The following is a 107,824-nucleotide window of genomic DNA, read 5'->3' as shown; positions in this document are numbered from 1 at the left end:
CGGATAAATGTTGGATGAAACCACTTCCATTTACTAATTTTAATTTTAAAGGTTGTGTGCTGTTCACCTGCTTGCACACAAAAATATATGAAGGAAAATGTATCTTGCTCACAAAAAAAGTTTTATTACGTATAGTAAATGTTATTATGAATTAATAGTTTTGCATTTTATATACATTATTATTTTGTAAATAATACAAGTCATGTGTCACTGCTGACCTTACACACTGAGCTGTGTTACTAGATGCACCCAGCACGACAGACAGCCATTAGAAATTGATATCCAGCCAACAAAAATTCACATTTATCCTTTACTTTCCAATCATCTTTTAATGTGATTATTCATCTACACTTCATAGCCACACAGCAAAATCACCAGTGTTAAATTTTCAGGGATGGTGTTGAATACACAGTGTTGATGCTGTTTTAACACTATCTGGTAATAAAATAACACTGCCATTGCTAGGCCAGTGTTATATCCAGGACAGTGTCAGTGTAAAACAAGGGTGTTATCAGATTTCACTCTGAGCGGTGTAAATCAAGCCACACCTCCACTAAACATTTCCTGTCAGGGATTTTACCGCCATTTTCTTTCAAAGGAGGACTGAAGAGAGCAGGTAAATCTCATAATATTCACTTGGTTTAGCTAAATCAAACTGTTATTTCTCTGTCTGACTCTACGCAGCCATTTGCCAAAAAACCTAAATAAGATATTTTTTCCATTTTATTTCCCCTTGTTCGTAATTTGGTTCAGTTTAATCAGAGCTACCTTGTGTTACGTTGTTCCCTTGTTAGTTTAGTATAAAGTTAAACTGCTAAGTTAGCTAAAAGTTTTAACCAAGAAGGATAATATTAACAGGAGATATGAATGAAAGAATTGAACCATGATAAAACGCGACATGCACTACAAATTGAAGGTATGAAATTAAGTTAAATGAAAGCTCGTTTATTCACCATATGATGCTCATTATGAGATAATCATATAGGCTAGATACCGTGAGTTAACGAGGTTGTTTACATGCACGTGAGTGCACGGATATCGGTTAATTATTCAAATTACTGAAAAACACGGAGAAAATCGCAACCGCATTGCCATGTGTTTTTCCAAGATGTATGCAAACAGGGTAAATATCGCCAAACCAACTATTCATTTTACCAAAACCTCACAATATATCATCATTTGTATGCACAGATTGCTGGATTGGATGCATTGTGTGTTGTAAGCTTTTCGTGGCACTAGATGTCAGACAGATGCAAATGGCAAATACATTCGAAAGTGTAAAACGTGTATGGCGAACATTTGTTTTTCTGTCATTATAGATGCTAGTTTGGTGAAAGTACACACTGAGTGCTTCAAATCATTCAGAAGAGATGCTGTTTTTAAGGGCAGTTTATTAAAGAAGACCTGACATGGATGACTTCCAATGAGAAACGACTGCTAATACTTATATAAATTCATTACAGAAGGTAAGTTTATATATTTATACATATAAATCATTTTATTTAACATAACTGAACAGTTAACCAATCTTTTTAGTATAGTTTTGTACATATTATGGTTATTAATCTGGCAAGAAAGTCACATGACCTGCTGCCAACTTTAATAAAAATATATTATCTTCTCATACATCGTTTTGCTATTGATATCATATTAAATAGCAATCAAATTGATTACTAATTTGGAAATTTATAAATGAAGATTCATATTGTCTTGAGTGCTGTTTTTAATATAAAAAGAATGTTGAGTTTTCAGAGTCTTTATTGTCATTTTTTTGTGATAGGACCCTACCAGACTATATTTGAATACGGCATACACATGAATTCTGAACTGTTGTTCCTTAACCCAGTTTGGAGGATAAGAGCTTACCAACTAGTTATGTGAGTACACAGAGTACATTAGTACTGTACACTGTCTCTAACATGATTTGTTATACTGAGATGATTTTGATTCAAATAACGGTTAAAACTGCACCCTTTTTGGTATTTTCTTGACTCTTTTTGTCTTTGAAAATCTGCAGAAATATGCTGAGGCGATGTATTGCAAAATAGCCAACATACAACCATTAAAGGATAATTGCAGACTACATCCTGATGAAGATATGGATGACCTCTGTCTGGTCAACAATAGTTTAAATATGGTAAGTGTACATGGGTTTGCTACTTTTACGGTTCTTAAGTTTAACTGTATACTCATGGTGTTTAAATTCTGTTTTGCTAGGATGGGACAGTGATGTGGCAGCTCTTCCCTACCTCATTCACTTCTTGTCTTCATTTGTGAAAGGATGAAAGACTGGAGAGGGTCAATGTGCAACTGAAGCTACTGATTGTGCTGTGTAAGTTTTTTTTGGTATTTTGTTCTAGTTGTTTATTCAGCAGTTAGTTTGCTTGCATTGTTTACCCCATGTAAATGCATACAAGTTCATAAATACACATCAAATACATTCATCAAATACACTCTTTTAAAACACTCTTAGGTGATGAGCATCAATCCATGCTTTGAGGGGGATGGATCAGCACAGCCCTGCCTGCTCTGCGTTGGGAACAGAAGTTGCATCCAGAATTTTTGTATCATTCTGGACCAAAAAGCCATTCCCTGCATGATGAAGACCACTGATGCAGCCTTCCACTACATCATGATTAAAACAACTACAGAACTTAATACCAGGTTGGAACGTATTTAAGAAAAATGAAACGTCTTTTGAATTGAAATGTCTGTTTTGTTATGGATAAATCTTTAGTATTGTGAAGGATAAGCATTTCTGCCTGCCAGTAAGGTAATTACAGTGTATTTTAATGTTCAAGTTTTGAGTAGGGTGGCTAATTTTTTTTAACTCATTTGATTTATTAAAGACCTTATAATAAGTGGTTTTCATGTCACTACGCTGTGTTATAAGATAACTTTCATTATTCCATACTGTATTCTGTTTCTAATTGTAGCTGAGGTATTTAAATAAGCAGTGTTAAATGCAAAGTGTTGTGTGTATCAATGTAAATATTAAATGTGATGTACTTTAATAAAAAGAGGTTTTGCAATATTTCTTGTCATTTGTCTTTTATAGAAACAACCCATTAGCAACAAAAGTGGCTATTAATCAGTATTTTAACACTTAACATTGTTGAATTCACATTACACTGGTGTTGATATTTAAATTAGGAGTGTTAATTTTTAACACTGTATTTCTGTGCCAACACCAGTGTAGTGTGGAAACAACAATGAATAGTGTTGAACAAAGTGTTAAATTTAACAATATTGAGTGTTGAATTAACATATAATGGGTGTTGTTAAATTAACACTACACTTTTGACTAAATTAACACAGTGTAGTGTGGACACATATACACACTTTGCCGGTGTTAAATTTGACACTGTGGGTGTTATTTTAACACCAGTGATTTTGCTGTGCAGTTGGTGACACATAGCCCTGTTGCATATAAAATAGATAAAAATAACAAAACCTATAGGAATTTTCTTTATATTTTTAGTTTATTTCAATTAGTGTTGTAAACACACAATACAATTTCAACTAGTTATGTTTTTTGTAAAGCCTCATTTTAAAACCGTGTGATAAATCCCAAAAATAAACTGAGGGGCCACAATTCAGATCTGAGTGGGCAATGCCCCCTTTTCCCCCTCGCGGTGCCAGGCCTGATTCAAGTCCATGTAAATAAATATGTGTTCTGAGCTTGTCACACCACAGAAAAATGTGTCATAAACCACCAAGCAAAATGTGAATGAAAAAAAAACTGCCAATTAAAGGGTACGTGTCATGAAAATTTGACGTTTTTCATGTTTGAGTGCTATAATTGGGTCCCCAGTGTTTCTGTCAACCTAAAAAATTAGAAAAAGATCAACTCAGTAACTTAGTTTTAATATACCATTCTCTACAAGCATGTAAAAATAGGTCATTGAAGTTTGGCTCCCCCTGTGATGTCAGAAGGGGATAATACCGGCCCTTAATCTGCCCTATACAACCACGACACTGCCATTTAGTGCAGAGATCAACTCATTTCCATTTTAAAGGACACACCCAAATAAGCACATTTTTGCTCACATCTACAAAGTGGAAATTTTAACATGTTATAATAAATGATCTATGTTATTTTGAGCTAAAACTTCACATGAGACACCAAAGATTTATTTGACATCTTAAAAAATGTCTTGTGAAATGTTCCCTTTAAATTAAACAAGTTTCACAATCTGGGAAATATAAGCAGCATTCTCAACTCTCAAGCGTTGGGGTCGTGTCCGCTGTCGGCACTGAAACCACAACCACTCGCGGTAATTTCAAGCTGCCATCTCTCTCAACTTTCAAATACCCTCATGATCGAAATAATCCTGAACACAGAAATGTGGAAACTGTTTAACGCTGTAACTTCACAATTTAGTCCAAATAGTTCAAAGTCTCTATAACGTGTTTCAGCATTACTAACATTTAACTAAACTATTTCATAAAATGACTTTACACAGACCCATACTGTCCTACTACATCCCAGCAAGCAAAAACCGATACGTTGAAATGACGGCTAACTACCAATACAGTCCGGCTATGAGTAACCCACTTCTACCCTAAATAACCTTGAATTTGGTTACATACTATTTTTGCCAAAATAATTTGAAACAAAGTCAACAGGTGTTCAAGGTGTTTGCTTTCATTTGTTGTAAACATATATCGTCTATTCTTGGGCTATGGTAGACGTTTGTTAGACTTTCACTAACAGCCCAAATTTAGCATTGTTTAGCCAAAATTGCTTGCTGGGATCTGTCCTACATTCTTAATTGATCTAACTTTCTGTACATGCAATCATTGCAATTCACCCCTGTCTGTATTACTCTTATCTGTATTGCACTTATTTTTACTTTTTGAGAAAGTGACCCTGACTAGAACAGCGTGCCATTCACCCAGGAGAGAATGAGATCCACCGACACGTGGCCAATATTGCTGATGCCCCAGGAAAAAGGAAACATAATACTAATAGTGTCCGGACACACTGTCCTTCCAGTGTATGTTCCCCTATGAGTTCTTCATGGGGAGCACAGATGCCCTGCCAGTCTCCGCTCTTCAAACTGTACCCAGGGGTGACAAGCTGTAATTACAGATCAGTGAGAACAATACGCTGAGCTTTGCATCTTCTCATTACCAGAAATCTTTTCACTGTGGGGAATGCTTATAAATGCATCTGCCAGTGCATTCTGGCCAACAGATTTATTTGACCAACAACTTTATTGGAATACAGGGTGCCAAGCCAAAGTCTATTTATCAAATGCACAACAATATGCTCATAAAATACAAACACAATATGAGACTGTGCAACAGTAATTGCTGGGAAAAATACCCTTTAGCTGTCACTGGGGTGGGAAGTACACCTATGCACCTAAACAGTTCACATTAGTACCTCAGATGTTAATTTCCAATCAAGAGAGTAAGTGGACAAACAGAGACCTCTAGTGGTTTCTTTTTACTTCTTCTCTTAAATCTGTGTAATTAGGCCACTCTGAATTACCATAGCAACTGCATCTCACCATTACTATTAATGGAATCCAGATGATGTCTTATATTATATAATAAATCCTATTATATGATAAATTCTGTTTCATGTCACTTAAATTAGCACGACTCTTATTTTAACAATAGCATTACTTTACTGTACAAAAGTAATGCTCTCTAAACTATTGTATGTTATAAAAGTGATGTTCTCATGTTGAACAAGTAATGATAAAATATTTTGACAATGTTATGTTTGTGCCTTTGGAAACACGACTCATTATGCAATCCAAGACAAATGGACGGCAGACAAATGATTTAAAATGCTGTAATATAAAACATTTCATGTGAATAAGCATTTTGGCCATTTTCATCACATGTAAGGGATAATTCAAGCATTCCAATAAGTCGTGTAATAATGAAGATTATTAAAGCCTCTTGCGTCACTGTTCATAATTCACAACATCATGTCATTAAAACTTTAAACTCCACAGTTTACCTTCAACTGTTCAGTCTGTAAATGCCAAATATTTATGTGATATCAAGTCTTTGTTGTAAGGCCCTCTATAAAATGTAATAAACAGGATGTGATTGTTAATGCTTATGAAAACTTTGAAGGCTAAAATAAATTGTCAGGAACGTTTTAAACATAATGTTTGAGGTGTATTGTAAAAGGTTGTGTTAAATATAATTTAAGTGTTACCATGATGACTTATTAAGTTATGCTACTTGAATCTTTTTAAACTTAAAAGGCATAACAATATTAGAGTATAATATAGGCTACACAAAGCAAAAACAATACAGCTTGTCTTTTTTGTTAACTTAAGTGTGTGTTTACAAACACGTTTAACATTTGAACACATTTTGCACTTCCTACAAGAATGAACTGGTAAGTGTTTTGTTTATATTTTACATACACCAAAAGGGGATTATTACATATTTAAATACAACAAATTTGCAATCTACTTACTCATAGTAATAGGCTTTATGCCCAGCTTTACTACTGTACTTCCTGAACTTCAGCCAGCTCCTTGTTTCCTGGCTGCCATTATTGGACAAACTGATTAATCCAGGTGTGCCCGACCTCAGTAGTCACAACAAAAATAATTAGACACACCTGGATTAATCAGTTTGTCCAATAATGGCAGCCAGGAAACAAGGAGCTGGCTGAAGTTCAGGAAGTAGTGCAGCTGGGCATAAAGCCTATTAGGTACTTAGACAGGGATTAAACTTTAGGTTTTAATCTTAGGGTACACACAGGGTATGCTTCCCCAAAACAGTATTTGGGTGATTCTCACGAAACCATTGAAACACCACGGCACTAATGATTTTAGCTTTAAAATGTGTAATATAGTAACATTAAAAAGCATCAGAATTAACACAATACTGTGTTCTACCTTGCACAATGTGTGATTTCAACATAAGAATTTATAATTGTAACTTTTATCTCATTTTCTGCTGAAATTCTCATTACCGCAATGTGTCCGGCTGTGTTTGAACATGCGTTATGTTGTAATTTAATCAAATTAACACAAAAATATTAAGAAAAAAAATAAATGGATGTTTTGCTAGACTACTTTAGATGACAGAAAAAATATTTACTGAATATTCATGTATAATAATAATGAAGAAAAATTAGGAAAATTATGTGTCCATGCCTGATGTTCTCATCCTCCGCAACACTTTTTGAGAACAGTTTAAGCACACATACAGAATTTTAATAAAGTTTGATTTTGAGTGACCAAGCACATGGACCAGTTACTTCAAGATGGCTACCAGGTAAGATCATTTTTTTACAGTTCATTTGAATATTGTCTTGTCAGAATGCTTACACCACATTTTGATTATCATTACCGCAACAGATGCTTATTAAATGTTAATTTAATTAATAGAAGCATAATACTTTGATTTTAAATGCATGTGCAAAATCTCCAAATTATGTTTTTTCAGGTTTGTCATGTCATTTTGAAATATGTCAGTGTTGATGTTTTCTGACTGTTGCGGTAATGAGATTTTTTTAGGACTAATTTTTTAAATTATGTTACAAAAAGTGTTAATGATAAGTAAAAGTTTTTAAATTAATGTTCCCATTTACTCCAGACTTTGTTTTTCAATGTCTGGTGGGAAAAAAAGTAAATTTAAGCAATTTTTACATTTTCATGCTTGACATTTTTAAAACCAAGTTTTCGTGAGAATCACCCATTTCACAGTCCATCTGTGTATTCATGATGCCATGTATAAAATTCAACTCTCTGACACCTGCAGCACTCATGCAAGCCCACAGAAGATCACTGCCACCACCACCATGCTTACTTTTGGTACCATGCCACACCATAAAGTTTGGAACACCTCAGAGCCACAAAGATTCATCTAGTATAAAGAGCTAGAGACCCAATAGTCTTTACCTTTCTCAGTATGAGCTTTAGCAAAAGGCTTTTTGTGCATTGGCTTTACCAGTGGCTTCCTCTGTGGATGACAGCCATGCATGCCTCTCTTTTGCACTGTACATCCATCGTGTGGTGTCAGGGGAAACACCCCAGATTGACTTTCTAATAATTTAGCCAACTGTGCTGAACTTGCATGATGATTTTTTTGAACATCTCTCATCACAAAACGCTATTGACGAGGTGTTAACTACAGTGAACGTCCTGGAGATCCCAGAGAGCTTCCCACAAGTCCATCCTTTTTAAATTTTTGGATCTCTTTCGTGACAGTATTCAAACTTATTAGCAATGCTTAACTAATTATCTTGAAACCTTGACCATTTTGTGCAAAGGAAATTATTTAATTTCTCACATCTTGAGACATTTCTTTACCAGGTGGTGCTATTCTGTCACCATTATGGGAGTGGATTTTCTCTTTTAAATACCACCCTCAATTGCCAGTCATCCTGTGGCCACCTGTGTGATGATTAATTATATTCATAATTTACTAGTGAATTCCTGTTAATTACACTTTATTTAATTTATTCATCAGGGTGTACTCATTTTTGCAATACCTCATTTGATTTAAATTAGTTATTTTTTAATCCTAAAGATGGTCAGTTACTTTCACTCTTTTGTTAATAAAATAAATTTTTAATAAACTATTTATAAAAAAGAAAGGAAATTGGTCTCATATTTACTAACAATGGAGAAAAACAATTTACTCAGGTGTTGTCTGGTTCGAGTCTCACGGCCGGCAGATTCGGACTGAGGTGCACTGCCATTGAGATAGGCACTTTAACCCCAATTGCTCCCTGGGCGCCATGGAATAGCTGGCCACTGCTCCGTGTGTGTGTGTGTGTGTGTGTGTGTGTGTGTGTTCACAACTTGCAGTGCATGTCAGCTCTGCTGTTTCATGGGAACCCTATAGATGAGAATATAAATTAACCTGCAATTTTCCATTTCAGACAGAGATGGCAAAAGAGAGGCAAAAGTTACAGTAACCAGCTTTAATTTATTAAAGGAAAACACCACAGTTTTTCAATATTTTAGAATGTTGTTACCTCAACTTAGGCGAATTAATACATACCTATTTATTTTCAATGTGTGCACTTAATCTTTGTACAGTGTGTTGTGACTGTATTAGCATTTAGCTTTGCCCTGTTCATTCCTTAGGATCCAAACAGGGATGAATTTAGAAGCCACCAAACACTTCCACGTTTTCTCTATTTAAAGACTGTTACATGAGTAGAAACACAAGTAAGTATGGTGGCACAAAATAAAACGTGGCTAATTTTTTTAAGCTAATAAAAAATGAGAACTATTGTATGGCGGATGAGAACTTAGTTTGCAGCACTTCGACTTCGGCGTGCAGTAACATCATCACTCCTTGACTACTCCCCCTCTCGCATAAACTTCTATCAATATTACTGCACACAAGGTTGAATCCCTGTTTGGATCCTAAGGAATGACTGGGGCTAGACTAAATGCTAACACATTCACAATGCACTAAAAAATGTACGGTATGTGGAAAATAATGTGTGTTTTTTTTAACCATAAACCACATAAACACATTGTATTATACCAAATACACAAAATAACGTTGTTTTTAGCAATGAAATAGGTGCACTTTAACTTTCTGAATTTTGCTGCTCCTCAGCTGCCGTGGGCCTCGGGATAGAAAAGTGTCCATCTCATGCATGCTGAAAAATCTTGGCAGAAGCTGTAGATCATCTGGGGACTTGTCACATACTGTTTTTTGCATACTGAAGTTTTGGACGTAGGCTACCTCATTTTGCATTCTACAAGAGTTTTAACATTTGTGAAGGACCCCATACCTGAAATATATATCCATTTATATATATTTTATGTGTAACTAAACTGTGTTAGATGAATAGCAAGTGTTATATTATAAAGGAAACATATTGTTTATGTTTATCGTAACTTTAAGTTATGTTGCATAATCTCATAATAGTTTTGTTTTTATTTTCTCTGAAATTTTCTGGGGACCCCTTAAAACTACATGAGGCTTAAGAGACCAAAGTTTGAAAACCCCCTGGCCTGGAATAATTTTTAGTATGGAAGTATGCGATTTCTTAAGCGTGGACTGTGTCTTTAATGAAACTCCGCTCCCCGCCCACTACAGTACAAGGTACAGCCCTCACTGTCCCCATAGGCGTGGCTATGTTGGCAGGAACCGCCCCTTTCTAACAAAACAGCGTTGTGCTGCTTCTCAAAGGCGATTATTGCATAGATTGAGTCCGGATTTCAGTACGGAAAAAGGTAATTTTATTCATCTTCCCCATAACCATCCGTCAGGTCGATGAAGAATGCGTTGCGTTTGCAAAGTAGATCATAGTTAGCATATCAACTGTACATTTACCCGCAATACAGTCTTTAGCCGGGCCAACAGCACAGCATTATTATTCTTATCGGTAGAGAAGGCTGTTCGTGTCCTGCTGAGGTAAGTGAGTCAGGGTTTTTTCATATTTTCACTCTAGATATACACAGCATTTATGTTAGCCATGACAAAAACCGCCATACTTTGAAATTACTGCATGGGGATCTGCGATATGTGGCTTCGCGCTAGCCAGCAGCCGTGCACGCGGCCAGAAAATATGCCTAACGTTCATATGAATGAAAGCCCACGCAGCGTTAAAACGTATATTTTACTTGGCTAAAGTCGTAGGGTCTGCTTAACACAGACGAGTGTTTTGCTGTGCAAATGATCTGTAATGGTTACAGTCTTTAGGCCAGATAGGTGGGTCTCTCTCTTGTCTCGCGCTTGACCACCAAAGCTCGAGCCAGTGCATGCAACTTTCAGCCAGCTGTTGGTTTGCCAGACCACTTTAATTTCCAACTGTTGTCCTCATGCCACCAGAAAAGCACTTGCCAAAGGCCACAGTTTGAATGTAGTAGTAAGGCTTAAACAGCCCCAGTTGACATGTTTATCAGTATTTAGAGCTAAACTGACATGCCCCGTTGGGGTACAATCTCATGTTTTGATTTGTGAGATAAAATGTGAGATGGACATGGCATGAAGTACAAAGAAGTGGCCAAAAGTGATGTCCAGAGAGGAAATTGGCACAGCATGTATTTATAAAATCCCCTCAGATTCAATTAAACTGTGAGGCTAGTACAACAAGAAGAAAACACTGAACTTTGGTTAAGGTATTTATTTTACAAAACTATTTGGCCAAAGCAAACTACAGTGTATCAGGGATTATTATAGTGTATTATGGGATTTATTCTAGTATGCAAAAATGCACATAAAAAACAAAAAACATTTTTTTTAAACTAGGGCTGTCAAAAGATTAATCACATTCAAAAATAACATTTTGTGTGTGTGCACTGTGTGTAATTTTTTTGTAAATAAATACACACACACACACACACACACACACACATCCATGTATGCTTTTAGGAAACATTTGCACATATAAATATATTTTTTATATTTATTTTTATACTATATATACACATAATTATATATAAAATAAATAAAAAGATACATAAATAAAAAATTCTTAAATTTATACATGCATGTGTGCATTTACATATACATAATAATAACACACACACAAATATATTATGTAAACACAAACTTTAATTTAGCATACAATTAATCGCGATTAATCTTTTGACAGCCCTATTTTAAATGCGATAGCTACATAATTCAAACTAAAATTTTAATAATCTTTGATAATAAGAGACTAAAGTGCAAAGTAGGACATCACTTTTGACCACTGCTGTATGCTTAAACTTTAAAGAAAATTAGGATTTATATTTTGACACTTACCTCAAATATCATTAGTGTAATGCAAAAGTGATATGCTTTAGTTTATGTTGTACTTTAAAAACATTGTAGCCGAGTAAATCTACAGTAGAAGAGTCATGAATGACAATGAAGGTGTTGTAAGCAATTTTAAATTAAATATTTTATGGTAATGAAAATGTTTAGGGTAAATCTGCTTAAGTTGTCATGAAAATTATGTTAAATCTTAGTGGGTTTTGATTTTTTTACCTCCTCATTGTAAACAGAGGTAAGGTGTCTCTATTATATCTGGGAAGTGATTATTTGTCAATAACTGCACAAAAACACAATGCATTTTGTGTAGATGCAGAATATGGCACCCCTCCTTACATATTGATTTGTTTAGTAATGCATAATGATCTTGCACATACAGTACAGTCGTGACGATGCAAAATCATTATTGCATCCTGAACTTTTAAGCTCTTAGCAGAGAAGATTTGCATTAGGATGGAAATTTGCATAAGGTGGAGCAGTGGATTGCATAGCAATTCATTCTGCAGAAATGCAATCTCAAATGCGTACAGCTCCAAAGGCTCTTTTTGCCAGAGATGTTCCTGACCTGCAGACACATCAGCAAACTTGTGATCACTGCTGAGCTCTTGCTTTCTAAATGACTTCTGTGCATCAGCTTATGTTAAGTTCAGTTTGCCAAGCCATGTTTTCTTCTGCAGTGCTAGCCCTTTCTAAATCTTTTACAGATGGTTGTTAATTTGTTGTTGAAATGTTTTTGGAGGACATTACATTTTTAGACTCTAACTCTAGATGTTTTTGGGTGGTCATTGGATTTTGACATGAGCATTTTCAATCTCAACAGTTTATGAGGAGGTATTTACTGCTGATTCAATCAGACTATTGAAAGATTGCACGGATTGAGATTGGACTAAAGTCCTAAAGCAGGTCTTTAAGCATTCACCCAAACAGAGTTCAAATTACTCACTCTTATATATTTCCAAACCTGAATGTTATTTTGCTCTGCCAAAGACATAGACAAAAATAAGAATGTTTAAGCAGATATATTGTATAACTAACAGCGTACATTATGGTCTGTTTCACCCACAAGATATTGAATGGCTTAAAGGAATAGTCTACTCATTTTCAATATTAAAATATGTTATTACCTTAACTAAGAATTGTTGATACATCCCTCTATCATCTGTGTGCATGCACGTAAGCGCTGGAGCGTGGTGCGACGCTTCGATAGCATTTAGCTTAGCCCCATTCATTCAATGGTAACCATTTAGAGATAAAGTTAGAAGCGACCAAACACATCAACGTTTTTCCTATTCAAGACGAGTAGCTATACGAGCAAGTTTGGTGGCACAAAACAAAACGCAGCGCCCCTCCAAGCGGATTCAAAAGAGGAGCCACATCCCACGGCGCAACAGCACCCCTGGGAGCACTTCGACTCGGCGCAGTAACACCCTCCCTCTCCCATTATGAGAGGGAGAAGGGGAGCGGACTTTTCAGGCGAGTCGAAGTACTCCCAAAAGTGCTATTACGCCATAAAATATAGTTCCTCTTTTAAATCCGCTTAGAAAAGCGCTACGTTTTATTTTGTACCACCAAACTTGCTTGTATAACTACTCGTCTTAAATAGGAAAAACGTTGATGTGTTTGGTCACTTCTAACTTTATCTCTAAATGGTACCATTGAATGAATGGGGCTAAGCTAAATGCTATCGAAGCGTCGCAGCGCGCTCCAGCGCTTACGTGCACACACACAGATGATAGAGGGGATGTATCAACAATTCTTAGTTAAGGTAATAACTAGGGCTGTCAAAAATTAACGCGTTAATAACGCGTTAACGCAAATTCATTTTAACGCCACTAATTTTATTAACGGAGATTAACGCAACGCCGCAATTTCTGTTTGACCCTTGGTCCAGCCCATAGTTGAATGAACAGAGACGCAGACAAATGTGACTCTCTCTAAATGAGTAAAAGGTTTTCATGAAATAAGAACATTAAGCAAATCGTCTACCAAATCCAATGCTCTAAATGCTCGTTGGACATTCTGATATGATCTTTATTTATACGTCTGAGAGGTGTAACGTTACCGTCCTCCTAATGCTTAATCTAATACAAAAATGCGTCTCAATTCATTTTGGTTTCGCTTTTATGCATGACTTAGAAAATAGACTGCAGGACTTGCTTGATGTTAAAAGAGTCATTAAGAGGAGATAAAGTTCGGTACCTGATTAATGTTAAAGAGTTATTAAGAGCGACAAGACTCAAAAGCGATCCCCTCACGCTGACTGACTGATATCTGAAGCGCGTGCATACAGACGCGCGAGTGCGCGACCCGGATATATAGACATCTACACAAAATTACAGTTTTACAAATATCTGTTTTGATAAGAATTCACGCAGGTAGGCTCTATAATCTGTTATGTTTTAAGTAAATGTTGGTTAACTGTTGGGTAAAACTATCTGATGTGTAACATTATATTAGATCACTTAGATTTTAAGCAGTCTGTCTCAATGTCAATCAAACAAAAGGAAAAAAAGTTGAACATACATTGATGATGTTTTTTGCTTTGTGTGTGCTAAATCTATTAGTTTTACCAGTGATTTTAAGGTATTGATGTGGTAATATAATGTATGGATGTGGAAATGTTTGTGGTAATTTGACTCTTTCAACTTCAAACACGTGTAGTTCTGTCATATTTTGTTATATTTCAACAAATCATGCATTGTTCTATGTTTTAATAGAGAATGTCAAAATATGAACAACTATTTTTTTTTTTTTTTTTGCTAATTCCGACTCAATTTGCCAGCACAGGTCACAAATGATGCAGCAGCAAACAAAAATGGAGAAAGAAAAATCTTCTGAAAGGAAAATTCATATACAAAACAATGGCTGGTGATTCTGTTAAAATGTAAACAGGCTGTTGTTAACATACATTTGCATAAAGCATCTATATATGTATATATGATTAGAATATTAAAAACCTGAAAAGTGTTAAATTAGGGTAAATTTAGAATGGATAAAAATGTGCGATTAATTTGCGATTAATCGCAGTTAACTCATGAAATCATGCGATTAATCTAGATTAATTTTTTTAATCTATTGACAGCCCTAGTAATAACATTTTAATATTGAAAATGAGTAGACTATTCCTTTAAGAAGGGGTGTCTATATGTGGGTGATTATATCATTGCAGTCAGATTTAGTGTATGCAGTCATTATTTTTATACGGTATTCAAATAAATTATATTTTTTATTATTTTAATAATGTGGATGGTACTCATTGCCACAAGATGTTATGGGCCATAACATCTATAATATATATTTTTTAAAAGTCTTGAATAGCTGAAAATCTTTATTTCCTGTTGTCCAAAATAGTCAATTCTGTTACTGTCAAACTCTGTTACCAAGATAAAGTAACAGTGTTGATGTAACATGCATGACTGTCAACACTGTTACTCTACCTGGTAACACTGTCTAACAAAGTAACAGCATGTGGATTTACAAAAACAAGATGCTACATGAGTGAGTTCACCCAAAAAGAAAATTCAGTGTTTAAGTATATTTTGCTGTTTGTCTTTAACTCTCTATCTCTCTCTAAGCCTCTCTCTCCCTCACTCTTTCCACACATTTGTTGTTGATCTGCATCTTTTTTTTTGCATTATTTCAGAACATGGGCCAAGGGAACATATGAAAGAGAATGTACTGGATGTACTGCAACACTTTTGAAGGTAAGACAGCTTTCTGAAATGTCTTTTAGACAAGCCTGTATTTTATGGCTCTGATCACTGTGAACATACTAGTGTCACCTAATTATAGTAATTTAAGCTACTTTTAAACTGGTTTTCCTTGTTTGTCTTTTGTATATTTCTGGTGTTGTTCAGAAAAGGGATTTGGTTGTTTTAAAGTTGAATAAATCTTCATATGAGTCACTTAAAAGTCTTGGACAAACCAAAATGTATTTTGCTTTGTACTCCGTTTACTATTGTATCTGCATCTCTGCCAAATCTTTGAAATCTCAAAAAATTCCACAAAAACAAAATTGTAGCCTACAGCTCTGAAACAGCTTGAGAAAAAATGCCAGGATTGTAAATGCTGTGCAAACTATTTATGTAATTTGTTGGAAAGCATATTTCATCATAATATTTACAAGAGGAATTTTTTTCTTTTGGTGAATTGTTTCAAAGAACTACAGGCTGTATGTGACCCTGCATCACAAACATAATCTGAGGGTGCAAAGAAATCAAAATATTCAGAAAATAGCCTTTAAAGTTGTCCATATGAAGTCATTAGAAACTGAATCCACTCACAAAAATAATGTTTTGATATATCTACAAAATATTTTCATGGAACATGATCTTTAATGCCCTAATGATTTTTGGCATCAAAGAAAAAAACTATGTTATTTGGCTTTTGCTACAAATTCCCATGCTACTTAAGTTAAGACAGGTCAGGGTCACATTTCTACTTGTATAATTTTCATATTAAAAATACACTACCGGTCAAACGTTTTGAAACATTTGACTGAAATGTTGTTAACAATGATCTTTAAAAAGCGTTTAATCTGAAGGTGTATGGTTAAATGCTAGAAATTACTTTTGTCGACAAAAATATACTTTTGCCAAACAGATTCAATTCTGTTATTAGAAAACAATTTTAAAGAGATGACTAGACTTTTTGGGGTGGTTTTCCCGGACAGGGATTAACTTAAACCAGGACTGTACCTTAGTTTAATTAGGAAATATAACTAGCTTTAACAAACATGCCTTACTAAAAACATTACTTGTGTGCATTTTGAGGCAAACAAAGGGCACTGATGTATTTAAAGATATGTCAGTGCAAGTTGTTTTCAGTTTTGACAGCTCTAACATTTATTTTAGTCTAGGACTAGTCTAATCCCTGTCCGGGGAAACCTCCCCTATATTAAAGAGAAAGCAGCCAATAAGAGCCCAGATTAAATGTGAACTCATTTAATATTCTTAAAAATTCACACTTCAAGAAGCTTCTTGAGTAAGTGACACGAGTACGGTTTTGCAATTTCTAGCAAAGTGTGACTGCATCTCAGATAATAAAATGCTACAGGTTTTTGATTTATTTTTTTGGATGCTTTTAGTCACAACATTATTCCCACAGTTCCATTCGTGTTATGCCATAGTTTGTATGAGTTTTAATATTATTCTAATAAAAAAGAATAAGTGTTTCAAACAGGTATGTCATTGCTTTTGCAACTAAATTCAAGTGAATAATTATGATAATGCATGAAATCATTTATGAATCATGTAGGGATGCACGATATATCGGCCAACATATCGTTATCGTTATATTATTTTTAATATTATTGGTTATCGGTCTGATAGCAAAATTAGGCCGATAAATGAAAGCCGATAAATGATGGATTATTTTGGTTTGTTGAACCACTTCACTTGCTCATTGCTGGCCATGTGGAGTTTTGATTGGTGCTTTCTGTGACATAGCACGAAGATGACACGTGTTGCGGGCTTAAGAAGAGTATGCTAGTCTAGCGCAAAGACAAGATGTTTGCGGTCTGGGATTTTTCTTTGTGAAAATAATATGAATATTTATCGGCCTATATATATTATATATATATGTAAATCGGTTATCGGCTCCCAAATATAAAGAGTTATCGGTATCTGCCAAAATTTCCATATCGGTGCATCCCTAGAATCATGAGTGCATTTAGTAAATAATGTTATTTTGTAAAAATATATTTTGTTGTGATAAGGTTTGCTGTTTAAATACATCTGGTAAATCAGTTGGTTTTATCATCCTCTTACATAGTTAGATACTTGTTTTAGCTCTAAATTATCTTATATATGAAAATGAATTCTTGTCCGTGTCTTTTTTATTTTTAACTTCTTGAAGTTGCTAAGTAAATAACAGACCAGTTTCAGGATGGATGCTTGCACCATATTGCCCGTGCTGAAGAAGAAGCTGGCTTTCCTGTCAGGTAAACATTGTAAAAATACAGTAGTTTCACTGTTTGTCATGAAGGTGGCAGAACTTGATTTTATTTTTAATGCAATGCATAACGGAAACTCTTAAGTAACGTTGGTAGGAAAAGTGCTTTGTTGCATGTCAGACAATGTTATGGGAAATGTGTTTGCTGCAGGCCTGTCTCTTCACCGATGCAGGTCCTGAATGTGATGCGAAGACTTTATTCGCACTTCATATCCGAGTGTGACTATAGCAGTGAACCAGAAATAAGCAGTAATGCAATGAAAGGATAGAGCTGTTTGAAATGCTTCACTTGCTTTCATGTTTGTGATTAATATTGATGCTCTTTAAGAATGATCTCTTATCTTTTATTGTAATCACAGCTCATCACATTGTCTGTTGTTACTTGGTTAAAATCAGATAAAGTCTGTGTAAAGTCATTATAAATGTTAGAAAGAGTGTGAATTATGTAGAAGCGAATTGTGGAGTTACACCATTAAACAGTTTTTCCACATATGCTGTAATGCTGAGTTTAGACCAAACGCGTTTTGGGTGTCAAAATCGCGTCTACCGCGCCTAGTTTGCCGCTTGAAACACTTTGAATGCATTCGAGCGTGTAGAGCGGAGTAGACGCGCGGAAAAAGCAAGCATTTGACGCGCGTCCTCTTGTGGGAGGGGCAACTGCTGTGCGAGTGTCTGTTTGCAAGATGACTGATGTTGATTGTGCATTTATCAAGAGAGTTACCAGTTTGTATTGAGTAACCTTACTACAAAATAAACGGCGCGGTCGATAAACGTCACGTGACTCAAAAGTGAAATGTGTATTACAACTTACCAGGTTGCCAAAAGTCCTTACTGACACTCTTCCAAGCGAGGTCCTTTTTATTCCTGTCTCCTCTATAGAAATAACAACTTGTGCCATATAGCTCTGAGTGACTGCTTACAGACAATATCAAGCCTTGGTTGAATGAGTGACTCTGGGCGGGGCTGCCACCACAGCAGCAGGCAGGCTCCTGATTGGTTAACGCGGCGCGAAATTCCGCCAAAGTTCAAATTTTTCAACTCGGGCGTCAGCCGCAAATTCACGTGAACCGCAAAAATGCATAAAAGCACCAGTCGCGCACAACGCTCAATTCGCGCCTTTCGCGCGAGCTTCACACGCGAATGAAGGCGGAAACGCGTCTTCCGCGCCAAGCGCCTCCTCCGCGCCGCAGGACCTCCTGACGCACGTCAACGCGTCTGCAAATTGACTTAACATTACAATCACTCGCGCTTCACGCCTCTACCACGGTTGGTGTAAACGCACCATTAGGATTATTTGGGCGGGGCTAAAATGGTGGCTCAATGATGCACTGGAGCCATCGAGCATGGCCCCGCCCCTTTCAGGTTTTAACTGTATTTGAAAGTTGAGAGAGACGGCAGCTTTCCTGCGAGTGGGTGTGGTTCCAGTGCTGACAGTGGACACGCCCCCAGAGAATCCCTATTTTATTTACCGTTTTGGGTTGTAAATAACATATTTTTCTGTGGTGGCACAAACTGAGAACAAATTTAATATCAGACTTTACATGGACTTTAAACGCTTGAAGGCTATTGTATTGTGAAATTGTATATTTGTTAAATATTTTTGAAAGAGGCCGATATATACTGTATGTATATAAGGCTCATGTATAAAATCCAAACACGCCATTCATTTCAATTTATCAAGACTCTGAAAGCTTTGATTCAGTAATTTTGTTTGAATCAACACTTAACATGTGTTACTATAAAACATTGTTTGTCCTTGGGTGTGCTGTGCCTCAACATATTTTTCTGAAGGTTTCTGCGTTAAATAAACAAAAGCTTTTATGCGAGGAGTTATTTTACTGCTTGGTGTCCTTGAAACTAAATATGTTTCCATGCAGTAGCTCTTTTAGGCTGAATTAATTGCACGTTACCAAATCTGAAGGCTCTTCTCCTCCTTGGAGACTCGGCATTAATTCAGTAATTGAGTGTTTTTGTCAGTTTCTTCTTTGAAAGGTCGCTGTTTTTCCATGCCTACAATACATGTCTCGCTGTATTTTCTGCATATTTCCTTACTTTGCTCTTGTGGATTTTCCAGGAGGCAAAGACAGACGCAGCGGTTTGATTCTGACCATCCCACTATGTACAGAACAGACCAGTATGGAGGAGTTAAGCACCACTCTGGATTACCTGCTATGTATTCCTAGGTAAAAATAAAAAACAAATGTCTCCGTCCATTGCAAATGTAAGGAATAATTGACGACGGGCCATTGAATTATAAGAAAATAATGCACACCCAAGGTGGTAATGCGGCACAACGCAAAGCGGAGTGCCGTTACACCTCGGGTGTGCATTATTTTTAAATAATTAAAAGAACTGGAGTCAATTATTCCGCTTATACCACGGTTACCATAAACATTGCTCTGGTGCCTATTTTTAAGACATTTGAAAAGTAAGGTGTGCGGTTTACAGAAAAATAATCAACACCCATAGAACATTTCTCCGCCAATCAGAATGCAGCATTCAACAGACCCGTGGTATAAGTTGTATATATGTCTGTCAAAGCACAAGATCAGAAATTGAACTTGATTCTGATTTATTCAATTGATACTGGAGCAGTATTCACGTGTGACATAATTTTTTGGTCATGCTTTTATTGGTTTCTTCAGACCATGCATTTCTGTACTCACACTAAACTTCATGATCTGGACCCGAATGCTTACGTCATTATTTTGAAAAACAACCCGAAAGATGTGCGCTCTCTTAGCAGAGTCAGCACGATGTAGTTCATTGTAAATATTAGTTTGTTGTTTATAAGGTACGTTTTAACGTATAAGGTACGTTGTAGGTGTGAGCAAAAATGTGCCATTTTGGATGTGTCCTTTACAATGCAAATGAGCGGATGAAGTGCAAACACTGATCACAATGATGGTGGTTTGTTGCAATTGACACTCAATTGTGCTGTAATTTTTTTCTCTCTTTCTCTAAATGGCAGTGCTGTGGTTGGATAGTGCAGATTAAGTGGAGGAATTATTATAATAAGATCTCCTTACAACTTAAATTTTACCTTTTATTTTTGTGATGTGATACTGAATTTGAAAACAGCACATTGTACTCTACTATTCTGCATCTATCATTAAAGTATTTATTAGTAATACAGTTGAAATTAGTAGAAATTTATTTGGTCAGTATGTTGATTTATGGTCTGTGCCCCTAAATTGTCTGGTTGTGCCCCTAAAATTTTCAGTTGGGGGTCGCTGTGCTCCTAGTGAAAAAAGTTAGTCTGGAACCCTGCCTTATGACATCATAAGGAGAGCCAAATTTCAATTACCTAATTTTTCATGTGCTTGCAGAGAATTGTTTACCAAAACTAAGTTACTGGGTTGATCCTTTTCACATTTTCTAGGTTGATAGAAGCACTGTGCACCCAATTATAGCATCTAAACATGGAAAAGTCAGATTTTCATGCCACTGCCCCTTTCTCTTGCGATATAATTATAAACCGATCGGTCTGTACAGCGTCTCATGAAGTGGAGCACAGCTATTATTTGGGGTCATTTAGGACACAGTGACACACGGCTGCACGTTATCATATGCAAAATGCCCTAAGGCATAAAACATTGTGTGTGGTTCTTGCTGGGTTTGCCATATTGTATTTGTATTGAACTATATTCATTCCCATCCATGCATGCTTTATGGATCATAATGCGTTGGCTGTGTTTTTATTGGTTGAGTCGCATTCACAGCCATTCAATGATGAAATGTTGATTAAAACTCACAGCTGGCACTTGTACGGTCTAAAAAAATGTGCAACTCCTACTGAAAGTGAATGACTTATGCTGGCATTTTAAATCACCGTCAGCGTGAACACAACCTAACAGTGCTTATACCCAGGGGTCCTGTAGTTCATTGCTTTGATCTTTGAGTATAATTAGAGGAATAGTTTGCCCAAAAATGAAGTCCACCATCACTTTAGGTTAAGACGTTGTGGGTTTCATTTTTGGGTAAACTGTTTCTTTAACATATAATCATAGTTTGGCTGCAGGGGCTAATTGAGTTTGGACTGACGTTAACATCTAACATCGGAGGCGCACATGGCCCCTGGCATTAACACAGTCATTGGGTGTCTCATCTGTTGTTTTGTACTATTTTCATAGTGACATTCACCAAATTACTTTCTACTGACATTTTACAGGGTGGGTTGGCCGTTCCTTTGCCTCCAGGAATGAAAAAGGGCCCCTTTAAAAAAAAAACTAAAATAGAAAGCCTATGATTTCAATACATGCTTTTTTGGGATCTCTGAGTCACCCTGAAAACTTTTCTTTGAAACCTTCCCTGTTTATGCGTTTGTAAATGCCCCCCCCCCCCACATATCAAACACATTAGTCTGTTTAACACAGCTTTGATAACTGATTTGTTTTATCTGGATCGCCAGCGTGCATTGGCCTATAACAGAGCTATGAGACTGAATAAATGTCATGTTTTCTCTTGTGTTCTCTTTCCGCAGTGAGAAATGCAAAGCTCGTGGCTTCACTGTCATTGTTGATGGCAGGAAGTCTCAGTGGAATATAGTGAAGACGGTTGTTCTGATGTTGCAGGTATGAAAACCGATGCTATGGCCATCATTTTTATTCCTTGTTTTGTTTGATTTGCCGAATCCTCTGGGATAGATGTGTGTTATGTGAGCTGTATGTTATTAACATCTGGTGCTTCATTTTCTTTCTCTAATAAATCCTGTTTATATCTGTGGTGATTTTAATAAGCGCTTTAGTCACCTCAAGCACAGTACACTTCTAAAACAATATGTAAGGAATAATTGATGACGGGCCATTGAATTATAAGAAAATAATGCACACCAAGGTGGTAATTGCGGCACGACGCGAAGCGGAGTGCCGTTACACCGCAGGTGTGCATTATTTTCAAATAATTCAAAGGACCGGAGTCAATTATTCCTCTTATACCACGGTTACACAAACATTGCTCTGGTGCCTTATTTTTAAGACATTTGAAAAGATAGGTGTGCGGTTTACAGAAAAATAATCAACACCCATAGAACATTTCTCAGCCAATCAGAATGCAGCATTCAACAGAGCCGTGGTATAACTGTAAATAATGATCCACAATACAAGAAGGTCTCATTGTTTAACATTAGTTAATCCATTAGTTAACATGAACTAGGAATTGAACTAAATACATTTTACCGCATTTATTAATCTTTGTGGTAATGTTAGTTAATACTTATACAATTGTTTATTGTTTTTGTTCATTGTGCATTTACTAATGCGGCGACTGATTTTTAAGAATACATTATAAAATATTAAAATAAACATTAAGGGGTGGTTTCCCTGAAAGGGATTAGTTTAACCAGGACTAGTTTAACCTCCTTAGACCTGGGACCTGTACCATGAAAATGGTTAAACAAACTCAGGGTTACAGGATTAGTTTTAAGTTGACAAAACCAAGCCAATGTAAACAGGCCTTGTTGGTACAAGCTATTTTCCTGGTACCAAAAACCCAGGATTTGCACAAAACTAATCCTTAACTTACCTGGTTAACCAACTAAACTGACTTCATGGTATAGGCCCCAGGTGTGTCCATACATGCCATTCTTCCCGGATGCGTCCTGGCCGGGATTTCAGGCGCGTCTTCCGGAAGTCGTATTTGTCGACCGCATACGTCATAAAGGATTATTATTATTATTATTATACAGAATATATTATAATATATATATTATATTATACAGATTATACAGAAAAGCAACAGTTACATTTAAAGGCAAGAATGAAACTACGATTTTATGTCTTATGTTTTTAACTGAATGGCGTATGCGGTCAACGAATACAACTTCCGGAAGACACACCAAAATCCTGGCCAGGACGCGTCCGGGAAGAATGGCACGTATGGTCACCCTAGACATCAAATTTTTTGTTGTTTGCACCATAATAGTTAATTCTGTGTAACTGGAACCTGTTGTACACAAACATGGACAATTATACTGCTTCATGTTCAATGAAAAATATTTGGTTATTATATGTTTGGTTCCTTCTAACCCCAAAAAGCTGGAGGAAATCTAAAATGCAAGCCAAACCAAAGCTTTTAGGAAATATTAATTAAGGAAATATAACAAACATGCCTTACTAAAAACATTACTTTTGTGCATTTTGAGGCAAAAGAAAGGGCACTGATGTATTTTAAGATATCTCAGCGCAAGTTGTTTTGAGTTTGGACAGCTCTTACATTTATTTTAGTCTAGGACTAGTCTAATCCCTGTCTGGGAAACCGCCCCTATGATTAACAAATTCACAAGGCACATTGTTTTTTGTTTCTTCATGTTAATTAAGGTAGTTAACTAATGTTAAGAAATAGAATCTACACTTATTTTCAACTCGGCGTTCGGTCAAAAAGGGATGGGCCCAGCCCCTTGGGTTGTAATTTAACCTATGGTATTTTGGGTTGTTTTAACACACAATGCTAAGTGTTTAACTCATTGTTGTGTCAAATATAAACATTTTCTGGGTTTATTTAAACCATGGCTGGGCTTGTCACTTTTTACCCAAAAATATCCCAGCATTTTTTATAGTATATTATTTAGCTTCACAGAAATATGCAATGCCTATGCAGCTTGTTTATGTTGGTGACCTTCCCTGGATTTTTAAAGCACATATAAAGTGAATTTCTTTAAGCTTTGTTGATTTAAATAGATGCTCACTATGCTTTATCTTTCTCTGTTTATGGGATTTGCTGCTTAGACAGTTGGTTTAGGATTTTTTCTTTTTACATTCTGACTTCTGCTGCTCTCCGTCAAAGTCCTATTAAGGCAAGCAAGCCAGTTCACTCTTGGCAACATCCTCAGCAGCTGTGTTTTTTTTACCTAGACAGTAGCAATAAAATTTTATGACGCTGTATCATAAATTTTGATGATTTATCTGAAATTACACCAAGTTTTTTTTTTCAAACTGGTCCAACTAGTTAGAGCTGTAGAGTTAAAGAAAAACTGGTGATGCCCTTATTATAAAGGTGATTGGCTGTTTTAACCGATGGATGAAAATCCCATTCCTACATCTGTAATAAAATCCCACTTGATGTTGACGTTCAATTTTGATTTTGCCATTTTGTTTTCTTATACATCATGGGTCTTCAACAGGCGGTCTTGGGCCCATTGGGGGTCTGTGTTGGTTTACCAAATATTGTTTGAAATTAAAATATTTTTAGGGAAATATTGCATCGAACTAAAAGGCATTAATAGGGTAGGCTAATAACAAAATTGAAACTTGATTAAAATGAAAGTAAGGTTAAAATTCAGTCAATTTTAATTGTTGTTTAGTATGTTAACGGCATGTAACTGCGTACCAAAAATGACTACTATAATACCTTTGGTACCATCATAACAACGTATAAATTCAGTCTTAAATTGATACATGTACTTGGGTTCCTGAAAAGGGTTGAGAACCTATGTTATACATTATTGTAATCATCTCACATCTGCACTTTAAAAATGCTCGATTGTTTTCAACCAATAGTTGGGTTGAATATGGATAAACTCTACCAATAGGTTCAGATTAACATCTGCTGGATTTCAAACAAAAATGATGGGTTGTTTTTAACCCATAGTTGGGCCAGATATGGACGTTGTCTAGGTTAATTTAAACCAACAATTGGGTTTATCCATATTTTACCCTACCATGGGTTGAAGCAATTCAGCATTTGGAGTGTAACTTTTAACGAAACCACTTAAAAGGCTTGTTTTAATATGAATTGCAATATTGATTTAAATTAAAATTTACGTGGTATAAGTTGCAGACCGTTTTTTTTTTAATTTCGGCTTTTATTTAATTTTGCAAACAATACTAAAGAAGAGAGCATTTGTTATTCAGAGGGTCAGGAAGTGGTTATCTTTAGTCAGACTTTATCATTGGTGGAGGTGAGATGCGTAACTTAATTCCTTGCTTGAAGTGTCCTCAGTCTGACCTGGATTTGTCAGTGAAGATAAAGTGAATTGTAGGTTTGCGGTTGACAGATAACTTCTCTGTTTCAAGTGGCCTTTCAGAAACAATTGAATTTAATCATTTTTACAGACTTTTCCTCATTAGAAGACACATCAGGAGTTTCTTATTATGTGCATGAATGAGAGGATTTCAAATGATGTTTGTTGGGGGATTGTGTAAGCTGAAGGGTCTGTTATCTAACTCCTTGTCTGTGGATTGGACTAATTTATATGTAAATTCGTATACAGTAGCAGCAGAAATTGAATATATTTGTTTGTAGCATGTAACAAAATTATGTCATTTAGTTGGAAAGAAAAATGCACAAATATGTTTCAAGCGTTTTTGTAAATTCCTTAGCCTTTAAACCTTGCAAAAACTTTCACATTTACAAAACTAACAAAATTAAAGTTTGTATATTTTATATTGCAATGACATTAAGACATTTAAAGTGTCTAAATACTTTTGGGCACTGTGTATTTGTGCAGCTGACATGTATTTAGATGAGGTAAATAACTGAAATATCTGATGTTTTTCCTCTAGAATGTGATTCCAGCTGAGGTTTCTCTTGTGTGTGTAGTGAAACCTGATGAATTCTGGGACAAGAAAGTCACCCATTTCTGCTTCTGGAAGGAGAAGGACAGGCTTGGCTTTGAGGTAACTGAGATTAATTTTATGCTGATGTAATGGTGATCTTTTGTTCTGGAAGACAAATGTTTATTGGGAGTATAACTACATATTGACTTACACAATGAGCTGTTGTTGACATTACAGATAGGATTGTGTACTCAGAAGTTATGACAACTTCATCACAACTCAAAAGCATTTCATTTGTGTTTATGCTATTGGTTGTGGTGGAAAAAAAGCTTTGTAATTAAGTGCGGTTTACAAATGTACTTGGACAAAAACAAAATGGATGGAGTCGATCTCCGGGTCTGGCGCTACCACTATTAGCATAGCTTAGCACAATCCATTGAATCTGATTAGACCATTAGCATCGCAATAAAAAAAACAACCAAAGAGTTTGGATATTTTTCAGATTTAAAACTTGACTCTTCAGTAGTTACATCGTGTAATAAGACTGACTGAAAATTAAAAGTTTTTTTGCGCTGTTGATAAATGTTTCACTGTCTTTCTATAGAAGACCATATCATAATAATTTTATGCTCCGTAAAGCTTCACATAATGAAATCATAGACTACACTGTAACCAGATTAGTAAGACCCAAAGGCTCTCATGCATATAAGTATGTAATTTCCCACATTGGCTGTGATTAATGAAGCTCCATAAAATGCAACAATGCATCTTTATTTTAAGTGGTCTGTATCTTCGAGACAAGATTGTGCTCACGTTGCTATTTGCGAACCCATCTTGTAATTGGCACTAATGAAGTAGCTTTAAACAGCCTGTTTAAATGGAGACTTATGTGTGTGTGGTCTTCGATTAACCACCATGTTTTTGAAATCGGTGTTTTGAGCGTGACCTGAAATCATTTCAGCTTTCAGAAAATTGCAGAGAGTGGAAAATTATCAAAGCATTTGAATTCAATTATAACATATAAGAGCCATTTAAATGTTATACTCACACAGGTAAGTATAAACCTCTCTTAAATATATTCAGGGTTGTTTTCAAATAATCTCTATATAGAAAGCTAATGTCTGAGATAAATGTTCAAGGAACTTGTTAAAAATAAACATCACACCGGTTTGACAGAATATGTTTCTTATATTGCCATTCATGCATGTGGCTTTAATCCAATGGGATTTACAGTGCATTTAAGCTAAACATGTTTTCAGTTTGTGTTTACATAACTGCTAGAGCATTGGGTTAGCAGCACAGAAGGTTAAGTTACAATAAGACACACCCTTATTTTCTTACTATTCATAGTACAATTATTTTATTTTTCTTAGCTTCACTTTGGAATAAAAATTTCTCCAAGATTTGACCTCTTTTAATTTTTTTTTTATGTAACCCTATTTCTTGATTCCTGGATTTATTGTCTAAATAAGTATATAAGGGAATGTTTCAATTGTGTTGGATCCTATATGTGGAGGTAATTAGGGCTAGATAAAAAGTAATGTTTTGTCGATTTTAAATTTAACAAAACATTGAATTCGGGAAATATAGATTCAGGAAATCCCTAAATCAATTATTTGTGCATGCTTTACTTCAGCAGGGCTTGTAAGGAGTGCCTGGTGGCCCGGGGTAAGCGTGAACGATGCTTGGGACAGTTGACAGAACGGCCAATACATAGTCACGAAAGTTTATCATTTGCACGTGCTTTAGCCGTTGCCACTTTTAAATATTTAAGCAAAAAAGATGCGAAACAGGTCTTAATGCACTACTTTGGAAGGCAGTGGCTCAGTGGTTTATGTAGGTTGTCTACAAACCGGAAGGTTGGTGTTCAATCCCCGGCTCCACATGACCAAGTGTCGAGGTGTCTTGAGCAAGACAAGTAGCTTCGACAAGCTGGATGGCGCCTTGCATGGCTGAGTGAATGTGACTCGTAAAGCTTGTAAAACTTGTAAAGCGCTTTGGATGGCCATGGGTCTGTTGAAAGCGCTATATAAATGCAATCCATTACTCACGTGCTGTTCAGGAAGTGACAATACACCAAATAAATTTCATGTCTTCAAAGCTTCTCTTCTCCGCCTTAATGGATCTCTTATAAATTCATAAATCAGAGCAGACTCTGTAGTCTTTCCTACTATTTGGGCCATGAAGGAAATAAGAGAAGCTGGCAAGCCAAGCTACGTTGTTTGTGTCGAGTTAGCATCCGTCCGACACGCACTAAAGAAGGTGCAGTAGATGGACACTACAATATGCAAGCCTGCACAGTGCGTGTGTGTGCATGACCTGGTATCAGACGACATGACCTTATTGGTTTACGCCCAGACACACAAATGAGCATATTGCCTGGCAACTGTCACATGGTTCTATCCAAGAACAAAATGACGTGATTTCAGAAGGACAGTCGGACCACTGTTTCCTAAATAGTAACCTCTGTGTGTGTGTGTGTTGGTTGGAGTCATTGTGTTGTTTGTATCCAAACGGTTTCAGTTGTGATCCAGATCAGTGGGCTCCTCTACAGCCTGAAACTACCAGATGGCACGGTTTTGGCTGAATGGAGGTCAGGGTATCAGCATTGGGAAGTAGAGACTTGTGACCTACTTGAATGAGGCTTTTGTATCTGCGGGTGATCATTGAGGTGCAGGAAGACCATGCACTTTGCATTAATCTTCCTGTCCTTTACATCACAGGTGCTTGGCTTGGCATATATGAGCATATGGGAAGGAACAGACCCAGGGGTTTTATTAAATGAGTGGACCCTCTTTCTTTGCCACTCATGGGACCATCTGTTATAGGATTGCACATTTTCTGGGCTGATTTTACCTTTCTAGGGCTTAAGGTGACCCTATGGTAGATCCCTGACGATGCTCAAATTGAAATTCGCTCTCCATTGGAGCAGAGAGTGATTGTGATTGACCAATATATGTTCCCCAGACCAATTTAGCAGTTTTGAGATGATCAACAGAAGTGGTCATTCCACATTGTAGCAGTTATATAGTAAATATTGTGAGAAAAGTATTTGCTGTTATTGAATTGAATAGGCTAAGGGGTGGAAATGAGACCTGGTGAGAGGAACAGGGTGAAATATTTGGTATTTTTGCTTATTTGGTAGAGCTTTGAGTTGGCAGTAGTGGTGGGACATGCATACTAATATTGTTTGAATGCACTGTATGTAGCTTTAAATGTTAAATGTAAATACTATTGTCAGTGCAGTAGCCTTTGTAAATTGTGACTGCATTTATGAGTGAGTTTTAGGAGACTCCGTCTTTAATGTCCTCCAGCTAACATTGCAAATGTGTTGGGTGGCACTCGTCCAAGAAACACACGGATTGTTTTCAGGGTCATGGTTCATAAGGACAATTTGAAAATGCAATACTTTGATGAAATGCTGTTTATAGTTTGGTGAGCAGATGGTTTTAAAAGATATAGATAACCCCATAATAAAATTCTGCCATTGTTTTTTTACCATCACATTTTTTCATGCCTTGATGTTTTTTTCCTGTGCAACACACAATGCACACAGCATGCTTTTTGTGTTGTGCTTCAGTGCTTGTGTTGAATCTTTTGTGTTGGTATGGGATAGATAGTGTTCTTTTACACATAAAAATATAAAAAATATAGACATAGTGTCCGTGATGTCACCTGTAAATGTGTGTATTTTTTAAGACCCAAAGGAGGCGGAGCCTGTTGTCACCATCTTTGCAGTGCGTCACCATTTTACTCGCAAAAATGGGCAAAAAGGCAAGGTATGGGTGAAGCTGACATCCCAGGTGAAACCATGCCCCCTAGCTCGACGTAGTGACAGTAGCAGAAAATCACCTGTCACTCATGTGACAAAACATTTTTTAAAATATTTAATTGTAACATGACGTAACAGACAGGGTTCCCATGGGTCCTTGAAATCCTTGAAAGTTTGTGAATCTGAGAGAAAAAATTCAAGGCCCTAGGAAGTTTTTGAAAATGTACATACATAGATACAGGTCATTGAAAGTGCTTGGATCTATTTTATGCAAGAAGGTTTTTTCCGGAAAAAAATCCATATTATTCCCTGTGTAGTGTAGGATCATATCATATAAAAATTCTCGACTTTTTAAGCAGACATGCTAAACTGTTCGCTTTTAATGCTTATATTTTCTGTATGCGAATGTTGATTCATATCAAAATGCTTTTTTGCATAGTTGTGTTTGACACATGAAAACGTCTCGGGTTATGTATGTTACTGTTGTTCCCTGAGAAGGGAATGAGACGTTGCGTCTCCCTTGCCATACTTCATGTGTCCCTGAAACGCCGTCTTTGGCAATATTTCAGATAGTGATATACTTCCTGGCTCCCGAGTCAACCCTGTCTTTGTCGTTAAGCCTCACCATTGATTGAATTTGATATACACATTCAGACGCACTTAGCCCTGGAGGCGTCCCCAAAGTGTCACCGCAGTGACGCAGCGCGAGTTTCCTCAAAAGGGAACTGTAACAATGTATCTTAAAAGGTAGCACGATGTAACCTTGCTCTCACTTGAAATGTGTCCTCACATTTAGTCCTTGAATTTGAGGGTATTGAACCTGGAAAATCCTTGAAAGGTCCTTGAATTTGAAGTTAACTAAGGTGTGGGAACCCTGAACAGATAAGTCATCATTCAGTCATTTCTCAAAAGAAAAAAAATCTAGTTTAAGCTCAGAGTAAATTTAGTTTCTGCCACAAAATGTCACCGCTCATAAACGACATGGAGAGATTTTAGTGAATCATGAAATGCATTGTGGTTCATCATTGACAGTAACCGAGCATGCAGACACAAGGAAGAGGCAAGCAAGCCTCTCATCCGGTGAGTAATGTATGCCAGACATTATGAATGCAAAATATTTTTCCTGCTTTCCTCTTCGCTGTCTCTGGCTGGAATGTGGGCCGGGTTTGTTTGCACCAGAGTCTGGTCCCTCGGTCCCGTGTGTTGACTCAGCTGAACACATTTGTTAAAGCAGCTGTGCTGTCTCTCTTCCTGTCAACACACTGAAGTGCAGATAGGACGAGTCTTGATGGCATTTTGCAGGAAGTGACTTGATTATTGTTGTTGAGACTTCAAGTGTCAATAGACATAGTACCAGACGTTGTATAATTCAGAAAAACACACCTGTGACTGCACGTTTTGTCATCAAGATGTCATTTTTCCATCGGTCAAGGTGGCTTTTACACTTTGGATCACCTTTTGGATCAAGAAGATCTGAGGCAAAGATGATGTGTTTCAAGTTTTTGCATGACCGGTTTGACTTCCAGGAAACTGTCATTTGAGATGGATGTTTTTATTAGTAGTGGTATCATTATTCAATTTCCGGCCTTTCGTCATTTCTTTAATGCTTTTTAAAGCTTATTCTGGCTAACTCTGTGTAAAACCCTGCAGTCACCCCATCGTTTTCCTTTATAAAGCTTTGTGGGTAATGAGTGTGACTGACATTAAGTAGGGGTTTGTGATATTGACCCAGCAGAAGGGCGGCTTCACCCGCAGAGCGTGCACTATATGCTTTCAAATATCAAATAAATTATTCATGGATTATTAACCTTGTGTGACATTTCTGTTGTGGCAAACAGATCACATTTTTATGATATGCTACATTACACAAGCAGATTGTTGTTTAATTGGTAACATTAGTCTAATGCGAACCTTCCCTTTATTCAAAGTATGTTAAAAAAAGGCTTGTGTGTCAGTGTGCTTTCTTTTCTTATTCAGATTCTCAGACTAATGTGAAATTCTTCTGGTCTTTGGTGAAACCTAAGAGTTTATTTCCTTCATTTCAGGTGATTTTGGTGTCTGCCAATAAACTCACACGCTACATCGAGCCGTGCCAGCTGACAGACGAGTTCGGTGGGAGTCTGGTTTACGATCATTTGGACTGGGTCAACAAAAGATTGGTGAGAAACACTGAATGTGGGACCCTTTATTGGTTGAGCTGAACTTTATGTAGCAATAAATAATAAAATATTATTTTTCATATAAAGCAGGGCAGAAAACATGCCGTGAAGAGTCAGATCTAGATTTTGACTATTTTACTGATGAATTAAACATTTTGAGTCAGGTTGTTGCTAATGATGGTGGTTCTTACTAAAAAAGTCAAAGATCAATATCAAAATAAAAGATTCAGAAATGTTGTGATGCATATGAAATATATATAAACATCAAGATAAAATAGTTTTAGCTCTACCTCCTAATCCTAGTTGCAATGAGGCATTTATAAATGCATTTTTCTTGCTATTTTTTTCATGTTTAGGTATTTGAAAAATTTACAAAGGAGTCCACGTCTCTGTTGGATGAACTTACTGTCATCAATGAGAATGAGAAGGGATGTCAGGCAGATAAAGAGAGGTATTTCATAGTTCATTATCTCCAGGTTTTATTAACTTGGTCCCCACCAGCCTTTTTTTAAAAGTTGCCCGACAGTATTTTTTTGTGATTTTCACAAAAGGCCTTCCTCCCCAATATTAAATGAAAGAACAAACCATCTGTTTTCAATCAAACAAACAAACAAAACAGTTTCATCCTATCTATATTTTTTCTCTGCTAATAAACTCTTAAATATGGGTATTTTTCTTAAAGAATACAAAATCTTTAGCAAAAAAGCTGAAATAATTGCATTTTTGTGAAGGAATTTTGTTAGAGATCAGATTCATAATGATTATCAAAATATACACCAAGTGTAAAATTAATAAATAATTTTTTGCTTCAGTTTTTTATAAATTGGGTATTGCACATAACCATAAAAACTCATCAGGAACATGTTTTTTTCATGCAAATGTTTTCTATTAATTGACGTCAATGGCAGGGAATGAGTTAAATATCTTAAAGATATTTCTACAGGATTTATTTTCAAAATTAATTCCTATTCTGTTGTTGTTATTTCTTTAAACTACACCACTGTTTATGAACAAGACAATAATGTATTTCATAATAGGAAAAAACATTTTACATTTCTGTCTAATTATCTTTTACTCTACCAGTGAAACTAGTGTGAAACCTCTTTTTTTAAAGGATAGTTCACAAGGAAATATTCTGCCGTCATTTACTCGCCCTCATGTTGTTACAAACCTGTATATACAACACAAAGGAAGATATTTGTAATGAAGCAGTAAAAACAGAAGCACCATAGACTTCCAAAAAAAAAGTACTATTATGGAAGTCAATAGTGCTCAAAAACGGTTTCAAAAAATTGTGCTCAAAAAATTTGCCTTAAATATGTGCCAAAATTCCCATCTTTGCAAGTATCCTCATAAACATGACCATTTAGGGTTTTAGAGAAAGTAAACAACTGAAAAAGAAAACGCATGTGTAACTGTAGATCCGGACTTTGGTCTTAAAGGGGAAGTTACCTAATTTTGCTCCTTTCTGTCACTCATGTTAATCAAACAGCATTGAGAGAAAATCTCTCACTGCTCTTGACTAAATCACTTTTCTACCTTTAATTTTTCTACCTTTAATTTTCGTTTGTTTTTCATCTTCTTTTTTATGCTTGTATAAGTTTTATGAGAATTATGAAAATTCTATGGCATTGAATAAAAAAAACTCTACAGTGATACATATCGTTATCATGACATAAAATGAATCCTATTGTGATATAACATTTTGGTCATATAGCCCACCCCTAGTATGTAACTACCTCTAAACATACTTTAAAAAATAAATAAATATTTAGATGTATTTAGGAAGCCTTTTCCAGACGCTTTCCTGAGCCAATATAGTTGTGCCAGGCTGCTGAAACAAATGATTCCTTTTTCACTCTGGAACAGTTTCCCGTGTTTCCACAGAAAAAGATGGTTTTAGGCCAATGTGACACGCAGCACATTCAGTTGACCGTGATTCATGTCTTTTTGTTCTGCACACTTAAGCCACTTGGTTTTCCCACGTTCTGAAAGTACATTTAACTACTTAACTCTTAATTACTTATTACTAATTTGTGACCCTGGACCACAAAACCAATGATAAGTGTATTTTTTTTTTAAATTGAGATTTATACATGATCTGAAAGTTGACTTGGCTTACCATTGATTTGTTAGGGACAATATTTGGCTGAGATACAACTATTTGAAAATCTGGAATCTGAGGGTGCAAAAAAATCAATATTGAGAAAATCGCCTTTAAAGTTGTCCAAATTAAGTCCTTAGCAAAACATATTACTAATAAAAAATATTTTTTTATATATTTACAGTAGGAAATTTACATATTATCTTCATGCAACATGATCTTTACTTAATATCTGCTACGTTTGAAACCGACTACTTCCATACTATATAGTAGGCAAAAAGCACTAGGCGAGGCAATAGTATTTCCAAATTTATAGTATTCCAAAAACAGTAGGCGAAATGTACCCGAGTGACCTACTATTTCCAGTTAGATTTTGCAGTGTGCATACGACGGACACTTCCCTATCCCATGATGCCCCGGGAGAGGAGTTATCCAACGAAGAAGAAGAGGCGTCGTCATATTAGAAAATGGCGGAAAGCGGCGATGCGGCTGTATTCACACTGGAATGACATGACCTGATGGCGACATATGTCACGTGATGTATCTTCATGGCAAATGTAGTACGTCCGATTCCCATTTATACTACCAGGATTCATACTATAGAGTACCTACTGTTTTAACGGTTAGTAAGTAGGTACTTCATCTCATTCAGTACGTACTGTCATGGTATGCGGTTTCGGACACAGCCATCATAATCATAAATCGATTATTTTAACCCATACAATTTATTGTTGGCTATTGCTACCAATATACCAATGCTACTCATGACTGGTTTTGTGGTCCAGGGTCACATTTAGTTAAATAACTATTCAGTATTTTCTATAATTTTATTAAAGCTGACATAACACAAGACGTTTTTGCCAATCTAATGTTAATCTTGCTTATATATAGAGTAGTATTTCATCATTCATATGTCCAAAGAGTCTTTCATTTAGTCAGATTTATAAAAGAAAAAACAGCCTTTCCGATTTTTGGCGTAAAAGATCGAACGCTTGAAGGCGTGCGGTAGGCGGAGCTGAAGAGTTACGAGTACGCGCAGCTTCGGATACTACTTTTGGCTTTACAGCCGACATAGATGGATATCAAACTTTAAAAAACTTTTTTTTTTAAATAACCAGCCTTATATTATAAATATGATCCAGAATCGGATACTTAGTCAGTAATGGACGAACAGGAACAATAGCAGCAACGATTACAGCAGGACGTCTCTATCAGGTAATCCTTGCTTGTTTATCCGCTATTTTAATAAAAAAGCAACGTAATCCAGTTTTTAATTGCATTTGCCCGTTTTAAAAGGTGTAAATGTTGTAAATGCAGTACAAAGTGCTGTTGTTGGTGTTGTTTACATTACATGCACGTATGCGCGATTGCAAACAAAACACATGAGATTTTGAATTACTTGCGCCTGTGGTTGTGACTCCTAAAAGGGGTCTTTTAAAGTTTTGACACATCCAATAGTTGTAAAAAAGTGGAAAATATGGCGTCAAACTGAGCCTTGTTTGTAAAGCAGTCCTCTCCGAAATACAGCCAGGGAACAAACTCATTCACAATTACGTTCCTGTCCGGGAAAAACAAACTGCATCCACTGTTGTCTTACGACAGAGAAAGCTAAATAAGATTTTCTTTTCCTTACATCCAAAACACACCTCTTTTGTCAAACTATTTTGCTAAAGCAAAGTTGTCGCGTGCTGTGCATTGATACCGGTGACTTCTACTCGACGGAGCAATGCTAATGTGTGTTCTCGCTCTCACTTGACGTGCAGGGCAGGCGTGCTTTTCTGGGGGTAAAGGCCCATAAAAGGAATATGGGGTCAATCAGTCGTAACGGATACCCCCATTTGAAAAAAACTTTCCGAAACTTGTTGGAAAAAGAAGGCGTGAGTTTGGCTCAGAAATACTCTGTTACAAGCTCAACTGCGTTAACTGTGTTAATAAGTCAGAATGCATGAAATAGCATTAAACCTCCCCTTTAAAACCAAGAAATACAGTTTCTTTCATGTTGTTGTTATTATTAAGCTAAGTTGGTTAAAGAAAAGGGTGAGACTGATAAACAAAGACTGTAATGTTGTTGCTTTCGCATCTCAAGTCACTGGAAACAATCAGGCAGCTTTGCAAATCCGCTGGCTGAGCACCAACCACATATTCCAGCAGTTTTTGGAGGAAAAGGAGTAACAGATTGCAGTTTAGTTTTGGTGCTGCAAGTGGCACAGAAATTGTGATGTGCCCCTTTAATGAAGCTCTGTTTATTTATCAAAGTCCTGGACACATTGGTCTTGATTGAACAAAGGCTTTGTTGAATTAATCTAGAAATGATTTTTGCTGTACAGATGTGATGATTCATATATTCTTGCACTCATAGGTCTTCAGAATGCAACATTTTGCCTTCATTTGATCCTGAAACAGTCCTTCAGACTGGTGAGTGTTGATACATGCTGTCTACATTTATGGAATACAGTTCTTGTGCATGAAAATTTGCTAAACGTTTTTTATAGTGCATCGAGCCATTTTGAAATATTTAAGGGGTTAATTTCACTAGTTATGAAAGCAGATTTGGGGGAATTTGGGCTGCTGTGCTGTATCCAACATGTGATGTCAACACTGAAGCTGTTTTTCCAGCTAGGCTGTGAATCTGTCCAGAGTTAGAACTGGGCTTTGCAGTTCACATCTCAAGAATCTCTAAAATGTTTTTTAAGTGTATATACTTATATTTGATATCTATACTTGTTACTTACCCAAATGTCTTGAAACGTTTTGTTCCTATTCAACGAAAACTATTCAGTTCAGATTTCCAAGTTGTAAATAAGCCAGCCTTGAATAATGTCAATGCCAAGGCCGAGGTTGTGCTGATTTAATGCAGCACTGCTGTATGAATGCATTAAGTCAATCTTTCTGACTGTATTATTTTTTGACAAGTACCTGACAAGCTAGAGATTTTACATCACATTGCATTCAGTCTTTCTCTGCTTGACACTTTCACTTACACCTAATACTGCATTACTGATTTTTACTTGGTTAAAATGGCCATGGTGAATTCTCTCCTTAGTGTTTTTCTATTCCTCTGTTCTCATAGGACACGAGTTGCTCTCGGAGCTTCAGCAGAGGCGATTTAATGGCTCAGAAGGGGGAGGAGGTGGTACGGCGTGGTCGCCCATGGATGATGAGCTGCTGGCTCAGCCTCAGGTGATGAAGCTCCTGGACTCTCTAAGGGAGCAGTATACCAAGTACCAAGAAGTTTGCAGACAGCGTAGCAAACGCTCCCAGCTGGAGGAAATCCAGACCAAGGTCATGCAGGTACAGCACTGAGAGCGAACAATTGTTCTTCTCAAAAATTCAATTTAGATTTATAGTGCTTTCCACAAATTCACAATATCTATAATGCTAAACTGTGGATTTGTTTAGTTTTCTTGGTGTAGTAAAAACTTGGCTTTGATGTTGAACTCTTTCCCCGCCATTGACGAGTTAACTCGTCAATTAAGAGAAAACGCATCCATGCCAATGACAAGCATTTCCAGCAATCCGTAATACAGCTATTATCCAGCAGTTGGCGCTCTTTCACAACTTATAAAACCCGAAAGTAGGGAAAACAGCTGTATGTCCGTGTATGTTTTGAGGATCGCTCTGAATTTGATCTATATCAAAAGTCTTTTACAAAAATGGAATTATCTCAGCTTTTTTCGCAAAATGTGGTGTTTTTGAAGGAACCTACCCATATTTGAGATGTGATAAAATGTAATGAAGGTAGGATGAAACATGTTTTTTTTTTTTGTTGTTTGAAAGCAAGAGGGTCTGTTCTTTTATTTGATATATTGTATGTTTATAGATTAAAAGAAAAACATTTTCTGGAAGGCATTAAAGTTTTGTGAAAATCATGAAAGATGCTGGCTCTGGCTTGCAGTTTAAAAAAAAAACCTTGGCAGGGAAAGAGTTAACATCTCTCAGATAGGGATCAGGAGGTATTAGCCATATGTAAACTATCAGTTATTTCAATTCATGTTTTTAAATCATCGTGATTTATAAGAATAGTTACACCGCACTCAATATCAATAAGGTGCCAGACAATAAAGTAGTCAATGAAAATAAAGACGTCTGCACACTTAAATCCTTAGCAGCAGGTTTTAATAACCTTTCCAAGCTTTCGGTCAAAAGACCATCTTCAGGGTATACCTTGAGGATGGTCTTTTGACCGAAAGCTTGGAAAGGTTATTAAAACCTGCTGCTAAGGATTTAAGTGTGCAGACGTATTTATTTTCAAATCATCGTGATTTAAAATCATAAATATCAAACATGTTTGATAATCGAGGCCGCTTCGATTTGCCTGTGAGCATATCGAGATGTGTGAGATTCAATCTGTAAACATCACACGTTACTTGATAATCTGAGCTAAACTTTGCAACCGATCGACGTCCAGGACCTGATTTTTTTCTCAGAATGGAAAATCGGGGCCGATAATCCTGTTGTGTGCGCACGGCTTACAAGAATCAATATCATATTGTACCATGATAAGATGTCCAATTTACATTCCTATTTGATGTCTACACATGTTATTGATAAATTCACAATTTTCTCAATTTATATAGCGATTTTAACTCTTTCCCCACCAGCGTTTATAAAAAATTGCCAGCCAGTGCCAGCATTTCTTATGATTTTCACAAAAGTTTAATACCTTTTTAAAAACATTCTTCTTTAAAAATATAAACATACAATACATCAAATAATAGAACAGACACTCTGCTTAAAAAAAAAAAAGTTTCATCCTACCTTTATTTGTTCTATTTTTATCACCTCTTAATTATGGGTAGGTTTCTATAAAAATACCAAATTTTGAGCCAAAAGCTGAGATAATTGCGTTTTTGTGAAGGACTCAAAACATACACAGAGTTTTCTCTTAATTGACGAGTTAACTCGTCAATGACGGGAAAAAGAGTTACCAAATTTCCACAAATGCATTGTTGCAAAGCAGCTTTACAAAACATGCACTGCAGATCAAACAGTAGAGATATAAGACAAAAAAGTGTAAAAATAAAGAAATTTTTAAAAATCGTCAAACAGGAAAATGGTAAAATGTATTGAATAAATGGTACTATTGCAAATCTTTCACAAGATGTTCATTAATGATACTAGCTGAAAAAAATAATTGTCTGTAGGTTAGTCTTGTTGTGATAGTCGATATAACCGGTGATACACGGTGCTTCAGCATCTCAGCGGTTAGATCACTTGCCAACCATGTCACAGTCTTCTGTTGTTTTCATTTTTTCTTGTAATTAAATAATTTAGTTTCATTAGAGAGAGCAAACACTAACAACTGAATGTGTGAATTCAGCGGAGCGTCATGTCACAGGTGTCAGATTTTTATTTATTACTACAGAGTGTGCGAGGCAAGCTGACTGACCAGACAATGCCAGAAGCCGCGTGCTTACTTATTTTTGTTATAATTTAATATAAATATAATATTTTTAATATAAGCGAGATCAGTTTGTTGTTGTACGCAAACAACAGCACTTTAATTGGAGAAAGAGACGTTTAACATTACTGGGCTTGGGACTGGCGGATTTCCGCCACTTGTTCAAGCACTTAATTAAAACAGCAGTTGCACTCGTGTTGTATGTGGATTCATAAGCGATTTAACGCAGCGTACGCAAACGCTGCATTAAAACAGTTCTGTCTAATTCAAAAGTGAAAGTACAATGAGCACATCTGCATGCGCATTTATAATCCTCTCCAACCCGGTGATACTCTACTGTAGGGTACTGTTATATTCATAACGCCATTACACAAGTATATGTTACATAAAATAGTTGTTTATAGGATTTGAGTCACACTGTTTGATTCATGCCGTAGTATAAGATCCAACACATTGTACAAATCATTTGAACTGAATTAAATTATAGGGTTGCTTAAATGTGGCCAACTAAATGTTGCACCTAAAGTTATACATTTTAAAGGTTTCAGTGTGAGAGACATAAACTCAGGGTTGGTTTGGCTGTCGTCAAATTAAGCTCTGTCATATCAATTCCTGGGTTGCTTCTTGTGCTTTTAGATGTTTTCAAGGCTTTTATGAGCCTTTTTGATTTGATCTGGGAACTGAAACCTTTTTTGTCCTTACTGAAGGACATGTGCTTTGTCAAGCTCTTTTAAGTTCTTCTTGCACAGCCTACCACATGATGTTGTGTGGTGTTAGGGTATTAACATTTCATCTGTGAATAATTTTTACTTGATTTGTTTAAATATCACAAAGGTTTCAGAGAGAAGGCGCCTTTTACCCAGAAGCAGCCATTTGGGCAGCCGCCGTGCTTTAAAAATCCAGTGAATCAGCACTTTTGGTCTACAAGTACAGAGGTTTTCTGTTCTCTCTACCGTCAAACATTTGAACACTGCAGAGAGGTTTCTGGCTTTGTGTCACGTCATAATTTATTCTCCCATAAACTGTTATGCTGTCTTGTTGAAAGTTTGTACAAGGCCATCTACCAAATTCCCACAGAGTCAGATTACTGTGAAGAAATATTGGTTACTGCTTGAATTGTGGCAATACACTCATGTATTGATGCATTTCAAATCTTTTTATTGTAAAAAAAAAAAAGTTTTTATAACTAAATAAATCTGAAAAGTGGTTTTATGCATTTTTGGTTCTTGAGCTCAAGTCACACAGAGATGTTGTGATATTGTTTTTGAATTATGTTTTTCAGTTTGGTCCAGCTAAAAAATGAGACATTTAAAAAAATGTAGTCTATATCTCTATCAAGAAGGTTATAGGCTATAAACCCATTTATTTTCTATTATTGGTAGAAAATGTCTACTCTGCAGTAAAAATTTGTACTGAATAAACACCCAGGTTTTTTTGTAGTATTGTGAGATATTGTATTGTCAAAGATATTGAATATAACAAGATTGAGAGTACTACTATTACTATGAACGTGGGACAATGCAGCGCTCAAAATGGCCGCTCTAGGACTGAAGGTCCCGCCTTTAAGTTAAAAGAACCAATCATCAATTGAAAAAGACTGACGAGGACTCTCTGGAGGAGGGGCTCTGTACAAAGTTGCGTGAGTCGCTTGCCAGTCTGTGCATGCCCGTAGTAGCTAAAACGACCTCAAAAAAGTGTTTTTAGCGCATAAGAATCAAAAGTTATGGTACAGTTGATACCAGGTTTAATTGTTGGTCAGAAATGTGTTGTTTAATTGTGATTTTTAGCACGTGATTTGAGAGATATCTGTTGTTCCCTATTCAAGTAGATAGGATTTTAATCTTGCATGACTGAAATAACTGCCTAAAGGTGTTTCAAACATGGCCGTCTAGTGGTGCAACTTCCCTAAAGGAAATGTGGTATTGAGTGATATTTTAACACTTATGATTATGAAAAGGGATGTGGACTTCTTTTTAAATTCAATAAGCTTTTGGAATTCTTTTTGGGGAATAGAAAATATCAGCAACTTACTGTTATTGTGTTCATTGTGATGGACAACAGGAACCAGTGGGTATAATCTTTACTTTCAGTGATAAACTGTGGAGATTTTGGAGCAATTCACGAGCAAGGAACGCACAAAACATTATCCCACAATCTCTGGATAACTTATGATTCACTACATGTTCGTGTCGTTTACATTATGGACACTTAAGCGCCGATTGCCAACAAATCACAGACATTTGATGCAGTTTTACTTACCGCCTGTTACTCAAGATTCAAAAAATCCAGCGTTAAACAAACACACACTTACAACTCTGCTGCGACCCTGGATAAACAAACTATATCCATCATTTCCATAATGCTGACTTTATTGGGAGGCTGAACAAGCTTACATTTACCTCACAAACAACAGCAACAATAACACTTCTCTGGTGTTGTGACATTGATTTCGTCTCAGCTCTTGGTTGGTGTGTGTGCGCGCTATTCTGGTTAAAGTGCCTATAAAAGGACTTCCACTGTACTTCCTGCACTGAATTTGCCCATAAAATGAATAAAGCAAGATTGTTACATATGAATCTTTCATGTTCGAAAAAAATTGTCCGAAACTTGTACGAACCCTGGCGAAGAGCAGTGTTAATTTCGTTGACGAAGACGATGATGAAAAATATTCATCAACGAACCTTTTTCACGGACGAAAACTAAATAAAAACTAAATAAAAGTCAGATATGATGACGAAGACTATAACGAAATATAACTGACACTTTAGTCAACAAATAAAAAAAAGATGAAAATGTTAGGGAGGGACGAATGGAGAAGAGATCCAATCAGAGCTACTCATTTTGTGGGACACGTTGGGAAGAAATCCCATCAGAGCGAATCTTTGAGCCCTTACGGAAATTAACCATGGTTTTACTACAGTTAAAACCAAAAAAACATGGTTACTGTAGTATGGTTTTTAAAAACCATAGTTAAACCATGGTTATTGTAGTAAAACCATGGTTTTGCTGATAGTAATCAATACACCAAAAAACTATGGTTACTACAATATTACCACAATAAAACCATGGTTAATTTTCATAAGGGAGGGTAGGTTGATCTATGCAGAAGCAGCAGAGCCATTTTAAAAAGCCGCGGCAAAGTTCCTTTTCACAACAGGTTGTTTACATTATATTTAGTTGTACAGTCTTAGTTACAGCTTTGGCTGATCTCAGTTGACTTCGCTCGTTAGCAACACGCTAACGTTTTGCAGTACACCTGGTCCAAAGACATTGACAACAAAAATGTCAGAGCCAACGTTTAATCTGGTCACACTTAAATTTAATTTATCAGATAAACCAGATGACTAAAATAAGACTAAAACTAAATGGTGTGTTATTCAAAAGACTAAGACTATATCAAAATTTGCTGTCAAAATTCACACTGGTGAAGAGATGGACAGAGAGAGAGACAGGAACAGAGAAAGAGAGAGAGAATGGACAGTACAGATGAAAAAAAAAAGTACAGCAAGCAAGCATAAAAGCAAGACAGAAAAAGAAAATTAAAGGTCAACATGAGAGTGACTAAATAATGACAGAATTTGTATTTTTGGGGAGTGAACTGTTCCTTATAATACCAAACAAACCATTGATGTTAATTCATAATCTGACACATTAAGAATCGCTCAACACTAAAGACATGCTGCTTACATCTGTCTTCTATTTCGAAAAGTGAATATTTAGCTTATTAACTATCTAATATAAAATCCCTTCTCCATATTTCTTTCATTATTTAATAGGATTTTCCTCTGTTCATGTTAATTTATTTCTAATTAGAGTTCAGTGACTCGAGGTAAAGTGTTGAATTGTGTGAGTTATAAAGGTTTCTTTGTGTTGGTGATCAGGTTGTGAATTGGTTGGAGGGTCCTGGCACAGATCAGCTCCGTACACAGTGGGGTATTGGAGACTCCATTCGCGCCTCGCAGGCCCTGCAGCAGAAACACGAAGAGATTGAAAGTCAACACAGTGTGAGTATAACACAGAGAAACTACACCCAAATCCCACCTCAGAGACTTGAATATTTCTCTCTTGTATCATAGATATTTTATATTCTTCCCCTTGAAGAAATGTTAGATTTTTCAGTCATATTTTAGTTTCTTGTGGCTGTCTCCCAATGGCCATGCAGTATTTCATATATTTTATTAAAATTTAATATTCTTAGAATGTTATATGGTTTAGGTTTCAGAAATGTTTTTTTTTTTTGTTCTTTTTATTTCTCTTGTATGTCAGTTCTCTTTCCTTGTGTTTATAGAGGTTGAGATGGCAAACTATGGATCTGTATGATAGAAAAAAATAGGGATGCACCGATAGGATTTTTTGGGCCGATACCGATTTAAACAGACAACTTCTGGCCGATGCCGATACCGATATTAAACGCTTGTATACAATACAATACAGTTGGCCAATAGCTAGTTTATTTCTGCATCAAATTATTTTTACTGAACATGGATTAGATCTATTTAACATTCAACTGACCAACATAATAAGAGAGGCACAAATTAAAACGAATATAATAAGACAACATGACAACCTTCAAAGGTGGTTTTTGCTATTCAGCATTTATTTTATTAACAACATTAACTCATTTTTTACATATAATGGATTTCTTTATGCAGTTAATTAATAAACAATCGGTATCGGCCTGTCTCGTGCTATTGCCGATATGTCGATGGTTTCAAATTCATCAAAAATCGGCCAATAAATATCGGTGGCCGATACATCGGTGCATCACTAGAAAAAAAACTTTGATTAGTAAGGTCAATGACACTTAAAGGTTCTGTACGTAACGTTTCTACTTAAACTAATCCATTTTCAATTGCCTTTGTGCGAATGTGTTGTAATCTCACATTAAAATGATCCACTTTGCGGGTTTTGCTATTACCTCTGAAAAAAAATATTATTATTTTTATGTGAAAGTACCGGGCCGGATTTGGCGCGAAATCCAGTGACGTCACCTGCATGCGCGCTCCCGAGCCACTCGCCTCTCGCCTCGTCTACTGACTTTGCGCTCAACAGCGACGACACTGTCTGATAACAGACTGAAACGACATGCTCCCAGCACAACACAGACTCCAACACAAACTCCACATATTGTGAAAAAAAGTTATCTGCTGAAGTTCGTTAGGCCAAACGTGAATCGGATCAACCAAGGACAAAAACACGGATTAACATTGGCAGGGCATATGAATTATGGAGAAACCTCCGCTTTGTTTTGGGTATAAAAACGGATCCGGAGTTTGCTTTCATCCTTTTGGACAGGTAAGCTAACCTTACTACAAAGCATGTCAAATATATTTTGATTATCTGCTTTAGTTTTTTAGACGTTATTTCGGTTTGCTAGCCTTCGCTTTAACGTGTTTGCCCAGCCGTCGTCGATCGATGACGCAAAACTGCGGACGCGTTTGTTTGCATGCGTCCGCTTTTTAAAAGTCTTTAAACTCGTACGGTCTGACATTGATGGAAACTGAGATTATACAGTGTGACATGGACTAAACTACGATATTGATCGCACAGTGTGGCAAGCAACAACCCTAAAGGACTATTTTAAATAGCACAGTATATACCGGGCTTTACTGTTAATACTGAAATTGTTCAGTGTAGTTCACTAATCGTTTTCGTTATCTTACCGTAAATGTAAGTAACACCACATAACAGGCTAAATGCAGTCAATTAAACGTTGCAGTGGGAGTTTACCTGAGTTTCCAGCATGTTGTGTGATGCTTTCTCCGGTGTGTTAAATGTCAGTCTGGCCGTCGCTCATGAGTTCGAGGACGCGCTTTTAAACTTATTGGTTGCAATCTGAAACATCACCGCTAGAGGCCGCTGTAAACTACATACAGAACCTTTAACAATAAGCTTGTTGTATTTGTTAACATTTAGTTAATGCATTAGCTAACATGCACTAACAATGAACAAACCTTCTAAGCAATTACTCATGTTAATTTTAGCATTTAATACATTTTTAAAATCAGCAAATTGAAATACATGAGAAAATGTATTGACATTATCTAACATTAACAAAGATAATAAATGTTAATTAGTGTTGTAGTTCTCGAGACCGGTCTCGGTCTCAAGACCAGTCTCAAGACCACTTTTTAAAGGTCTTGGTCTCGTCTTGGAATCGACCGCATCTCGGTCTCAGACAAAGAGGACCCGGAATTTTATTTCAAGACCACAACTGATGGCACACTGCAGGAAATGGTTTTCAAGAAAGAAAATCATGGTGTTTTTGTCTTGTTTTTAGTGGAGGTATCTAAAAATTCTTAAGTTAGGATGCTTTTTCTTGATGAAAAAGGACCCAAGAAAATAAGTCTAGTTTTTAGAGCAAAAATGTCAAATTTAAAGGGATTTTGTGCATAAAACAAGCAAAAAAAAACTGCCAATGGGGTAAGCAAAGTTTTCTTGAATTTTTCTTGAATTTAGTGTTTAAGAAAAAGTTTCAAGATTTTTTTTCTTATCCCATTGGCAGATTTTTTTAGCTTGTTATGTACAAAATCACTTAAATGTGATATTTTTGGTCTAAAAACTAGACTTTTTTCTTGGGTAGTTTTGCTCATCAAGAAAAAGCATCTTTATTTAAGAATTTTTAGATATTTTTACTGAAAACAAGACAAAAATACTATGAATTTTTTTTCTTGAAAATCATTTTTTGCAGTGCACATCACAAATTTATTTTTTATCCATTTTATGCAGTTTATTCAGGTTTGGCATATGATGTTGGCATTGATTAAGCATTGTTTAAGTTTCTCCCAATGACAGTTTTTCTAATTTTATAACTAAAAACACCTCCATTGTGTTAAGTGGATGGCAAGCCATGGAAAGACAGTTCAGATTAAATGGTTAATGCAGTGACTTGCAATGGTCTTGGTCTTGACTTGGTCTCGGCCTGTCTTGGTCTTGACTCGGTCTCGACCCTTTAAAATCTTGGTCTTGTCTTGGTCTCGGCCAGTCTTGGTCTTGGTCATGACTTGGTCTTGGTTTAGGTGGTCTTGACTACAACACTAATGTTAATAAACCATATTGTTCATTGTTCATTCATGTTAGATTTACTAATGTTAACAAATACAACTTTATTGTAAAGTGTTACCGTAAATCACAGACACCTCTGACGTAACGCACATCGATGCCACATTGCAGTCTTTGTCTTGCTGATAGGGTGCAGTATTGCTATATTTTACAGGAGTCTTGATGTTCTTTTGGGAAATGAATGTCACTAATCAGAAGAAAAGGGAAGAATGTATTATAAATGTCTTCCTGGGTAATTGAATTAAAACTTTGTCATGCTAATAGACTTAATAATATTCCTATGATTAAACAGTAACAGAGTTCACCTTCAGATTTATTTGCTGTGTCTCAGGAGGGTTCTGAAGTGCTTACTCCCGCTGTATTTCTTCATGGTTTGTGGCTCCATAAGATGATAAACGGCTTAGTCTTGCATAGCCAGACTTCTGAATATTGCTATAAAGTCAAATTTTTATATCAGCCCACTAAAACCTAATTTCCATTTAGACTAGTGCGTGTTGACTTCTACCTGTAAGGTTTTGTGGCACCAGTCAATGTGCTTTTGTCGCATGTCACATGAACAAACTGGAATAAAGGTACTGATACTGATAAATTGGTGGTAATATTAACTTGCATTTAACTAAATTCTGAAGGTTACATTTTCTAAATGGTATTCAGTCATATAATGACAATTAATATATTTCTTTACATTTACATTGCATTTTCCTGTTGTCTTTTGATTGACAGGATATATCAGCCATGACTATCGGCGTGTGCAAAATTGCTTTTATTGTCCGATACTGATTATTTGATTTTAATTTGTGCATCTCTATTTAAAATATCAATCTGTATGTGCAGTTGACATTGGTTGTGCTTATATTTGGTAGCTTCTTTGAAGGCATGTTGAGTAAAACATCTCTATATTTAATAAAGCAAATGCAAAAGACGGGATGGTACGTTCACACGGGGCGTAAGCATTAATGCTTCTCATTCACTTTTAATGGGTGACGTCATGGGTTGCCGAAATGAATTGTGGATCTGTCGGCACCGCGTCACTGCCGCTGTCATGAGCAATTCGGTCCCCCCTGGCAATTCGGTCTCCCCCAGGACCCCGATTGGTACCTAGCACTAATGCCTGTTCAAAAATTTGTCATTGCGATATTTCGTCTAGCAAGCTAATTATGTTGTACAAAATAGAAGCATACAAATTTTTTTAAATAAAAGTTAACAAAAAAATAATATAATAAACAACTATTCATGTTGCAGACACGTCAGTACTTTTGTGTCATCATCTGCTTTACAAAAAACAATACTTTTTTTGTAAATTATTAACATACCTTACAAAATGAAATTTTTTTTAATACTAAAAGTGTAGTAATCATGGCTTATAAATTATAATTTTAATGTGTGATTCAACTATGTAGTAATCGTGTTTTGTATAAGTAATTTATTACCTTTACACAGTACAAAAGTGGAAAGGTTACAGTATAATAATCTAAATAATAAAATGACACAAGCAATGTGTAGATCTCCCACCTATGGCCTTATTTATATACTACTATATGAAACATATAATTTAAAAGACATAAATTGTAATTTTAACAACGTTCTAACTACATAAATCGTAACGTGATTTTGTAAGGCGCTAAGAAAACTACCCATGAGGAGTTTTTCAGCCAATGGAATCACGCGGGGGTCCTAGGGGAGACCAAATTGCCAGGGGGGACCGAATTGCTCATGACACCGTTGCTCGTGGCAGAAGTTAAACTTTTATCAACTTTACAAGCAGCAACGTGTGCATCAGCCAATCAGATCGCCTTATGCAAATAACCTAGGCGGAGCCAGCCAATTACATTTATGGAAGACCGGAGCATGTGTCGCGGCCACTGTGATTGGCTGCTGGCCACGCTTCAGACAAGCCTTCCGACAAGCGTCCGTGTCAAGGTACCGTGAGAGATGTGCCTCGAATTGAGGAATACAGAAGTTTTTTGTGCAAAACAACCCATACGCACAACCAGCGCAACGTCATAGAATGTCTTTGAACAGGTTCACGCCCACTTTTGGGGGAAATCAGACTAGACCTTCCATTGGCTTCCATTCAAAATAGCGGAACAAAGCAACCTTCGTACACAGCCGGCAGGCGTAAATAACTTATGAAATCACTCAGATTAAACATGTTGAGTAATTATCTGTCCACCCTGCCTGCCATAGAGCGCGAAAGATACATTAACATATTTAATTTGGTCAATGTGGAAACATGTCTCTTTCATTCTCCCAGCATCAAATTTGTGTAACAACGCTCCCTATTGGCCAGAGGTGTCTTACCCGGACATTTACTCGTACTTCATCGAGTCAACAGGGAAGCAAGTGAATGATTTTACTTCGTATTTGAAAGTTACTTCGTATTTATTTATTATGTCTTTATATTTAGAGTAATGAGTGCACTTTTCCGTCCAGCCATACAACTAACTGGCTTAGCGATATTTCCAGCAATCACTGGATGGCGTTGTTACACAAATTTGACGCTGTGAGAATGAAAGGGACATGTTTTTATATTGACCAAATTAAATGTGTTAATGTATCTTTCGGGCTCTATGGCAGGCAGGGTGGACAGATAAATACTCGACATGTTTAATCTGAATGATTTCATAAGTTATTTACGCCTGCCGGCTTTGTAAAAACGTTGCTTTGTTCCGCTATTTTGAATCGAAGCCAATGGAAGGTCTGCTTTTTTATCCCCCAAAAAGGGGCGGTGACGAAATTTTCAGTCAAGTTCCCGGATGTGCCGGTAGCCGTATAAGGTGAAGGGCTTTGTGAACGGTTGTAAGTCTCCTATAAACTGCCTCTCTCAGTTACGAGCATTGCTATAGAGTTGTCGATTTGATGTATTGTGATGTTTAGTTACACAAAGGCTTTGCAGTGGTTGTGTGGCTTGGAAATGTGATTCAGTGGTTTCCTGCTTTGTTACACAGTGATGTCTTTGTCACATTCAATGAGGAGTCAGGAATAGAGCCAATTATAGAGGTGCTTCAGACTGTAGGTTGTTATGATAGAGTGGTTTTGTGTTAGTCATTGTGTGAAAGGTTGCCACAGTCGTGGGCTTTCTTGGAAGATGATTTGTCAGAGGTGTATTTTTGTCAGAGGTGTATTTTTTTCTCATTTTAGTTACTAAAATTATTTAAAAACTCCGTAAATAGAGATGTTTTACTTGACTGGTGTTTTTCTGTGCAATTATGGCCGACACAATGACACAATACAAGGATGTTCTGGGTAGATGTCAGATTGTTTTATTCTGTTGATGCTTTTGAAAAAGTTTTGTACATTTTTCCGACCACTCAACCATTGACCCAGGGCCAGCGCCACGAGGGGATAGTGCCCCCTCACCGGCACTATCCCGCCCCCTCAGATCACCATTAATGTTGAATGGGATTCTAATGATATAATTTTAAGATAATTGATAATAAATGATAAAATTAAGACGCCCCCTCATCAGCGCTCGGCTGGCGCCGAATACTGCATTGACCAAATACTGCATTGACCTAGCTCAAAACTAAGTCTAAAACTGTAGCAGTGTAGTAGTAACTGGCTGGATTGATGTGCCATGTTTTGAACCTACTGGTTTAGTTATGTGTGCATTAAAAAAACATATCGTGCTTGTTGCTACAGGAGTGGTTTGCTGTCTACGTGGAGCTCAACCAGCAGATCGCAGCGCTCCTGAGCGCAGGAGATGAAGAGGACCTGATGGAGCTCAAGGCTCTTCAACAGCAGCTCAGTGATGTCTGTTACCGACAGGCCAGCCAGTTAGAGTTCAGACAGAACGTCCTGCAGTCTGCACATGAGTTTCATCTGACGGCACAGGATGTAAGCATCTATATGATCTGATGTGATTAAAACTAGGAGTAAAGTTGTACACATTAAAGTCATATCTTTACACATATAAACGCTGTTTATTTCATGCTGCGGGACACATCAAAAGGGCAGACATATTGACTCCATAACCAGCCAAATACTTTTATTGGATACATTAGGCCCAATTCCTACACTTTCCCCTACCCCTCCGTTTAGCACGTTCACGTTAAGGGCTAGGGATGTCCCAATTCTCTTTTAGTTGGAGGGGAAGGCCCTTCAAACAAAGATTTTTCAGGACCCCACCTCAAACGAAGGGGTAAAAAAAATCCAACATGGCTGATTGTGCGTCTTTTTTCACATTAATAAACTTTTTAATGATAAATAATCATTTGTTTTATGATACATTCAATCTTGTGTTCATATTTATGGTCATGTTTTAAGAGAAATGTTTGCAAAAAATCCCTAACATTTGCTAACATATCTTGCTTTACTAATTACACAATAGTACAGCAACGTAAACAAATGTAACCTCCAGAGCATGATCGCATCTGTGTTCCCTGTCTGATTGCATCTTGGTTCCCCCGGTCTGCTCGTAGGACATATGATGTCATATGACAGCGTAGTAGTGGTGTCCCATTTCTTAGGGGAAATTTTTAACCCTTCCCCTTTTCACTCTGTTTCAAGAGAAACGGGTGATGGATAGTCATAAGAGTATAAAATAGATTTGAAATTTGGCCTAAATGCAGTGGTTTCCATAATAGTATAGTAATAGTGGCTTTTGTGTCATGGTGCATCTACACCACTAGGTGTCAGCGCAACAATCAAAAATGCTTGCATGTTACCCTGGACCACAAAACTTTTTTTTTTTAGATTTATGCATCATCTTAAAAACTGTATAAATAAGCTTTCCATTGATATTTGTTTGTTAGGATATGACAATATTTGGATGAGATGCAACAATTTTAAATCTGGAATCTGAGGGTGCAAAAAAATAAAATAATTGAGAAAGTTGTCGCCTTTAAATGGGTCATAGCATGAAAAACAGACTTTTTCAGTGTTTAAGTGCTATAATTGGGTCCCCAGTGCTTTTATCAACCTAGAAAATGTGAAAAAGAACAACCCAGTAACTTTGTTTGAAGCCATTTTCTGCAAGCATGTGAAAAAATAGGTCGTTTAGAATTTGCCTGTTTGGTGAGGTAGGTAGGAGGGCAAATTACAATAATACCGCCCCCTTAAACTGAACTATCCAACCACGGCGCTGTCATTTAGTTGACAGCACAATTGAGATTCAATTACAAAAATCACCATCATTGTGATCAGTGTTTGCATTTCATCAGCTCATTTGCAATTTAAAGGACACCCCAAAATGGCACACTTTTGCTCACACGTAGTGGCAATTTTGACATGCTGTAATAAATTATCTGTGGGGTATTTTGAGCTAAAACTTCACTTAAGCACTCTGGAGACACCAAATATTTATTTTACATCTTTAAAAAAATCTCATATTATGACCCCTTTAAATTTGTCTAAATTAAGTCCTTAACAACAGATATTACCAACGTTAAATATTTTTTTTATATATATTTATGGTAGGAAATGTACACAATATCTTCATGGAACATGATCTCTAATTAATATCCTTATGATCTTTGGCATAAAAGCATGAATAATTTTGACCCATACAATGTATTGTTGAGACTTATGACTGGGTTTTGTGGTTCAGGGTCACATATTATGTACACATTTTGACTAATTGATGTTTTCATCTATCCATAAATACATTGTAGTAGGACTATTCTCGGCTTAAGCAAACATGAGATCACATTTCTGCTGTTTTTTTTCTTTTTGGTTATAAAGTAGTATCCAGAAGTAACATCTGTAAGATCCAGTTTTACTCTAAAGACCTAAAATGGACTGTAGGCTTGATGTTTTCTCAAACAGCCAGTTCTGATCAAACTTCTGATCTTTTAACATTTTCAGGGTATGAATAAATGGATTGCTAACGTGACTTTATTTGTTTTGTGTCAGTTGTCTCAGCAGTTAGATGGGCTGTTGGGAATGCTCTGCGCAGATGTCGCCCCTGCAGATGGAGCTGCAATCCAGCAAACTCTAAAACATCTGGAGGAGAAACTGAAGAGCGTAGGTTAGGAAGACCCACTTTCCTGCTCATATACCAGAACATATCATTTAGATTTAATGTGAAGTAATAATAAAACAGTCAGGGAATGAATCGTGGGTGATTTGTAGGTGTGACGTCTGAAGCCAAGACTATGCATAAAAACACTAGTTAGGTGAAATAGTACACAGATGTATAAAAGAAGTTTTGGTGCTTCCTCTTTTTTATGTGTTTCTCTCACTGTTTTTCCAGATGGTGCCTTGCAAAACCTGAGAGAAAAAGGCCAAGTCCTGCTTGACCAAATGTCTACCCAGACACCCTTTTCATACGGGAAGGATGTAAATATTGAAAACAAAGATAATATCGAGCACATTCACAGCGTGATGGAGGACATGCAGCTACGCAAACAGAGGTTGGCCTCTCTTTTCATTTGAGCAATTTAAACTCAATAAAGAAAACCATTTTTTAAATATTTCAGCTTTTTGCTTATGCTGCCTTTGGTGTAGAGTGACAGGCGAGAGTTTGATGTGTCTGATTGTGTTTGATAGGTGTGAGGATATGGTTGATGTCAGGAGACTAAAGATGCTGCAGATGGTTCAGCTGTTCAAGTGTGAGGAGGACGCTTCACAGGCAGAGCTGAAAATGAAGATTGGTACTCTCTTTGAAGTAGGCCTGTGTTTTATAAGGGACTATAGCTGTTCTTTCATGTCTCCTCAGGCAGTGGAGTGGTTAGGAGAGCTACTCGATGCTCTTTTGAAGACTCACATCCGACTGGGTGATGATTCACAGGAAACTAAAGTGTTGCTGGAGAAACACAAGAAGTTTGTGGATGTTGCTCAGGTATTTGAATCGCTACAGAGGCAAAAACGTTCACTTTGTGGCATGCTGATAGAAATCTGTAGTTAATGGTTTAATTCTGAGTGTGAGTACTTTTCATTTCCCGTGTTAATGTGCAGAGAAATTTGTAAGGAAATTATTTGTTAGTTTATTTTCTCCATGTATGGAAACTTTGGCTTCATGCAGCTTTTAACTTGTTAACTTGTTTATTTGAGCTACCCAACATAGCGAAAATGGCTCAACCAATTGCAGGCATTTAGGGCGGGACTATTAATTGAATCTAAATATTATTAGTATTATTGAACATATACAGTGGGGATCGAAAGTTGGTAAATATGAGCAAAGAAAGCAATAAAAAAATAATCTATAGTGTCATCTTTTAAAGGGACAGTAAGTAGGGTTTTAAGTGTTTTAATTAATCAAAATCAATGTCTTTATTTGAAGAGTTTCGTTGCAAAACGAGATAAATCCATTTTTTTTTTACATTTTTGTCAAAACATGTTTATTATTATGTTATCATGTTATTATTTTGTTTTATGGTGCTACTTAGCTGTATTTTTTAAGTTATGAAGGTTTAAATCAAAACTAACTGCAGTTGAATTGAACTTAATTGGAATGCACAACCAAAAAACGAAATTTCTAAACTATTAAAAAAACGGTGGTTATCTCGTTTTGCAACGAAACTCTTCATTTATAAATATGTCCTCGTTGGTGTCAGCAGTCTGTTTAGAGCTACTGTAGAATCATGGCGGTATGAAATAGCAACTTCCATTTAATGGGAACCCGCGGTGTATGTAGATAAAACGGCTCATTCTAAGGTAATAAAAACAATACAGATCATTTTGTAAGGTCTTTTATATACCACTTATAATATAGTTTTGTATATTATTTTTAATTTCTGTGAAGAGATCCTACTAAAAGTTACACAATACAACCTTAGGTTTTGAATGCAGGGATTCGATATACATCCATGGAGTTCCTTAACTCCATGGTGTTTTTTTATTTATTTAGACTGTAGCAGTTCTATCTTCTGCTTTCAGAGCACCTATGATTACGGTAGGCAGCTGTTACAGGCGACAGTGGTGCTGTGTCAGTCCCTGCGCTGTACCACACGTTCATCAGGAGACACGCTGCCCCGACTCAACCGCGTGTGGAAACAGTTCACGGTCACATCTGATGAGAGACAACACAGGTTGGAGATGGCCGGTGCCTTCCATACCGCAGCTGAAAAGGTCAGAGCAATTTCACAAAGGAAAATCTCATTTAAGCAATAGCGGAGACACAACTTTATCCGCATATCGTTATAAACCTATAAATCAAAGAAGATGCTAGGCAGAATGTTAATGCTATTTTTTTTAGTGCAAAAATAAGTTTATAATCAAGTGCATAAAGTAACAACAAAAACTCTTAAATGTCATTCTGGTGTTTGTCCTCAGGTTCTGAGAGAGAGCCCTGAATTAGCTGAGATGATGGTGGATGTGGAGGCATATGAAGAGTTGGATACAATGGGAAAAGCTCTGCTGGATAGACTTACTGTGCCTGTTATTTTCCCTGATGGGTAAGAGCTGAAAATTCAAAAGGTTCTGGGCCTATATAGTCTTTACTAAACATTTCCTAATGCATTCATCTTGAAATTAGGGGCCAGTTACACGGCAACGATTTCAGCTATAAACAAGAACGTTTTTATGCGTCTTGGCTGTTCGTTTGTCATTCATACAAATTACGCACAGTTACAAAAATCTGGCGGTGTGTGTACTATTCTGATGCATTTTACATCACACGCACTGTATGCGAACCCTTGTTTATGCGTAAAACTGGACCATACTTTTAGCTTTACCCGACAATGATGTTAGAGGTCCTGAAAATTTCAATGTGCAGGTTTTACATAACGCGCCTATCTGTAATAATGGTGATATCATGTTTATGTGTTAATTCAGTCTACAAGCATGTGGCATGAGTATAACAAAAACACCCCTGTAACATAGTTTACAAAATTTTATAGTCCAGGGTCCCTTACCTTATTGTCTTAACAAAACTGCTTAAAGGCGGAGTCCACGATGTTTGAAAAACGCGTTGGAAAAGGAGACGGGCCGACTACCAAAACACACTTATAGCCAATCAAATCAAATCAAATGCCGGTTTGCGTATGTGTGGGGCGGGTCTATCAACAGAAGGTCCAGATTCTATTGGGGTAGGGGCGTGTTTGTTTAGGTGATTTCAAATATCAACATTGGCTTTCAAACATCATGGACTCCGCCTTTAATGCTTTCGCCGCCTTGATTGTTTGTATTTATCTCTCTGTAAACGAATGCGTAAGTGAAAAATATTTTTAAAAATAATGTAGTTTTGTAAACAAAATAAAATAAAAAATGGCCCGTGCATTTTTCAAACAATAACAAATGAGTCTTAAAATCAAATGCTCAGCCTTAAATTTTTAAGTATAAGCAATTTGGCTTAAAATTATTTCAACTATTTTAAATTTTGACTACATTTTAACCTATCAAATGCAACTTTTTGTACATGTTTTATATCAATTTATTACTAGTTAAAATTAAAAATAGTAAGTTGAACTGCACAGCAGTTTGTTGTATGGGAGAGCGCGGCAAAAGTAACGCGGGACGAAAGTAACAAAGCGATTTTCTCTGAGCCCTGATAACATTTGCATCCTAAACTACGACAGGATCGTTGGCACGTAACCCTTGACAGAGCTGACAAATATCGCGTTATTTACTTACCGGTTTGGTCGTGTAGATTCAGAAAGGTGTTTTCAACCATGAAACGTCAATTCCTAAAGCGGTCATTTTGTTCTTATAACGCGTTGTGTTTCTGGTTTCATGTGTTACAATACTGATCAATCTACAGGTTATTTAGTGATCTAACGCGTCCTGAAGTTTGACCTCTCTTAGTTTTTCAGAATAAAAGTAAATCGGGTTTAAATGTGAGGAGATCCTGTCGGGTCGAAAGTAACACTTGTTACTTTTGTCTCGCTGCTAATACTGTTGTATATGTTATAAATTTATATTATTTTAATTTGATTTAATTTCATTTACATAGTGTTCAAACTGTTAAAAAATGTTTTATTCTCAACAATTAAAGTTTGTAATGTTGGTTGCTTTTGAAACATTTGATAAAACTGAAATTTAAAATGAAAATGTAATTTAATTATTTTTACAAAGATAAATTACAAAATATGTTTGCAGTTACATATTAACGAGGTCATAGTCATGTATATTTAATAAAAACAAGTGTAACACAAAAAAACAAGTGTAACACAAAAATCTATCTTGTTTTGTTGTGTTACTTTCGTCCCTGCAGGTGCGGTCGACAATTCACTACTTATGTTTAAAGTGAAATTACACTCTAGTCGTTTTACATTTTAACAAAATTTCACCTGGTATTGACAGACCACAATTGTGAGTTATTGACCACAGCAAGAATATATCTCTGTCTATAACATTATCTTTTAAAATTAAGTTTTTCTGAAAAATTGTACTTTCGCCCCCGCTCTCCCCTATTTAAAAAATTTTTTACAATGTGGTTTGAAAAACACAAACCATCACTTTTGACACTTTTATACATTGAAATTAAGTGTGGACTACAAAAAGGTTTTATTTTATGTTCCTGTATCAGATTACTGTAATACTATCCAGATTATTTAGCATTGACTGGGATGGAAAAACTTTTCTCACTATTTACCCTTCACCTCCTGTCATTTTGTTGCAGGAGCGAGCAATTCTTCGGCAGCCCGGGCGACATGGCCTCTTCTGCCGAAAGCATTCGTGACCGGATGAAACTGGTGGAAGAAAAGAGATTCCTACAGGAAGAGGCAGACCAACGGCTGGATGATGAGGCTCTGGAGGCGGGGCCTAGGGAAACTTGAGAACGTGGTACCCTTCACGGCTTCTTGCAGTAAACAGCACGGCGCGTGCCGGTTTAAAAGTGACCCCGATCAGCCGCCATCTCTGTTGTATTCCAACTCGTCGCACCATCTTAACTTACAAAGCGCAGTTAAAGATAGACACCCGCAAGCTCCCGTTGCATTGCTCGCGTGGACGGCTGAACTCTACTTTGAACTCTCGCCTCCCTATGAAGCTTTACTTTACCTGTCGCCTTGCTCGTCCTCCGGTGAGACACCTGGAGCTTGTAATGGTGCTACTGAACCTATAGAATGTACATAAACTGGCTCCTATACCCCTATTGGTACCAGGTGCTCAAAATTTTTATGCCTTTCCTGATTGACAGAAAGCAATGTATTTAATAGTGCTTTCTGTTGACCAAACCTTTTGCCAATATTAAAAGTCTGAAAGATGGTATGACAAGATGCCATGAAGGCTATTGTAGTTCAAGCTAAAAGGTACAAAACACAAGCAGAGCTTTATAATCCAATGTTGTTTTGACAGTGAAATAGTTTCATCTCATAAATTGTCATTATGCGTACGCTGCTTGCATATAGATGCATGTTTAAAAATGTCAATTCCATATTTATTTTATTTTCCTTTTTTTACTTTGCCATTTAAATTGTATAATGCTTTTGCCATTTTAAAGGCTAGAGTGTATTTTATGAAAAAAGTTGTATAAAATAAATGAACAAACATCGCTTGGGAGATGACAGGAGATGGGAGGTTGTTTCTTTTACTACACCATTCATTTAGCAGTCATTCCTGTTTACAGGACTCTTTGTATGCTTTGCATAAACCTGCCTCGTATGATTCAGTGCCGTACAGGACGATTCAAGCACCCATTCAATAAACACAGGAAATATTGTTTCATGACTTGTCAGTGCAACTGTCTGATTTTTTTTAAAGATGCCACATTTTTGTTATTATGTTATGTAGCACAACCAAATACTGCATTTTAGAAGATGTTCCAGCATCAAGGTTGATTTCAATCATTGACTTCACATTGATTTGACTTGGCCTTACTCAGTCAATATTAAAGGTTGTATTTTCACAGAATGTTCTTTACATTACGTAAGATAATTTAATGTAGAAACGGCAAATTAGTAAAAGTGACTTTAGCCAGGGTTTTACAGATTAGGTCACATTTGTGCATTTGGCAAATGCTTTTATTTGAAGTACTTTGCACTAGACAGCTTGGTAATGTGTTAGACAAGGTAAACTATTTGATGTACTTGGTGTTATGATACATCTGTGTGTTACTGGAGAAAGCAGTAACTCATCTCAGACTGTCTTGCAGATTATTTCAGGGTTCCCACGGGTCCTTGAAATCATTGTAAGTTTGTGAATCTGGGGGAAATAATTCAAGGCCCTGGGAATATACATACATTGATACAGGTCATTGAAAGTGCTTGAATCTATTTTATGCAAGAAATTCTCTGGGAAAAAATCCATATTATTCCCTGTGTAGTGTAGGATAATATAAAATTTCTAGCCTTTTAAGCACACGTGCTAAACTGTTTGCTTTAAATGCTTATATCTTCTGTATGCGAATGTTGATTTCTACCAAAATGCTTTTTTGCATAGTTGTGTTTGACACATGAAAACGTCTCGGGTTACGTATGTAACTGTTGTTCCCTGAGAAGGGAACGAGACACTGCGTCTCCCTTGCCATACTTCATGCGTCCCTGTAACGACAGTGATTAAAATAATATAAGATTGGGTTTGGTGACTTACACACTCAACTCAGAAATCTAAAAAACACATCAAAAGAAGAAATTTACTTTTATGTCTCCAAAAAAACTCTGTTCAGTAAAAATACAATAAAACTTTTCAAAATATCAAGAGAGATCATCTGACAGTAAGAGAAAAATACCAAAAGCACAGATTGCTCAGCTCTGTATAAATATGTAAAGTAGCGGTGTTACAATTAACCCCATGTTAGTTTGTTCCCCACTCACCCCTACTTTGCATAAGGAAATGAAGCTTTTTAACTATAATTACATTAATGATGGGTGGAGGTGCTTAATTGTGATATTTAAAAATATTAAGTCATTCTCATTAATGTAATGCATTCAGTATGTTTAACTTTAAGGGTGTTTTATGTTTATATTTTTATTTGAGTTATTCTTAGTTTGTATTAAAGTAATAAGAATGATTTTTTTGCATTATATGGTGATTCTAAAAACAGCCCATTTTCATTATGTAAGATAAGAGTCATTTCTTTGATTTGATGACTTGGTGAAAGTTTCATCCATTGGAGTTATACTCTAGTCGATGAGTTCTCAAACTTTATGATGGCTAGGACCCCCAAATATGATAAACCTTTTGCGAGGGGCCCCTTTTCAAAATATATACAGTACTGTGCAAAAGTCTTAGGTCACCATGCTACCATTCGATTTGTTGTTTTTGCAACTGTATAGTGATCATATATAATTATTTCTCAGTCTTTTTATTAGAATACAGCCAGAAAATACAGAAAATGTGTATGTAGGTATAAAAGTAGTGAAGTGTCAAGTATTTAAGGCTTAAGTCCCCTTCCACTTGAGCAATAGCAGGAAGCTTCAGGATCTAACTTAAATGAAATTAAATCCTAATTTCTCATTCTAATCGAATGACTTCAGGATTTCAGTCTCTTCAAAAAAGCTAAAGATGTGTTTCGTGTCAAGAGAGGTCACACTAAATTCTGACTGATACCTGAAGAAGACATTTAGTTCTGAAATTTGTTTTTAATTTTATGTACTTATTTCCTGTATATTCTGTAAAATAAATATGGATGGACATTAAAACTTTGCTAAAACAACAAAGCTGGTGATGGTGGCCTAAGACTTTTGCACAGTACTGTACGAGACGTTGTACTGTACCTATCCACATACTGTACATAGATAGATGCACACATACACAACTAAACAATGTGTTTTTAACATGCATTCCAGAAAGATGGTGCTTATGTGTTGACTGGTACAGGAATCTGTCTAATAATAAACCTGTGAGTTTATCAGGGGCCCTGACAGATGGCACGGGTGGCTGGGGCCTCAAGGGCCTTCCCATTCTGCCTCTTGATGCTCTCTAAAGTCTTTCAAATTTCTCAGCTGTCTTACCAGTTGCTGTCTCTATGCTGGTTTGGGTAATAATGATGATCTGAATTTAACTGGGGGAGGGGCAACAGAACCAATAGGGAGACATACTGAATACCTTTAGTGACATTTAGCAACTTTGTAACAATTCTGACAATACATTTTAATAATCTGTATGGTGTAAATATATAGGGAAATGTCATGAAAATCTCTAGTCATGGTGGTAAGTATTGTAGTGAATGATCCCTGCCCACTTCTGTCTTCTCTACTGAATGTCTTATATAAGGTAGAATCAGCTGTACATAAAAACACTTAACACGTAGAAGAATTAAATAAGCTGCCTTCCGTCACAAATAATTGATGTTCAGTTTGCACAATTGGATTTTAAAGGAAACAAATGAAATGTTAAGCGTAGTAAAGGAGAGTGGGGCACAACCTAACGCTTTTTGGTTTTGGCTCAATCATTAAAAAAAGATTTGAGTTTGATTAAATATATTTTTACACAAGCAACACACACACATCTCTGCTACTAATGAACATTTGCGGGCGGTTTCCCGGACAGGGATTAGACTAGTCCTAGACTAAAACATTTTTAAGAGCTGTCCAAACTGAAAACAACTTGAACTGACATATCTTAAAATACACCAGTGCCCTTTGTTTTGCCTCAAAATGCACACAGGTAATGTTTTCAGTAAAGCATGTTTGTTAAAACTAGTTATTTTTCCTAATTAAACCAAGGCCTAGTTAGTCCTGGATTAAGCTAATCCCTGTCCGCGAAACCGCCCCTTGAAGTTTGTTTCTAGTACTTACCATTCTTGGACAATTACACCAAACGTGACAGAAGTGCAAACGTAACAACTTACCCCATAGGTGGGGTTAATTGTAACAGGCAGGGGGTAAGTTGTAACACTTGCTAAAATTAAGTTTGCAGGCAAATATTTCAATACTATTTTGTCTATATATTTGAAGTGGATATTGTTTATATATCTGTCTATAATAGACAGGCATCCACACTGTATTCATTCATCCAGCCCTTTTCGAACAATAGTTCAATTATAAATGGATACAAATGTCTAAGTATGTGAGAAAAAGCAGCACAATTATGACAAAACGTTTTTTATATGTGATCCAGTCAACCATACTACAGTTTCAAAATCAAATTCTGAGATAATTAGGGTGGCCATTCGTGCCAGATCCGCCGGACACGTCCCGAACATGTTTTCGGGTTCGTTCTCCAGAAGTCGCGTTGGTCGACCGCATACGTCATCAAGGTTTAATATTTCGGGTTTAATTTCAGAAAAGCAACCGTTAAATTTCAAGGTAAGAATGAAACTACAATCATTGTATGTCTTAAAATAAATAAATCTTAATTTTCTAATGTATTTTAACTGAAATGTGATGACGTATGCGGTCGAGCAACGTGACTTCCGGAGAACGAACCCGAAAACATGTTCGGGACGTGTCTGGCGGAACTAGCATGAATGGCCACCCTAGAGATAATGAGCATCAAAGTCTGATTTAGCCATTCATTTCATTATGATTTCCATCTTTGACGTGTCATTCAATCAATATTAAAGATATGAACAAAAATAAATTTGACACACGGTTTTTGATAAGACAGGCACATTTATTTTGTTGGCAGCCAGCAATCATTTCTGTGTAGCCTATTTAAAACAACGGCAAGAATTATGCAAACGCTAGCGGTTTTCATATAGACGGTTTCATCGGACGCACGTGAAACACGTCTGGATCCGAACCTTACTTCCGGTTTTGTTTTTTTAATGATCTGACTAGTTGCTAAACTGATCTCTTGAACAAATGCCTCGTCGAAAATAACAAATATTTTGGTTTTCTAGGTAATCTATGTGTTGTTTTTTGCTTGTTATATAAATAAACTACATTTAAAGTACTTTGTTGTTATTTATTATTAGAGGAGTTTACCGGAAGTTACGTGCGGACCGTGACAGCCGCTTGTTTATGTTGTTACTGCTAAACCCGTCTATAGTAATGGCTCAGTCACACCAAAAGCGTTTATGGCAGTTGCAGGCGCCTTTTTTGAATGATATTCTATGGGCAGGGCGCGTTTGCGCGCTGTTTCTGCGCGCCGAGCGCCTTGCGGTTTTCTGCCGCCTGCCGCGCACGCGTTTTTGAAGGAGCGCTGAGAGCGGAGAAGCGCCTGACGTCATTCGCGTCTTCCATTGTCCAATCGAATGAGGGGAGAGGCGGGCCTTACGTTGTGGCGAGGGAAGTTTACAGTTGGTTTGAAGAACCGGACTCCACTCGCTCACTCTCTCCTGCGTGTTTGTGCTTCTCTTATCCCCAAACAAGGTCAGAGCAAGCGCCCTCTTTTTAAAGTTTCTGCTAATATGACAGTTAACAGCAAAAGAGCACTCACGCTTCAATATTTGATTGACAAGACAGCTGACTCGGTGGTTGCTTAGCAATATGAAAAGCCGCGCTGCACTGCTCTTTTTTAAAAAAGGCAGTGCGTCGCGCCTTGCGTTTGTAAGCGTTTAAAGCGCTTTTGGTGTGACTGAGCTAAGTGTTAAGTGCTGAGGGGTCAGTGGTAACACAGCGTTACAATTAACCCTGCTGGGTCAAAATATATTCAAGCCCACCAAAAAAGTTGCTAAGAGCTGCAGACATATTTCAAAACGATGCTATGTTTTAGTCAACAAGACACTGATTAATAATGACATAGCACTGGATTTGGTATCTCACACATGCAACTTAGAAACCGAAAAAAAAAAAACATATGATAAAAACATTTACTTACATGCCACCAAAACACTTGTTCCTCAATAACTCTCTGGAAAAACATTATACATTTCTAATCATTTGTGGGAGATCGTCTTTGGGCAGCGTGAAAAAATACAGAAAAAACAAAACGCTAAACCTTGTGCAACAATGTAAACAGTCCGTGTTACAACTAACCCGCGTTGGTTTTTGCCCTGCGCACCCCTACTTGTGGGGCGATGTGCAGATGAATTGCTTTTTCAGTGCTTTTCCTTTTTCCCCACTATCCCAAACCATTTCCTCCGTCAGGCACAGATATGAAGACCCCAGAGGTTTCGGGATGTTGAGCTATTGTCCTCAGTGGAAAAGACAACATTTCTCTAGCAGTGAGTATATGATGCTGATAGAAATGTGCACTTTCCACTGCTTTACTCCTAATAATGTGATTAATATCTTAAATAATATAAAATATAAATGTTGCTACTGACAGATATCTATTACATTGATTTCTATCAGTTATTAGCAACATGCTGTGACAGCCATATGCTTAGTAAATGGCAAAAATAGTCCAATAAGTGTCTGTATTGGCCACTGAAGGCGTTTTGATAACAATGCAAAGATATAGATTTTAGTTTACTTAAAGCTCATATCAAGGAAGCTGCCTGAATGCCAATAACAGAGTATATATTCTTAAATTGTCAGGTTATTGATTATATTCACTATAGATTAGTGTTTACTCATAACACACTAAAACAATTACCGTGTGCAGCTTCAAGTTAATATTTTAGAAAAACATTTACGCATTTGGCCGATGCTTTTATTCAAAGCAAGATTACTAATACATTTTATCAGTATGTGAGATCTGGGTTTAAACCCATTACCCTTTGCTTTGCTAATGCAATGCTCATCCACTGAGTTATACGGGAGCTCCATGTTGTAATATTTACAATTTTATATTTACAAATTAATGTTTTTAATTAGTTAGTGTTAAGGATATGGTTGACTACACACAACTGCAACTTTTTAAACGTTTTGCAATTTATAATAAAGCAAGCACAAAGCAAGTTTAAAGTATCAAAGCAATTTTTTGAATAATTTAGTAGCCATTACATTTAATATAAAGGAATGTAATGTGGCTTTCCGGCGGTCATGTGCTTTGAAGCCTCTCAGTCATTTTAAACATGAACATTGACATGCCAGACAGAAAGATGCCATGGAGGGAATGCTGGGAATGACGTTCCGACTTAATAGTGCATGATGACAAAATACAGTAATGGAAAAAGTCCTGAGTGATTTCTGAGTCAAATAAATGGTTTAGAAGAGGGAGTTGTTTGTAAGGGGAGGGCAACAGACGCAAACCACCAAACAGGGGGTGTGTCAAACGGCTCTCAGCACAGTATGATAAACCAAGTGGACATTTCTATTTTTAACACTCCGCACTCTGCCCTGTCAACATAGTCGACTGTGTCTGTTCCGTAAAGTTCATTCAAGCCCTCGGAGCCTGCGAGAGCCAAAATGTTGGAAGATCTTCTTTGGTGAGAGGTTACGAGGAGTTTACCTGCAGGGCAGATGGACCTTTGATGGGAATGTAGGTGCTGTCACTTTAAGGAAACCCTCAACCCCAGAGACTCCGCTCTATTTGGGTTTCGCTGTCTGCTGCTGGGTCGGCTGTGAAGTTCTGGAAAGAGTCGAGAGGTGGAGATCTGGATTACCAAAGGTCCTGAGCTTTATTCTGACCTTTCTGGTTGTTTGGACACGTGGACTCGGGGGACAGTGTCCACAATGTCCAGTGAAGGTGATGCTGGAGGTCAACCTTCCACAACAACAATCAGTACTGTGGCTGTGCAGGCTGGAGATTCACAGATTGTTGTAGCGGTGCTAAAGGTACTTGTTGTTCTGCTTTAACAATACAGAGTCTGAACAAATGAATTGTGTGTCTGGTATGCATCTTATTAACTTGATGCTGCTTAAAATTAGTAAGTGAATTCATTGTTTTATTGTACAGAGGCCAATAGGGAATTCCATTGCCATTTTCTAATCCCTATGCATTTAACATGTATGCATTGAGCACACACCGACCCTGTTTTGTATAGAGCATTGTGTTGGCAGCGCAAAGGTTTGTGGGTTTGATCCCACACAGACTGATATTTCAAAAATATTTAACTTAAATGCACTTTGGATAAAAGCGTCTGCCAAATTAGAAACACAAATAATTTAATATAAGGCATTTCATTAAACATCACATTTTTAGTGAAACTTCTTGGTTTTTGGGATGTTGCTTTACAGAATAAACTTAAACTGGTATGAAGACAAGACGTTTATCTAAAACCTGATGATTTGTTATCAAGGCATAATTTTTAAAAATTCAACAGAGCAGATGTACGAATGTTAGGGTTAAAAAGAGACCAGCCGAGCCCCTTGGATTGTAATTTAACTGATTGCTCAACTCAAGGTTTATTTATAAAGCACTTTTTTAAAAACAGCAAGTGTCTTTTAAAGTGCTATACAGACAAAATGAAACAATTAAAACATAAGAATAACAATAAAATAGACAATACAACGACATAGAAGCAAAAACAACAATACAATAATCATAAAACATAGGGAACAAAAGAAAAGCTCTCAAACTGAGTTAAATGCTAGACTATAAAATAGTTTTTCAGTTTGATTTAAAGGGGACATATCATGAAAATCTGACGTTTTCCATGTTTAAGTGCTATAATCGGGTCCCCAGTGCTTCTATAAACCTAGGAAATGTGAAAAAGATCAACCCAGTAACTTAGTTTTGGTAAACCATTCTCTACAAGAAAATAGTTAATTGAATTTGGCTCCCCTTGTGATGTCAGAAGGGGATAATACCGCCCCTTAATCTGCACTATCCAACCACAGCACTGCAATTTAGTGCATAAATCAGCTCATTTGCATTTTGAAGGACACCCCCCAAAACGGCACATTTTTGCTCACACCTACAAAGTGTAAATCTTAACATGTTATAATAAATTATCTATATGGTATTTTGAGCTAAAACTTCACATACGTACTCTGGGGACACCAAAGATTTTAAAAAAGTCTTGTGAAATGTCCCCTTTAAAAATGGAAAGTGTTTGGGCTTACCTTTCATTTAGTGGCAAACAATTCCATAGTTTCGGGGTTGCCACTGCAAAATCTCAACCCCCTCTGCTTTTTTGCCTAGTTTTGGGAATGGCCAAGAGTGAATTATCAGTAAGTGCTCTTACTGGAGTATGTGGCTGTATTAAATCTGAAAGATAGCTCGGTGCTAACCCATGTAATGCTTTACTAACACTAAAATCTTAATCAATTCTAAAATGTATGGGAAGCCAGTGTAGAGATGCAAGTGATATGTTCTTGCTTATAAGTACCAGTTAATAAGTAAGCAGCAGCATTCTGTAGTACCATCATTAATGAGTCAAAAATAAACATTTCTTGGTTAATTTAACCCAACGGTTTTTCCATTTTTGACCCAAAGGTGGATTAAAATAACCCAGCACTTTTTCGAGTGTTGTTCACATCATCACTGAAAAATGCGCTTGTAAGTGCAGAATCTCATAGTTACCTAATTCAAAAAGTAATAAGTCATAACAATTAAAGGTGTGAACAAATGCATTTAAATAATATGTTAAATTGTTCTTTAATATCTTCATAGAATGTATAATATCTTCATAATATTAAGTGCAAAAATTATCTAGAAACATTTTACATGTCCATTTACAGCCCTAGGATTTGCCTTTTAGAATGAAATGGTCTATTATTATTTTATTTGAAAGGGTCATGAATAATAATGTTGAGCTCTGCTCTGATTGGCTGTTTCTCAGAGCAGTTCAGTTCAGTAGCTCTGTGTGTGTGCAAACAGATCTTATGTTTAAGCCAGTAGTAGACGAAGATACAGAATTTGAGGACTAATCAATTATTTAGGATTGTTAATGGATGTGTCTGAGTGGCAAGTTTGTGTTATTTTTCTGTAACGTCAATAGTTGAAATTCAGCCTAAACACTAAACTCTAAAAACAAACTGTGCTAAAAAGCACTAAAAGTGGAAACCACATTAAGTGCCATAGCACCTATGTAGTACCTGTGTAGAACCATATTGTGCTGTATAGAACCATATCTGGTGCTATAGAGGTGCTATATCACCCCCGGATGGTTCTTCAAAGGTGCTTTATACAGACTGATCTCACGGAAAGTCGTGATATAGTCACAAAATTGTATCAATTTATTTGTGTCCATGGCACGTAATCCAGCTTTTTTGTGCCTTGAGCATGAATGCCTTTTTCGTGACACATGCACAAATTTCTATAAATAGTTTTTCGTTTGCATTGCACAACTTTCTTTTTCATTTCGTTTCATTTTATGTATTGTTTTCTCATATTTTTTTCTATTTTCTTACCATTGTTAGAATCATTTTCTGTTACATTTTTAGACATCCTAACCCAAACCCCAAATCTAACCCCAACCCCAAGCGACAATGATTTAAAAATGGGGGGGGGGACAATACATACTGTAAAATGATACGAAAAAGAAAGTCATGCCATGGACACGAAAGACACGAGTGTCACGAAAAAGGCATTCATGCTCAAGGCACGTAAAAAAGCAGATTTTCGTGCCATGGACATGAATAAATTGATCAAATTTTGTGTGACTATAACACGACTTTCCGTGAGATCAGGTTGCCTTTATAGGTGCAATATAGTACTAAAAATGGTTCCCCTATGATTACAAGCTTTTAGTGCTATTTAGCACTTATTTTTTTAGAGTGTAGCAGATAGCACTAACTCATTGTTTATAACAACATTGTAATTAATTTAATGTGTAATTTAATGTTGGGGCGTACATCACGACTGTAACGTCACAGTGCTATGTTGAGATTGACCTGTTTTCCGGCGTTTTTTTGCACGCACAAGACCGCCGGTAATTTCGCCGAAAATTAATGCTGGGTTAATTTCATCCCAGCATTGAGTCAAAAAATAAACGAACCCAGCCGTTGTGTTAAATTAACCCAGAAAATGTTTATATTTGACCCAACAATGGGTTAAAACAACCCAGCATTTTATGTTAAAACAACCCAGCATGTGTTACAAAAACTGTAAAATTGAAAAAAGCTCTCACATTTTAGTTTTACTATTAAAAAATTGTATGAAATGTGAATTTTAAAAAATGCCTAATAATGTAGTGGGGGACAAAAACCTGTGAGAAAAAACACTGAGCTATGTGAGCATCCATCCTCCTGATGGCTTGAATTATTCATGATTATCCTCTGGATCTTGTCGTTTCCCTGTCTAGCAACAGTCTAATCCTGTTGTTATCTGATGTGTTAGTGAAACAAAAGCTGTAGTGTTCCTGTACTGTTTGGATCTGGACTCCATGGACACTATAATCTGTTTTATGGAAAGCAAGGAAAATTCATCACAATTTCTTCTTGTTCCAATGACAAATAAACAGCATGGGTTTGACGCAGAGTCACCGGGAGTAATTTCAGATTTTTCAACAATAAGCATGCTGGTATTAAAGGGTACCGCATGCCTGCATAAACACTGTGCACAATCTTAAAATATACAGTGAAGATAATTAGTCAGCAATCAGTCCGCATACCTTAAACTGTATTTTTTGCATTTGTTTAACAAACGAGACATGCAGCGACAGCTGCGGCAGCTTTTAACATTGCACTCAATCTCAGAATGGCTCGTGTAGTACTTGCAAATTGCTATACGATTTGGGGATCGGCACAGTTTGAATGCCAAAGTCTGCATTAAGGCTAGCAATAAATCTGATGAGAACACACTCTGGCATTTTACATTGAAATCAAAGCGTTTCTTGCCTAAACCATAGGACACTTCTAGTGTTGTGAGATGCACTTGAGACTTGTGTATGCAGCATCATTGTACATTACCATGTCTTTGGTTTTTGGTTTCATTGAAGTGTGGAGAATTGCTGCAACTACAGTTGACTGAAGCACAACCCAACCTCCTGGAGATTGGAGACAACAAGGATGAGACAGAAAAACTTCTACAGGAACACGAGCAGCTTCTAACTAAACTGAAGGTAATGTCTAGATTTTTGGTCTCGACAAATCCTGAACTGCAGTTTGTATAGAGGATTGCATTAACATATCCTTAACTGAACTTGTAGAGCAGTGGTTCTCAAACTTTTTCAGCGTGGGGCCCCCTTTGTGTACGGTGCATTCCTTCGTGGCCCCCCAAAAGAAAATTTATGAGAAAAACAGTTCTAAAACTTCACATTTTAATTAAACAAAACATTAAATTATACAAAGTAATGCTGCCTTATTTTTTTTAGGTTTAATGTCACAGAATTCATGATAAATTAATGTACTTTATTAAATGTCATAAAACTGGGGCCCCCCTGGCACCATCTCGCGGCCCCCCTGGGGGCCCCGGACCCCAGTTTGAGAACCACTGTTGTAGAGGATTGCATTTGCAACATCAAGGTCATGAGTTCAATGCCCAGAGAACAGATAAAATGTAGACTATACCCTGTCGCTCGATATAAAGTAAATATGCTTTTAGTTGTATACTCCGAGTGGTTTTATGTGTTAGTGTCTTATATTATTTTAGTGTCTTGTGTAGTTGGCATGATTCACGTTAAGATTTGTGGATAAGAATTGATGTTATGGTCTTAAAATAGAGAGAAAATGTTTTACAGTAAAATCTTAGGGGTGGTTTCCCGGGCAGGGATTATATTAAACCTAGGCCTTAGTTTAATTTGGAAATATAACTAGTTTTAACAAGCATGCCTTACTAAAAACATTACTTGTGTACATTTTGAGGCAAAACAAATCGTACTGATGTCAGTGCACATTGTTTTCAGTTTGGACAGCTCTTAAAGGTCCCGTCCTTTTTGTTTTTTTAAAGCTTTGATTGTGTTTACAGTGCACAATATAACGTGTTCATGTTTCACGTATAAAAAACTTGGTATTTTTCACACAATTTACTTATCTCTATAGCGCTGTTTTCACTGTCCTAAAAACGGTCTGATGTCTTCCTTGTTCTATGAAGTCCATCCTTTAGAAATATGTGTCGAGTTCTGATTGTGTAGTTTGTTTAGTGTGTTGTGATTCGATAGCAGCTTAGCTTGCCGGTAACTTATCTGGTGACTGATGTATTCCTGTGGGTGGAGTTTAGTCAAAAAACTGTTCTAGTGACGTCATTAAAGCAGAGGACTGTAGTCCAAACCGGCCGTTCGCTGTAGGCTGTTTTTAGGCGAATTCTGTTAAAGGGGACAGAGAATGAAAAACCATTTTTACCTTGTCTTTGTTGAATAATGGTAGTCTACCCACATTCACAAACATACAAAAAATGCTAAACATGCTAAAGATCTCAGTCTCATAGAAATTCCTCTTTTAGAAATGTCAGCCAGAAAACAGCCCAATCTGAAAAACTGATGCTTATGACATCACAGGCATCTCACTGCCCCTCCACTTTAAAATAATTGGCTACATTTTTTGAGTGGCAGCAAAGTCAGCCAATCAGTAATGAGATTGCAAGTTAAGCCAGTAGGGGGAGCCAAATAGGTGCAAAACCACTTGTTTGAAATCCCCCACCCTAATAGAGCTATCTGAGAGAGGTTTTTAGGTAGCTTCTAAGGCATTACAGACCCAAACAAAATGTTTTTGTCTACATGTCACATCACAGAACAAGGATAAATACTTATATCGAAAATACATCGTCTGGCAGTGAACTTTGAGCTTTATCATTTTACAGGTATTGTTATTATAGCAACATTACACACTAACTAGGGTTTAAAAATGGGATCAGAAAGAACGTGACCTTTAAAAAAAATTTAGTTCAGGAGGACTAGTCTAATCCCTGTCCGGGAAACCGCCCCTAAAAGTTTTGTCTTATTTGAATAACTTTATATCAAAATACCTGTCTTAATATTTATATATGCCACACAAGCAAATGTTTCTAAATGTTTTATAGATTTTGCTATATGTTTAAAGAATGTTTTATAATTTAGTAGTGAGGTACCTATACAAAATTGTGTTTTTTAACCATAAACCACACAAACACATTGTATTATACCAAATACACAAAATAACCTTGTTTTTTAGCAATGAAATAGGTGCTTTTTAACAATAGTTTATTTCTGATAACAAGCTAAATAAACAACAAGTAGATTACCGTAGTTCATATTTCATAGCTAAAGCGTATGAAAAACGACACTGGCCTAACGTTACTGCGTAAAATGGTACTATAATGTATACAATGTTAACTACAAAATGATTGCCAAACCTCCCTTCACATAGCATTGATCCATGATCGCTGTCTCCCCTTGTCTTTAGGAAACCAAAACATTTGTTATTTTCGATGTTATTTATTTTGTTTCAGAGTTCAGTTTAGATACTAGTCAGTCAGACCTTTAAACAAACAGAGACCAGAAGTAAAGGTGTGTCCGATTAAACCACCCAGTAACCTATAGTATAATTTTTTAATTCTTTTTCGTGATACTGTCACGAATTTCCGCGTTTTTTCGTAATCGTAACACGAATTTCTGTTTATGTGTCATTGTCACGTATTGGTTACTCAACTGTTTTATCCTATTTTCTTACTATTGTCGCTTTGGTTTAAGGTTAGATTTACATAAAATGACATCCTTACCCAAACCCAACTCTAACCCTAACTCAAGGCGACAATTTTTTAAAATTTAGAAAATATAAAAAATAAATCAGAAAAAAATAGTATAAACCGATACTTAGTGACATCTTAATGCAAACATCAAATCTAACCCTAAACTGAAGCAACAATGGTTTGAAAATAGGAAAAAGCAGTTCAGTACATATTTTTGTGAGACTGGATAGGATGAAACCATCTATGTTCCGTGTTCGGAAATCCTAGTAGTGCAGAGCATTCAAACTGAAAGTGAAAAATAACTAAACAATCTGCCGATATGCAATAGTGAAAAAATGCTTTTATCTGCTGATAACGATTATAGACCGATATCTCTAACGGTATCTTATGGCAATATTTTACAAAGTGGCTAATTTGTTTTAGTTCGTACGACCACATTCGTACATTGTTATTGCTTTTTTTTATTATATGTTTTGGTACGATTCACTTTGTGCGAATTCATAGTAATTCGCCAACTTGTAAAATGCGTACAAATTCTTGTTAGCTCAGACTAATATACCTGTCCATCCCTTTAATTTACTTACATGCATCCTGTACAAGCAGACAGGTCTTTCAATTTTTTTCAAGACTTTCCAAGACAAATGTTATGTGTTGTCTAATCATTAAATATAGAAACATCTGAGCATTTGTTTGTCAGAAACATGAAGGAGGAGTGTTGGCTCTGCTGGAGAAGGCTGATAAAACAGCAAAGGAAAAGCCGGGAGAGGAGGCGGTGTATGAGGCCATGGCTGTCTCTCTCAGTGAGGCGTGGAAGACACTGGTGACCCATCTGGAGAAGAGGAGATCTCTGCTGATATTGGCTTGCCATTTCTTTGAATGTGCACTGGAGGTAACAGACAAGAGATGATAATACAGCTGGCTATTGAACAACAATGATCTGCTTTTCAGTTTGTATTACAGAGGGCTCAGTGATAGTGTAAGAATATGATCATGAAGCTTTGGAAAGTGTTAGACACAGATCCACATTTCAGGAAAGTCAATTAACAATTAACTCTTTTCCCGCCATTGATGTATTATCTCGTCAATTAAGAGAAAACATTTGCATGAAAAATGTGTTTCTGATGAATTTTTATGGTTATCTGTAATACCGTGATTATCCACTAGATGGCTATCTATTAATTTTACACTCCGTGTATGTTTTGATAATCGTTCTGAATCTGATCTCTAACAAAATTCCATCACAAAAATGCAATTATTTCAGCTTTTTGCTAAAAAATTGTAACCTGGCTAACATCAGACCAGTCTCATAGAGCAGTGATTCTCAAACTTTTTCAGCGTGCGGCCCCCTTTGTATAAGGTTCCTTTCATTCGCGGCCACCCAATTTTTTTTTTTTTATAATAAAATTGCTCTAAAACGTAACATTTTAATAAGACAAAACATATTAAATTATACAAAGTAGTGCTGTTGGTTAGTAGCCTTATTTTTTTAGGTTTAATCACACAGAATTCATGATAAATGAATGTATTTTATAAAATGTCATAAAACTGGGGCCCCCCTGGCACCATCTCGCGGCCCCCAGTTTAAGAACCACTGTCATAGAGAATGAGATGTGGTCTGGGAACCACATGCTCATTTTCTCGTATTTGAGGCGTGGTTTACGAATGCCCAAAGCGGAGTATTGGGCGCTACGAATGTCTATCAAATGCGTCTGTACGTAGCTCATAGCCAATCGTTTCAATTATACCAGATGACGTATGTAGAGCGACATAACTTAAAGCGTCAACAACTTTTATCGGGTACATGTGCACACAGCTGAAATCTATGCAACTAAACCGGTAGCTGTATATTGATATTGAAAAGCAACACAACTTGGTGGCACTGTGACAAACACAGTAGGTAGGCTACAGGCATAATGACAATGATTTTAATATTAGCACTTACAATTTATAAGTTAATTGTACTTCGTTGACGACAATGCCTAGCAGGTTGGTCCTATAAAACTCTGTGGCTATCATGTCTTGCCATATCCAAACATCCTTCTAGGATATGAAAGTGTTTAACACCAAAAGATGCTCTTTTTTAATAAACTTGTGTTCAAAACTACTTAGTACACTATCTAAGGCTGCATCGAAAAGTAACTTCACGTCTGCTGCCGTGTTGGATAAACAAAACTGCTTCGGTGTGTCGCATAGACATCATCATCGTCTTGCTGCCCCCTCCCTGTTCTGTGATTGGTTCCCTATTTCAAGGGGAAAATAGGTCCATGGTTTCCATGCTAGACCTGCAGCCTAAATAAATTTGCGCGCAAGGCAGCATGGGGAAACCCAGGCTAAAAAATTGTGATTTTTTTTTTCATTTTTATTTGTGTGTTTACATATTTTTAGACAAATATTTTACTGGAAGGCATTTTGTAAATCTTTTGTGAAAATCATAAAAAAATGCTGGCGGGCAACTTTTCAAAAAAAAAAAAAAGGCTGGCGGGAAATAAATTAAATACAGTGGTAAAAATTTGAAACGCCATCGTTGACAAGTTGCAATGTTTTTCAACATTCATTCTATAACAATATATGAATACTGTAATGAATAAATGCCAGTGCGTTTCTAAAAATATTTTGCAATATTAACAAATCATGGTTACTTTGATCTGTCGCACTTTAGACACACAATGGTTGGTTTTTGTTTTCACAGCTTTAAAGTCGGGAAGCGCAGTGCAATTGAATACTGACTGAGCAAACAGTGTTGTATATTTGTACTTTATATGTTGTTTGAAGATTAACAGCTGTTTCCTCTGATATGAAGGGTAAATCTGTCACATTACAGTATTCCTGATATTACCAATTCATCCTTCAGTTAGAAAGTTTATGATTTCATTCACTAGTTCATTCACGACATGTTGCTTAAACTTTTCATGTTTGATTTGAAAACAATATTTGTTTTAACAGACATGTTTCCTGTTAAATAATCGCTATGATGATGTGTGTACAGTAGATTCAGCTGTATTTATCTGATGAAGGTTGCTGCTATCTTTTGTGTAACATCATTCATCAGAAGGCTGTTATATAACGTACATACACTGTGTTTCCTTGCAGATGTTGAACGGATGAAACTTGACAATATGATAATAACTGCAAAAATGAACCCAAAATACATAGACGTTTCGTGTTTTGACGTATGACTTAATTGATCAGAATGCTCCTCAAAAATGTAACAAATTTGCATTACACCACTACACTTTGTCGATTTACAGTTTGCCATCAAGATCGATGAAGCTGAGGACTTTCAGAGTGTTGATGAAGGGCAAACCACAGCAGACAACATGGATGAAAAGCTTCAGAGATACAGTACTATTAGAAGAGGTAGGAGCTTTACGTTAAAATATCCAAAGCAGTGCATTCAAGGTACTCTATACACAAACTGATAACATGTGATAAAATCAAACCTATGACATTTTAAGCATTATTATCACTCTCAGAAAAAAGGTACAAGAAGGTACAAGAAGGTAAAGTGGTTGATGTCCTCAGAGCAACATTATGTTGACCCTGGGACAACATTTCAATCAACCAATCAGATTTCAGAAATAAGCTTTTAAGCTTACAACCAGGATTAGTGTTACTAGACCATTGTTTTTTTACCTACTTCCCTCTGATTTTAGGGTGTTTGTGGTTTAGGTGGGTTTAGGTTTTATTTACAGAAATGCTGTCCTTGGGTCAACACCATATAAGGACATCTCTCACTTGGCATAATCAGGGCAGTACATTTCAAAAAGTACACTTTTGTACCTAAAAGGTGTATATTGGTACCTCAAAGGTACGTATCTGTACAAAAAATTGTACATTAGGACCTTTTACAAAGGTACCATCCCACACTGCAAAAAAATGAATTTCTTACATCTTGATTTAAGAATTTTTTAGATATTTTAAATGAAAACAAGACAAAAATACTAAGAAAGTGTCTTCTTGAAAATCATTATTTGAAGTGTGCAGTGACAACATTTGTACCTTTACACAGCAAAACATGACTTTCTTACTTAGTATTTTTGTCTTGTTTCAGTAAATTAAGATGTCTTTTTTGATGAGCAAAATGACCTAGGAAAATAAGTCTAGTTTTTAGACCAAAAATATCAAATTTAAGCGTATTTGTGCTTAAAACAAGCACAAATATCTGCCAATGGAATAAGAAAAAAATTCTTGAATTAACTGTTTATAAAAAAGTACATTTATTTTAAGAAAAATTTTCTTATTCCATTGGCAATTTTTTGCCTGTTTTAAGCACTAATTTACTTCAAGTTTATATTTTTTGTCTAAAAACTAGACTTATTTTCCTAGGTCATTTTGCCTATCAAGAAAATACATCTTAATTTAAGAATTTTTAGATATTTTTCTGAAAACAAGACAAAAATACTTAGTAAGAAAGTCATTGTTTCTGTGTTGCTGGTACACTCTTAAAAATAAAGGTGCTACAGAAGGTTTCTCGCAGTGATGCCATAAAAGAACCATTTTTGATTTCTCCAATATGAACCATATGAATCATTTAGTCAAAGGTGCTTGGAAAAAGCATTTCTTTCTTAACTTTTTAAAGTCTAAAGATTTTTTCAACAGAACAATTCTTTGGATATTAAATGTTCCTTATGGAACCATACATTAAAAATGGTTCTTCTATGGCATTATGTACCACCTTTAGTTTTAACAGTTTACTTTGACATGGCAGTGTGATAAAACGCTATGCAGATAACTTATGGTCAGGATATTCTCAAATTTGTCCAGGTTCACATCATGAACTCTTTCAAATATGTGTCAATACAGTTTTTTGTTATATTTAACACAATGTAGAACAAAAGCACCAGCATATTTGTGTTCTGTGCCCTGTCCCCAGGAATGCTGGAGAAGTCAATGCTGGTATTGAATAAAAGTCGTGAGCTGCTGGAGTTTATAAAGGACTTTCGATCTGAACAAGCCCTGCGGTATGGTAAAGCTTCTCATGGGGCCTGGAACAGCGTTGGAAAGGTTGAAGGTTTAATGGAGATTCTGCAGGATAGGCGCAGACAAGTGGATCTTCATATGAGACAACAACAGCATGAGCGGGAAATGATCCATCACATTAGCCAATGGAAGCAACAGGAAGAGGAAGTAGGTTACTTTTTGTTTATTGTGTCAGGTGCAATGTGGGACTTTTAGCTGCTTCTAGTGTTGAGACTGTGAATTGCAACCAACGGCTCTGTCCACAACTCACCCCCTACCTTTCGAAATGCATATTTAGCTACTGTAGCCACCACAGGACAAATATGCCCTCACTGTCTGTCTGTGACAACGTAGTGACAAAAAAGAGCAGTTTCTCCATTCAGGGCTACTGTAGAAACATGGTGGCGCGAAATGGCGACTTCCATGTAAGGGGACTCGCGTATATGTAGATAAAACGGTTCATTCTAAGGTAAAAAAAACCCAATACAGTTCATTATGTAATAGGGCGGCATGATAAATCGCATGCGATTGTCACGTGCATCTCGTCAGTAAAGCCGGTTCCTTGATAAGTAATATATCGCCATCAGCTGCTTTCAGATGGAGTGGCATTTACTTCACAGAGCTGTAGTTCATTGACAAGGTGGAAAAAATATTGCATTCATAATCGCAGGCGATTCATCCACGTAAGGTCTTTATACACCACTGATAATATAATTATGTATGTGTTATTGGGTTTCTGTCAAGAGATCCTTCTTAACTATTTCCCTGCCTTTGAAGAGTTATCTTGTCAATTAAAGGCGCTCTAAGCGAATCTGTATGTCATCACTTTTTGTTGATGTTTGAACTGTTTTCAAACAAACGGAGCGTAGCTAACTCCTCCCTCTCCCTTCCGTGCTTTCATGAACGCGCTCAACCCCCTCCCCCAAATCCTTCTTGTCGTTTATTGGCTGGAACACTTTGTTATGTTTCGTGGTGGTAGGTTTGGCCACTGTGTTTTTTAGGGCTGAAACGATTCATCGAGTTACTCGATTTACTCGATTCAAAAAATTCCTCGAGGCAAAAATTCTGCCTCGAAGCCTCGTTAAATTCCTATGACGCGCACTACACGCGCCGAGATCTGATTCACACGGACCGTTGTTCAATGTTCAGGAAGCACATCATAGCGCGTGATACATTTTTAATTTAGTTGGCGCGATGGCGGAGCGAATATGTCCATAAACGGCAGAGAGAGACTGTCTAAAGTTTGCGATCATTACATTCAGCATCTGAACTGAAACCATCCACTGTTGTTTCACCAAGCGTCGATGAAACAAGGTAACTTAGCTTCCGCTGATTTTAATCCCATACTGTATTTGTAGCGATGTCGTTATGCGGTTTGACTAGATATGATGTTTAACTTTGATGTTTTTAAGTAGTAAACGTATTCACGTTCAATTGCAGGACAGTATAGTTTAAAAAAGAACCCCTTGACACACACGCATGCACTACAGGTGTGTGTACCAAAAAACGGCACCACAGTGCAATCATATATGGGCAACTTGTAATCTGACATTTTTTGTTCAATAATAATAATCTCTGTCTTATTGGAGTTTAGCATTAGGAAGTTATTCTCTCTCACGCGAGTCAGACCGATCGCGCAATGCATCACATATGCTTAAACTTTTATGTAGCCACGCAACAATAATTTTAGCATGCATTCACTGTATACAGCGGGATGTGATGTTGTGATTTTTCGAACGGATTCTTAACCTAAAATGCACCGCAATGCAAGTGATGCAAACCAAATGCAGCGTTCTATTGAAAAGTAATGTATGTATTTCTGCAGTACCAAAATGCAATGAAGCAACTGAACGTCTGACTGGGGTGTCACTCTTCCTCACGCCCAGAACGCGTGCACACACACAAACACAAGTGCACGTGCGCGCATACACACAGGTTGTTACCATAGCAAATAGGCTCACCCCAGAAATGATATATTATATGTTAAAAGCCTAATGGTAAATGCTGCAGGTGTAGAAATGTACATATACCAGATATTTACTTTGATGTCAGGGCTAGATTACAGCATGAAACCTGTTGTGCATATTAATAAATTAAAGTGTTTAATTGTTGGCACTAGCACTTATAAACACTAAATGGGTAAAAAATTGAAATAAATAGGCTTATTTCTTGGAGCCAAATACCTCTGTTTTTTTTTAGAAATAAAAGCCAAATGCTTGCACATTTTACAGCCAAGTCATTTTCGTTATGCATTATTTGTTTTGGTTGTTTAAAAACACACAAAAAAATTATCCGATTACTCGATTAATCGATCGATTCAGTGCTAGATTAATCGATTACAAAAAGAATCGATAGCTGCAGCCCTAGTGTTTTTATTGAAGTTTGTGGAGCCTGGACTGTCTACAGAGATCGCGATTTTTACAGTTTGATCAGCAGTCAGACAGCAAGCAGATAGTGAGGATATGTTTGCTGTATGTAACATAAAATGTTTTATGGTCTAAAATTTGTGAATTCGCTTAGAGCACCTTTAAGAGAAAATGCTTTCCTGCCATAAGGAGTTTTTACTGCAATCCACATTTCCGCTATTATCCACCAGGTGGTGCTCTTACCCAACTTATAAAACACTGAAGCATCCACTGATCCAAAAACAATAACAATTCTGTGGATGTTTTGATCATCATTCTGAATCTGACTTCTAATAAAAGTCCTTTACAAAAATGCAATTATTTCAAAATATCTCAAAATAATTATCTTTAAGTTATTTCTCATAAAAAGTCAAATGTAAAACAAAGCTCCTATTATAACCTTTAGAATTAAGTGTAAGTAGCACCAATTATCCGATTCACGATTAAACATCTACTTTGGTGTGTGTGTATTACTGTGGATTTACACCAAACGCGAAACGTGCAATCGCATCGCGTTGCTTGCTCTAGATTACTCTCGGGATTTAAGTTTGTGTCATGCAAATTTTTCCCTCGAGTTAAATATTTTCAACTTGGGCGAAGACACGATTGAGGGGAATAGCGCGTGTTTTCACAGCAAACGCGCCACCCATATCGCGTCATTCGCATCGCGCCACGCGAGGACGCGTTTGATCGCGTCTTTGCATTGACTTTGTATGTAATCTACTCGCGCAAATCGTTTAACTCGCATCTGGTGTAAACCCACAGTAGTACATGTTAACGATATGCAAAAGGTACAAACCCCAAAGTAAATGATGATGCAAATTATCGTCTCCAACGTAAATCTCTTTTCTTGGACTACAACAAACACCACACGGATTGTAGGCAACAGTTTACTTCCTGGGATTGGTGATGTAGAGAAGACCGACATTATCATAATTCATTCCGCTTCGGACTCACAGCCTGTAAGTTAACTCCTGTTAGCATTGCATTGTGACGGAATCATTCAAACATGGTAAGGAGCGTCACATTTCCGGCTGAGGTATTCAGGCCAATCACAACGTACAGATTAGCTGGCAAATCAGGGACACAGAGCTTTCAAATCCGTACGCTTCAGGAGGAAAGGGAAATCTGGAGCTACAAAAATGTACGGTATTTAGAAAATAATGTTTTTTAACCATAAACCACGCAAACCAAATACACAAAATAACGTCGTTTTTTAACAATGAAATAGGTGCACTTCAAATATTACTATACTATTTAAGACTCGTGTGAAATGAAGTATGTTAAGTTCACTATTTTGCAAGCTATTCAAGTTAGACTGTTTGTTAGTGCTGGCTGTACTTTCTTACTAATAACTGAAAAGTATATTGTAAGATGTTGTTAAGCTGTCATTTATTTCCAAATCAAAATGAAGTTAATTGTCAAGCAGATGAAACCCTCCAAATGATGACCGAATAAAATTACAGCAGTCAAGTGTCTTTGGCCTTTCTCCAAAATGAGCATAAATCTGCTCCTAATCTTAGAGGAAAAGTAACGGTTTAGTGCCAAATCAATTCACCAAAGTCCACAAAACCTGCTATTATATATTGAATAGCTCTGTAATTAAATAATGCTGCAGTTAGTGGAAATTATCATTTGTATATTGGCACAAACTCTCGCTGTGCAAAGACATTTTGATGACCGACAGTCTTTATAAAATGTTGAGCTAAAATAACTGGCCAACATACTTAACATGCTGAGAGGTCATATGCACTTGCTTTTAAAACAAGCTCTGTTGGAAACCATTACTGCCCTCAAGGCCAAGGACTCTTTCACATAATAAACATTTTAAATCTGTTAAATTAAAGATTTTTTATATTTTAACAAAAACAGCAATTTATTCTGCTACAAATCAACAATATTAAATCCCTAAAATGTCATAATATGTATATGTCATATATTGCATCATATTTATTTTTATATCTACTATATATAAAATATTTATATTTATTATTTTACTTAATTAAATATTTTTTATAGTATAGAAATATGTTAGACTTTCCACTGTATCTGTACAGTATAATGCCTATATTATAACGCATTTTATAACATCTCTGTATGTAATAACTGTGCTTTGTCAAGGTAACAAGGTGGTTTAACGAAAAGATGGCTTTGTTCTTGGAAAACAATCAGCTGGGTTCATCCCTGTCAGAAAATGAGGACTTATTTCAGGAATACAAAGAGTTTGAACAGAAAGTCAAGGTAGGATTGTGACACATTCATAAACATTCGACCCCCATACAGATATGGATTCTTTCTGATGAATGAATTGGGTTTCAAATTCTCTTTTAGGACTGGGGTGTGCTGGTTGAAAAGCTACTACAGGAAGCATCTGAACTGCTTTCCATAAATAATTGCCCGGACCTTGAGCGTTTGTCTGAGAAGAGTGAGAAACTGAAAGCCTCGCATCGGCGGATCTTCAGTCTGATGATAACTCGTCTGTCTGATCTACAGGAGAGCAATGCCTTTTACAGGAGTGCTAATAAAGTACGTAATCCAGTAGCACACGCTGTGACTAAACTGCTTTGAATAGCTTGAGATCTCAGTATAGTTCACTTCTGTAATTTCTTCTGGTTATAAACAGCAGGATGTTGTTTTTGTTGGTCGCACTGCCTCCTAGTGGAGTTGTAGCCTATGCTGGTGTTTATGAGAGTGGCTTTAAAGAAGAGAGATCATTGAGTGATTTATGTTGTGTTTTCCATACAGTAGGCCTATTACATTACATTAATGTTTAATAAGACTGGGTATAATGGATAGCTATTTACTACTTTGATGCTATTTGTTTATGCATTTACTTTCAAATGACAGCGGGTCCACAACTGCATCATCAAAAAATTTCTAAAAGAATAGAGAAGTTGTGGTTTCAATTTACTCCAAAGTCGGTGGGCAGATGAATCTTTTAAATTCAGGCATGCCCAATTCTGCAAAAACATTAATTATACTGCACTGCAAAAAATGATTTTCAAGAAAAAAAATTCTTAGTATTTCTGTCTTGTTTTCAGTAAAAATATCTACAAATTCCTAAATTAAGATGCTTTTTCTTGATGAGCGAAATGACCCAGGAAAATAAGTCTAGTTTTTGGACCAAGAATATCAAATTTAAGTGATTTTGTGCATAAAACAAGCAAAAGGATCTGCCAATGGGGTAAGCAAAAAAATCTTGAACATTTTTCTTAAACACTAAATTCAAGAAAAAATCAAGAAAAATGTGCTTGTTTTATGCACAAAATCACTTAAATTTCATGTTTTTTGTCTAAAAACTAGACTGATTTTCTTGGGTCATTTTGCTTATCAAGAAAATACATCATAATTTATGAATTTTTAGATATTTTTACAGAAAATAATAGAAAAATCCTAAGAAAGTATTTTTTTTTGCAGTGAGAATACTGTAGTATGCATTTAAGAAATGTTTAGTATACTACAATGTACTATAGTTAATACTAAAGTATATTACAGTATTTCTGCAGTTTACCGATTCACGGTAGTTCATATTAAATTAATTCTGTAGTATACCTATAAGTATAGTAATATTATATTATACTACAATTTACTATAGTAAATATTAAGGTATATTACATTATTTAATACAGTTTATCAAGTCACTGTAGTCCATATTATGAAATACTGTAAGTATACCTTATTGAAGTATAATTATTATAATATACTACAATTTACTGTAGTAACTGTAGTATGTAGAATGCGTTATTGGAGTATAGTAATTATTGAAATATCCTACAGTATACTATAGTAAAAAAATCGCAATTAATCACATACAAAATAAAAGTTTTTTGCATAACATATATGTACACTGTAAAAAATACTTTGCTGCCTTAAAATTTTTTGTTGAATCAAAGTCATTTTAACTTACTATTATTTATCTTGACTAGAGATGAGTTGTTATAACTTATAAAATTAAGTTGACTTTTCTCAACTATATTTTATAAGTTGTGACAACTCATCTCTGTTGACATGACTTGTAAATTTGAGTTGATTTAACAAAAAATTTAAGGCAGCAAAGTATTTTTTACAGTGTATGCACTGTGTGTAATTATTTTGTATATATAAATACACACACATGCATATATGTATTTAAGAAACATTTACATGTACACTGTACAAAAAAAACTTTGCTGCCTTAAAAATTTTTGTTAAATCAATTCAGATTTACAAGTCATGTCAACCGAGATGAATTGTTATAACTTATAAAATATAGTTGAGAAAAGTCAACTTAATTTTATAAGTTATAACAACTCACCTGTAGTTGTAACAACTCATCTCTAGTCAAGATAAATAAAAGAAAAGTTGAAATGACTTGTAAATCCAAGTTGATTCAACAAAAAATTTTAAGGCAAGAAAGTATTTTTTACAGTGTATATACATATTTATTTAGATTTTAATATATATTTTTTATATATAGATGATAATTAAACACAATACACACACAAATATACAACCCAATATCACGCAAATACGTGACTATTTCACGTATGGACCAACGTGAAAATGTCACGTTTTGCCGGTTTTGAACGTGAGCATGTCACGTTTTCTGTTTGTGTCACTTTCACGTTTTGGTTACTCAACTTTTTTGTCCTAATTTCTTACCATTGTTGCTTCGGTTTAGGGTTAGATTTACATAAAATGACATCCTTACCTAAACAAACTCTAACCCCAACGTCAGGCGACAATTGGTTAAAGTTTAGAAAATATAAAAGAATAAGTCTTGTATCTTTTTTTTATAAACCAATACTTAAAGTGACAAATACTTAAAGTGACATATAACACAAGCACCAAATCTAACCCTAAACCGAAGCGAAAATGGTTTGAAAATAGGACAAAAAAGTTGAGTAACCAAAACGTGAAAGTGACACAAACAGAAAACGTGACATGCTCACGTTCAAAACCGGCAAAACGTGACATTTTCACATTGGTCCATATGTGAAATAGTCACGTATTTGCGTGATATAGGGTTGAAATATATTATGCAAACACAAACTTTTATTTTGTATGCGATTATTAGCGATTAATCTTTTGGCAGCCCTAATTTTTTTATGTGGGGAAGTGTGAAAGTCATCATGCTGGCATTTGAGTGAATGAATACATCCTATTTTTATGTCACATCTAAACAGTGAATCAGACATTTTAGATAAATAGGATTTTATGGCAACATACATACTGTATATTTTTGATTTGCAGGCATTTGAAGTGTTGGGAGGCATAGAGGTTGCCATTAAGGAGTTGAAGACTAAATCTCTGCCATTACCCGAGCTAGCCAAGAAACACGAAGAGTTTTCACGCAGTATAAAAGAAGCGGCCACAGAGCCTTTTCAGAGAGGCCAGGTGTTACTTCAGAAACTCAACCCACAAAGGTAAGAAGACAAAAACAGATCCAGCAATATGTTTAAAAATAATCCTTAGATATCTGTGGAGTGATAAAAGGATTGTGATGTTCTGTTCAGTATCAGACAATTCCAGAGCAGGCACATGTTTGTGTGTTTGTTTGTTAGTGTTGGAGGACTGCAGAGGATGCTGGGATACATCAAAGAAAGAGTGGATGTGCTGAACCAAGAGTGCCACGCCCACAGGAAGCTAACAGACACAAGACAGCAGGTGATGTCATCATTTGAAGATCTTGTAGATAAGGTAAAGAAATTTCACCTTTGAATAGTGATGCTTTCTATATTTTGGCCTGTCTGTGTAAATGTGCCTGATTACGATTTATTTACATTACAGTTTAACACTTTACAATAACATTGTATTTGTTAAAATTAGTAAAGGCATCAGCTAACATGAACAACCAATGAACAATATATTTTTTAGCTTTTTTTTATAATTTCTAATGTTAGTTTAAGGGATAGTTCACCCCAAAATGAAAATTCTATCATGATTTACTCACCCTTTAACTAACATGAACTAACAGTGAATAATACTTTAAAATGATTATTAACTATTTCCCCGCCATTGACTAGTTATGTCGTCAATTAAGAGAAAACATTTCACTAACAATGACACTTTCCTGACAAGTTTTTTTTTATGGTAATCTGTAATTCCACTAGATGGCCCTCTTACCCAATTTATAAAAAAGCGAATTTAATCAATTTTAAACTCTGTGTATGTTTTGAGGATCGTTCTGAATCTGATCTCTAACAAAATTCCTTTATAAAATGCAATTATTTCAGCTTTTTGCTCAACATTTGTTATTTATGAAGATATTTAAGAGGTTATAAAAAGAGTAACATGATCTCACGGAAAGTCGCGTTATAGTCACAAAAAATGTGATTAATTTTTTTTGTCCTTGGCACGAAATTCTGCTACGCCTTGAGCACAAATGTCTTTTTCGTGTTTTTTATATATATATATTTTTTGGGCCATTTCGCCTTTATTTTGACAGTAATTGAGGAGAGGATAGGAAAGTACAGGGAGGAGAGGGGTATGGGATCGGCAAATGACCACGAGCCGGAATCGAACTCGGGTCACCGAAAGTCTTTTCGGGTATTTTTCGTGTCATTTAATGTACTGTTTTCTAATTTTTTCTCCTATCTTCTTATCATTGTCGCTTGGGGTTGGAGTTAGATTTGGGGTTTGGCTTAGGATGTAATTTTATGTATTTGTTTCTACATGTTTTTCTTCGGCTTTTAAAACTATTCTCGCGTGGAGTTGGGGTTAGAGTTGGGGTTTGGGTTAGGATGTCTAAAAATGTAACAGAAAGTCATTCTAACCCCAACCCCAAGTGATAATGGTAAGAAAATAGGAAAAAAACAATAAGAAAACAATACATAAATGACACGCAAAAAAGTCGTGTCACAGCCAAAAGACATTCGTGCTCAAGGCACATAAAAAAAGTGAAATTCGTGCCATGGACACGAATAAATTAATAAAAATGTTTGTGACTATAACACGACTTTCCATGAGTCAGTCAGTCTGAAAAAGAGAACAAATGAAGATATGAAAGGATTTTCCCGTTTTGTTTTTTGTTTGAAAGCAGAGGGTCTGTTCTTTCATTTGATATATGTGTGCTTATATATTTTTGTGAACATCACAAATATGCTGTCTGGCAATTTAAAAAAAGTCTGTCGAGGAATGAGTTAATGTTAACAAATACAACAATATTGTAAAATGTACTGGTGCTGCTTTAAAACAGGGACCTAAACTATAGAGACACAGCGCAGTTATGCAAATTTGAAAACCACGCCCACCGGGGGGGAAAACAATCCAAACGTCTCCATTGACTTTGTATTGCGAGAGGCCGCTTCCTTGTCATTTCTGGCTTAAAACAAAAAACAGAATAATGCCTAAAAGCTGCTGTGTGACAATATGTACAGCTAACAAGCCAAAGAACCCAGAAATAAGTTTTTATAAGCTGTCGACGCAGTGGACGCAGTTCTACCAATATGAAAAGTTGCCTGTTTCCACTTTTGTGTCTTTAAACGCTCGTTTTTTGAGGTCAACAGCTTATAAAAACTTATTTCTGGGTTTTTTGGCTTGTTAGCTGTACATCTTGTCACACAGCAGCTTTTAGGTATTATTCTGTTTTAATCTGTAAATAAGTTTTTATAAGCTGTCGACCCCAAAAAACGAGCGTTTAAAGACACAAAAGTGGAAACAGGCAACTTTTCATAGTACTCATATTAGTAGAACTGCGTCCACTAGGGGGAAACGTAGGCGGCGATCCACTTTTTTCTCCTTAAAGGCTGAGTTTTACTAGCCTGGTGAAACCAGACTCTCGTACATTAATTTCATTTGTACAGAGAGTCTGGCCACGCTCCATTGCAAAGCGTTACTTCCGTTAAGGAGGGTCTCTGTTGAAGTTTAAAACTATTGGATCTGCCCAGAGTCACTCTGAATCTGTCATAACCAATCGCTAACGTTTGGTCGTGAAGTATGTCACTCAGTCTGGCGCACGACCTCAACGTCTGCGTTCTTAGCCACTCCCCGCTGTTCGCTGATTGGACCTGCAGATTTTTGCCAGAGAAAACGAAACTCTACACAGCAGTCCCAGACGTTGTTCTGAAGCGAAATGAAAATTAAGCGGAAGAATGTAGGAGGGCGGAGCCAGGCTAGAGTTTTATGGCTTGACAGCTTATAAAAACGTATTTCTGTTTTTTTTTGGCTTGTTAGCTGTACATATTATCACGCAGCAGCTTTTAGGCATTATTCTGTTTTTTGTTATAAGCCAGCAATGACAAGGAGGCAGCCTCTCGCAATACAAAGTCAATGGAGACGGTTTGATTGCCCCCCCACCGGTGGGCGTGGTTTTCAGGTTATGACGCGCTGCGCTCTGTCTTTGACTCTGCCAGGTCTCCACTTGGATCAAAAAAAGCCACAGTGTTCTCTCGGCTAATACAGAACCTGGTTCAACTTTACCTGAGGCTGAGGACACCCTTAACAAACATGTTGAGCTTCTCTCACAGTCTCAGGTGACTGCATGCTTATTGTTACCTATACACAAATCTAGAATCAGTATAAACTACAATATAAACTTTTCACTGATTTATAAAAAAACAAAAGTGACATAAACTTTAATGTGCAAAATCTCATCTTGAGTCTGGTCTATGAATTATACTGTATTTTTGTTCTGAAGGATGTGATAAAAGAATCCGAGCCTATTGCTAATTTTATAAAAGAGCTACGAGGGCTGGAATCCACCGAGACAGCCGAGTTGTCCAACAAAGCCTCACTTTTGGCAGAGGAGATGAAAACGCTGGTCAGGAACATTTCATTACACGTTGAGAGTCTCAGACCGTATGTGGATTTCTTGCGCTGTGCTGATGAGGTACGGTAATACCGATTGATATTTGTATCGAAACCAATTTATGTTCTGCTACTCCAATGAGGATATTTCATGCGATGATCCAGGTTGAGGAGCGCATTAGGACTTTGCAGGAATGCTACAAGAACAAGCCAGAGGAAGAGGAGGAAAATGAAGGTGCAGGAGCATCCATGAAGGACATGCTGGATGTAAAGTGGCAGACGCTGCTGCAGAAATTTTTTACCATGCAGGACCTGGGTAACAACTTCATCAACTCTTCTAACATGGTAGGAAACTTTGAAGGCCGTTATATTGCTGATGGAGGAATCTTGGAGTTGACTCGAGTTGTCATTTTTACTACCTGCAGGTTAGTGGCAACTTGAATCTTAATGTTAAAGAAGCAGGACATGTTGTAGAGAAATATATGGAGGCTCTGAGCAAGAAGAAATCTGAGTTGTCTGACTTGTGGACATCTTGGCAACTTCATTATAGCCAGATCAAATCTGTGAAAAAGCAGTGGAAACGATTCAAGGATCAGGTCAAAAAGGTAACATCCTCAGTCAATAAAAAAACATGACATTGAATATTTATGCATTTGGCAGATGTTTTTATCAAAATGATTTTATCAGTATGTGTTTGGCCTGGAAATCATACCCAAAACCAATGGCTTACCAACTGAGCTACATGAACACACACAGGGCATCAAAATTGACCCTGTTCACTTTGTTTAAGGGATACCCAAAAATGAAAATTTTGTCATCATTTACTTACCCTCATGTTGTTTTAGACCTACAAATGAAGAGTTTTGTTCCAAAACGCAATAAATACATTTTGACTATTTGGGAAAAAATTTGTTTTCTATAACAAGAAAGTGACAAGATGAAAACAATCATTTTCTGTTACTTTAACATTAGCATCTTTAGGTTATATAACATTTAAAAATTCAAATCCGTAATTTGTTTTTTAAAGATTTATTATAAAAACGGATTATTTTTCCGCAAAATGCAATAAATCCATGACAAGTTTTTCAAAATGCTATAAATCTATTGAATTAATATATAAATGTGCATTCATCTTTGCCATGTTATATTCATTTAGGCGACTAGTGTTATACATTGATAAAAAAAATGTATGTCATTAATCAAAACACTTACTTTGTCATACTAAGAACACTGTCATTGCTGCTGTTATACTTGGGATGTCGTCACTGAACTTTTTTGACAGCGATCAGCGGTAAAATGTTTGGGTTCTACTCGATTTTCGTTGACTTCAAATAAAATAATGGAACGTTTTTCATAAGATACTCTGGGGTCAATGTGTTAGCATGACAGAAGCTTGATGCTGTCGGGAGAACAAGCAACAGCCGGCATTTATTCTTCGCCCGAGTGCCTCTCATGTAAATTATTAGATTTTGATGGCTTACGTTTCTTTCCCGCCACAGAAACCCACCACAGGTTTATCAATGCCATCAAAAGTATTATTTTGTTTGTTTGTTCATCACGAAGTACAAAGTAGATGAGGAAAACTAGGATTCTGCGCCGCCATTATTGTTTACAATGTGTGGAATAGTGCGCTGTGATTGGTTGAGCAGATGTATTGCATTCTGCAAGGAAGGAGGACTGGCTTTAATCGCGATTTGGGGATAAGGGGAGAAAAGATGACAGCAATATTTGAAGTTGTCCTAAGACGAGAACTTGCATTGTTTAAAACACAAAGACAACTTTTATGAAAGGTTTTGATACACAATAAAAGTTGGCTGGTGTATTTGTTGTTATGTGTGGATCCTTAAAAAAACTGTCTTAAATATTTAATTGATATGTAATACTAATACCTTCTTTTTTGGTTGATGACACAAAGTTTATGAGATAAATTTTAATAAAAAGTTTATTTTTCATCACTTATAAGAGCATTTAAAGAAAGTATTGATTTAATTCAAAATAAAATTTTATTGAGAGTCAACCTTTTTGTTCATTCCCTGCAGGTTCTTCATGATTTAAAGTCAATGGATGAGATCTTTGCTCCAGCATCAAAAGTTGATTTGGGGGGTGATGCTCACACTGTGTCTAAACTCCAGGAGAACTTCAACTCGGCAAAGCCTCAGTTCCTGGTATAAGCAACTTTTTGTTGGCTCGGTGATCTTATACTTTCAGAAAATAAATGGTCAATAAATATTCCCTTGCTGTTACTGGGGCAACTTTGCACCTAAAGATTTCATATTAACACCTCAGAGGCTTGGGGCACACTCATATGTTGTCTTGAACCATGCCCGAAAGTGATGCGCGGGTCAGGTTTTTTTCCAAACTGCGGGTCCCCCTTTTATGAAATTATTTGACCCACCCCAGCTCGCCCTGCACCACTGTATCTATTTTTTAAATTCGCAACCATTAAATAGACAGGCTTTTTTTAGTCTGAAAGTGCTTGGAAACAGCCGTTAGATTACATTACCATGTAAACCTGCAACAACATACGCTTCAGTTTGTTTTGTTGTTGTGGCTGGCAGCTTCTTGGCACTTTCGTGACATGAAGCCACAAGTTTGGGGACGTCACGCAAGTTATGTTGCTACGTAGGCCTACGCATTGTAACCTTATCAAAAACCTAATAAAATATGAAAATATATATTTCAAACCATTTTATATAGGCTGTAGGAAAATGCAAGCAACATACATGTTTTTTTATTTTATTTTGTTTTTAATGACTCAACCAGCAAATAAAGTGACAATTAGTTTTGGACAGTGAGTGTGCTCTTATTTGGTACCAAATGTACAATATACATAAATGGTACATATTAGGACCTTTTTAAAGGGCACTGCCCCAGTGACAGCTTGGGGCCATTTTCTGACACTTTATCATCTGTATGATTTAAGCTATTTTACAACTAATCTCAGTTTTTAAAACCTTTCTAGCAACTAAATGCAGAAGTGGAATTCCTGGTTAAGACTTCGGAGCTGCTTGCATTGAAAGGAATACCGGTCAAAGAGAAGAACGAGAAAGTTTCTGAGCTCCTGCAATTGCATCAGCGTGTCAGAGATAAGATGAGAGAGTATGAAACCGTTCTCAGCATGGCTGTCAAATTTCATCAGCTTTATCAAGAGGTGAAATTACATTTCCACCAGAACACTGTAACAAAAGACTATCATAAAGGTGCTTCATAGAATGAACCATTTGTGGTTGCATGGTTCCATAAAGAACATCCAAATAACCTTTCTGTTTCACAAAAGTTTCTTTGTAGAGGGAATACAAGTTCTTAAGACTACTAAAAGAAATGAAAGAAATAGTACTGGGGTACTTTCTGGATCAAAAATGCTTCTCCTATGACATTGCTGTGAAGAACCCTTTTAGCACCTTTATTTTTAAAGTGTACATGACCTCATATTGCCATTTTCCAGGATTTCAGAATAAAATAAGTTATCAACACTATGAAATAATGCAAAAGAAAGTTGTGTAAATTACATAAAATCTTAAAAATAGAGGTGCTTAAAACGTTCCCTAGTGATGCCATAGATGAACCATTTTTGGTTCCTCAAAGAACCATTAAGTCAAATGTTCTTTAAAAACCCATTTCTAAAAGAACCTCCAGAGATCCTTTTTTCACTAAAAAAGTCATCTTTTATGAAACAGAAAGGCCTTACAGATATAAAGCAAGCACCTTTCTTTTTAAAGGGGACATATCACAAAAATCTGACTTTTTCCATTAAGTGCTATAATTGGGTCCCCGGTGCTTCTATCAACTTAGAAAATGTGGAAAAAGAACAACCCCTGAACTTAGTTTTGGTAAACCATTCTCTGGAAGCATGTGAAAAAATAGCTCATTGAAATTTGGCTCCCCTTGTGATGTCAGAAGGGTATAATACCGTCCCTTAATCTGCACTATCCACATCACTGTCATTTAGTACAGATTTACATTTGAAAGGAGAGACCCAAAAAAGGCACATTTTTGCTCACTCCTACAAAGTGGCAATTTTAACATGCTATAATAAATTATCTATATGGTATTTTGAGATTAAACTTCACATATGCACTCTGGGGACACCGAAGATTTATTTGAAATCTTAAAAAAAGTCTTGTCAAATATCAAATATAGTGACCAAAACTGCTATACAGTACATACACAATTTTCAAAGTTTGTGAGAAAAAATCACAGATCCTTCTAAAATTATAATTATTATTTCAGCTGGATACTGTATTAAAAGCCGAACCAGTGGCTGTGTTTAATGACACCAGTCAGGCCAGAACTCAACTGATTCAACATCAGGAGCGACAGAAGCACGTTCAGCATCTGTACACGCTCGCTCTCTCACTGGGTGCTGACATCACCAACACTGTACAGCAGTCGGTGCGTATTGCAGACATTGATTTATAATATTGTATATAGTTATTATGCTGTATGCATTCGATGAGGTTCTTACTTCAACTGCAGCATAAGCATACCTTATAATATTAACTGTAAGCATTGAATAAAATACTTGTATAGCAAGTTCTATAAATAATCATTTCTTCTTCTTTTCCATGTTCCCTTTCCAAGCGGCTGCTGGTGTTGTCAGTAGATCGGTTATGTGAGAAGCTAGAAAAGTTGGAAAGAGGAAGCACTAACTGGATCACAGAAGCAAATAGGTGTGAAGAGAGTTTAATGAGCAACGTCCACTGCTGCATCTATAAGGAAGAGATCGGTGAGGTGAGTAATGTCTGTAAAAGAGATTAGAGATTAGAAGTTTGATTTCAGTCATTGATTTTAATCTTTGACATAACCTCAGTCAGTACACTGCAAAAAATGATTTTCAAGAAAAAAAATATTAGTATTTTTGTCTTGTTTTCAGTAAAAACATCTAAAAATTCTTAAATTTAGATGCTTTTTCTTGGTGAGCAAAACGACCCAAAAAAAATAAGTCTAGTTTTTAGACCAAAAATATCAAATTTAAGTGATTTTGTGCATAAAACAAGCAAACAAATCAATGGGGTAAGCAAAAAGCATTTTTCATATACACTAAATTCAAGAAAAATTCAAGAACAATTTGCTTACCCCATTGGCAGATTTGTTTGCTTGTTTTATGCACAAAATCACTTAAATTTGATATTTTTTGTCTAAAAAATAGACTTATTTTCTTGGGTCATTTTGCTCATCACGAAAAAAAGCATCTTAATTTAAGAATTTTTTGATATTTTTACTGAAAACAAGACAAAAATACTAAGAATTTTTTTTCTTGAAAATAATTTTTTGCAGTGTAACCCAGCTTAAACCAGCTGATCCATCAGCTTGACCAGGCTGAAAGACCATCTTAAACAGCTTTGACAGGCTGGAAGGACTATCTTAAACCAGCTGGTTCCATCTTAGACCAGCCAAGCTCCTAGCCTGGTTTTAGCTGGTGTAGCAAGCTGGTTTAGAGGGGTTTTGGACACTTTTTAGCTAGTCTTAGCTGGTCAGGCTGGAAGACCAGTTGGCCCACCATCTTAAACCAGCAAAGCTGGCAAAGATGGTCTTTTAGCCTGGTCAAGCTGGTGAATCAGCCGTTTTTTGCTGGTGGGCCAGCCAAAACCCATCTAAAACCAGGACACATTTTCAGTGTTTTTTCCGTAATTTGTGTGTGAAAAGGAAGTAAAATAAACAACAGGGTGTTAGTTTCAATTGCAAAAAGCTCTTTTATGTCAAAAGATCAACTAAAGGTTTTCCATGATATGGCATCATCAGCTATATAACAAAGGATTGTAGTTTAACCCAGATGTCTGTTGTTTATAAAGATTCCTGCACTCATTTTCCTGTCCACAGATCTGGGCTCAGCAACACGTGTGCTTTGCTTTGTGCCTCACTCTCATTGTTTCTCGGGCTGAATTATTTATAGCTTGACAGCCCTTGTTAAATTTAGTCTGTTGACGAGGTTTGTCTCTGCCTGCGGTGAGGAATTCTGCCATTTGTTCTCATCACTTCTGATAAGATGAAGGATTTCAGCCTTATCACATACTTACTGCCCACCCCCACCACCAATCCACAAAATCCAAAAGTCAATCCTCAGGATAATACTGCAATGCCATCCAAGGGCATAGAAAATCAGGTTACTTATGTACAATAGTTTCATGGATGTTTTCTGATATACATTTGATTTATGGATTAGATTGGTGTGTGTAAAGGAACAATAGCTAGTTCATTTGTGGATTGACAATTGCACATAGTCCGCAAAAATTGTATTGTTTAACTTTATAGTACGAAAGACACCATTTTTTTAATATTTATAATGTTTAACATAATATCTAAACACAAATCCCTCCAGGGGTTTGTTATAATTGAAACAAAATGATAGTCCTTGTCTCCCTCTAGTGGACTTTAATCTCAAGTTTCTTTAAAAAAAAAAACTTTAAAAAAATGTGCAGCAATTGCAACCAGTAAATGGTCCAAAATTGATCCCTAGCTGTCACTGGGGCAGTGTCCTTTCAAAAATACACCTTTGCACCTAAAGATATTAGTACATCAGAAGTATACCAAAGAGTGCACATTAGTACCTCAGTGGTACATATCGGTACTAAATGTATACATGAGTACCTAAATAGTACACATTAGGATATTTTTAAAGGGTACTGCCAAAGTGACAGCTTGGGACAATTTTTCTGACCGTGTAATAATCGGAAACATTATGCAGATAGATTGCTCCATAGCAGTCTTATCATTAAGCATTTGGCAAATGCTTTTATTTTAATATATAACACAAAATAGTGACTGCATACTCACTTGCAAAAGAATTTTATTGTCACCAACGTTTCGGCATATAGCTTGACGAAGGCTATATGCCGAAACGTTGGTGACAATAAAATTCTTTTGCAAGTGAGGGTGCAGTCACTATTTTGTGTTACATATTTAGATTTATTCTTTTTGACTCGCACCTCGGACGGAGTATGTTTGTTCCTATTTTTTAATGCTTTTATCTTGGCATTGAAATTATACATTTATCAGTTATATCACACTTTATCAAAACTTGACATATTTACAAATAAATGTGGATAGCATTGAACACATGAAGATGCTATTCTATAGGTTTACCAGTTTTAGATTTCTATTTATTTCTCATGGATTAAAATCTAAAGCTTGTTAAACAGATATCCAAGTAACCTATGTCACAAAATGCCATGCTATTTTAATACACAACTGCTGTGAGACTTTAAATACAGCAAGGAATTGATTTCTAAAAGTAGCTGTACTTACACTCAGCACTGTCTGGCACAAGAGAGTCTGTCAATGTTGTATAGTTTATATGAGAATTTGTAGTTAACTCTTTATATACTTAAATTATGAATGGTGCATTTGTATAATATGTAACCCTGTCTGTAAAATCCATCCAGGCTAGAGTCTCATAATCAAATGATGAGATTAGGAGCATCGTTCAATTACTGATTTCTCATTTCAATCTTTGACATGATCTTACTCACAGAATATGTGGGATGAGTTTATGTAGAAAACAGTAAATTGCAAAAATGACTTTAGTAAATGAGAGTTTTCATAGGCAGGGTCACATATAAGCAATTCTCTGCTGATTTATGTCCTTGTAGCATTTGGAAGATAATTGAAGAGGTCAGATGCCAATGCATCTAAACGCCACCTCAGTCAAAAATTAGATAATGATATTATCCGAAATGCTCTTGTCACGTATTATACGTTCATCAAATACTTTCGCTTAAAATCCACTTAATCTGGGCCTCCTCAGGTCATTCAGAAATACCGGTTAAAATGGTTTAGCATCTGAGCTCTTTATTTGTTTGTCAAAGTATCATCATATTCTTGATGGAAACAAATGGTTTACAGTTAAATTGTGTAGGGCATGACTCGACATGACTTCTCGTGTAATGCCCATGTCAATCACCATATGTCATACAATTTAAGCTCCGCCCATGCAGTCATAAATATGCATGAGTAAACAATCTGACATTTTAGCTTGCACAGTTGCTGCTGTTCGTCTGCAAGAGTGACTCTGTTTCTCTCACCAACAAATCTCAAATTCACTGCTGCTGTCTACCGCTTAAAAAAGCTTTTATATATGCAACCAAATAGATATCGGTTCCATTGTAGCTACGTTGGCTACTTTAAATTCGTTTTTAAAAGGTTTTAAATTAAATAACAAAAGCAGGCTTTGGTCACTTTTGTGCTGTTCAACTATGAAGTGAAATATATTTTATAACACACTGTAACTGAGCTTTATTATGCTCAGAATTTACTACTTTAGTCTGGAGTACATCTCGGGGCGGTTTCCCGGACAGGGATTAGACTATTCCTAGACTAGAATAAATGTAAGGGCTGTCCAAACTGAAAACATTGTATTGTATGTAGTAAGGCATATTTGTTAAAACTAGTTATATTTTCTAATTAAACAAGGTCTATCCCTGGCTTAAACTAATCCCTGTCCGGAAAACTGCCCCAAAATCCCTGAACCCAAGACTCTAAATCACAGCTGCGATAAGCCTTATAGTAAATGTTAACCGAGTACAATTTCACCAAGTTGTTTAGATGCTCACTGTCACTATTAAGCCTTGTGAAACTAATACCCACTGTTAATATGTATGCTTATTAAACGTGTCTTGGGAATGTTTTGCTATAAACTCACTTAAAAATTTATTGTGGAGTTTGTTCTTCAGCTTTTTTCCAACATATAGTCATATATTTAGGCTTGCTAGTGCATTAGTGACTACTGTAAAAATGTAAAAATACTGTAAAGTTTGTTGCTCATCCTCCTCTTGCATTAATATGTCCTGTATAAATGCCAAATGTTATCTATATACTGTTAGAAAGAAATTGTCAAAATATGTACCCTAGCTGTCACTGGGTAACACGGTCTCACACCCATGGCGTCAATATTTGACGACACTTGACCATGCGTCAATGTAGCGCCCTTTAAAAAGGTCCTAATATGTACCAAATTGAGATACTAGCATCTTTGACATACTAATAAAAAGCTCTCTTTGAGGTACTAATATAAACTATTAAAGTTTTTAAAGTCAGCTGAGGTACATATTTTGACCATTTCTTCTGACCGTTTAGCAATGTGGTTTATGTGTCATTGAATAAATAAAAGTTGCAATTTTATTTATTCAATGTTTAAACCTTATGGACATTGTAGAGATGATGATCATTAATCTTTGAAGTCCATCCACAACTGACTGCTAGGATGCAGAGAGCGGTCAGACACTGGATATTTATCAACCCAGGCTGCTTTTTTCTAGCAAAATCTGAGATGTATGTTTACTGATCTTCCGTTGGGTCTGTACTTTTTTTCTGGACTTCAGTAGAAACTTTCCTCTACAGCCCTCTATTGGAAAAGTCCTGTAAGACCATTAGGAGAGCTCTATAACTGATACCGAAGGCTGGGCTGCAGCTGTCCTTGGGGTGAAACTTGAGCCGGTCATTACGAGACCTTACACCATTGCAAAAGCCCAACAGGGTGGACAGAAATGGATCTGCATTATAAATCATCCACGGGTCCAATCATGAATCCTTTTTAAAATAATCCCTCTGGACTCAGCTGTACCCCCTCTGTCCTCTAATAGAGACCCTCGTCACATTAATGCACACTTAATCTAAAGTGAGATATTTGGTAGATAATGACAAGGCGAAGAGTTAATGACAACTGTTTTTATTTATTTATTTAAACATTCAAAGTAGCTCATTCAAAATTGAATTACCATAATAAATCTGTCAACACTTTGCATGTGTGAGAATTTAGAAAAATTTTCATGCACTTTTCCATTATGATCATTTATAGTGGCTACATCTCATCTAAAAAGCACAAAAGTACCATAATAGAAGAATACTTGTTAATACGTGTTACTGTTTTATATTTGAAGTTTCCTAAAGTCACAAGCTTTGTGTACAATCAAACCAACATTTAAGTCACCTAATGATTCATTTTATTTGGCTTTTAATGTAACACATATTGTATGCCCTTTAGGACATTCTCTGCATCATTGTTTTAATGACATATTTTCTGGCTTTATTTTAGCTGAAGGAGTCCTTTAAGGATCTCAAAAAGAAAATCAACAATTTGAAATTCAACTACATTAAGAAAAATGAGAAGTCAAGAAATCTAAAGGCTGTGAAAAATCAAATCCAGCAAATTGAGATATACATAGAAAAGCTGCAGGTAAGAATGTCATTTTTATTTTATTTGTACTAATTTTATTAATATCTCACTCAGCAATGACCAAATCACAGAGATACAGGGTTTTGTCATGCATTCGCTGTGGATGGCCTGAACCTGCAGAAGATCTTTTTACATTTTCTGCACGGTAAAAAATATGCAGCATTTTTGTCAAACAATTTTATGTTACTTTAACTTAAAAAAAGTAATGATTTTATAACTGATGTCAGCTTTTCACTTTGAATTGAATTGACTTCCAAGTTGTTTAAACTTCATGCTGCATTTTTTTTATAATGTGTAAACCTATTTTCGTAATACTTTATTACACTGTATTAGTAAACATTAGTAAATGCAACTAACATGAGCAAACAATAAAAAATCTAGTTTGTCAACCTGTTTTAATTCTTGTTCTTGTTAGTTAATATCAATACAGTTATTCATGTTAGTTCATGGTGCATTTATAAATATCAACAGTTACAACGCTGGATTTTATTAATGTATTAAATGCCGAAATAAACATGAACTAAGATTAATAAATGTTGTAGAAGTTGTTCATTGTTAGTTCATGTTAGCTACTGCATGAACGTATTGTTAACAAATACAACCTTACTGTAAAGTGTTACCACTATATTAATAGTATGACTTTCATGGACATACATTAAAGGGGACATTTCACAAGACGTTTTTAAGACGTCAAATAAATCTTTGGTGACCCAGAGTATGTGAAGTTCTAGCTTAAAATGGCAGATAATTTATTATAAGATGTTAAAATTGTAACTTTGTAGGTGTGCCCAAAAAGTGCAGTTTTTGGGTGTGTCCTTTTAAATGCAAATTAGTTGATCTCTGCACTAAATGGCAGTGCCGTGGTTGGATAGTGCAGATTAAGGGGCCGGTATTATGCCCTTCTGACATCACAAGGGGAGGCAAATTTCAATGACCTGTTTTTTCACATGCTTGCAAAGAATGGTTTTCCAAACTAAGTTACTGGGTTGATTTTTACACAATTTCTAGGTTGATGGAGGCACTGGGGACCCAATTATAGCACTTAAACATGAAAAAGTCTGATTTTCATGATATGTCCCCTTTAAAGAAATAAAGGTTCTAAAAAGAATTTAGTGGTGATGCTGAAAGAACCATTTTTGGTTCCTTAAAAAAAAGGTTCCTAAAATAACTATTTCTTTCTAACCTTTCAATAGTATGAAGAACCTTTTTCACCACATAAGCTAGAACCATGTAACCATCAGCCCGACAAAGAACCTTTTAGGAGCCTTTATTTTTAAGAGTGTATGAATAAAATAATACGTAGTGTCGTCTGTGTTGCAGGTTTTAAAGAAGAAGCTCCAAGCCTTTAGTCAGAAGGTATCCAGCAGCTGTGAGAAGCATTTAATTGGCAACAGTCTCAGAGAGATAGAAGATAACTCAAATGAGCTGCAGAGACAGGTGGGCGACTTTGACAGGACGGTGGAGGAATATAAACAGAACCTGGAAATGAATGTCAAGCTCCAGCAGGCTTTAGAAGAGGTGGGGATGCACAAGAAACATCTAATGAACTATCACACTGTAACATTTTCATCTTGTTATTTTCCTAAAAAAAAAAGATTTTATATTTCTATTCACTTTAAGATTTTTAATAATGAGGATAACGCTTAATAATACAGAGTAGAAATATGATAATAAAATTTCTATATAAGTACACATGTGTAAATTTAGCCTCTCCTCTCTCTTTTCATTTTAAATGCAGTATAATTTCTGGTGTGATGAAGCGAGCTCCACAATTGTACGTGTGGGTAAATATTCATCCCAGTGTAAGACTAAGGAAGCGGTGAGCAGTCTCTACAAACAGTTTGAAAAGTTTATTTTGCCCACAATACCACAGCAAGAGGAGAGGATAAGACAGATCACAGAGCTGGCGGTCCGGTTACACGGTGAGAAAGCATTATTAATATATTTTTAAATTAATCTTTTGTTGTTGTTTTTACACGACCACACCTCACCCTTGAATCGTGTGATGTAGGTGCTGACGAAGGGAAAAAATATATGGAGAAAACAATTAACAAGCATCATGAGATGGTGGAATCGGTAAAAGAGCTGTCGAATGGACTGTTGGACCTCGAGGCCAAACTACAGGTGAACATGTTGAAACCGTTTGCAAACATGCTGACTTCAATAATGTTTCCGTTTATCCTACACTTTCAGAATAGATGGTCAAAAAATGGCCACTAGCTGGAGCAGTACCCTTTCAAAAAGTACACCTAAAAAGTTCATATTAGTACCTCAGATGTGTATATTTGTACCAAAGAGTATATATTAGTACATAAAAAGGTACCAAAAGTATACACACTGCAAAAAATTATTTTCAAGAAAAAAAATTCTTAGTATTTTTGTCTTGTTTTCAGGGATGCACAGATATAGAAATTTTGGCCGATACCGATAACCGATAACTCTTTACATTTGGGGGCCGATAACCGATATCTATAGGCCGATAAATATTCATATTATTTTCAAAATGAAAAACTCGCAGACCGCGGACATCTTGTCTTTGCGCTAGACTAGCATACTCTTCTTAAGCCCGCAACACGTGTCATCTTCGTGCTATGTCACAGAAAGCACCAATCAAAACTCCACATGGCCAGCAATGAGCAAGTGAAGTGGTTCAACAAACCAAAATAATCCATCATTTATCGTCTTTCATTTATCGGCCTAATTTTGCTATCAGACCGATAACCGATAATATTAAAAATAAGCAGTTATCGTCCGATAACGATATGTTGGCCGATATATCGTGCATCCCTAAGTAAAATATCTAAAAATTCTTAAATTAGGATGCTTTTTCTTGATGAGCAAAATGACCCAAAAAATAATTCTAGTTTTTAGACCAAAAATATAAAATGTAAGTGATATTGTGCATAAAACAAGCAAAAAAATCTGCCAATGGGGTAAGCAAAAAAATCTTGAAAATTTTTCTTAAACACTAAATTCAAGAAATATTCAAGAAAATTGACATTTTTTTGCTTGTTTTGTACACAAAATCACTTATATTTTATATTTTTGGTCTGAAAACTAGACTTATTTTCTTAGGTCGTTTTCCCCATCAAGATAAAGCATCTTAATTAAAGAATTATTAGATATTTTTACTGAAAACAAGACAAAAATCATGAACATCATTTTTTGCAGTGAAAAAAGGCAGCTGCTTTAAAAAAATTAAATTATATTTTTGATTTAACATTTTTGGTCACTGCATGACTTTATTCATGATGTAAACATTTGATGTGATACTCCTAATCTAAAATGTGCAAAACCATTACTACTGTTAATGTACAAGTCATTTTTTGTCAAGTATTTTGTTAACATAATTATTTCTTATGCATGGTTTTCATAGTTAGAAACCCTGAAACAACCTCCAACACCTGAGGACAACAACAAACGGGACACTATTGATACAGTAAGCCTAAATAATGCTTTAGCTTGCAATAGCATGCAACATTTCATTGCATTAACTCTACATATATTTTTACAGCCTGAGCAAAAAGAAAGTGGACACACCCCTGAGATGACCGGACCACACTGCACTAAAGAAATACCCATCAACAAGAAACCTCAGCTGCGCAAAACCAGAAGCCATGATTTGCCTGACAAACTTCATTCAGAGCATCAAAAGGTGTCGGAGAACAGATTTTACACAGAAGAGGCGTTCTCCAAAACGAGCAAGGTGGAGACCATCACAAGTAAATCTACTGAAAAAAGAGAGGAGATGCACACCTCCTTTATTCATATGCACACCATTAGCGTGAGCCATTCCCCCGTGGAGCGAGATAAGAGGAGGTGCATGCTACAGCAAACCAAGAGGGACTCACAAGAAACCCCACCTCCCCCTCCACCCCCACGGGATTCAGGCCTATCACGACCAGGCATCCAAAAGGAGTTTCAGGGTACAGATAAACACAGGATTAACTCTGATGACAAGTATCAGGGCTTTAGTAAACCTCTTCTGTCAGATTTAAAGGTGAGGATCCTTTGACAACATTCATTCTATGAATGTTTTTTTTTAATGGAATCACATCCAGTTCATTGTGCCATTTTAAATTATTTTTTGGGTGTTGCATTAAAAGAAACATTTTCTGGGTTATAACCCAATGGCTGGGTTTGTCACTTTTGACACACTGCTAATTTGAAAATAATTTTTTCTGTGTATTGTTTTGACGCACATATTTGTGTAAATATGATTTATCTATATGATTGATCTATTGTAAACAAGAAAAATATTTTCTACAATATATTTTCAAATATTTTTCTAATATTTAATTATTATTTGGTAAAATAACAAGTTACACCTTAAAAATAAGGTTCCCCTCACTGACAATAGTCCACTACATATTGTCACAAACTATCAATAACAAAACATGTTATGCATTTACTAATCCTAGTAAATGGTAGTTTCAACATACTAATAAATTTTTAGTCGAATATGTTAACATTTACAATTAATTTGATAGTCGCTAAAATGTTTCCACTAAATAAATACATGTAAATGTAAGATTAGTTGATGCACAATAAACTAATATGAGCAAATAATGAACTGTTTTAACTAACATGAAGATTAATAAATATAATATTATAAATAAAAATGCATTAACAAATGTTAACTCATTCCCCACCAGCCTTTTTTTAAAATTGCCAGCCAGCATTTTTTGTGATTTTTACAAAAGTTTCACAAAATTCCTTCCTGGAAAATTCTCTTTTATAAATATATAAACATACAAATATATCAAATGAAACAACAGTACCTCTGCTTTCAAAAAAAATGTTTCATACTATCTTTATTTGTTCTCTTTTTATACCCTCTTAAATATTGGTAGGTTTCTTCAAAAATACAAAATTCTAAGCAAAAAGCCAAAATAATTGCAATTTTGTAAAATAATTTTGTTAGAGATTAGATTCAGAATGAAGATCAAAACATACACGGAGTTTAAATTTGATTAAATTAGTTTTTGCATCAGTTTTTTTATAAATTGGGTAATTTAGCGCCATCTATTGGATAATAGCAGAAATACAGATTACTGTAAAAACTCATCAGGAAAGTGTCATTGACAGGGAAATGTTTTCTCTTAATTGACAAGATAACTCGTCAATGGCGGGGAAAGAGTTAACAAAAACAACCTTATTGTAAACAAATTATAGAAATGTATTAGAAATATAAAAAAATTGATTTGCTATAACACAAACGCTATTCAAACCAAAGTCCTGCACGGGTTCATTTTTGGAGACCCGCTCCTGCCCGTACCCACAAAGTTCAGCACCAGATCTGACCCGTCACCCGTGATAATATCAAAATTAAATCCACACTTGCCCAGACCCATTAATATTTGGCCCGTTACCAACCCGTACTGGCACATGCATAAATCAAACACGCTAAAATCATCACAATTAAAGTGTTTTATTTTTCTCTCAACATCATAACGATTTTATGAATGAGCTAATGAAACAGGCTTAAGTGCGCTTTGTTTTGCGCCATTAAAGTAGCCTACCATCTGCACCTAAATAGGCTATGGAACCTGATAACTATACACATATAAACCTATTAATAAAAAATAAAAAAAACCTGCAGTGTTCCTACAAGCCTTGAAATGCTTTCTAAGAGAAGACGTTCCCAGCTTCCGGCTATCAAAGGCAAAACTTTATGCAACTCCTGCAGCGCTCGCTCCAACTAAACTACGAGAAGCATCAACAAAGGTCACACTGTCGCAGTGGTGGTGACGTGATGGGTCAAATGTCATATGTTGCGTGCATAATGGTAATTTAGACATACAAATATTGCACATATTTTCATTCGCGCTACTACCCGCCCGCACAGAGTTAATTATCCGCCCGCTTCCCAACCGTGAATTTAGGAATGTCACAATCCATCCGCCTTAGACACTTTTATCCGGGTTGCAGGACTCTGATTCAAACTAATCATTGTGTTTTGTTTCTCCTTGTTCGTGTATGAACAGAATGTGGGTCATCACTCTCTAGAAGAGGATTTTTTGCCACATGGGACACCAGAACCAACAGGTCCAGCAGGAAGCGTGCCTGACGGTTACTTCCATCCTGAACTTCTCACAGAGGAATCGCTCTCCAATGATGAATACGAATGCACCTCACCGGACGACATCTCCCTGCCTCCGTTATCAGAGACCCCGGAATCCAACATTATTCAGTCTGAAAATGACCTAGATGATGGCTATTGCGTAAGCTCTCACAGCCTTCGCATTAACCAGCACAGTCACCAGTCCCATACTCAACATGGGGACACCCTTCACCAGAAGCGAGACTGGATGTCCAGCCAGGCCGAGAGCAACCCGTCTCCCACTACTGGTTCGGGTGCTCGGTTCAGAGCAGAATCGTCATCTTTTGTTCAAAGCCCTCTTTCGGTTCCCGCTCCTAGTCTCGTATCAAACACCCTCACCAGCATATTAAAGACCAAATTTGGCAACCCACCAGCCAGCCATACTGAATCCCATGAAACTGTTTACTCGGTGCATGAGAGTCATTCAGAAATGCAACAGTGTGTGCATGATTCGGGTAAACAGCCCAATAACACGCATGCTAACCCTACCACATTAACCACAGAGTCGGACTCAGATGTTTGCAAGCCCGCAGCCATTCGAGAGGAGATCAGGCGGGCGCCATCCAAAAAGGTTATTGGTAACCTGGCAGCTGGCTCGGGCCCTAACTTCACCAAACCTTTGTCTAATGCCACAGTAATGGAGGGCTCTCCGGTGACCCTGGAAGTGGAAGTCACTGGATTCCCTGAGCCTACATTAACCTGGTGGGTAGCTTATAACAAGCTTGACTAGTCTATCGACTACTATTATATCTTAATACATACCCTTGTGTTCCTGTAGCTCAAAATGGTTGAGCATTGCGTACTGAATTGAATGTATGTTGAATGCACTGTAAGTTGCTTGGGATAAAAGAGTCTGCCTAATGCGCAAATGTAACGTGATGTAAAATTTGAATACCTGAAAAATATTATCCTATAATCAGATTTTTTGCATTTATACTTTATACATTATTCAATAATTCACATATTCTGTCTGACTGCATAAAGGAGGTTTGTTGAGAAAGCTTCACTTGCTCACATTTTACATTTAGCTTTATTCATTCAGCAGACGCTTTAATCCGAAGCGACTTGGGGGGTGGTTCACATTTTGCGTCTAAAACCGCGGGGAAAATGCTGCCACACCACTTTACACCTTTCTACAAGTTGGGCAGTTGTGCTCCGGTAGCGTTTGCCATTGTTAAGCAAAATTAAGGTGCACTCCCATAGATTGAGTTATGTGTCTCTATGCATTGTTTCTTCTATTTGTGTCAAAATAATTTAGTGTTGATCAGCTGTTCCCCCATCTCTACAGAATAATCAAATGTTTTGATTGGTTGGTTCTTGTCACATGACCTGCGGCGGCGACGTGCCTGGATAAAAGAGCGCACCGCATGATGCTCTCTATTTCAGCGTGCTTGCGCGTCTACATTGAAAATAACGCATTTGCACGCACAAAAGACATGAAATGTGGACAGCCCTGTGGATAAATCTCCAGATTCATTTGATCTTGAACATCCAATATAATAAATGATGCCTAAAATACATTTACACTAACATTTCAATTCATACGTTCCAGGATTAATTCCACTTTGTACTTTCACCTCTATAAACTCTTCTGTTTTAACCTTTCACCTAATATTTCTCTTTCATTAAGTGTGTATTAATATGTATTATTTGCTGTGGTGTGACTGTGTGACAAAACAATTCACTCTTTGCTTTAGGTTCAAGAATGGACACACACTGGCCAATGATGAGCACATACAACTGTCCAATAAAGATGGCAAGCATGCTTTGTACATTCAGAGCGCTGCAGTGACAGACTCTGGGCAGTATGCGGTTACCGCCTCTAACTCAGCCGGTACCGTCTCCTCCAGTTCAATGCTACAGGTGAAAGGTAACGACAGCCCTGACTTTGACCTTCTCAAACTGGATTGGCACACCTGCTTTGGCACTTTGTGTTTCTTCTTGTGGCTGCTCTACCTGCTTTTGTTTTAACGGACACGGCCGTTAACGTAAACAAGGAAAGCACCTGGATGTGGATTTCTCACCGTTAAGGGTTTCCTCATGTCACCTAACCACTTGTGCACATTATTAACTGTCTTTGGTATGAAAGGTACAAGCGCTTTTTCACCATCTGAATTTGGCTAGCGAAAAGTTCGACTTGAGGAAGGTACTGTTACATAATGTTCCTGGCCTTGACTACTTAGGCACAGTTTGATCACTGTTTTCAGCTGGGTTGGAAAAAAGGCCTGTAGTAATGTAATGACTCAAGGTTCACCACACTGTCAAAAGAAATGGTCAAAAATTTTCAGTTGTTGCTTCTTAGTAGTTTGCTAATTTCACAAATATTTGGATGTGGAAGTGAAGAAGAAATTGTACATCAACTCTTGCATTACATAGGTAACAAGTACTGCAATGTATTGGGGTACATTCTTATCCTGGTTTCATAAAATCAACCATAAGCATGGCAATTGGCCCGGTTCAGAATGGCATGGTTTTGCAAAAGAAATTATTTGAACCGATGGTTAAAAAAGCGCTATATGATACATAAACCCAAGCACAGAAGCAATAGGAGATGGGTAGTTGATATGAAGTAGCCTATTTTTGTTGTTATGTACTGTAGTGAAATGCTATGAATTATTTTCAACACCATTTTACTCTGACTGAAATTTTTGTCCTTTTAAACATTCATTTGGCTGGTCCATTTACAAATGAACTAGTAAAAGTAAAAGAATATATAAAAATAGTGACCTGTCACAGGGCCTAAGACAAACAGTTTCGCTTACTGTATACATTTATATAAATAAAAATTGTGTCAACTACCCAAATATTTTTTGTTGTTGTTGTTGAACACTGAAATCATAATATTTTGTTTGCATGACAATTCAACATTCATTGAATTATTCTGTATTTATTCCTTTTTTAGTATATGTTTATTATAAGTGCGAATGGATCTTTAATTTATCTTACACTGTGCACACAATTAATTGTTTAATTAAGACCTTGTTATTTAAAGTAACAGTTCTAACAAGATGTTCCACATTTGACAATTAAAATCTTATTTATTTATAAAGAGTTTCTATGCGTTTTAACTGGTGTCACTTTTTGTTTTACATACATTTCATTATATGTATAGAGCTGTACACACTGAAAAAAATGATTCATTGAATTTAATCAATTTTTTTAAGGTAAGTGGTTGCAATCAATTTATTTAAGCTACATTTAAACAAAAAAGATTAGTAAAGTAAAACAAAATATAAAACTTTTGTTTTAATGTAGCTTAAATAAATTGATTGCAACCACTTACCTTAAAAAAATTGATTAAATTCAATGAATCATTTTTTTCAGTGCATGGTTTTAATATAAATGAGAACTACATTCATTGTTGAACACACACACTAAATAGTGCTGGGTCATTTTTAACCCATAACTGGATTAAAAAGAGACAAATCCAGTCAATGGGTTAAATAACCCAGAAAATATTTATATTTGACCCAACAATGGGTTAAACAACCTCGTATTTTAGCTTGAAACAACCCAGCACAGGTTGGGTTTGTCCCTTTTTGACCAACACTGGGTTGAAAATAACCCTGCATTTTTTACACTGAAATAAATGATTCAATGAATTTACTCAATTTTTTTAAGGTAAGTGGTTGCAATCAATTTATTTAAGCTACATTTAAACAAAAATTTCATATTTTATTTTACTTTACTAATCTTTTTTGTTTAAATGTAGTTTA

General features: G+C 36.2%; 2 protein-coding genes and 3 long non-coding RNA genes across 10 annotated transcripts; 4 read left to right on the top strand and 1 right to left on the bottom strand.

Moving 5' to 3' along the window:
• The first annotated feature begins 358 nt into the window (after nucleotides 1–358).
• LOC129448843 (uncharacterized) lies at nucleotides 359–2,138 on the top strand. Of its 2 annotated transcripts, XR_012358200.1 has the most exons (4): nucleotides 359–616; nucleotides 1,320–1,466; nucleotides 1,781–1,877; nucleotides 2,018–2,138. It is a non-coding gene; the product is annotated as an uncharacterized lncRNA (long non-coding RNA). The 2 variants fall into 2 exon arrangements; XR_012358199.1 differs by lacking the exon at nucleotides 359–616 and having other exon boundaries at nucleotides 1,225–1,466.
• Nucleotides 2,139–2,263: 125 nt separating this feature from the next.
• On the top strand, nucleotides 2,264–3,034 carry LOC129422696 (uncharacterized). Its single transcript, XR_012358198.1, has 2 exons — nucleotides 2,264–2,332; nucleotides 2,474–3,034. It is a non-coding gene; the product is annotated as an uncharacterized lncRNA (long non-coding RNA).
• A 7,027-nt stretch (nucleotides 3,035–10,061) lies between these two features.
• Nucleotides 10,062–58,207, top strand: sestd1 (SEC14 and spectrin domains 1). Of its 4 annotated transcripts, none has more exons than XM_055215492.2 (19): nucleotides 10,062–10,187; nucleotides 15,356–15,416; nucleotides 17,577–17,653; nucleotides 19,739–19,847; nucleotides 22,148–22,238; nucleotides 26,166–26,279; nucleotides 31,977–32,090; nucleotides 32,447–32,541; nucleotides 36,554–36,609; nucleotides 37,265–37,485; nucleotides 43,477–43,599; nucleotides 50,300–50,494; nucleotides 52,511–52,625; nucleotides 52,851–53,010; nucleotides 53,147–53,228; nucleotides 53,316–53,438; nucleotides 54,476–54,667; nucleotides 54,872–54,993; nucleotides 57,159–58,207. In XM_055215492.2, exons 3-19 carry the CDS (start codon nucleotides 17,599–17,601, stop codon nucleotides 57,313–57,315), a joined length of 2,124 nt encoding a protein of 707 aa, XP_055071467.2. In that variant the 5' UTR covers nucleotides 10,062–10,187; nucleotides 15,356–15,416; nucleotides 17,577–17,598; the 3' UTR covers nucleotides 57,316–58,207. The 4 variants fall into 4 exon arrangements, with proteins under 4 accessions (XP_055071467.2, XP_055071465.2, XP_055071468.2 ...); XM_055215490.2 differs by having other exon boundaries at nucleotides 17,569–17,653; XM_055215493.2 differs by lacking the exon at nucleotides 10,062–10,187 and adding an exon at nucleotides 10,194–10,368.
• A 5,106-nt stretch (nucleotides 58,208–63,313) lies between these two features.
• ccdc141 (coiled-coil domain containing 141) lies at nucleotides 63,314–106,861 on the top strand. 2 transcript variants are annotated; one of them, XM_055215346.2, is made up of 25 exons: nucleotides 63,314–63,530; nucleotides 69,078–69,200; nucleotides 72,441–72,632; nucleotides 74,992–75,100; nucleotides 76,617–76,870; nucleotides 81,229–81,348; nucleotides 81,439–81,633; nucleotides 84,340–84,512; nucleotides 84,651–84,786; nucleotides 87,441–87,560; nucleotides 87,725–87,916; nucleotides 88,000–88,179; nucleotides 88,260–88,439; nucleotides 89,874–89,999; nucleotides 90,797–90,985; nucleotides 92,065–92,226; nucleotides 92,416–92,565; nucleotides 97,865–98,005; nucleotides 99,326–99,523; nucleotides 99,744–99,927; nucleotides 100,017–100,129; nucleotides 101,382–101,444; nucleotides 101,520–102,005; nucleotides 103,993–104,810; nucleotides 105,806–106,861. In XM_055215346.2, exons 3-25 carry the CDS (start codon nucleotides 72,528–72,530, stop codon nucleotides 106,077–106,079), a joined length of 4,668 nt encoding a protein of 1,555 aa, XP_055071321.2. In that variant the 5' UTR covers nucleotides 63,314–63,530; nucleotides 69,078–69,200; nucleotides 72,441–72,527; the 3' UTR covers nucleotides 106,080–106,861. The 2 variants fall into 2 exon arrangements, with proteins under 2 accessions (XP_055071321.2, XP_055071320.2); XM_055215345.2 differs by lacking the exon at nucleotides 63,314–63,530 and adding an exon at nucleotides 64,487–65,028.
• Nucleotides 68,345–69,180, bottom strand: LOC129451870 (uncharacterized). The gene is made up of 2 exons (XR_008646908.2): nucleotides 69,049–69,180; nucleotides 68,345–68,536 (listed from the first exon to the last, which is right to left on the bottom strand). It is a non-coding gene; the product is annotated as an uncharacterized lncRNA (long non-coding RNA).
• Nucleotides 106,862–107,824: the final 963 nt, after the last annotated feature.

This window comes from Misgurnus anguillicaudatus, chromosome 17 (genome assembly GCF_027580225.2).
Source record: "Misgurnus anguillicaudatus chromosome 17, ASM2758022v2, whole genome shotgun sequence".
In the NCBI taxonomy this organism is placed as follows: Eukaryota; Metazoa; Chordata; class Actinopteri; order Cypriniformes; family Cobitidae; genus Misgurnus; species Misgurnus anguillicaudatus.
Note: the sequence above shows the minus strand (reverse complement) of the source record. Positions and strands in the feature narration are given on the sequence as shown.

What these genes read in the sequence shown, in the direction of transcription:
- sestd1 (XM_055215492.2), top strand. Translation starts at nt 17,599, where the DNA reads ATGGATGCTTGCACCATATTGCCCGTGCTGAAGAAGAAGCTGGCTTTC. An exon ending in GAAGCTGGCTTTCCTGTCAG is followed by an intron (nt 17,654 to 19,738) that starts GTAAACATTGTA and finishes TGGATTTTCCAG; the next exon opens with GAGGCAAAGACAGACGCAGC. An exon ending in TCCATACCGCAGCTGAAAAG is followed by an intron (nt 54,668 to 54,871) that starts GTCAGAGCAATT and finishes GTTTGTCCTCAG; the next exon opens with GTTCTGAGAGAGAGCCCTGA.
- ccdc141 (XM_055215345.2), top strand. Translation starts at nt 64,927, where the DNA reads ATGTCCAGTGAAGGTGATGCTGGAGGTCAACCTTCCACAACAACAATC. An exon ending in GGAAGCAACAGGAAGAGGAA is followed by an intron (nt 76,871 to 81,228) that starts GTAGGTTACTTT and finishes TGCTTTGTCAAG; the next exon opens with GTAACAAGGTGGTTTAACGA. An exon ending in CCTGAGCCTACATTAACCTG is followed by an intron (nt 104,811 to 105,805) that starts GTGGGTAGCTTA and finishes TCTTTGCTTTAG; the next exon opens with GTTCAAGAATGGACACACAC.